This window comes from Mesoplodon densirostris, chromosome 18 (assembly GCF_025265405.1).
Source record: "Mesoplodon densirostris isolate mMesDen1 chromosome 18, mMesDen1 primary haplotype, whole genome shotgun sequence".
Classification (NCBI taxonomy): Eukaryota; Metazoa; Chordata; class Mammalia; order Artiodactyla; family Ziphiidae; genus Mesoplodon; species Mesoplodon densirostris.
The window spans coordinates 26,639,167-26,781,725 of record NC_082678.1 but is presented as its reverse complement, the minus strand read 5'-3'; the positions used below and the strand labels follow the sequence as shown (position 1 = coordinate 26,781,725).

General features: G+C 46.8%; 5 protein-coding genes and 1 pseudogene across 5 annotated transcripts in view; all 6 read left to right on the top strand.

Annotated features, from left to right (window-relative positions):
* The window catches only part of LOC132479141 (forkhead box protein J1-like), a 21,405-nt gene extending 15,715 nt beyond the window's left edge, over window positions 1–5,690 (top strand). Inside the window, exons 7-9 of the mRNA XM_060082722.1 lie at window positions 1,891–2,010; window positions 2,297–2,368; window positions 5,640–5,690. Coding sequence (XP_059938705.1) covers window positions 1,891–2,010; window positions 2,297–2,368; window positions 5,640–5,690 — 243 coding nt within the window. The remainder of the gene's footprint in view (window positions 1–1,890; window positions 2,011–2,296; window positions 2,369–5,639) is intronic.
* A 7,431-nt stretch (window positions 5,691–13,121) lies between these two features.
* Window positions 13,122–16,074, top strand: LOC132479361 (forkhead box protein J1-like). The gene is made up of 2 exons (XM_060083001.1): window positions 13,122–13,619; window positions 15,307–16,074. Exons 1-2 carry the CDS (start codon window positions 13,122–13,124, stop codon window positions 16,072–16,074), a joined length of 1,266 nt encoding a protein of 421 aa, XP_059938984.1.
* A 14,629-nt stretch (window positions 16,075–30,703) lies between these two features.
* On the top strand, window positions 30,704–33,656 carry LOC132478846 (forkhead box protein J1-like). The gene is made up of 2 exons (XM_060082293.1): window positions 30,704–31,201; window positions 32,889–33,656. The coding sequence occupies exons 1-2, from the start codon at window positions 30,704–30,706 to the stop codon at window positions 33,654–33,656; spliced, it is 1,266 nt and encodes a 421-aa protein (XP_059938276.1).
* Window positions 33,657–55,273: 21,617 nt separating this feature from the next.
* On the top strand, window positions 55,274–58,226 carry LOC132478859 (forkhead box protein J1-like). The gene is made up of 2 exons (XM_060082307.1): window positions 55,274–55,771; window positions 57,459–58,226. Exons 1-2 carry the CDS (start codon window positions 55,274–55,276, stop codon window positions 58,224–58,226), a joined length of 1,266 nt encoding a protein of 421 aa, XP_059938290.1.
* An 18,896-nt stretch (window positions 58,227–77,122) lies between these two features.
* LOC132478676 (RAD52 motif-containing protein 1-like) lies at window positions 77,123–88,331 on the top strand. Its single transcript, XM_060082001.1, has 5 exons — window positions 77,123–77,146; window positions 83,644–83,812; window positions 84,770–84,868; window positions 86,520–86,605; window positions 88,061–88,331. Exons 2-5 carry the CDS (start codon window positions 83,779–83,781, stop codon window positions 88,160–88,162), a joined length of 321 nt encoding a protein of 106 aa, XP_059937984.1. The 5' UTR covers window positions 77,123–77,146; window positions 83,644–83,778; the 3' UTR covers window positions 88,163–88,331.
* A 517-nt stretch (window positions 88,332–88,848) lies between these two features.
* LOC132479140 (leucine-rich repeat-containing protein 37A3-like) lies at window positions 88,849–140,384 on the top strand (annotated as a pseudogene).
* The last annotated feature ends 2,175 nt before the right edge of the window (window positions 140,385–142,559 follow it).

Below are 142,559 nucleotides of genomic sequence, written 5' to 3'. Positions count from 1 at the left end.
GGAGGCCATCAGGGCAGACGGAAGACAGGGTGCCTAGACCCTACAGCTCCAGCCTGTGCGGAATCAATGTACCAGAGTTCTGATGGGGAAACTGAGGCACAGCAAATATGTGACACTCAGCAGGCACCTTTCAACCCCCTCACCCCAGCTTTGCCGGGAACCCATCTCTCACCCGAGCCCGCACCTGGCCCCGCTAGCACGTCCTTGTGGTGCACAGCCCCTTCCCCCAGCACTCACGTGCACGTGCGCACAGACACACACACACACACACACACACACACAAACGGGCACTGTCCTACACAATCCTGCCCATCCTCCACGGGCCCCTTTCTCCTGAAGCCCCTTTCTTTCCTTGCACTGGAGGCTGGCTCCAGAGCACCCTGGCATTCCCCCGCCAACTTGCTGCTTTCCCTTGCTAATTATTCCAAATATTTCAGAAGGGTGCGCCCACTGCAGGGCCAGCCAGGTTGGGGCCTTACAGAGCTCAGGAGGCAGCCCATCCCCTTCCCACCGCTTGCTGAGGAGGCTGCCCCAACCTCCCTCTGAGACTCCCTTCACCCCCTAAGCAACGACTCCCTCCCTCTCCCCACCACCCTCCGGCCTTCCTCCCCACGCTCCCCAGCACTGGGGGAACATGGGGGCTCCAGCCTCTCCACTGGTCCCCAGGCTCAGCCTCCAGCCCCCGCCAAAAGGGGTACACCCTGGATTGACAGGTGGGGCCGGTCACTGTCCCCCCTCCTCACCCTCTGCCTGGGCCCATGCTGGGGGAAGAGGGGCAAGGTCAGGGGCTGGCAGAACTGCCTGCCAGGTAAGGAAAGGCTGAAGAAGCTTCTGGCTGCCAGGAAGAATCCCCAGGAGCTCCTGGAAATCCCTATGCTTGGCACTAGCGTCTCTGGGGCTGGGACCCAAACACTGGCACTTTTAAGGGTCCATGGATGCTGCCAACGAGCAGCCAAAGCTAAGAGGGGGCTCCGAAGCGGCCAGAACACAGGGCTTCACACACCCTTTCAGCAGGCAGCGTTTGGGGGTTGGCGGTGGAGGGGGCGGGAAGCGTGAGTGGATCCTGTCCCTCCTATTCATCCCTGCCCCGGCCCTTGGCTGGGTGGCTTTTTCAAAAAACGTTCAGTGACTCCGTATTTATTTAGAGATTCAATGTAATCCCAGTCAATATATATTTGGCGCCCTTAACAGTAAGTTGCAGACAGGCTGCCCCATTAGCACTAGATACTTTAGTGTGTGTTTCCTTAGAACAAGGACACGCCTCCATAATCCCAGTACCACCATCACAATCAGGAAATGAACACTGACCTGGTAATCCCATGTAACCGCAGACCCCCTTCACATCTTGCAGATCACCCCAGTAATGCTCCTCTCCATTCCAGCATCCCAATCCAGGACCCCATGTTGCACTGAGTTGTCCTTTCTCTTTTGCCCTGTGTGGCTTTGAGCCCATGACTCAAGCTCTCTGGGCAGGTTTCGCATTTCCTTTGATCTCCACTTTTGAGGTGAGAAGCCCTTCAGCCACTTCAGCCTCAGGTGTGGTACAGTCCCTTCCCAAAGCAAGAAGCCAGCTTTCTGTCTCCTCACTTTCCACCTCTTCCCTATCCTCCCTCCCCCATGTATCGCCAGCCAGGAAAGGGATGAGGGGCAATGTTCAGGAACTCAGTGTTTGGGGACCCTCGCCGTCTGCCCACGGGACAGGCCACCCCCAGCTCCAGTGACGGCAAGGCCCCCGGGATGGGATTCCATGCTGGCCTGAAGCAAATGCGCCAGGCCTCCTGAAGAGCTGAGCTGAGGGCAGGAAACACTCTTCTCCCCGCCTCTGCCCCCCTCAACATACTGGGGACCCAGACTTGAAGAAGGAAGGTCATGTCCATGGTGTCCTCCCAGATCAGCACCGACACCGTCTCCTCCATGTCCGGCTCCTACATCGCCCCTGGCATGGAAGAGGACGGGGAGGCTCTCCCCTGCCCCCGGGCCGCCAGCAGGACGCCCTCAGAAGAAGGAGACGTAAGAGAGGAGCATGGGATCGCCCTCGCCGCTCTGCTCTGCTCTGTACTCGAGTCCCAAGGAGCTCAGTCCAGGGCCTGCCAGGGAGATCGGCAAAGCCCCCCAGTGCTCGGGAGGGGAGCCCTGGAAAACACGGTACCGGGTTGTTGAATCAAAGACTCCCTCAGATGTGATCTTCCATGTGGCACCACTTCTGTCCTGAGGACTTGGTTTGGGTTTGCTGCCAGGCGAGCTGGGTAGGAGAGCCGGTGGCATCTGCACCTTGACTTTTGTTGCTCCTTTGCAGGTGACGCCAGCGGCGTCTGCAGACTGCAACTTTGCGGGCCTCGTCGCCACCGCCGAAGAGCAGGATGCAGAGGTAAGAGCAAGGTGGACGCTGGTGCCCCTCCCCGGTCAGAGGGACTGCCGGCGCTGGCACAGGATGCAAATAGGATGGGGGCTCTTCTGGAAGAAGCCTTCCAAGGTGGTGCACTTGGATCTGTTAGAGGCAGGGTGCAGAGCAGAGGGACTGTCCGGTTAGCAGAGGGCGCTGGTCTCAGCGTAATAGGCGTGGGGTGAGTTCCAGAGGGAAGTCTTCCAGGCCAGACCCTTGAGAGGGCGTTTGTCCTCCAATTCACTTAGTATTTACCTGGCACAGGCATCTCACATCTTCCTGGCACTGGGGGACACAAAGACCGAGTGACATGGCTTTTGCCTGCCCACACCCCCAATCCACCCATCCCATCCATTCCGGAGCTCCATCTGATGGAGGAATCAGAGTTATAACTCAGCGTGAGAAGTGCTCTGACGGAGGTGTGCCTGAGGTATATGGAATGCCCAGCTCCCAGTGGGGACTCTACAACTTTCTCTTGAGCCAGATGTTCTCAAAGGAGTATCTGGATGGGATTGGGGATCCTAAAGGGTTTCTGAAAGTTTTATGATCTCACGGTTTGCTTTTTCATTTGGCAACTTTGATTTCCACCTGAGAGAAACAGTGTGAGCTAAACTATTACCAAGGCTATTCCTGACAGTCCCAGGGTCCCTCTGTAAGGTGCCTCAGACCTGGTCCCCCTGTAATGTGTCTCAGACCTGGTCCCTATGGGCCGATCCTGCCTCGCCAAGCAAAATCTGCCTCTGCTGGGCCTCCCAGCCATCTCACACGGACAGGAAATGTATGGATACCATGAGGGTGATTAGTTCTGTCTTCTGACAATCAGTAGACTCATTTCACTGCTTTATGGACTCACAGTGCCTTCCTTCTGTCCTAGGGGAATGATGTTCTAGAAGAAGAGGACGGATCACCCACACAAGAAGATGGTAAAAGACCTGGTCTTTTGCTCCCTTTTATTATATTTCTTTCCCGGGTATTCTCTGAAGGGTACAGAAAGGGGCACTGGTGTGACTTGGTGGCACTGCTCAAGGGTGTGGCTTTGGGGAAAGGTCGTCTTCTTGATGGAATATCAAAGCAAGCAGGGTATCTGAGGACCTCAGCAGCCTTCCTGGCTCTTTCTGGGCCTCTGAGCCAAGGCTGCAGTAGATACATGGAGTTCTCCACCTACGTTGAGTAGATCCTGAAGCTTCTTGGGCAACTGCCATCACCTTCCTTCCTGCTTCAGCTTCTCAGCTGAGTCTCACAGAACTGCTCTAGCAGCCCCAAAGTTCATCTGCAGCAGGAGAACAGCTTCCTCCCCTTGGGGGAACCGACTGTTAGGCAGTAGGTTTTCCTGCTTTAGTGAAGAAAACGGCTGATGTTACAGTAGCAGAAGGATCACAGCCCTGGCGGCACAGCAAAGGTGAGGTGAAGAGACGTTAGCAGCTCAGCGTACACTAGTGTTTGTAGGCTATTGGCACGAGTCTCTTTACCATCGTTCAGGCCTCAAGTAGATATTTTTTTTTAATTGGAAGAGTTGGTTTACAATGTTTTGTTAGTTTCTGCTGTACAGCAACGTGAATCAATTATACATATACATATATCCACTCTTTTTTTAGATTCTTTGCCCATATAGGCCATTACAGGGTACTGAGTAGAGTCCCCTGTGCTCTACAGCAGGTCCTTATTAGTTATCTATTTTATATATAGTAGTGTGTATATGTCAATCCCAATCTCCCAATTTATCCCTCCCCTCCCTTGCCCCCCGCCATAATCATAAGTTTGTTTTCTACACCTGTGACTCTATTTCTGTTTTGTAAATAAGGTCAACCATATCTTCAGTCGGAAGAATTTGGTTTCTAGTAAGCCAAGAAGCGAAGGAACGACCTACATATAGAGCAAGGAAGTGGCGGGGGGGGGAGGGTAGGCGAGCTGGGAATCCCACCTGGGAGTGTAGGACCAGGCGTCCCAGGAACCGGTGTCTCTTCCCTCTGCTCCTCTGAGGTGCCTCCACAGAAGGGCAACCTCCAGAGCAAACCTGGATCCCAGCCTGGATGCAGATGTCACACTAGTCACCTCTGCTTTGGCCATGGCAGTTGCTTGGGGGGCGGTGTGGTGTGCAGGGGTGCGCATGCACACATGACCACTCTCTCCTGGCCAAGTAGTGCCGGAGGAGGGGTGGTCGCCCAGGCTGTGCCTCTGCCACACGCACACGCCAACCAAGCCGGGGTTGGGCGCTACCTCCCCTCGGTTGATGTCTTCAGGGCACAAGGCTCCGAGATCTCCATTGTGATTGCCGTCCCCAGTAGAATATTTGCTTCTAAAAGGCACAGGGCAGTACGTGGTTTCCGCCTGACATTCCATATGTGGTTTCCACCTGACATGCCGTACGCAGTAGATGTATGTTTCTTCCTCTCCCTTTCACCAAGGAAAAAAAAACGAGTGGGGTGCTTGAAAAAATAACATCTAAAACTGTCCCCTTCCCATCTTACACGACTGTAGGTTTCTGGTCAGCCCCTTAAAACATCCTCAGAATAGCAAATTAAGTCTCAAAGAAAATAAATCGTAATTTTGTGAACAATGCGATTCTTTGATTTGAGGTGCAAAATTACGGGACCAAAGAGCTTTAATTGCCATTTTATGTATTAGTCATTTCGCAGAGCCTTGTGGTCATAAACACACCCCACGTGCACCGACAGACACAGGCCGGAGTCCGGGGTCACTTCCCCCGTGGCTCTCCTAGCTCTTCCAGCCTGGCTTAGCTCTACTGTGGGCCCGGGTCTGCGTGTCCGAATCCCACAGACCTCCCCAGGGTCTGATTTCCCAGGAACGAAGGCTGGAAAGGGGCCAGTTAAGGAAACAGAGCAGAACAGAGCGAGAACACAAACGTACCCACACAGTTTCCTTTATTGTCCACTCTACCCACTTAATTCTTGTTTTTAATTTTAATTATTTATTTTTTTAACATATGATTTGATGTTTTTTGTCTCCATCCTTAAGATTTTTATTTTAAGGACAGCAAAGCAGAGAAAAACACAGCCAGGTCCTCTCTAACTGCCTTAACTCCGTTACAGGCCAGAGGACATTCGCATTTCTAGGTATGGAGTGTGACAATAACAATGACTTTGACATCGCCAGCATGAAAGCACTGGACAATAAGCTGTGCTCTGCGGTCTGCTTACCCGGTGAGTGGCAGTCTGCTGAACATGAACTTGGTGGGAGACGCTCCCCTGCTCGCACCCCTGCTCTCACCCTGGGACACCCATCTCCTGCCCTGCAGTTCCTGCAAGAAGGCATGGGCTTTGCTAAGGTGCTGGGAGCCAGTTGCTGAAAGGAAGTGAGGCGGCCTCGGGAGAGTCCTTGGGCAAAGAGCGACTCTGCTCTAAGCGAAACTATTTGGGCATGGAGAAAGGCACAAAAATACCTCCAAAGCCTTCCAATTTGACCTGACCGCGTCCTCTCCATCATGATCTTGCAGATCCCATGGCAGGGGGCCTGGTCTTGTTTCCATCAACAGGTAGTTTAAGGCAGACACGGCGTCTGTGATAAGGTCTTGGAAAGAGAGCCTGAGTCCTTGAAAAGGAGACCTGTAGCCCCTCAGAGGAGAGTGGTTAGTTAGGATCAGAGAGGAATTTCAAAGCCAGCATTTTATAGACTAGCTCTGTGACCCAGTGAGCCCTGGGCGACCACCAGTTGCCTTGTGCTCCCTAGATTTGGATCCCAAAGGAACGATCAGGGGTCGAGGGTGACTCTTCTCCCTGGAGCCCTAACTCTGTAAATTCAATCAGGGCCATCAACGTGCCCCTTATTCCTTCTCATGACACTAAACTGAATCCGGGATGAGTTCTCAGGAGGAGCCCACCTGTCAGTCACACTCTGGGCACTGATGTCCCCCTGCTCCATGCTCACCAAGGGCTTCACCAACCATGGCTCTAAAGCCACGTCTTGCCCAGTGGACTAGGTCGAAATTGCCCCTTCTGGGTTCACGGCAGAGACTGCCTTCATGTTGCATGGTTTGTAATCTCTTAAACATGCCCTGGACATGTTTAAGCTTCAGGACAGCCACGTCCCATCGTGGGTCCAGTGCTTTACTCCCTTGGCAACGTGGCTACAGGTGCTGGAGGGACACAAACTCCTGTGGTTGCCACTCTCCATCAGCTTGCAAAAGACCCAGGTCCTCACCCCTCTGGCCCCATGCAGGCTTGTGGGGGAGGAAGCCGTAATCCCCAGAGACACCTCCCACGGCCTTCCCAGGGGCTCGCCAGCCTTTCCACTTAGCGTTGACCCAGCCAGGCCTGGGCCAGAGCGGCTGAGGTCCAGGGTACACTTCACTTCCTGCCTTCCCACTCTTTACCTGGCTTCTGTCTGTCCATTGGTTTCTCATGTCTTTTTGCCAAATGTACGTCTGTCTGTCCAGTTTGTTTATTTTGAAACTCATTTAGGTTATCCAGACTTCGTGTGAAAGTTCATGTTCACCCACACCCAACCCCAAGCTTGCTGGGCACGCGCACATCCGAGGGGCCCTCGCTGAGGCTTCCATTCCTAACTGGCAAGAGCCTGTATTTAATATGCTGAAATTTTCCAGGAAAAAAAATATTTGTGAGACTAGATTAATCCCTGTTCCACAAAAGCAGGGATGCTTCTGTGGCAAAGGTTACAGGCAGGATTTGTTTTGGTCACTAGTTGGGGAAGACGCCATCTCTGCCCTCACTCCGCCCTGAGTCTGGGGCAGCGGTGCCGGCCAGCCGCTCACTGGGCTTCAAGAGAGGAATCTAGGCTCCTGCCTCCCCGCAGTGGCCGCCCACCAACCCCCGAGTTTGGCAGAGAGAGCTCCTGGGAATTGTTTCAGCCACCCATGCTGTTGGAAACTGACCCCAGGCCTTGTGCTTCCTCCTCTCCCTAACTCCTTCGGGCCAACCTGCTGGTGGATGTTTATTCCACTCTGGGATGGCGGCAGGGGAGCGACACCTGGAAGGAAAACAATGCCTGGGCTTCTTTACAGTGATCTCGGGAGCCAGCCATTCTCAGATTAAACTGGCTTCACCGTTCAGGCCAGACATGAAACCGAATGACAGTGGCGACTGCCGGGAGAGGGAGTTGAGGGTCGCATCGTAGCCTCACCCCGAGGTCTCAAGGGCTCTTACGGGAGAAGGAAAGTGCATCTGCTCTCTTGGTAAAAGGTTTCTCGGGTTCTGCTGTTAGCGTCACACTGGTAATAAAGAGCTGGGGAACTCTCTGGAAGCATCTGTCGGGTTAATGTCAGGTTAATGACAGGATCATCCACTGTGGTAGTTCCCGTGGAATCAACAGACCTCACCACGCTCAGCTGTAAGTTCAAAGTTCCATCCTATGACTGAGGTGCCTCAGGCTGGCTTGGCCGTCAGGACAGCTTCTCAGGCACTCGGTCTCCCTCTCCACGCTGTTTCCCTCCCCACACGGATGCCACTCCCCTCACGGAGCGCCCACAAGGAGGGAGCCCGGGGAGCATCCCATGGTCCACCCTCCCCAGGCCCAAAGGTGCTCTGCCAGGAGCCCCAGCTGGTGGCAAGTATGGCTCAGGTCCCCATCCTCGCTGCTCTCATCACCCTTGTGGGAGTGATGCTGAGAAAGGACCCGTGTCATTCCAGCACCTCTTCCCCTAAGAAGCCTCTGGGTCTTCTTTGGCCCCAAGACCAATGCGGTGCGGCGGGGGGGGGGGGGGGGGGGCGATGGTATGTTCTGAGATTGTTCTGCAAGGTTCACAAAGGGAGGAACTCTGAGTTGACCATTGTAGGTGGTGAGCCGATTAGAATCACGAGGCCGTGCTAGGTAGACGGGCCTCCAAGGAATCTGATGGAGTATCACACAGGCGGCAGGATAGTGGCCAGGGGACCAGTGACAATTCTGTGAAAAGGCTCTGGGGCGTGTGATGGGAAAAAGCAAAGATAATTTGAGTTTATTAGTGGAAATACAAATGGTATTGTTTTGTTTTGTTTTGTTTTCTGTGGTACGTGGGCCTCTCACTGTTGTGGCCTCTCCCGTTGCAGAGCACAGGCTCCGGACGCACCGGCTCAACGGCCACGGCTCATGGGACAAGCCGCTCCGTGGCATGCGGGATCTTCCCGGACCGGGGCACGAACCCATGTCCCCTGCATCGGCAGGCGGACTCTCAACCAAGGGTAAGCTGTGAAAAGGCGAAAGAGAGGCATGGACATATATACACTACCAAACGTAAGGTAGATAGATAGTGGGAAGCAGCCGCAGAGCACAGGGAGATCAGCTCGGTGCTTTGTGACCGCCTGGAGGGGTGGGATGGGGAGGATGGGAGGGAGGGAGGTGCATGAGGGAAGGGATGTGGGAACAGATGTATATGTATGACTGATTCACTTTGTTATAAAGCAGAAACTAATAAAAAAATAAAAATAAAATAAAAATTAAAATAAAAACAATAAATACTTGGGAAGAAAAAAAAAAACTGTGACTCAAGACAAGCTGGACATGGAGGAGTGAGAGAGGGCAAGGGGTAGAGGGAAAGACATGTTTCTGGGTGGGGGCTGGTGTACCATCCCCCGGGCACAGCTCCTGCGCAGAGGCTTGATATGGAGCCCTCACCTCCACCCACCCACAGCAATCAGAGAAGAAAAGGAAATAAAAGGAATCCAAATTGGAAAAGAAGATGTAAAGCTGTCACTGTTTGCAGATGACATGATACTAGACATAGAGAATCCTAAAGATGCTACCAGAAAACTACTAGAGCTAATCAATGTATTTGGTAAAGTAGGATACAAAATTAATGCACAGAAATCTCTGGCATTCCCGTCCACTAATGATGAAGAATCTGAAAGTGAAATCAAGAAAACACTCCCGTTTACCATTGCAACAAAAAGAATAAAATACCTAAGAATAAACCTACCTAAGGAGACAAAAGACCTGTATGCAGAAAATTATAAGACACTGATGAAAGAAATTAAAGATGATACAAATAGATGGAGAGATATACCATGCTCCTGGATTGGAAGAATCGATATCGTGAAAATGACTCTACTACCCAAAGCAATCTACAGGTTCAATGCAATCCCTATCAAACTTCCACTGGCATTTTTCACAGAACTGGAACAAAACATTTCAAACTTTGTTTGGAAAAACAAAAGACTCCGAATAGCCAAAGCAATCTTGAGAACGAAAAACGGAGCTGGAGGAATCAGGCTCCCTGACTTCAGACTACACTACAAAGCTACAGTAATCAAGACAGTGTTTTACTGGCACAAAACCAGAAAGATAGATCAATGGAACAGGATAGAAAGCCCGGAGATAAACCCACGCACATATGGTCAACTGATCTTTGATCAAGGAGGCAGGAATGTACAGTGGAGAAAGGACAGCCTCTTCAATAAGTGGTGCTGGGAAAACTGGACAGGGACATGTAAAAGTATGAGATTAGATCATTCCCTAACACCATACACAAAAATAAGCTCAAAATGGATTAAAGACCTCAATGTGAGGCCAGAAACTATCAAAGTCTTAGAGGAAAACATAGGCAGAACACTCTATGACATAAATCACAGCAAGATCCTTTTGGACCCACCTCCTAGAGAAATGGAAATAAAAACAAAGATAAACAAATGGGACCTAATGAAACTTCAAAGCTTTTGCACAGCAAAGGAAACCATAAACAAGACCAAAAGACAACCCTCAGAATGGGAGAAAATATTTGCAAATGAAGCAACTGACAAAGGATTAATCTCCAAAATTTAAAAACAGCTCATGCAGCTCAATAGCAAAAAAACAAACAACCCAATCCAAAATTGGGCAGAAGACTTAAATAGGCATTTCTCCAAAGAAGATATACAGACTGCCAACAAACACATGAAAGAATGCTCAACATCATTAATCATTAGAGAAATGCAAATCAAAACTACAATGAGATATCATCTCACACCAGTCAGAATGGCCATCATCAAGAAATCTAGAAACAATAAATGCTGGAGAGGGTGTGGAGAAAAGGGAACACTCTTGCACTGCTGGTGGGAATGTGAATTGGTACAGCCACTACGGAGAACAGTATGGAGGTTCCCTAAAAGACTAAAAATCGAACCACCATATGACCCAGCAATCCCACCACTAGGCATATACCCTGAGAAAACCATAATTCAAAAAGAGGCATGTACCAGAATGTTCATTGCAGCTCTATTCACAATAGCCCGGAGATGGAAACAACCTAAGTGTCCATCATCGGATGAATGGATAAAGAAGATGTGGCACATATATACAATGGAATATTACTCAGCCATAAAAAGAAACGAAACTGAGCTATTTGTAATGAGGTGGATAGACCTAGAGTCTGTCATACGGAGTGAAGTAAGTCAGAAGGAGAAAGACAAATACCGTATGCTAACACATATATATGGAATTTTAAAAAAATGTCATGAAGAACCTAGGGTTAAAACAGGAATAAAGTCACAGACCTACTTGAGAATGGACTTGAGGATATGGGGAGGGGGAAGGGTAAGCTGTGACAAAGCGAAAGAGAGGCATGGACATATATACACTACCAAACGTAAGGTAGATAGATAGTGGGAAGCAGCCGCAGAGCACAGGGAGATCAGTTCGGTGCTTTGTGACCGCCTGGAGGGGTGGGATGGGGAGGGTGGGAGGGAGGGAGATGCATGAGGGAAGGGATGTGGGAACAGATGTATATGTATGACTGATTCACTTTGTTATAAAGCAGAAACTAATTTAAAAAATAAAAATTAAATAAAAATTAAAATAAAACAATACATACTTGGGAAGAAAAAAAAAACTTTGACTCAAGACAAGCTGGACATGGAGGAGTGAGAGAGGGCAAGGGGTAGAGGGAAAGACATGTTTCTGGGTGGGAGCTGGTGTACCATCCCCCGGGCACAGCTCCTGCGCAGAGGCCTGATAAGGAGCCCTCACCTCCACCCACCCCCTTCAACCAGAGAACTTCCAACTGCAGCTCCTCAGTAATTGAAGAGCAGGAAAGCTGGTGACTGGAGGGAGGCTGGGGGAGGGGAGGAGGAAGGACCACAGTCCACCGTTAGTCCGTCACTTAAAGGCTGGTGAAATTAATGGGGCAAATGACCCCAGTCAAAGAATTTGGCAAGTCCACGGCTTTCCTGGGTTTCACCCAGCGGCTCTGTTTCCTCGGCTATCTGGAAAGGAGGGAGAGCACTTGCGAAGAAGCCTCTGGAATGTCAGCTTCTGGGAATCTTGCTGAGGACGGGGCGGGGAGGGAGCGCTTACCGGGAAACACTGGAATACCCTAGCCGCCTTGGGGTGCCTGCGACCGGGGCTGCGGTTTCTGCGGACCTGAGCGGCAGGTGGCATCAGAGAGTCAGACCTGCTTGCGGGCACCAAGACGACACTCGGTCGGGAGACCGGGACAGGCCGCAGAAACGTGAGCAAGTGCCACTCGCAGCCCAGAGGAGAGGAAAGGAAAGCCCCAAGCATGCACCCAGCCCTGGCCCCCACGCCACGGGCTGCGTCCCAGGAGCCGTCGCCACCTCTGAGCAGCCCAGATGGGAAGGGGGTGGGGCGGAGGACGGTTCCCGCGGCGAACTGCTCGCCGAGGGCCCCGGGGCCTCTGCGGGAGCGCCAAGCCGCGCGCCTCTCCGAGCCCTGCGCGGGGCCCTCGGGCGGGAATGCGCGGAGCCGGGACGCGGTGGCGGGTAGGGGGCTGGGTCGCGCGCGGGAGAGGGCAGCAGGAGGGAGCTGGAAGAGAGTTACCGCGTGAGAGAGCGGTTAAGAGCGCGCGGTCTCTTTGGAGATGCCCTGGCCAATGGCAGAAGCGGAAGCTGTTTATATGGGCGGGGCGTCGCCACGGCAGCAGGAGACGCCTTGCGAGCGGCTACTGAGTGCCGGTCCCCGGCCGCTGGCTTTCAGAGAGGCGCCGTCGGGCGTGAGTGGCGACGAGGATTGCTGGCTGGGCCCTCGAGCTGGGAGCAGAGAGCCGCGGTGAGGGTGGGCGGTGGGAGGAATTTGTTTGAGAACCTTCCTTTGGCCCGGGCTGCGCTCTGAGCCAGGTAAGGGACGGGGAGGGCTGCAGGCCGTGGGAAGGGAGGGCGTCAGTACCAGCCCGCTCTCCCATCCGTCCCCGACGGAAGTGGTGGGCCCGGGGACTGACATCAGAGGCGTTTGGGGGACACTCACTTCCCACCCCCTTATAACTCTCTGTATTGTTTCCTTCCTTCCCCTTGATCCCCATCCTAATATCCCTTTTCAAAGATCAGACGACCTCCCCCGCCCCCCGACCCGTCGTACTGCCCTCCTGGACTCTCTCGCCCCATTTCCATTGGTTGTGGACGGAGAGAGGGGGGTTAATTCCCCGCTTTGAGGGAGAAAGGGGTGGCCTCGCATGCCCCTACACTCTTCCCTCGTTTGGCTAATTAAGTCTCCTCTAAAAGATCCAAGAGGAAAAGAGCGAGGCGAACCCCCTGTGGGTCGGACCCCCGGGCACACCTTCTGTTTCCCAGACCTCGGCAGTAAAAGATCCTCCCCAGCTGCAGGAAGGATTTTAGTAAGAGCCTCCCCCCTCGCCCACACTCTCCCCTCGGGGGTGGGGAAAGAGGGCTCAGTTCCCGCTCTGGTCCCCGCAGGCACCACACTCCGTTTGGAGGAGGCTACCCCCGGATCGCGGGATGGAAGCCCGCTTCCGGGAGGCTGCGTAACTGAAGCGGCGGGAGTCAGCGGGCCGGAGAGCTCGGCGGCCACCCTCGGCTCGGCTCGTGGATGTTGACAGCCCCCTCGGAGAGTCCCCGCAGATATGGCGGAGAGCTGGCTACGCGTCTCGGGAGCAGGGGCAGCGGAGGAGGCCGGACCGGAAGGCGGCCTGGAGGAGCCCAACGCCCTGAATGACAGCCTGACCAGCCTGCAGTGGCTGCAGGACTTCTCCTTTCTCAACGCCGAGGTCCCCGCCCTGCCTTCGGCGGACACCGACCCCCACGGCTACCACGAGCTGTCAGGCTCGGCCGAGCCGGGGTCTCCCCTGGTGGCGGACCCCGCCTGCCTGGGGCAGCCGCACACACCCGGCAAGCCCACGTCCTTGTGCACGCCGCGGAGCGCCCCCTCGGGGCTGCAGGCCTCGCCTCCCGACGACGTGGACTACGCCACCAACCCGCACGTGAAGCCGCCCTACTCGTATGCCACGCTCATCTGCATGGCCATGCAGGCCAGCAAGGCCACCAAGATCACCCTGTCGGCCATCTACAAGTGGATCACGGACAGTTTCTCTTACTTCCGCCACGCTGATCCCACCTGGCAGGTAGGGAGGCACTCCCTCCCTCCCTCCCCATGCCCGCGCGGACTGGACTCACATCCCAGATGCGCAGGCCAAGTAGGCGCGGTACGGCCAGGGCCCCGAGAGAGGAAGGCCGTCCAGGAAGGACCTCAAGGGAGCCCAGTGCTTGGACTGCTGCCCCTTTGACTTCAGAGACGGAGGAGGGAGGATGTTCAGAGGGCTGTAGGGGTGCCGACCTAGAGGTTCAAGTGGAAAGAACTTGTCACTCATCCGGCAGGCTCAGCCCAAAGACCAGGGCTGAACTATGCGTGGACACAGCCCCCCAGGGTAGGTTGATGGACTGAGGGACACATTTTTGTCCCAAGTTCTGGAATTCCTCGACACTACCCTCCTCAAGGTCAGTTTGTCAGGGCCTGACTGGAGGCAGAGCATCGTTCCTGCCAGGCTCTGCATCCCGCCTGCTTTCAGTTGGCTGGAGGGGCTCTGGGAGGGGAGAGGGGCGTGCTGCGGGGTGTGAAGGCCATCTGTGTCCCAGTGGAAGGGCTCCGGGGCCTTCCGAAAGCTGCCGTGCCAGCCCCCACCCCAAGCCCTCCCTAGTTTCCTGCCTACACTCCTCCCCCTCTTCTCATCAACCTCCCTGGGGGGACAATTACCTCAGCCACGTGCTTTCCACAGGGGCTCTTTCCTCCCACACTGGCTTCATGTTCCAAGTCTCCGGAACCTGGCACAGAGCAGCCAAGGGGCCCAGACCACCATGTAAATCTCCCAGTCTTGCCAGGGGGCACTACTCACCTGCCAGCCCCACCCACCAGGCCCCAGACCCCTGTGCCCCAGCGTGGTTTGGACTGTGCACCCAGGCGTGAACAAGGCAGGATGGTGATTCAGGCTGGGCACACACTGCCCTGAGCCTCTTCGACCATCAGGATGAGGGGCTACTTGGGGACAGAGACCCTGAGGATGCACAGATCCTTCCCTGTGGCACAGGTCACAGGATCAGAGTTCCTGTGATCACACCTATTCCACGTTTGCTTGGGCCCTGACCCTGGGGCAGGTACCATTTGTAACCTTGGTGAGAAAGCAGAGACCCTCCACCACCCCCCACCCCACCCCAAGCCTGAGAGGCCCCAGGAATGAGCGCTATGCTCTTGGCTGGGTAATAATCAACTGAGGCCTCAGAGCCTGGGGTGGGAGGAGGGGGACATGGTGGGTGAGGGCCCAGGCCAGCAGCTGGCTCTAGAAACAAGGAAAGTCATCAGATCCTCCCACACTTCATCCCCCCCGCCACACACACCCCCTCACACCCACTCACTCATTTCACAAACAGAGAAGGCCAGCCAGGCCCAGGCAGAGGGAGATGGCCGTCCAGGACCTGGGGGAGCCAAGGCCTTTGAGCAGAGGCCGCAAGCAGCGGGGTAAGGGAGGGAGGGCAGGACAGGCTGGCACTGAGAGCCACCCTGCGGCTCAGGGCTCGGATGACTGAGCAGGCAGATATCCTGGCAAAAGGGAACAAAAGCCCCCGACAGCACTCCCAGCTCCTGGTGCCCCGTGGCTGGTGTCCCAGAGCCTCCCGCTCGGAGCAGCGCCTCTGTCTCCCCTGCCCCCATCGGAGAGAAGGTGGTGGTGGGACTGGCAGTGGCGCTAGGAGCCCCCCATCACTGACCCCACCCACTCTCCCAGCTGTCTTCCTTCTCTCCTATCTCCCTGTGTCCAGAACTCCATCCGCCACAACCTGTCCCTGAAGAAGGGCTTCATCAAGATGCCCCGGGAGAAAGACGAGCCAGGCAAGGGGGGCTTCTGGCGCATCGACCCCCAGTACGCCGAGCGGCTGCTGAGTGGGGCCTTGAAGAAGCGGCGGCTGCCCCCAGTCCACATCCACCCGGCCTTTGCCCGCCAGGCCGCGCCAGAGCCCAGCGCCGCCCCATGGGCCGGGTCACTGACCGTGAGCACCGAGGCCCAGCAGCTGCTGCGGGAGTTCGAGGAGGCCACTGGGGAGGCGGGCTGGGGTGCAGGCGAGGGCAGGCTGGGGCGTAAGCGTCAACAGCCGCTGCCCAAGCAGGAGGCCAAGGTCCCGCGGCCCTCCAGCCCCCTGCTGCTGACCCCGGAGGAGCAGGGTGAGCTGGAACCCCTCAAGGGCAACTTTGACTGGGAGGCCATCTTGGACGCTGGCACGCTGGACGGGGAGCTGGGCACGCTGGAGACCTCGGAGCTGATCCCGCCGCTGAGCCCTGCCTCCCACGGGGACGTGGACCTCACCATCCATGGCCACCACATCGACTGCCCTGTTACCTGGGGGCCTCCAGTGGAGCAGGCTACCGACAGCCTGGACTTCGATGAGACCTTCCTGGCCACATCCTTCCTGGAGCACCCCTGGGACGAGAGCACCCGTAGCTCCCTGCCCCCCGAGCCCCTCTTTGAGGCCGGGGATGCCACACTGGCCTCTGACCTGCATGACTGGGCCAGCCTGGGCGCCTTCTTGTAAGAAGCCAGGCCCTGCCCCACCTCCAGACAGCACCGAAGTCTGGGCCCAGACTGCCCCCCTCCCCGCCAGTGCAGGCCCATGGACACCCTACCGCCCAGGCAGGGGCTGGGCCAGGTCACCCCACCAGGCCACACGGCCCCCAGCCCAGGCCATCCTCAGATTCTAGTCCAGCAGGCTGAGAATTGGGGCCCAGGACCAAAATTGCTGCCTCCGCTCCCCAGCCCCCCATACACACAGTGTTTCATGGATCCACTTCTTCCCTGCCCCAGAGACACGCTAAGGGCCCTGCACTATGAGAGCTGCGGCTTGGAGGGGCCCTGGCCAAGCTGGAAACATCAGTACGGGGCCCGCCCCGAACACCTTAGCTTCTGAAGCTTCTCTCTCTCCTGCTCTCCTCCCCAGGTCTCTATCCAGAGCAAGTTCCCAGGTACAACACATGCTGATTAGGTGACTGCAAATTAACACCCAAGAGGCCTCTCCCGGCAGTCTGTGAGGAGGAGCTAGGCGGAGGGGGGAAGAGAGAGGAGACAGAAAGGAGGCCGGGGTGCCGGGTGGAGCCAGGAGATTTTCTAAGGCCTCTGGGATCTTCTGGCTTCATCCCTAGAGGTGGGGCAGAGGGTATGTGTCCCTAATCTTTGAGCCCAACTTGAGGCTGAGAGCAGCGGGGAGATGGGGATCTGGGGGTTAGGGGCTGGGGCAGCCAAGCTGCAGAGGGAAAGGGCACAGACAGACTAATGTAGTGAGTGTAGCTATAGCTGAGGCTTAACTGGGAGGGACGCAGTGCTTGCTAGAACCACTGGGACCAGGAATGGGGGGATGGCCCCGTGCCCTTGCTTGCACTCCTGCAGGGGAGTGTCTTGCTCCACCATAAACGCCCTGGGCTGCATCCCACATCCACTCTCCTAACCCGTCGGGCATTTTAACCTTTTTCATAGAAAGTTATTTACAATAACAACATTTTTAAAAATAAAGTTTTAAAAAGTCTCAAAATGGACCTGCTTGCAACTTTCTCTGGGGAAAAGCATGGGCCAGTTTGGGGGAGGCCACGGCCCAAGGGGGAATGGCTGGGAGGAAGATGGGGGGCACCAAAGGCCTGCAGAGTGTCCCCTGATGCACTCCTCATGATCTCTGGGTGCCCAGAGAGAAAGGGGCTGAGAGGCGGCCCTCGGGGGTCCCCTGCAGCCAGGGCCTCGGCACCTCTATATGTGCAATGGGGAGACTGTACCCACAGCCCCGAGGAGCAGGCGGCAAAGGAGGCCCAGCCCCCTCCCTGGCCCTGGGGACTCACTCACAAAGGCCGTTCTTGCCCAGGGCTCGGCTCACGTTCCCCACCTCGCCCAAGTTGAGGGCCTGCCCAGACTCACCTGCGGTCCTCGCCTGGGCCTGTCTCCAGCTCCTCCCTCCCTTGGTCCCTTCCTGAAGGGACAGGGTGTGAGGTCAGAGGGCCCCAGCCCCTGGGGCCCCACTTGCCACCCTGGGGTTCATTCACTCCGCCCAGGGCCTTCCCTCCAATGCAGGTTGGGGCTGAGGGAGGCCATCAGGGCAGACGGAAGACAGGGTGCCTAGACCCTACAGCTCCAGCCTGTGCGGAATCAATGTACCAGAGTTCTGATGGGGAAACTGAGGCACAGCAAATATGTGACACTCAGCAGGCACCTTTCAACCCCCTCACCCCAGCTTTGCCGGGAACCCATCTCTCACCCGAGCCCGCACCTGGCCCCGCTAGCACGTCCTTGTGGTGCACAGCCCCTTCCCCCAGCACTCACGTGCACGTGCGCACAGACACACACACACACACACACACACACACAAACGGGCACTGTCCTACACAATCCTGCCCATCCTCCACGGGCCCCTTTCTCCTGAAGCCCCTTTCTTTCCTTGCACTGGAGGCTGGCTCCAGAGCACCCTGGCATTCCCCCGCCAACTTGCTGCTTTCCCTTGCTAATTATTCCAAATATTTCAGAAGGGTGCGCCCACTGCAGGGCCAGCCAGGTTGGGGCCTTACAGAGCTCAGGAGGCAGCCCATCCCCTTCCCACCGCTTGCTGAGGAGGCTGCCCCAACCTCCCTCTGAGACTCCCTTCACCCCCTAAGCAACGACTCCCTCCCTCTCCCCACCACCCTCCGGCCTTCCTCCCCACGCTCCCCAGCACTGGGGGAACATGGGGGCTCCAGCCTCTCCACTGGTCCCCAGGCTCAGCCTCCAGCCCCCGCCAAAAGGGGTACACCCTGGATTGACAGGTGGGGCCGGTCACTGTCCCCCCTCCTCACCCTCTGCCTGGGCCCATGCTGGGGGAAGAGGGGCAAGGTCAGGGGCTGGCAGAACTGCCTGCCAGGTAAGGAAAGGCTGAAGAAGCTTCTGGCTGCCAGGAAGAATCCCCAGGAGCTCCTGGAAATCCCTATGCTTGGCACTAGCGTCTCTGGGGCTGGGACCCAAACACTGGCACTTTTAAGGGTCCATGGATGCTGCCAACGAGCAGCCAAAGCTAAGAGGGGGCTCCGAAGCGGCCAGAACACAGGGCTTCACACACCCTTTCAGCAGGCAGCGTTTGGGGGTTGGCGGTGGAGGGGGCGGGAAGCGTGAGTGGATCCTGTCCCTCCTATTCATCCCTGCCCCGGCCCTTGGCTGGGTGGCTTTTTCAAAAAACGTTCAGTGACTCCGTATTTATTTAGAGATTCAATGTAATCCCAGTCAATATATATTTGGCGCCCTTAACAGTAAGTTGCAGACAGGCTGCCCCATTAGCACTAGATACTTTAGTGTGTGTTTCCTTAGAACAAGGACACGCCTCCATAATCCCAGTACCACCATCACAATCAGGAAATGAACACTGACCTGGTAATCCCATGTAACCGCAGACCCCCTTCACATCTTGCAGATCACCCCAGTAATGCTCCTCTCCATTCCAGCATCCCAATCCAGGACCCCATGTTGCACTGAGTTGTCCTTTCTCTTTTGCCCTGTGTGGCTTTGAGCCCATGACTCAAGCTCTCTGGGCAGGTTTCGCATTTCCTTTGATCTCCACTTTTGAGGTGAGAAGCCCTTCAGCCACTTCAGCCTCAGGTGTGGTACAGTCCCTTCCCAAAGCAAGAAGCCAGCTTTCTGTCTCCTCACTTTCCACCTCTTCCCTATCCTCCCTCCCCCATGTATCGCCAGCCAGGAAAGGGATGAGGGGCAATGTTCAGGAACTCAGTGTTTGGGGACCCTCGCCGTCTGCCCACGGGACAGGCCACCCCCAGCTCCAGTGACGGCAAGGCCCCCGGGATGGGATTCCATGCTGGCCTGAAGCAAATGCGCCAGGCCTCCTGAAGAGCTGAGCTGAGGGCAGGAAACACTCTTCTCCCCGCCTCTGCCCCCCTCAACATACTGGGGACCCAGACTTGAAGAAGGAAGGTCATGTCCATGGTGTCCTCCCAGATCAGCACCGACACCGTCTCCTCCATGTCCGGCTCCTACATCGCCCCTGGCATGGAAGAGGACGGGGAGGCTCTCCCCTGCCCCCGGGCCGCCAGCAGGACGCCCTCAGAAGAAGGAGACGTAAGAGAGGAGCATGGGATCGCCCTCGCCGCTCTGCTCTGCTCTGTACTCGAGTCCCAAGGAGCTCAGTCCAGGGCCTGCCAGGGAGATCGGCAAAGCCCCCCAGTGCTCAGGAGGGGAGCCCTGGAAAACACGGTACCGGGTTGTTGAATCAAAGACTCCCTCAGATGTGATCTTCCATGTGGCACCACTTCTGTCCTGAGGACTTGGTTTGGGTTTGCTGCCAGGCGAGCTGGGTAGGAGAGCCGGTGGCATCTGCACCTTGACTTTTGTTGCTCCTTTGCAGGTGACGCCAGCGGCGTCTGCAGACTGCAACTTTGCGGGCCTCGTCGCCACCGCCGAAGAGCAGGATGCAGAGGTAAGAGCAAGGTGGACGCTGGTGCCCCTCCCCGGTCAGAGGGACTGCCGGCGCTGGCACAGGATGCAAATAGGATGGGGGCTCTTCTGGAAGAAGCCTTCCAAGGTGGTGCACTTGGATCTGTTAGAGGCAGGGTGCAGAGCAGAGGGACTGTCCGGTTAGCAGAGGGCGCTGGTCTCAGCGTAATAGGCGTGGGGTGAGTTCCAGAGGGAAGTCTTCCAGGCCAGACCCTTGAGAGGGCGTTTGTCCTCCAATTCACTTAGTATTTACCTGGCACAGGCATCTCACATCTTCCTGGCACTGGGGGACACAAAGACCGAGTGACATGGCTTTTGCCTGCCCACACCCCCAATCCACCCATCCCATCCATTCCGGAGCTCCATCTGATGGAGGAATCAGAGTTATAACTCAGCGTGAGAAGTGCTCTGACGGAGGTGTGCCTGAGGTATATGGAATGCCCAGCTCCCAGTGGGGACTCTACAACTTTCTCTTGAGCCAGATGTTCTCAAAGGAGTATCTGGATGGGATTGGGGATCCTAAAGGGTTTCTGAAAGTTTTATGATCTCACGGTTTGCTTTTTCATTTGGCAACTTTGATTTCCACCTGAGAGAAACAGTGTGAGCTAAACTATTACCAAGGCTATTCCTGACAGTCCCAGGGTCCCTCTGTAAGGTGCCTCAGACCTGGTCCCCCTGTAATGTGTCTCAGACCTGGTCCCTATGGGCCGATCCTGCCTCGCCAAGCAAAATCTGCCTCTGCTGGGCCTCCCAGCCATCTCACACGGACAGGAAATGTATGGATACCATGAGGGTGATTAGTTCTGTCTTCTGACAATCAGTAGACTCATTTCACTGCTTTATGGACTCACAGTGCCTTCCTTCTGTCCTAGGGGAATGATGTTCTAGAAGAAGAGGACGGATCACCCACACAAGAAGATGGTAAAAGACCTGGTCTTTTGCTCCCTTTTATTATATTTCTTTCCCGGGTATTCTCTGAAGGGTACAGAAAGGGGCACTGGTGTGACTTGGTGGCACTGCTCAAGGGTGTGGCTTTGGGGAAAGGTCGTCTTCTTGATGGAATATCAAAGCAAGCAGGGTATCTGAGGACCTCAGCAGCCTTCCTGGCTCTTTCTGGGCCTCTGAGCCAAGGCTGCAGTAGATACATGGAGTTCTCCACCTACGTTGAGTAGATCCTGAAGCTTCTTGGGCAACTGCCATCACCTTCCTTCCTGCTTCAGCTTCTCAGCTGAGTCTCACAGAACTGCTCTAGCAGCCCCAAAGTTCATCTGCAGCAGGAGAACAGCTTCCTCCCCTTGGGGGAACCGACTGTTAGGCAGTAGGTTTTCCTGCTTTAGTGAAGAAAACGGCTGATGTTACAGTAGCAGAAGGATCACAGCCCTGGCGGCACAGCAAAGGTGAGGTGAAGAGACGTTAGCAGCTCAGCGTACACTAGTGTTTGTAGGCTATTGGCACGAGTCTCTTTACCATCGTTCAGGCCTCAAGTAGATATTTTTTTTTAATTGGAAGAGTTGGTTTACAATGTTTTGTTAGTTTCTGCTGTACAGCAACGTGAATCAATTATACATATACATATATCCACTCTTTTTTTAGATTCTTTGCCCATATAGGCCATTACAGGGTACTGAGTAGAGTCCCCTGTGCTCTACAGCAGGTCCTTATTAGTTATCTATTTTATATATAGTAGTGTGTATATGTCAATCCCAATCTCCCAATTTATCCCTCCCCTCCCTTGCCCCCCGCCATAATCATAAGTTTGTTTTCTACACCTGTGACTCTATTTCTGTTTTGTAAATAAGGTCAACCATATCTTCAGTCGGAAGAATTTGGTTTCTAGTAAGCCAAGAAGCGAAGGAACGACCTACATATAGAGCAAGGAAGTGGCGGGGGGGGGAGGGTAGGCGAGCTGGGAATCCCACCTGGGAGTGTAGGACCAGGCGTCCCAGGAACCGGTGTCTCTTCCCTCTGCTCCTCTGAGGTGCCTCCACAGAAGGGCAACCTCCAGAGCAAACCTGGATCCCAGCCTGGATGCAGATGTCACACTAGTCACCTCTGCTTTGGCCATGGCAGTTGCTTGGGGGGCGGTGTGGTGTGCAGGGGTGCGCATGCACACATGACCACTCTCTCCTGGCCAAGTAGTGCCGGAGGAGGGGTGGTCGCCCAGGCTGTGCCTCTGCCACACGCACACGCCAACCAAGCCGGGGTTGGGCGCTACCTCCCCTCGGTTGATGTCTTCAGGGCACAAGGCTCCGAGATCTCCATTGTGATTGCCGTCCCCAGTAGAATATTTGCTTCTAAAAGGCACAGGGCAGTACGTGGTTTCCGCCTGACATTCCATATGTGGTTTCCACCTGACATGCCGTACGCAGTAGATGTATGTTTCTTCCTCTCCCTTTCACCAAGGAAAAAAAAACGAGTGGGGTGCTTGAAAAAATAACATCTAAAACTGTCCCCTTCCCATCTTACACGACTGTAGGTTTCTGGTCAGCCCCTTAAAACATCCTCAGAATAGCAAATTAAGTCTCAAAGAAAATAAATCGTAATTTTGTGAACAATGCGATTCTTTGATTTGAGGTGCAAAATTACGGGACCAAAGAGCTTTAATTGCCATTTTATGTATTAGTCATTTCGCAGAGCCTTGTGGTCATAAACACACCCCACGTGCACCGACAGACACAGGCCGGAGTCCGGGGTCACTTCCCCCGTGGCTCTCCTAGCTCTTCCAGCCTGGCTTAGCTCTACTGTGGGCCCGGGTCTGCGTGTCCGAATCCCACAGACCTCCCCAGGGTCTGATTTCCCAGGAACGAAGGCTGGAAAGGGGCCAGTTAAGGAAACAGAGCAGAACAGAGCGAGAACACAAACGTACCCACACAGTTTCCTTTATTGTCCACTCTACCCACTTAATTCTTGTTTTTAATTTTAATTATTTATTTTTTTAACATATGATTTGATGTTTTTTGTCTCCATCCTTAAGATTTTTATTTTAAGGACAGCAAAGCAGAGAAAAACACAGCCAGGTCCTCTCTAACTGCCTTAACTCCGTTACAGGCCAGAGGACATTCGCATTTCTAGGTATGGAGTGTGACAATAACAATGACTTTGACATCGCCAGCATGAAAGCACTGGACAATAAGCTGTGCTCTGCGGTCTGCTTACCCGGTGAGTGGCAGTCTGCTGAACATGAACTTGGTGGGAGACGCTCCCCTGCTCGCACCCCTGCTCTCACCCTGGGACACCCATCTCCTGCCCTGCAGTTCCTGCAAGAAGGCATGGGCTTTGCTAAGGTGCTGGGAGCCAGTTGCTGAAAGGAAGTGAGGCGGCCTCGGGAGAGTCCTTGGGCAAAGAGCGACTCTGCTCTAAGCGAAACTATTTGGGCATGGAGAAAGGCACAAAAATACCTCCAAAGCCTTCCAATTTGACCTGACCGCGTCCTCTCCATCATGATCTTGCAGATCCCATGGCAGGGGGCCTGGTCTTGTTTCCATCAACAGGTAGTTTAAGGCAGACACGGCGTCTGTGATAAGGTCTTGGAAAGAGAGCCTGAGTCCTTGAAAAGGAGACCTGTAGCCCCTCAGAGGAGAGTGGTTAGTTAGGATCAGAGAGGAATTTCAAAGCCAGCATTTTATAGACTAGCTCTGTGACCCAGTGAGCCCTGGGCGACCACCAGTTGCCTTGTGCTCCCTAGATTTGGATCCCAAAGGAACGATCAGGGGTCGAGGGTGACTCTTCTCCCTGGAGCCCTAACTCTGTAAATTCAATCAGGGCCATCAACGTGCCCCTTATTCCTTCTCATGACACTAAACTGAATCCGGGATGAGTTCTCAGGAGGAGCCCACCTGTCAGTCACACTCTGGGCACTGATGTCCCCCTGCTCCATGCTCACCAAGGGCTTCACCAACCATGGCTCTAAAGCCACGTCTTGCCCAGTGGACTAGGTCGAAATTGCCCCTTCTGGGTTCACGGCAGAGACTGCCTTCATGTTGCATGGTTTGTAATCTCTTAAACATGCCCTGGACATGTTTAAGCTTCAGGACAGCCACGTCCCATCGTGGGTCCAGTGCTTTACTCCCTTGGCAACGTGGCTACAGGTGCTGGAGGGACACAAACTCCTGTGGTTGCCACTCTCCATCAGCTTGCAAAAGACCCAGGTCCTCACCCCTCTGGCCCCATGCAGGCTTGTGGGGGAGGAAGCCGTAATCCCCAGAGACACCTCCCACGGCCTTCCCAGGGGCTCGCCAGCCTTTCCACTTAGCGTTGACCCAGCCAGGCCTGGGCCAGAGCGGCTGAGGTCCAGGGTACACTTCACTTCCTGCCTTCCCACTCTTTACCTGGCTTCTGTCTGTCCATTGGTTTCTCATGTCTTTTTGCCAAATGTACGTCTGTCTGTCCAGTTTGTTTATTTTGAAACTCATTTAGGTTATCCAGACTTCGTGTGAAAGTTCATGTTCACCCACACCCAACCCCAAGCTTGCTGGGCACGCGCACATCCGAGGGGCCCTCGCTGAGGCTTCCATTCCTAACTGGCAAGAGCCTGTATTTAATATGCTGAAATTTTCCAGGAAAAAAAATATTTGTGAGACTAGATTAATCCCTGTTCCACAAAAGCAGGGATGCTTCTGTGGCAAAGGTTACAGGCAGGATTTGTTTTGGTCACTAGTTGGGGAAGACGCCATCTCTGCCCTCACTCCGCCCTGAGTCTGGGGCAGCGGTGCCGGCCAGCCGCTCACTGGGCTTCAAGAGAGGAATCTAGGCTCCTGCCTCCCCGCAGTGGACGCCCACCAACCCCCGAGTTTGGCAGAGAGAGCTCCTGGGAATTGTTTCAGCCACCCATGCTGTTGGAAACTGACCCCAGGCCTTGTGCTTCCTCCTCTCCCTAACTCCTTCGGGCCAACCTGCTGGTGGATGTTTATTCCACTCTGGGATGGCGGCAGGGGAGCGACACCTGGAAGGAAAACAATGCCTGGGCTTCTTTACAGTGATCTCGGGAGCCAGCCACTCTCAGATTAAACTGGCTTCACCGTTCAGGCCAGACATGAAACCGAATGACAGTGGCGACTGCCGGGAGAGGGAGTTGAGGGTCGCATCGTAGCCTCACCCCGAGGTCTCAAGGGCTCTTACGGGAGAAGGAAAGTGCATCTGCTCTCTTGGTAAAAGGTTTCTCGGGTTCTGCTGTTAGCGTCACACTGGTAATAAAGAGCTGGGGAACTCTCTGGAAGCATCTGTCGGGTTAATGTCAGGTTAATGACAGGATCATCCACTGTGGTAGTTCCCGTGGAATCAACAGACCTCACCACGCTCAGCTGTAAGTTCAAAGTTCCATCCTATGACTGAGGTGCCTCAGGCTGGCTTGGCCGTCAGGACAGCTTCTCAGGCACTCGGTCTCCCTCTCCACGCTGTTTCCCTCCCCACACGGATGCCACTCCCCTCACGGAGCGCCCACAAGGAGGGAGCCCGGGGAGCATCCCATGGTCCACCCTCCCCAGGCCCAAAGGTGCTCTGCCAGGAGCCCCAGCTGGTGGCAAGTATGGCTCAGGTCCCCATCCTCGCTGCTCTCATCACCCTTGTGGGAGTGATGCTGAGAAAGGACCCGTGTCATTCCAGCACCTCTTCCCCTAAGAAGCCTCTGGGTCTTCTTTGGCCCCAAGACCAATGCGGTGCGGCGGGGGGGGGGGGGGGGGGCGATGGTATGTTCTGAGATTGTTCTGCAAGGTTCACAAAGGGAGGAACTCTGAGTTGACCATTGTAGGTGGTGAGCCGATTAGAATCACGAGGCCGTGCTAGGTAGACGGGCCTCCAAGGAATCTGATGGAGTATCACACAGGCGGCAGGATAGTGGCCAGGGGACCAGTGACAATTCTGTGAAAAGGCTCTGGGGCGTGTGATGGGAAAAAGCAAAGATAATTTGAGTTTATTAGTGGAAATACAAATGGTATTGTTTTGTTTTGTTTTGTTTTCTGTGGTACGTGGGCCTCTCACTGTTGTGGCCTCTCCCGTTGCAGAGCACAGGCTCCGGACGCACCGGCTCAACGGCCATGGCTCATGGGCCAAGCCGCTCCGTGGCATGCGGGATCTTCCCGGACCGGGGCACGAACCCATGTCCCCTGCATGGGCAGGCGGACTCTCAACCAAGGGTAAGCTGTGAAAAGGCGAAAGAGAGGCATGGACATATATACACTACCAAACGTAAGGTAGATAGATAGTGGGAAGCAGCCGCAGAGCACAGGGAGATCAGCTCGGTGCTTTGTGACCGCCTGGAGGGGTGGGATGGGGAGGATGGGAGGGAGGGAGATGCATGAGGGAAGGGATGTGGGAACAGATGTATATGTATGACTGATTCACTTTGTTATAAAGCAGAAACTAATAAAAAATAAAAATAAAATAAAAATTAAAATAAAAACAATAAATACTTGGGAAGAAAAAAAAACTGTGACTCAAGACAAGCTGGACATGGAGGAGTGAGAGAGGGCAAGGGGTAGAGGGAAAGACATGTTTCTGGGTGGGGGCTGGTGTACCATCCCCCGGGCACAGCTCCTGCGCAGAGGCTTGATATGGAGCCCTCACCTCCACCCACCCACAGCAATCAGAGAAGAAAAGGAAATAAAAGGAATCCAAATTGGAAAAGAAGATGTAAAGCTGTCACTGTTTGCAGATGACATGATACTAGACATAGAGAATCCTAAAGATGCTACCAGAAAACTACTAGAGCTAATCAATGTATTTGGTAAAGTAGGATACAAAATTAATGCACAGAAATCTCTGGCATTCCCGTACACTAATGATGAAGAATCTGAAAGTGAAATCAAGAAAACACTCCCGTTTACCATTGCAACAAAAAGAATAAAATACCTAAGAATAAACCTACCTAAGGAGACAAAAGACCTGTATGCAGAAAATTATAAGACACTGATGAAAGAAATTAAAGATGATACAAATAGATGGAGAGATATACCATGCTCCTGGATTGGAAGAATCGATATCGTGAAAATGACTCTACTACCCAAAGCAATCTACAGGTTCAATGCAATCCCTATCAAACTTCCACTGGCATTTTTCACAGAACTGGAACAAAACATTTCAAACTTTGTTTGGAAAAACAAAAGACTCCGAATAGCCAAAGCAATCTTGAGAACGAAAAACGGAGCTGGAGGAATCAGGCTCCCTGACTTCAGACTACACTACAAAGCTACAGTAATCAAGACAGTGTTTTACTGGCACAAAACCAGAAAGATAGATCAATGGAACAGGATAGAAAGCCCAGAGATAAACCCACGCACATATGGTCAACTGATCTTTGATCAAGGAGGCAGGAATGTACAGTGGAGAAAGGACAGCCTCTTCAATAAGTGGTGCTGGGAAAACTGGACAGGGACATGTAAAAGTATGAGATTAGATCATTCCCTAACACCATACACAAAAATAAGCTCAAAATGGATTAAAGACCTCAATGTAAGGCCAGAAACTATCAAAGTCTTAGAGGAAAACAGAGGCAGAACACTCTATGACATAAATCACAGCAAGATCCTTTTGGACCCACCTCCTAGAGAAATGGAAATAAAAACAAAGATAAACAAATGGGACCTAATGAAACTTCAAAGCTTTTGCACAGCAAAGGAAACCATAAACAAGACCAAAAGACAACCCTCAGAATGGGAGAAAATATTTGCAAATGAAGCAACTGACAAAGGATTAATCTCCAAAATTTAAAAACAGCTCATGCAGCTCAATAGCAAAAAAACAAACAACCCAATCCAAAATTGGGCAGAAGACTTAAATAGGCATTTCTCCAAAGAAGATATACAGACTGCCAACAAACACATGAAAGAATGCTCAACATCATTAATCATTAGAGAAATGCAAATCAAAACTACAATGAGATATCATCTCACAACAGTCAGAATGGCCATCATCAAGAAATCTAGAAACAATAAATGCTGGAGAGGGTGTGGAGAAAAGGGAACACTCTTGCACTGCTGGTGGGAATGTGAATTGGTACAGCCACTACGGAGAACAGTATGGAGGTTCCCTAAAAGACTAAAAATCGAACCACCATATGACCCAGCAATCCCACCACTAGGCATATACCCTGAGAAAACCATAATTCAAAAAGAGGCATGTACCAGAATGTTCATTGCAGCTCTATTCACAATAGCCCGGAGATGGAAACAACCTAAGTGTCCATCATCGGATGAATGGATAAAGAAGATGTGGCACATATATACAATGGAATGTTACTCAGCCATAAAAAGAAACGAAACTGAGCTATTTGTAATGAGGTGGATAGACCTAGAGTCTGTCATACGGAGTGAAGTAAGTCAGAAGGAGAAAGACAAATACCGTATGCTAACACATATATATGGAATTTTAAAAAAATGTCATGAAGAACCTAGGGTTAAAACAGGAATAAAGTCACAGACCTACTTGAGAATGGACTTGAGGATATGGGGAGGGGGAAGGGTAAGCTGTGACAAAGCGAAAGAGAGGCATGGGCATATATACACTACCAAACGTAAGGTAGATAGATAGTGGGAAGCAGCCGCAGAGCACAGGGAGATCAGTTCGGTGCTTTGTGACCGCCTGGAGGGGTGGGATGGGGAGGGTGGGAGGGAGGGAGATGCATGAGGGAAGGGATGTGGGAACAGATGTATATGTATGACTGATTCACTTTGTTATAAAGCAGAAACTAATAAAAAAATAAAAATAAAAACAATAAATACTTGGGAAGAAAAAAAAAACTTTGACTCAAGACAAGCTGGACATGGAGGAGTGAGAGAGGGCAAGGGGTAGAGGGAAAGACATGTTTCTGGGTGGGAGCTGGTGTACCATCCCCCGGGCACAGCTCCTGCGCAGAGGCCTGATAAGGAGCCCTCACCTCCACCCACCCCCTTCAACCAGAGAACTTCCAACTGCAGCTCCTCAGTAATTGAAGAGCAGGAAAGCTGGTGACTGGAGAGAGGCTGGGGGAGGGGAGGAGGAAGGACCACAGTCCACCGTTAGTCCGTCACTTAAAGGCTGGTGAAATTAATGGGGCAAATGACCCCAGTCAAAGAATTTGGCAAGTCCACGGCTTTCCTGGGTTTCACCCAGCGGCTCTGTTTCCTCGGCTATCTGGAAAGGAGGGAGAGCACTTGCGAAGAAGCCTCTGGAATGTCAGCTTCTGGGAATCTTGCTGAGGACGGGGCGGGGAGGGAGCGCTTACCGGGAAACACTGGAATACCCTAGCCGCCTTGGGGTGCCTGCGACCGGGGCTGCGGTTTCTGCGGACCTGAGCGGCAGGTGGCATCAGAGAGTCAGACCTGCTTGCGGGCACCAAGACGACACTCGGTCGGGAGACCGGGACAGGCCGCAGAAACGTGAGCAAGTGCCACTCGCAGCCCAGAGGAGAGGAAAGGAAAGCCCCAAGCATGCACCCAGCCCTGGCCCCCACGCCACGGGCTGCGTCCCAGGAGCCGTCGCCACCTCTGAGCAGCCCAGATGGGAAGGGGGTGGGGCGGAGGACGGTTCCCGCGGCGAACTGCTCGCCGAGGGCCCCGGGGCCTCTGCGGGAGCGCCAAGCCGCGCGCCTCTCCGAGCCCTGCGCGGGGCCCTCGGGCGGGAATGCGCGGAGCCGGGACGCGGTGGCGGGTAGGGGGCTGGGTCGCGCGCGGGAGAGGGCAGCAGGAGGGAGCTGGAAGAGAGTTACCGCGTGAGAGAGCGGTTAAGAGCGCGCGGTCTCTTTGGAGATGCCCTGGCCAATGGCAGAAGCGGAAGCTGTTTATATGGGCGGGGCGTCGCCACGGCAGCAGGAGACGCCTTGCGAGCGGCTACTGAGTGCCGGTCCCCGGCCGCTGGCTTTCAGAGAGGCGCCGTTGGGCGTGAGTGGCGACGAGGATTGCTGGCTGGGCCCTCGAGCTGGGAGCAGAGAGCCGCGGTGAGGGTGGGCGGTGGGAGGACTTTCTTTGAGAACCTTCCTTTGGCCCGGGCTGCGCTCTGAGCCAGGTAAGGGACGGGGAGGGCTGCAGGCCGTGGGAAGGGAGGGCGTCAGTACCAGCCCGCTCTCCCATCCGTCCCCGACGGAAGTGGTGGGCCCGGGGACTGACATCAGAGGCGTTTGGGGGACACTCACTTCCCACCCCCTTATAACTCTCTGTATTGTTTCCTTCCTTCCCCTTGATCCCCATCCTAATATCCCTTTTCAAAGATCAGACGACCTCCCCCGCCCCCCGACCCGTCGTACTGCCCTCCTGGACTCTCTCGCCCCATTTCCATTGGTTGTGGACGGAGAGAGGGGGGTTAATTCCCCGCTTTGAGGGAGAAAGGGGTGGCCTCGCATGCCCCTACACTCTTCCCTCGTTTGGCTAATTAAGTCTCCTCTAAAAGATCCAAGAGGAAAAGAGCGAGGCGAACCCCCTGTGGGTCGGACCCCCGGGCACACCTTCTGTTTCCCAGACCTCGGCAGTAAAAGATCCTCCCCAGCTGCAGGAAGGATTTTAGTAAGAGCCTCCCCCCTCGCCCACACTCTCCCCTCGGGGGTGGGGAAAGAGGGCTCAGTTCCCGCTCTGGTCCCCGCAGGCACCACACTCCGTTTGGAGGAGGCTACCCCCGGATCGCGGGATGGAAGCCCGCTTGCGGGAGGCTGCGTAACTGAAGCGGCGGGAGTCAGCGGGCCGGAGAGCTCGGCGGCCACCCTCGGCTCGGCTCGTGGATGTTGACAGCCCCCTCGGAGAGTCCCCGCAGATATGGCGGAGAGCTGGCTACGCGTCTCGGGAGCAGGGGCAGCGGAGGAGGCCGGACCGGAAGGCGGCCTGGAGGAGTCCAACGCCCTGAATGACAGCCTGACCAGCCTGCAGTGGCTGCAGGACTTCTCCTTTCTCAACGCCGAGGTCCCCGCCCTGCCTTCGGCGGACACCGACCCCCACGGCTACCACGAGCTGTCAGGCTCGGCCGAGCCGGGGTCTCCCCTGGCGGCGGACCCCGCCTGCCTGGGGCAGCCGCACACACCCGGCAAGCCCACGTCCTTGTGCACGCCGCGGAGCGCCCCCTCGGGGCTGCAGGCCTCGCCTCCCAACGACGTGGACTACGCCACCAACCCGCACGTGAAGCCGCCCTACTCGTATGCCACGCTCATCTGCATGGCCATGCAGGCCAGCAAGGCCACCAAGATCACCCTGTCGGCCATCTACAAGTGGATCACGGACAGTTTCTGTTACTTCCGCCACGCTGATCCCACCTGGCAGGTAGGGAGGCACTCCCTCCCTCCCTCCCCATGCCCGCGCGGACTGGACTCACATCCCAGATCCGCAGGCCAAGTAGGCGCGGTACGGCCAGGGCCCCGAGAGAGGAAGGCCGTCCAGGAAGGACCTCAAGGGAGCCCAGTGCTTGGACTGCTGCCCCTTTGACTTCAGAGACGGAGGAGGGAGGATGTTCAGAGGGCTGTAGGGGTGCCGACCTAGAGGTTCAAGTGGAAAGAACTTGTCACTCATCCGGCAGGCTCAGCCCAAAGACCAGGGCTGAACTATGCGTGGACACAGCCCCCCAGGGTAGGTTGATGGACTGAGGGACACATTTTTGTCCCAAGTCCTGGAATTCCTCGACACTACCCTCCTCAAGGTCAGTTTGTCAGGGCCTGACTGGAGGCAGAGCATCGTTCCTGCCAGGCTCTGCATCCCGCCTGCTTTCAGTTGGCTGGAGGGGCTCTGGGAGGGGAGAGGGGCGTGCTGCAGGGTGTGAAGGCCATCTGTGTCCCAGTGGAAGGGCTCCGGGGCCTTCCGAAAGCTGCCGTGCCAGCCCCCACCCCAAGCCCTCCCTAGTTTCCTGCCTACACTCCTCCCCCTCTTCTCATCAACCTCCCTGGGGGGACAATTACCTCAGCCACGTGCTTTCCACAGGGGCTCTTTCCTCCCACACTGGCTTCATGTTCCAAGTCTCCGGAACCTGGCACAGAGCAGCCAAGGGGCCCAGACCACCATGTAAATCTCCCAGTCTTGCCAGGGGGCACTACTCACCTGCCGGCCCCACCCACCAGGCCCCAGACCCCTGTGCCCCAGCGTGGTTTGGACTGTGCACCCAGGCGTGAACAAGGCAGGGTGGTGATTCAGGCTGGGCACACACTGCCCTGAGCCTCTTCGACCATCAGGATGAGGGGCTACTTGGGGACAGAGACCCTGAGGATGCACAGATCCTTCCCTGTGGCACAGGTCACAGGATCAGAGTTCCTGTGATCACACCTATTCCACGTTTGCTTGGGCCCTGACCCTGGGGCAGGTACCATTTGTAACCTTGGTGAGAAAGCAGAGACCCTCCACCACCCCCCACCCCACCCCAAGCCTGAGAGGCCCCAGGAATGAGCGCTATGCTCTTGGCTGGGTAATAATCAACTGAGGCCTCAGAGCCTGGGGTGGGAGGAGGGGGACATGGTGGGTGAGGGCCCAGGCCAGCAGCCGGCTCTAGAAACAAGGAAAGTCATCAGATCCTCCCACACTTCATCCCCCCCGCCACACACACCCCCTCACACCCACTCACTCATTTCACAAACAGAGAAGGCCAGCCAGGCCCAGGCAGAGGGAGATGGCCGTCCAGGACCTGGGGGAGCCAAGGCCTTTGAGCAGAGGCCGCAAGCAGCGGGGTAAGGGAGGGAGGGCAGGACAGGCTGGCACTGAGAGCCACCCTGCGGCTCAGGGCTCGGATGACTGAGCAGGCAGATATCCTGGCAAAAGGGAACAAAAGCCCCCGACAGCACTCCCAGCTCCTGGTGCCCCGTGGCTGGTGTCCCAGAGCCTCCCGCTCGGAGCAGCGCCTCTGTCTCCCCTGCCCCCATCGGAGAGAAGGTGGCGGTGGGACTGGCAGTGGCGCTAGGAGCCCCCCATCACTGACCCCACCCACTCTCCCAGCTGTCTTCCTTCTCTCCTATCTCCCTGTGTCCAGAACTCCATCCGCCACAACCTGTCCCTGAAGAAGGGCTTCATCAAGATGCCCCGGGAGAAGGACGAGCCAGGCAAGGGGGGCTTCTGGCGCATCGACCCCCAGTACGCCGAGCGGCTGCTGAGTGGGGCCTTGAAGAAGCGGCGGCTGCCCCCAGTCCACATCCACCCGGCCTTTGCCCGCCAGGCCGCGCCAGAGCCCAGCGCCGCCCCATGGGCCGGGCCACTGACCGTGAGCACCGAGGCCCAGCAGCTGCTGCGGGAGTTCGAGGAGGCCACTGGGGAGGCGGGCTGGGGTGCAGGCGAGGGCAGGCTGGGGCGTAAGCGTCAACAGCCGCTGCCCAAGCAGGAGGCCAAGGTCCCGCGGCCCTCCAGCCCCCTGCTGCTGACCCCGGAGGAGCAGGGTGAGCTGGAACCCCTCAAGGGCAACTTTGACTGGGAGGCCATCTTGGACGCTGGCACGCTGGACGGGGAGCTGGGCACGCTGGAGACCTCGGAGCTGATCCCGCCGCTGAGCCCTGCCTCCCACGGGGACGTGGACCTCACCATCCATGGCCACCACATCGACTGCCCTGTTACCTGGGGGCCTCCAGTGGAGCAGGCTACCGACAGCCTGGACTTCGATGAGACCTTCCTGGCCACATCCTTCCTGGAGCACCCCTGGGACGAGAGCACCCGTAGCTCCCTGCCCCCCGAGCCCCTCTTTGAGGCCGGGGATGCCACACTGGCCTCTGACCTGCATGACTGGGCCAGCCTGGGCGCCTTCTTGTAAGAAGCCAGGCCCTGCCCCACCTCCAGACAGCACCGAAGTCTGGGCCCAGACTGCCCCCCTCCCCGCCAGTGCAGGCCCATGGACACCCTACCGCCCAGGCAGGGGCTGGGCCAGGTCACCCCACCAGGCCACACGGCCCCCAGCCCAGGCCATCCTCAGATTCTAGTCCAGCAGGCTGAGAATTGGGGCCCAGGACCAAAATTGCTGCCTCCGCTCCCCAGCCCCCCATACACACAGTGTTTCATGGATCCACTTCTTCCCTGCCCCAGAGACACGCTAAGGGCCCTGCACTATGAGAGCTGCGGCTTGGAGGGGCCCTGGCCAAGCTGGAAACATCAGTACGGGGCCCGCCCCGAACACCTTAGCTTCTGAAGCTTCTCTCTCTCCTGCTCTCCTCCCCAGGTCTCTATCCAGAGCAAGTTCCCAGGTACAACACATGCTGATTAGGTGACTGCAAATTAACACCCAAGAGGCCTCTCCCGGCAGTCTGTGAGGAGGAGCTAGGCGGAGGGGGGAAGAGAGAGGAGACAGAAAGGAGGCCGGGGTGCCGGGTGGAACCAGGAGATTTTCTAAGGCCTCTGGGATCTTCTGGCTTCATCCCTAGAGGTGGGGCAGAGGGTATGTGTCCCTAATCTTTGAGCCCAACTTGAGGCTGAGAGCAGCGGGGAGATGGGGATCTGGGGGTTAGGGGCTGGGGCAGCCAAGCTGCAGAGGGAAAGGGCACAGACAGACTAATGTAGTGAGTGTAGCTATAGCTGAGGCTTAACTGGGAGGGACGCAGTGCTTGCTAGAACCACTGGGACCAGGAATGGGGGGATGGCCCCGTGCCCTTGCTTGCACTCCTGCAGGGGAGTGTCTTGCTCCACCATAAACGCCCTGGGCTGCATCCCACATCCACTCTCCTAACCCGTCGGGCATTTTAACCTTTTTCATAGAAAGTTATTTACAATAAAAACATTTTTAAAAATAAAGTTTTAAAAAGTCTCAAAATGGACCTGCTTGCAACTTTCTCTGGGGAAAAGCATGGGCCAGTTTGGGGGAGGCCACGGCCCAAGGGGGAATGGCTGGGAGGAAGATGGGGGGCACCAAAGGCCTGCAGAGTGTCCCCTGATGCACTCCTCATGATCTCTGGGTGCCCAGAGAGAAAGGGGGTGAGAGGCGGCCCTCGGGGGTCCCCTGCAGCCAGGGCCTCGGCACCTCTATATGTGCAATGGGGAGACTGTACCCACAGCCCCGAGGAGCAGGCGGCAAAGGAGGCCCAGCCCCCTCCCTGGCCCTGGGGACTCACTCACAAAGGCCGTTCTTGCCCAGGGCTCGGCTCACGTTCCCCACCTCGCCCAAGTTGAGGGCCTGCCCAGACTCACCTGCGGTCCTCGCCTGGGCCTGTCTCCAGCTCCTCCCTCCCTTGGTCCCTTCCTGAAGGGACAGGGTGTGAGGTCAGAGGGCCCCAGCCCCTGGGGCCCCACTTGCCACCCTGGGGTTCATTCACCCCGCCCAGGGCCTTCCCTCCAATGCAGGTTGGGGCTGAGGGAGGCCATCAGGGCAGACGGAAGACAGGGTGCCTAGACCCTACAGCTCCAGCCTGTGCGGAATCAACGTACCAGAGTTCTGATGGGGAAACTGAGGCACAGCAAATATGTGACACTCAGCAGGCACCTTTCAACCCCCTCACCCCAGCTTTGCCGGGAACCCATCTCTCCCCCGAGCCCGCACCTGGCCCCGCCAGCACGTCCTTGTGGTGCACAGCCCCTTCCCCCAGCACTCACGTGCACGTGCGCACAGACACACACACACACACACACACACACACACACACACACAAACGGGCACTGTCCTACACAATCCTGCCCATCCTCCACGGGCCCCTTTCTCCTGAAGCCCCTTTCTTTCCTTGCACTGGAGGCTGGCTCCAGAGCACCCTGGCATTCCCCCGCCAACTTGCTGCTTTCCCTTGCTAATTATTCCAAATATTTCAGAAGGGTGCGCCCACTGCAGGGCCAGCCGGGTTGGGGCCTTACAGAGCTCAGGAGGCAGCCCATCCCCTTCCCACCGCTTGCTGAGGAGGCTGCCCCAACCTCCCTCTGAGACTCCCTTCACCCCCTAAGCAACGACTCCCTCCCTCTCCCCACCACCCTCCGGCCTTCCTCCCCACGCTCCCCAGCACTGGGGGAACATGGGGGCTCCAGCCTCTCCACTGGTCCCCAGGCTCAGCCTCCAGCCCCCGCCAAAAGGGGTACACCCTGGATTGACAGGTGGGGCCGGTCACTGTCCCCCCTCCTCACCCTCTGCCTGGGCCCATGCTGGGGGAAGAGGGGCAAGGTCAGGGGCTGGCAGAACTGCCTGCCAGGTAAGGAAAGGCTGAAGAAGCTTCTGGCTGCCAGGAAGAATCCCCAGGAGCTCCTGGAAATCCCTATGCTTGGCACTAGCGTCTCTGGGGCTGGGACCCAAACACTGGCACTTTTAAGGGTCCATGGATGCTGCCAACGAGCAGCCAAAGCTAAGAGGGGGCTCCGAAGCGGCCAGAACACAGGGCTTCACACACCCTTTCAGCAGGCAGCGTTTGGGGGTTGGCGGTGGAGGGGGCGGGAAGCGTGAGTGGATCCTGTCCCTCCTATTCATCCCTGCCCCGGCCCTTGGCTGGGTGGCTTTTTCAAAAAACGTTCAGTGACTCCGTATTTATTTAGAGATTCAATGTAATCCCAGTCAATATATATTTGGCGCCCTTAACAGTAAGTTGCAGACAGGCTGCCCCATTAGCACTAGATACTTTAGTGTGTGTTTCCTTAGAACAAGGACACGCCTCCATAATCCCAGTACCACCATCACAATCAGGAAATGAACACTGACCTGGTAATCCCATGTAACCGCAGACCCCCTTCACATCTTGCAGATCACCCCAGTAATGCTCCTCTCCATTCCAGCATCCCAATCCAGGACCCCATGTTGCACTGAGTTGTCCTTTCTCTTTTGCCCTGTGTGTCTTTGAGCCCATGACTCAAGCTCTCTGGGCAGGTTTCGCATTTCCTTTGATCTCCACTTTTGAGGTGAGAAGCCCTTCAGCCACTTCAGCCTCAGGTGTGGTACAGTCCCTTCCCAAAGCAAGAAGCCAGCTTTCTGTCTCCTCACTTTCCACCTCTTCCCTATCCTCCCTCCCCCATGTATCGCCAGCCAGGAAAGGGATGAGGGGCAATGTTCAGGAACTCAGTGTTTGGGGACCCTCGCCGTCTGCCCACGGGACAGGCCACCCCCAGCTCCAGTGACGGCAAGGCCCCCGGGATGGGATTCCATGCTGGCCTGAAGCAAATGCGCCAGGCCTCCTGAAGAGCTGAGCTGAGGGCAGGAAACACTCTTCTCCCCGCCTCTGCCCCCCTCAACATACTGGGGACCCAGACTTGAAGAAGGAAGGTCATGTCCATGGTGTCCTCCCAGATCAGCACCGACACCGTCTCCTCCATGTCCGGCTCCTACATCGCCCCTGGCATGGAAGAGGACGGGGAGGCTCTCCCCTGCCCCCGGGCCGCCAGCAGGACGCCCTCAGAAGAAGGAGACGTAAGAGAGGAGCATGGGATCGCCCTCGCCGCTCTGCTCTGCTCTGTACTCGAGTCCCAAGGAGCTCAGTCCAGGGCCTGCCAGGGAGATCGGCAAAGCCCCCCAGTGCTCGGGAGGGGAGCCCTGGAAAACACGGTACCGGGTTGTTGAATCAAAGACTCCCTCAGATGTGATCTTCCATGTGGCACCACTTCTGTCCTGAGGACTTGGTTTGGGTTTGCTGCCAGGCGAGCTGGGTAGGAGAGCCGGTGGCATCTGCACCTTGACTTTTGTTGCTCCTTTGCAGGTGACGCCAGCGGCGTCTCCAGACTGCAACTTTGCGGGCCTCGTCGCCACCGCCGAAGAGCAGGATGCAGAGGTAAGAGCAAGGTGGACGCTGGTGCCCCTCCCCGGTCAGAGGGACTGCCGGCGCTGGCACAGGATGCAAATAGGATGGGGGCTCTTCTGGAAGAAGCCTTCCAAGGTGGTGCACTTGGATCTGTTAGAGGCAGGGTGCAGAGCAGAGGGACTGTCCGGTTAGCAGAGGGCGCTGGTCTCAGCGTAATAGGCGTGGGGTGAGTTCCAGAGGGAAGTCTTCCAGGCCAGACCCTTGAGAGGGCGTTTGTCCTCCAATTCACTTAGTATTTACCTGGCACAGGCATCTCACATCTTCCTGGCACTGGGGGACACAAAGACCGAGTGACATGGCTTTTGCCTGCCCACACCCCCAATCCACCCATCCCATCCATTCCGGAGCTCCATCTGATGGAGGAATCAGAGTTATAACTCAGCGTGAGAAGTGCTCTGACGGAGGTGTGCCTGAGGTATATGGAATGCCCAGCTCCCAGTGGGGACTCTACAACTTTCTCTTGAGCCAGATGTTCTCAAAGGAGTATCTGGATGGGATTGGGGATCCTAAAGGGTTTCTGAAAGTTTTATGATCTCACGGTTTGCTTTTTCATTTGGCAACTTTGATTTCCACCTGAGAGAAACAGTGTGAGCTAAACTATTACCAAGGCTATTCCTGACAGTCCCAGGGTCCCTCTGTAAGGTGCCTCAGACCTGGTCCCCCTGTAATGTGTCTCAGACCTGGTCCCTACGGGCCGATCCTGCCTCGCCAAGCAAAATCTGCCTCTGCTGGGCCTCCCAGCCATCTCACACGGACAGGAAATGTATGGATACCATGAGGGTGATTAGTTCTGTCTTCTGACAATCAGTAGACTCATTTCACTGCTTTATGGACTCACAGTGCCTTCCTTCTGTCCTAGGGGAATGATGTTCTAGAAGAAGAGGACGGATCACCCACACAAGAAGATGGTAAAAGACCTGGTCTTTTGCTCCCTTTTATTATATTTCTTTCCCGGGTATTCTCTGAAGGGTACAGAAAGGGGCACTGGTGTGACTTGGTGGCACTGCTCAAGGGTGTGGCTTTGGGGAAAGGTCGTCTTCTTGATGGAATATCAAAGCAAGCAGGGTATCTGAGGACCTCAGCAGCCTTCCTGGCTCTTTCTGGGCCTCTGAGCCAAGGCTGCAGTAGATACATGGAGTTCTCCACCTACATTGAGTAGATCCTGAAGCTTCTTGGGCAACTGCCATCACCTTCCTTCCTGCTTCAGCTTCTCAGCTGAGTCTCACAGAACTGCTCTAGCAGCCCCAAAGTTCATCTGCAGCAGGAGAACAGCTTCCTCCCCTTGGGGGAACCGACTGTTAGGCAGTAGGTTTTCCTGCTTTAGTGAAGAAAACGGCTGATGTTACAGTAGCAGAAGGATCACAGCCCTGGCGGCACAGCAAAGGTGAGGTGAAGAGACGTTAGCAGCTCAGCGTACACTAGTGTTTGTAGGCTATTGGCACGAGTCTCTTTACCATCGTTCAGGCCTCAAGTAGATATTTTTTTTAATTGGAAGAGTTGGTTTACAATGTTTTGTTAGTTTCTGCTGTACAGCAACGTGAATCAATTATACATATACATATATCCACTCGTTTTTTAGATTCTTTGCCCATATAGGCCATTACAGGGTACTGAGTAGAGTCCCCTGTGCTCTACAGCAGGTCCTTATTAGTTATCTATTTTATATATAGTAGTGTGTATATGTCAATCCCAATCTCCCAATTTATCCCTCCCCTCCCTTGCCCCCCGCCATAATCATAAGTTTGTTTTCTACACCTGTGACTCTATTTCTGTTTTGTAAATAAGGTCAACCATATCTTCAGTCGGAAGAATTTGGTTTCTAGTAAGCCGAGAAGTGAAGGAACAACCTACATATAGAGCAAGGAAGTGGGGGTGGGGAGGTGACCTGGGAGTCCCACCTGGGAGTGTAGGACCAGGCGTCCCAGGAACCGGTGTCTCTTCCCTCTGCTCCTCTGAGGTGCCTCCACAGAAGGGCAACCTCCAGAGCAAACCTGGATCCCAGCCTGGATGCAGATGTCACACTAGTCACCTCTGCTTTGGCCATGGCAGTTGCTTGGGGGGCGGTGTGGTGTGCAGGGGTGCGCATGCGCACATGACCACTCTCTCCTGGCCAAGTAGTGCCGGAGGAGGGGTGGTCGCCCAGGCTGTGCCTCTGCCACACGCACACGCCAACCAAGCCGGGGTTGGGCGCTACCTCCCCTCGGTTGATGTCTTCAGGGCACAAGGCTCCGAGATCTCCATTGTGATTGTCGTCCCCAGTAGAATATTTGCTTCTAAAAGGCACAGGGCAGTACGTGGTTTCCGCCTGACATTCCATATGTGGTTTCCACCTGACATGCCGTACGCAGTAGATGTATGTTCCTTCCTCTCCCTTTCACCAAGGAAAAAAAACCGAGTGGGGAGCTTGAAAAAGTAACATATAAAACTGTCCCCTTCCCATCTTACACGACTGTAGGTTTCTGGTCAGCCCCTTAAAACATCCTCAGAATAGCAAATTAAGTCTCAAAGATAATAAATCATAATTTTGTGAACAATGCAATTCTTTGATTTGAGGTGCAAAATTACGGGACCAAAGAGCTTTAATTGCCATTTTATGTATTAGTCATTTCGCAGAGCCTTGTGGTCATAAACACACCCCACGTGCACCGACAGACACAGGCCGGAGTCCGGGGTCACTTCCCCCGTGGCTCTCCTAGCTCTTCCAGCCTGGCTTAGCTCTACTGTGGGCCCGGGTCTGCGTGTCCGAATCCCACAGACCTCCCCAGGGTCTGATTTCCCAGGAACGAAGGCTGGAAAGGGGCCAGTTAAGGAAACAGAGCAGAACAGAGCGAGAACACAAACGTACCCACACAGTTTCCTTTATTGTCCACTCTACCCACTTAATTATTGTTTTTAATTTTAATTATTTATTTTTTTTAACATATGATTTGATGTTTTTTGTCTCCATCCTTAAGATTTTTATTTTAAGGACAGCAAAGCAGAGAAAAACACAGCCAGGTCCTCTCTAACTGCCTTAACTCCGTTACAGGCCAGAGGACATTCGCATTTCTAGGTATGGAGTGTGACAATAACAATGACTTTGACATCGCCAGCATGAAAGCACTGGACAATAAGCTGTGCTCTGCGGTCTGCTTACCCGGTGAGTGGCAGTCTGCTGAACATGAACTTGGTGGGAGACGCTCCCCTGCTCGTACCCCTGCTCTCACCCTGGGACACCCATCTCCTGCCCTGCAGTTCCTGCAAGAAGGCATGGGCTTTGCTAAGGTGCTGGGAGCCAGTTGCTGAAAGGAAGTGAGGCGGCCTCGGGAGAGTCCTTGGGCAAAGAGCGACTCTGCTCTAAGCGAAACTATTTGGGCATGGAGAAAGGCACAAAAATACCTCCAAAGCCTTCCAATTTGACCTGACCGCGTCCTCTCCATCATGATCTTGCAGATCCCATGGCAGGGGGCCTGGTCTTGTTTCCATCAACAGGCAGTTTAAGGCAGACACGGCGTCTGTGATAAGGTCTTGGAAAGAGAGCCTGAGTCCTTGAAAAGGAGACCTGTAGCCCCTCAGAGGAGAGTGGTTAGTTAGGATCAGAGAGGAATTTCAAAGCCAGCATTTTATAGACTAGCTCTGTGACCCAGTGAGCCCTGGGCCACCACCAGTTGCCTTGTGCTCCCTAGATTTGGATCCCAAAGGAACGATCAGGGGTCGAGGGTGACTCTTCTCCCTGGAGCCCTAACTCTGTAAATTCAATCAGGGCCATCAACGTGCCCCTTATTCCTTCTCATGACACTAAACTGAATCCGGGATGAGTTCTCAGGAGGAGCCCACCTGTCAGTCACACTCTGGGCACTGATGTCCCCCTGCTCCTTGCTCACCAAGGGCTTCACCAACCATGGCTCTAAAGCCACATCTTGCCCGGTGGACTAGGTCGAAATTGCCCCTTCTGGGTTCACGGCAGAGACTGCCTTCATGTTGCATGGTTTGTAATCTCTTAAACATGCCCTGGACATGTTTAAGCTTCAGGACAGCCACGTCCCATCGTGGGTCCAGTGCTTTACTCCCTTGGCAACGTGGCTACAGGTGCTGGAGGGACACAAACTCCTGTGGTTGCCACTCTCCATCAGCTTGCAAAAGACCCAGGTCCTCACCCCTCTGGCCCCATGCAGGCTTGTGGTGGAGGAAGCCGTAATCCCCAGAGACACCTCCCACGGCCTTCCCAGGGGCTCGCCAGCCTTTCCACTTAGCGTTGACCCAGCCAGGCCTGGGCCAGAGCGGCTGAGGTCCAGGGTACACTTCACTTCCTGCCTTCCCACTCTTTACCTGGCTTCTGTCTGTCCATTGGTTTCTCATGTCTTTTTGCCAAATGTACGTCTGTCTGTCCAGTTTGTTTATTTTGAAACTCATTTAGGTTATCCAGACTTCGTGTGAAAGTTCATGTTCACCCACACCCAACCCCAAGCTTGCTGGGCACGCGCACATCCGAGGGGCCCTCGCTGAGGCTTCCATTCCTAACTGGCAAGAGCCTGTATTTAATATGCTGAAATTTTCCAGGAAAAAAAATATTTGTGAGACTAGATTAATCCCTGTTCCACAAAAGCGGGGATGCTTCTGTGGCAAAGGTTACAGGCAGGATTTGTTTTGGTCACTACTAGGGGAAGATGCCATCTCTGCCCTCACTCCGCCCTGAGTCTGGGGCAGCTGTGCCGGCCAGCCGCTCACTGGGCTTCAAGAGAGGAATCTAGGCTCCTGCCTCCCCGCAGTGGCCGCCCACCAACCCCCGAGTTTGGCAGAGAGAGCTCCTGGGAATTGTTTCAGCCACCCATGCTGTTGGAAACTGACCCCAGGCCTTGTGCTTCCTCCTCTCCCTAACTCCTTCGGGCCAACCTGCTGGTGGATGTTTATTCCACTCTGGGATGGCGGCAGGGGAGTGAGACCTGGAAGGAAAACAATGCCTGGGCTTCTTTACAGTGATCTCGGGAGCCAGCCATTCTCAGATTAAACTGGCTTCACCGTTCAGGCCAGACATGAAACCGAATGACAGTGGCGGCTGCCGGGAGAGGGAGTTGAGGGTCGCATCGTAGCCTCACCCCGAGGTCTCAAGGCCTCTTACGGGAGAAGGAAAGTGCATCTGCTCTCTTGGTAAAAGGTTTCTCGGGTTCTGCTGTTAGCGTCACACTGGTAATAAAGAGCTGGGGAACTCTCTGGAAGCATCTGTCAGGTTAATTTCAGGTTAATGACAGGAGCATCCACTGTGGTAGTTCCCGTGGAATCAACAGACCTCACCACGCTCAGCTGTAAGTTCAAAGTTCCATCCTATGACTGAGGTGCCTCAGGCTGGCTTGGCCGTCAGGACAGCTTCTCAGGCACTCGGTCTCCCTCTCCACGCTGTTTCCCTCCCCACACGGATGCCACTCCCCTCACGGAGCGCCCACAAGGAGGGAGCCCGGGGAGCATCCCATGGTCCACCCACCCCAGGCCCAAAGGTGCTCTGCCAGGAGCCCCAGCTGGTGGCAAGTATGGCTCAGGTCCCCATCCTCGCTGCTCTCATCACCCTTGTGGGAGTGATGCTGAGAAAGCACCTGTGTCATTCCAGCACCTCTTCCCCTAAGAAGCCTCTGGGTCTTCTTTGGCCCCAAGACCAATGCGGTGCGGGGGGGGGGGGGCGATGGTATGTTCTGAGATTGTTCTGCAAGGTTCACAAAGGGAGGAACTCTGAGTTGACCATTGTAGGTGGTGAGCCGATTAGAATCACGAGGCTGTGCTAGGTAGACGGGCCTCCAAGGAATCTGATGGAGTATCACACAGGCGGCAGGATAGTGGCCAGGGGACCAGTGACAATTCTGTGAAAAGGCTCTGGGGCGTGTGATGGGAAAAAGCAAAGATAATTTGAGTTTATTAGTGGAAATACAAATGGTTTTGTTTTGTTTTGTTTTGTTTTTTGTGGTACGTGGGCCTCTCACTGTTGTGGCCTCTCCCGTTGCAGAGCACAGGCTCCGGACGCACCGGCTCACCGGCCATGGCTCATGGGCCAAGCCGCTCGGTGGCATGCGGGATCTTCCCGGACCGGGGCTCGAACCCATGTCCCCTGCATCGGCAGGCGGACTCTCAACCAAGGGTAAGCTGTGAAAAGGCGAAAGAGAGGCATGGACATATATACACTACCAAACGTAAGGTAGATAGATAGTGGGAAGCAGCCGCAGAGCACAGGGAGATCAGTTCGGTGCTTTGTGACCGCCTGGAGGGGTGGGATGGGGAGGGTGGGAGGGAGGGAGATGCATGAGGGAAGGGATGTGGGAACAGATGTATATGTATGACTGATTCACTTTGTTATAAAGCAGAAACTAATAAAAAAATAAAAATAAAAATAAAAATAAAAACAATAAATACTTGGGAAGAAAAAAAAAACTTTGACTCAAGACAAGCTGGACATGGAGGAGTGAGAGAGGGCAAGGGGTAGAGGGAAAGACATGTTTCTGGGTGGGAGCTGGTGTACCATCCCCCGGGCACAGCTCCTGCGCAGAGGCTTGATATGGAGCCCTCACCTCCACCCACCCACAGCAATCAGAGAAGAAAAGGAAATAAAAGGAATCCAAATTGGAAAAGAAGATGTAAAGCTGTCACTGTTTGCAGATGACATGATACTAGACATAGAGAATCCTAAAGATGCTACCAGAAAACTACTAGAGCTAATCAATGTATTTGGTAAAGTAGGATACAAAATTAATGCACAGAAATCTCTGGCATTCCCGTACACTAATGATGAAGAATCTGAAAGTGAAATCAAGAAAACACTCCCGTTTACCATTGCAACAAAAAGAATAAAATACCTAAGAATAAACCTACCTAAGGAGACAAAAGACCTGTATGCAGAAAATTATAAGACACTGATGAAAGAAATTAAAGATGATACAAATAGATGGAGAGATATACCATGCTCCTGGATTGGAAGAATCGATATCGTGAAAATGACTCTACTACCCAAAGCAATCTACAGGTTCAATGCAATCCCTATCAAACTTCCACTGGCATTTTCCACAGAACTGGAACAAAACATTTCAAACTTTGTTTGGAAAAACAAAAGACTCCGAATAGCCAAAGCAATCTTGAGAACGAAAAACGGAGCTGGAGGAATCAGGCTCCCTGACTTCAGACTACACTACAAAGCTACAGTAATCAAGACAGTGTTTTACTGGCACAAAACCAGAAAGATAGATCAATGGAACAGGATAGAAAGCCCAGAGATAAACCCACGCACATATGGTCAACTGATCTTTGATCAAGGAGGCAGGAATGTACAGTGGAGAAAGGACAGCCTCTTCAATAAGTGGTGCTGGGAAAACTGGACAGGGACATGTAAAAGTATGAGATTAGATCATTCCCTAACACCATACACAAAAATAAGCTCAAAATGGATTAAAGACCTCAATGTAAGGCCAGAAACTATCAAAGTCTTAGAGGAAAACAGAGGCAGAACACTCTATGACATAAATCACAGCAAGATCCTTTTGGACCCACCTCCTAGAGAAATGGAAATAAAAACAAAGATAAACAAATGGGACCTAATGAAACTTCAAAGCTTTTGCACAGCAAAGGAAACCATAAACAAGACCAAAAGACAACCCTCAGAATGGGAGAAAATATTTGCAAATGAAGCAACTGACAAAGGATTAATCTCCAAAATTTAAAAACAGCTCATGCAGCTCAATAGCAAAACAACAAACAACCCAATCCAAAATTGGGCAGAAGACTTAAATAGGCATTTCTCCAAAGAAGATATACAGACTGCCAACAAACACATGAAAGAATGCTCAACATCATTAATCATTAGAGAAATGCAAATCAAAACTACAATGAGATATCATCTCACACCAGTCAGAATGGCCATCATCAAGAAATCTAGAAACAATAAATGCTGGAGAGGGTGTGGAGAAAAGGGAACACTCTTGCACTGCTGGTGGGAATGTGAATTGGTACAGCCACTATGGAGAACAGTATGGAGGTTCCCTAAAAGACTAAAAATCGAACTACCATATGACCCAGCAATCCCACCACTAGGCATATACCCTGAGAAAACCATAATTCAAAAAGAGGCATGTACCAGAATGTTCATTGCAGCTCTATTCACAATAGCCCGGAGATGGAAACAACCTAAGTGTCCATCATCGGATGAATGGATAAAGAAGATGTGGCACATATATACAATGGAATATTACTCAGCCATAAAAAGAAACGAAACTGAGCTCTTTGTAATGAGGTGGATAGACCTAGAGTCTGTCATACAGAGTGAAGTAAGTCAGAAGGAGAAAGACAAATACCGTATGCTAACACATATATATGGAATTTTTAAAAAATGTCATGAAGAACCTAGGGGTAAAACAGGAATAAAGTCACAGACCACTTGAGAATGGACTTGAGGATATGGGGAGGGGGAAGGGTAAGCTGTGACAAAGCGAAAGAGAGGCATGGACATATATACACTACCAAACGTAAGGTAGATAGATAGTGGGAAGCAGCCGCAGAGCACAGGGAGATCAGTTCGGTGCTTTGTGACCGCCTGGAGGGGTGGGATGGGGAGGGTGGGAGGGAGGGAGATGCATGAGGGAAGGGATGTGGGAACAGATGTATATGTATGACTGATTCACTTTGTTATAAAGCAGAAACTAATAAAAAAATAAAAATAAAAATAAAAATAAGAATAAAAACAATAAATACTTGGGAAGAAAAAAAAAACTTTGACTCAAGACAAGCTGGACATGGAGGAGTGAGAGAGGGCAAGGGGTAGAGGGAAAGACATGTTTCTGGGTGGGAGCTGGTGTACCATCCCCCGGGCACAGCTCCTGCGCAGAGGCTTGATATGGAGCCCTCACCTCCACCCACCCACAGCAATCAGAGAAGAAAAGGAAATAAAAGGAATCCAAATTGGAAAAGAAGATGTAAAGCTGTCACTGTTTGCAGATGACATGATACTAGACATAGAGAATCCTAAAGATGCTACCAGAAAACTACTAGAGCTAATCAATGTATTTGGTAAAGTAGCAGGATACAAAATTAATGCACAGAAATCTCTGGCATTCCCGTCCACTAATGATGAAGAATCTGAAAGTGAAATCAAGAAAACACTCCCGTTTACCATTGCAACAAAAAGAATAAAATACCTAAGAATAAACCTACCTAAGGAGACAAAAGACCTGTATGCAGAAAATTATAAGACACTGATGAAAGAAATTAAAGATGATACAAATAGATGGAGAGATATACCATGCTCCTGGATTGGAAGAATCGATATCGTGAAAATGACTCTACTACCCAAAGCAATCTACAGGTTCAATGCAATCCCTATCAAACTTCCACTGGCATTTTTCACAGAACTGGAACAAAACATTTCAAACTTTGTTTGGAAAAACAAAAGACTCCGAATAGCCAAAGCAATCTTGAGAACGAAAAACGGAGTTGGAGGAATCAGGCTCCCTGACTTCAGACTACACTACAAAGCTACAGTAATCAAGACAGTGTTTTACTGGCACAAAACCAGAAAGGTAGATCAATGGAACAGGATAGAAAGCCCAGAGATAAACCCACGCACATATGGTCAACTGATCTTTGATCAAGGAGGCAGGAATGTACAGTGGAGAAAGGACAGCCTCTTCAATAAGTGGTGCTGGGAAAACTGGACAGGGACATGTAAAAGTATGAGATTAGATCATTCCCTAACACCATACACAAAAATAAGCTCAAAATGGATTAAAGACCTCAATGTAAGGCCAGAAACTATCAAAGTCTTAGAGGAAAACAGAGGCAGAACACTCTATGACATAAATCACAGCAAGATCCTTTTGGACCCACCTCCTAGAGAAATGGAAATAAAAACAAAGATAAACAAATGGGACCTAATGAAACTTCAAAGCTTTTGCACAGCAAAGGAAACCATAAACAAGACCAAAAGACAACCCTCAGAATGGGAGAAAATATTTTCAAATGAAGCAACTGACAAAGGATTAATCTCCAAAATTTAAAAACAGCTCATGCAGCTCAATAGCAAAACAACAAACAACCCAATCCAAAATTGGGCAGAAGACTTAAATAGGCATTTCTCCAAAGAAGATATACAGACTGCCAACAAACACATGAAAGAATGCTCAACATCATTAATCATTAGAGAAATGCAAATCAAAACTACAATGAGATATCATCTCACACCAGTCAGAATGGCCATCATCAAGAAATCTAGAAACAATAAATGCTGGAGAGGGTGTGGAGAAAAGGGAACACTCTTGCACTGCTGGTGGGAATGTGAATTGGTACAGCCACTATGGAGAACAGTATGGAGGTTCCCTAAAAGACTAAAAATCGAACTACCATATGACCCAGCAATCCCACCACTAGGCATATACCCTGAGAAAACCATAATTCAAAAAGAGGCATGTACCAGAATGTTCATTGCAGCTCTATTCACAATAGCCCGGAGATGGAAACAACCTAAGTGTCCATCATCGGATGAATGGATAAAGAAGATGTGGCACATATATACAATGGAATATTACTCAGCCATAAAAATAAACGAAACTGAGCTCTTTGTAATGAGGTGGATAGACCTAGAGTCTGTCATACAGAGTGAAGTAAGTCAGAAGGAGAAAGACAAATACCGTATGCTAACACATATATATGGAATTTTTAAAAAATGTCATGAAGAACCTAGGGGTAAAACAGGAATAAAGTCACAGACCACTTGAGAATGGACTTGAGGATATGGGGAGGGGGAAGGGTAAGCTGTGACAAAGCGAAAGAGAGGCATGGACATATGTACACTACCAAACGTAAGGTAGATAGATAGTGGGAAGCAGCCGCAGAGCACAGGGAGATCAGTTCGGTGCTTTGTGACCGCCTGGAGGGGTGGGATGGGGAGGGTGGGAGGGAGGGAGATGCATGAGGGAAGGGATGTGGGAACAGATGTATATGTATGACTGATTCACTTTGTTATAAAGCAGAAACTAATAAAAAAATAAAAATAAAAATAAAAATAAAAACAATAAATACTTGGGAAGAAAAAAAAAATTTTGACTCAAGACAAGCTGGACATGGAGGAGTGAGAGAGGGCAAGGGGTAGAGGGAAAGACATGTTTCTGCGTGGGGGCTGGTGTACCATTCCCCGGGCACAGCTCCTGCGCAGAGGCTTGATATGGAGCCCTCACCTCCACCCACCCACAGCAATCAGAGAAGAAAAGTAAATAAAAGGAATCCAAATTGGAAAAGAAGATGTAAAGCTGTCACTGTTTGCAGATGACATGATACTAGACATAGAGAATCCTAAAGATGCTACCAGAAAACTACTAGAGCTAATCAATGTATTTGGTAAAGTAGCAGGATACAAAATTAATGCACAGAAATCTCTGGCATTCCCGTCCACTAATGATGAAGAATCTGAAAGTGAAATCAAGAAAACACTCCCGTTTACCATTGCAACAAAAAGAATAAAATACCTAAGAATAAACCTACCTAAGGAGACAAAAGACCTGTATGCAGAAAATTATAAGACACTGATGAAAGAAATTAAAGATGATACAAATAGATGGAGAGATATACCATGCTCCTGGATTGGAAGAATCGATATCGTGAAAATGACTCTACTACCCAAAGCAATCTACAGGTTCAATGCAATCCCTATCAAACTTCCACTGGCATTTTTCACAGAACTGGAACAAAACATTTCAAACTTTGTTTGGAAAAACAAAAGACTCCGAATAGCCAAAGCAATCTTGAGAACGAAAAACGGAGCTGGAGGAATCAGGCTCCCTGACTTCAGACTACACTACAAAGCTACAGTAATCAAGACAGTGTTTTACTGGCACAAAACCAGAAAGATAGATCAATGGAACAGGATAGAAAGCCCAGAGATAAACCCACGCACATATGGTCAACTGATCTTTGATCAAGGAGGCAGGAATGTACAGTGGAGAAAGGACAGCCTCTTCAATAAGTGGTGCTGGGAAAACTGGACAGGGACATGTAAAAGTATGAGATTAGATCATTCCCTAACACCATACACAAAAATAAGCTCAAAATGGATTAAAGACCTCAATGTAAGGCCAGAAACTATCAAAGTCTTAGAGGAAAACAGAGGCAGAACACTCTATGACATAAATCACAGCAAGATCCTTTTGGACCCACCTCCTAGAGAAATGGAAATAAAAACAAAGATAAACAAATGGGACCTAATGAAACTTCAAAGCTTTTGCACAGCAAAGGAAACCATAAACAAGACCAAAAGACAACCCTCAGAATGGGAGAAAATATTTGCAAATGAAGCAACTGACAAAGGATTAATCTCCAAAATTTAAAAACAGCTCATGCAGCTCAATAGCAAAACAACAAACAACCCAATCCAAAATTGGGCAGAAGACTTAAATAGGCATTTCTCCAAAGAAGATATACAGACTGCCAACAAACACATGAAAGAATGCTCAACATCATTAATCATTAGAGAAATGCAAATCAAAACTACAATGAGATATCATCTCACACCAGTCAGAATGGCCATCATCAAGAAATCTAGAAACAATAAATGCTGGAGAGGGTGTGGAGAAAAGGGAACACTCTTGCACTGCTGGTGGGAATGTGAATTGGTACAGCCACTATGGAGAACAGTATGGAGGTTCCCTAAAAGACTAAAAATCGAACTACCATATGACCCAGCAATCCCACCACTAGGCATATACCCTGAGAAAACCATAATTCAAAAAGAGGCATGTACCAGAATGTTCATTGCAGCTCTATTCACAATAGCCCGGAGATGGAAACAACCTAAGTGTCCATCATCGGATGAATGGATAAAGAAGATGTGGCACATATATACAATGGAATATTACTCAGCCATAAAAAGAAACGAAACTGAGCTCTTTGTAATGAGGTGGATAGACCTAGAGTCTGTCATACAGAGTGAAGTAAGTCAGAAGGAGAAAGACAAATACCGTATGCTAACACATATATATGGAATTTTTAAAAAATGTCATGAAGAACCTAGGGGTAAAACAGGAATAAAGTCACAGACCACTTGAGAATGGACTTGAGGATATGGGGAGGGGGAAGGGTAAGCTGTGACAAAGCGAAAGAGAGGCATGGACATATATACACTACCAAACGTAAGGTAGATAGATAGTGGGAAGCAGCCGCAGAGCACAGGGAGATCAGTTCGGTGCTTTGTGACCGCCTGGAGGGGTGGGATGGGGAGGGTGGGAGGGAGGGAGATGCATGAGGGAAGGGATGTGGGAACAGATGTATATGTATGACTGATTCACTTTGTTATAAAGCAGAAACTAATAAAAAAATAAAAATAAAAATAAAAATAAGAATAAAAACAATAAATACTTGGGAAGAAAAAAAAAACTTTGACTCAAGACAAGCTGGACATGGAGGAGTGAGAGAGGGCAAGGGGTAGAGGGAAAGACATGTTTCTGGGTGGGGGCTGGTGTACCATCCCCCGGGCACAGCTCCTGCGCAGAGGCTTGATATGGAGCCCTCACCTCCACCCACCCACAGCAATCAGAGAAGAAAAGGAAATAAAAGGAATCCAAATTGGAAAAGAAGATGTAAAGCTGTCACTGTTTGCAGATGACATGATACTAGACATAGAGAATCCTAAAGATGCTACCAGAAAACTACTAGAGCTAATCAATGTATTTGGTAAAGTAGCAGGATACAAAATTAATGCACAGAAATCTCTGGCATTCCCGTCCACTAATGATGAAGAATCTGAAAGTGAAATCAAGAAAACACTCCCGTTTACCATTGCAACAAAAAGAATAAAATACCTAAGAATAAACCTACCTAAGGAGACAAAAGACCTGTATGCAGAAAATTATAAGACACTGATGAAAGAAATTAAAGATGATACAAATAGATGGAGAGATATACCATGCTCCTGGATTGGAAGAATCGATATCGTGAAAATGACTCTACTACCCAAAGCAATCTACAGGTTCAATGCAATCCCTATCAAACTTCCACTGGCATTTTTCACAGAACTGGAACAAAACATTTCAAACTTTGTTTGGAAAAACAAAAGACTCCGAATAGCCAAAGCAATCTTGAGAACGAAAAACGGAGCTGGAGGAATCAGGCTCCCTGACTTCAGACTACACTACAAAGCTACAGTAATCAAGACAGTGTTTTACTGGCACAAAACCAGAAAGATAGATCAATGGAACAGGATAGAAAGCCCAGAGATAAACCCACGCACATATGGTCAACTGATCTTTGATCAAGGAGGCAGGAATGTACAGTGGAGAAAGGACAGCCTCTTCAATAAGTGGTGCTGGGAAAACTGGACAGGGACATGTAAAAGTATGAGATTAGATCATTCCCTAACACCATACACAAAAATAAGCTCAAAATGGATTAAAGACCTCAATGTAAGGCCAGAAACTATCAAAGTCTTAGAGGAAAACAGAGGCAGAACACTCTATGACATAAATCACAGCAAGATCCTTTTGGACCCACCTCCTAGAGAAATGGAAATAAAAACAAAGATAAACAAATGGGACCTAATGAAACTTCAAAGCTTTTGCACAGCAAAGGAAACCATAAACAAGACCAAAAGACAACCCTCAGAATGGGAGAAAATATTTGCAAATGAAGCAACTGACAAAGGATTAATCTCCAAAATTTAAAAACAGCTCATGCAGCTCAATAGCAAAACAACAAACAACCCAATCCAAAATTGGGCAGAAGACTTAAATAGGCATTTCTCCAAAGAAGATATACAGACTGCCAACAAACACATGAAAGAATGCTCAACATCATTAACCATTAGAGAAATGCAAATCAAAACTACAATGAGATATCATCTCACACTAGTCAGAATGGCCATCATCAAGAAATCTAGAAACAATAAATGCTGGAGAGGGTGTGGAGAAAAGGGAACACTCTTGCACTGCTGGTGGGAATGTGAATTGGTACAGCCACTATGGAGAACAGTATGGAGGTTCCTTAAAAGACTAAAAATCGAACTACCATATGACCCAGCAATCCCACCACTAGGCATATACCCTGAGAAAACCATAATTCAAAAAGAGGCATGTACCAGAATGTTCATTGCAGCTCTATTCACAATAGCCCGGAGATGGAAACAACCTAAGTGTCCATCATCGGATGAATGGATAAAGAAGATGTGGCACATATATACAATGGAATATTACTCAGCCATAAAAAGAAACGAAACTGAGCTCTTTGTAATGAGGTGGATAGACCTAGAGTCTGTCATACAGAGTGAAGTAAGTCAGAAAGAGAAAGACAAATACCGTATGCTAACACATATATATGGAATTTTAAAAAAACGTCATGAAGAACCTAGGGGTAAAACAGGAATAAAGTCACAGACCTACTTGAGAATGGACTTGAGGATATGGGGAGGGGGAAGGGTAAGCTGTGACAAAGCGAAAGAGAGGCATGGACATATATACACTACCAAACGTAAGGTAGATAGATAGTGGGAAGCAGCCGCAGAGCACAGGGAGATCAGCTCCGTGCTTTGTGACCGCCTGGAGGGGTGGGATGGGGAGGGTGGGAGGGAGGGAGGTGCATGAGGGAAGGGATGTGGGAACAGATGTATATGTATGACTGATTCACTTTGTTATAAAGCAGAAACTAATTTAAAAAATAAAAATTAAATAAAAATTAAAATAAAACAATACATACTTGGGAAGAAAAAAAAAACTTTGACTCAAGACAAGCTGGACATGGAGGAGTGAGAGAGGGCAAGGGGTAGAGGGAAAGACATGTTTCTGGGTGGGAGCTGGTGTACCATCCCCCGGGCACAGCTCCTGCGCAGAGGCCTTATAAGGAGCCCTCACCTCCACCCACCCCCTTCAACCAGAGAACTTCCAACTGCAGCTCCTCAGTAATTGAAGAGCAGGAAAGCTGGTGACTGGAGGGAGGCTGGGGGAGGGGAGGAGGAAGGACCACAGTCCACCGTTAGTCCGTCACTTAAAGGCTGGTGAAATTAATGGGGCAAATGACCCCAGTCAAAGAATTTGGCAAGTCCACGGCTTTCCTGGGTTTCACCCAGCGGCTCTGTTTCCTCGGCTATCTGGAAAGGAGGGAGAGCACTTGCGAAGAAGCCTCTGGAATGTCAGCTTCTGGGAATCTTGCTGAGGACGGGGCGGGGAGGGAGCGCTTACCGGGAAACACTGGATTACCCTAGCCGCCTTGGGGTGCCTGCGACCGGGGCTGCGGTTTCTGCGGACCTGAGCGGCAGGTGGCATCGGAGAGTCAGACCTGCTTGCGGGCACCAAGACGACACTCGGTCGGGAGACCGGGACAGGCCGCAGAAACGTGAGCAAGTGCCACTCGCAGCCCAGAGGAGAGGAAAGGAAAGCCCCAAGCATGCACCCAGCCCTGGCCCCCGCGCCACGGGCTGCGTCCCAGGAGCCGTCGCCACCTCTGAGCAGCCCAGATGGGAAGGGGGTGGGGCGGAGGACGGTTCCCGCGGCGAACTGCTCGCCGAGGGCGCCGGGGCCTCTGCGGGAGCGCCAAGCCGCGCGCCTCTCCGAGGCCTGCGCGGGGCCCTCGGGCGGGAATGCGCGGAGCCGGGACGCGGTGGCGGGTAGGGGGCTGGGTCGCGCGCGGGAGAGGGCGGCAGGAGGGAGCTGGAAGAGAGTTACCGCGTGAGAGAGCGGTTAAGAGCGCGCGGTCTCTTTGGAGATGCCCTGGCCAATGGCAGAAGCGGAAGCTGTTTATATGGGCGGGGCGTCGCCACGGCAGCAGGAGACGCCTTGCGAGCGGCTACTGAGTGCCGGTCCCCGGCCGCTGGCTTTCAGAGAGGCGCCGTCGGGCGTGAGTGGCGACGAGGATTGCTGGCTGGGCCCTCGAGCTGGGAGCAGAGAGCCGCGGTGAGGGTGGGCGGTGGGAGGACTTTCTTTGAGAACCTTCCTTTGGCCCGGGCTGCGCTCTGAGCCAGGTAAGGGACGGGGAGGGCTGCAGGCCGTGGGAAGGGAGGGCGTCAGTACCAGCCCGCTCTCCCATCCGTCCACGACGGAAGTGGTGGGCCCGGGGACTGACATCAGAGGCGTTTGGGGGACACTCACTTCCCACCCCCTTATAACTCTCTGTATTGTTTCCTTCCTTCCCCTTGATCCCCATCCTAATATCCCTTTTCAAAGATCAGACGACCTCCCCCGCCCCCCCGACCCGTCGTACTGCCCTCCTGGACTCTCTCGCCCCATTTCCATTGGTTGTGGACGGAGAGAGGGGGGTTAATTCCCCGCTTTGAGGGAGAAAGGGGTGGCCTCGCATGCCCCTACACTCTTCCCTCGTTTGGCTAATTAAGTCTCCTCTAAAAGATCCAAGAGGAAAAGAGCGAGGCGAACCCCCTGTGGGTCGGACCCCCGGGCACACCTTCTGTTTCCCAGACCTCGGCAGTAAAAGATCCTCCCCAGCTGCAGGAAGGATTTTAGTAAGAGCCTCCCCCCTCGCCCACACTCTCCCCTCGGGGGTGGGGAAAGAGGGCTCAGTTCCCGCTCTGGTCCCCGCAGGCACCACACTCCGTTTGGAGGAGGCTACCCCCGGATCGCGGGATGGAAGCCCGCTTCCGGGAGGCTGCGTAACTGAAGCGGCGGGAGTCAGCGGGCCGGAGAGCTCGGCGGCCACCCTCGGCTCGGCTCGTGGATGTTGACAGCCCCCTCGGAGAGTCCCCGCAGATATGGCGGAGAGCTGGCTACGCGTCTCGGGAGCAGGGGCAGCGGAGGAGGCCGGACCGGAAGGCGGCCTGGAGGAGTCCAACGCCCTGAATGACAGCCTGACCAGCCTGCAGTGGCTGCAGGACTTCTCGTTTCTCAACGCCGAGGTCCCCGCCCTGCCTTCGGCGGACACCGACCCCCACGGCTACCACGAGCTGTCAGGCTCGGCCGAGCCGGGGTCTCCCCTGGCGGCGGACCCCGCCTGCCTGGGGCAGCCGCACACACCCGGCAAGCCCACGTCCTTGTGCACGCCGCGGAGCGCCCCCTCGGGGCTGCAGGCCTCGCCTCCCGACGACGTGGACTACGCCACCAATCCGCACGTGAAGCCGCCCTACTCGTATGCCATGCTCATCTGCATGGCCATGCAGGCCAGCAAGGCCACCAAGATCACCCTGTCGGCCATCTACAAGTGGATCACGGACAGTTTCTGTTACTTCCGCCACGCTGATCCCACCTGGCAGGTAGGGAGGCACTCCCTCCCTCCCTCCCCATGCCCGCGCGGACTGGACTCACATCCCAGATGCGCAGGCCAAGTAGGCGCGGTACGGCCAGGGCCCCGAGAGAGGAAGGCCGTCCAGGAAGGACCTCAAGGGAGCCCAGTGCTTGGACTGCTGCCCCTTTGACTTCAGAGACGGAGGAGGGAGGATGTTCAGAGGGCTGTAGGGGTGCCGACCTAGAGGTTCAAGTGGAAAGAACTTGTCACTCATCCGGTAGGCTCAGCCCAAAGACCAGGGCTGAACTATGCGTGGACACAGCCCCCCAGGGTAGGTTGATGGACTGAGGGACACATTTTTGTCCCAAGTCCTGGAATTCCTCGACACTACCCTCCTCAAGGTCAGTTTGTCAGGGCCTGACTGGAGGCAGAGCATCGTTCCTGCCAGGCTCTGCATCCCGCCTGCTTTCAGTTGGCTGGAGGGGCTCTGGGAGGGGAGAGGGGCGTGCTGCAGGGTGTGAAGGCCATCTGTGTCCCAGTGGAAGGGCTCCGGGGCCTTCCGAAAGCTGCTGTGCCAGCCCCCACCCCAAGCCCTCCCTAGTTTCCTGCCTACACTCCTCCCCCTCTTCTCATCAACCTCCCTGGGGGGACAATTACCTCAGCCACGTGCTTTCCACAGGGGCTCTTTCCTGCCACACTGGCTTCATGTTCCAAGTCTCCGGAACCTGGCACAGAGCAGCCAAGGGGCCCAGACCACCATGTAAACCTCCCAGTCTTGCCAGGGGGCACTACTCACCTGCCGGCCCCACCCACCAGGCCCCAGACCCCTGTGCCCCAGCGTGGTTTGGACTGTGCACCCAGGCGTGAACAAGGCAGGATGGTGATTCAGGCTGGGCACACACTGCCCTGAGCCTCTTCGACCATCAGGATGAGGGGCTACTTGGGGACAGAGACCCTGAGGATGCACAGATCCTTCCCTGTGGCACAGGTCACAGGATCAGAGTTCCTGTGATCACACCTATTCCACGTTTGCTTGGGCCCTGACCCTGGGGCAGGTACCATTTGTAACCTTGGTGAGAAAGCAGAGACCCTCCACCACCCCCCACCCCACCCCAAGCCTGAGAGGCCCCAGGAATGAGCGCTATGCTCTTGGCTGGGTAATAATCAACTGAGGCCTCAGAGCCTGGGGTGGGAGGAGGGGGACATGGTGGGTGAGGGCCCAGGCCAGCAGCCGGCTCTAGAAACAAGGAAAGTCATCAGATCCTCCCACACTTCATCCCCCCCGCCACACACACCCCCTCACACCCACTCACTCATTTCACAAACAGAGAAGGCCAGCCAGGCCCAGGCAGAGGGAGATGGCCGTCCAGGACCTGGGGGAGCCAAGGCCTTTGAGCAGAGGCCGCAAGCAGCGGGGTAAGGGAGGGAGGGCAGGACAGGCTGGCACTGAGAGCCACCCTGCGGCTCAGGGCTCGGATGACTGAGCAGGCAGATATCCTGGCAAAAGGGAACAAAAGCCCCCGACAGCACTCCCAGCTCCTGGTGCCCCGTGGCTGGTGTCCCAGAGCCTCCCGCTCGGAGCAGCGCCTCTGTCTCCCCTGCCCCCATCGGAGAGAAGGTAGTGGTGGGACTGGCAGTGGCGCTAGGAGCCCCCCATCACTGACCCCACCCATTCTCCCAGCTGTCTTCCTTCTCTCCTATCTCCCTGTGTCCAGAACTCCATCCGCCACAACCTGTCCCTGAAGAAGGGCTTCATCAAGATGCCCCGGGAGAAGGACGAGCCAGGCAAGGGGGGCTTCTGGCGCATCGACCCCCAGTACGCCGAGCGGCTGCTGAGTGGGGCCTTGAAGAAGCGGCGGCTGCCCCCAGTCCACATCCACCCGGCCTTTGCCCGCCAGGCCGCGCCAGAGCCCAGCGCCGCCCCATGGGCCGGGCCACTGACCGTGAGCACCGAGGCCCAGCAGCTGCTGCGGGAGTTCGAGGAGGCCACTGGGGAGGCGGGCTGGGGTGCAGGCGAGGGCAGGCTGGGGCGTAAGCGTCAACAGCCGCTGCCCAAGCAGGAGGCCAAGGTCCCGCGGCCCTCCAGCCCCCTGCTGCTGACCCCGGAGGAGCAGGGTGAGCTGGAACCCCTCAAGGGCAACTTTGACTGGGAGGCCATCTTGGACGCTGGCACGCTGGACGGGGAGCTGGGCACGCTGGAGACCTCGGAGCTGATCCCGCCGCTGAGCCCTGCCTCACACGGGGACGTGGACCTCACCATCCATGGCCACCACATCGACTGCCCTGTTACCTGGGGGCCTCCAGTGGAGCAGGCTACCGACAGCCTGGACTTCGATGAGACCTTCCTGGCCACATCCTTCCTGGAGCACCCCTGGGACGAGAGCACCCATAGCTCCCTGCCCCCCGAGCCCCTCTTTGAGGCCGGGGATGCCACACTGGCCTCTGACCTGCATGACTGGGCCAGCCTGGGCGCCTTCTTGTAAGAAGCCAGGCCCTGCCCCACCTCCAGACAGCACCGAAGTCTGGGCCCAGACTGCCCCCCTCCCCGCCAGTGCAGGCCCATGGACACCCTACCGCCCAGGCAGGGGCTGGGCCAGGTCACCCCACCAGGCCACACGGCCCCCAGCCCAGGCCATCCTCAGATTCTAGTCCAGCAGGCTGAGAATTGGGGCCCAGGACCAAAATTGCTGCCTCCGCTCCCCAGCCCCCCATACACACAGTGTTTCATGGATCCACTTCTTCCCTGCCCCAGAGACACGCTAAGGGCCCTGCACTATGAGAGCTGCGGCTTGGAGGGGCCCTGGCCAAGCTGGAAACATCAGTACGGGGCCTGCCCCGAACACCTTAGCTTCTGAAGCTTCTCTCTCTCCTGCTCTCCTCCCCAGGTCTCTTTCCAGAGCAATTTCCCAGGTACAACACATGCTGATTAGGTGACTGCAAATTAACACCCAAGAGGCCTCTCCCGGCAGTCTGTGAGGAGGAGCTAGGCGGAGGGGGGAAGAGAGAGGAGACAGAAAGGAGGCCGGGGTGCCGAGTGGAACCAGGAGATTTTCTAAGGCCTCTGGGATCTTCTGGCTTCATCCCTAGAGGTGGGGCAGAGGGTATGTGTCCCTAATCTTTGAGCCCAACTTGAGGCTGAGAGCAGCGGGGAGATGGGGATCTGGGGGTTAGGGGCTGGGGCAGCCAAGCTGCAGAGGGAAAGGGCACAGACAGACTAATGTAGTGAGTGTAGCTATAGCTGAAGCTTAACTGGGAGGGACGCAGTGCTTGCTAGAACCACTGGGACCAGGAATGGGGGGATGGCCCCGTGCCCTTGCTTGCACTCCTGCAGGGGAGTGTCTTGCTCCACCATAAACGCCCTGGGCTGCATCCCACATCCACTCTCCTAACCCGTCGGGCATTTTAACCTTTTTCATAGAAAGTTATTTACAATAACAACATTTTTAAAAATAAAGTTTTAAAAAGTCTCAAAATGGACCTGCTTGCAACTTTCTCTGGGGAAAAGCATGGGCCAGTTTGGGGGAGGCCACGGCCCAAGGGGGAATGGCTGGGAGGAAGATGGGGGGCACCAAAGGCCTGCAGAGTGTCCCCTGATGCACTCCTCATGATCTCTGGGTGCCCAGAGAGAAAGGGGCTGAGAGGCGGCCCTCGGGGGTCCCCTGCAGCCAGGGCCTCGGCACCTCTATATGTGCAATGGGGAGACTGTACCCACAGCCCCGAGGAGCAGGCGGCAAAGGAGGCCCAGCCCCCTCCCTGGCCCTGGGGACTCACTCACAAAGGCCGTTCTTGCCCAGGGCTCGGCTCACGTTCCCCACCTCGCCCAAGTTGAGGGCCTGCCCAGACTCACCTGCGGTCCTCGCCTGGGCCTGTCTCCAGCTCCTCTCTCCCTTGGTCCCTTCCTGAAGTGACAGGGTGTGAGGTCAGAGGGCCCCAGCCCCTGGGGCCCCACTTGCCACCCTGGGGTTCATTCACTCCGCCCAGGGCCTTCCCTCCAATGCAGGTTGGGGCTGAGGGAGGCCATCAGGGCAGACGGAAGACAGGGTGCCTAGACCCTACAGCTCCAGCCTGTGCGGAATCAACGTACCAGAGTTCTGATGGGGAAACTGAGGCACAGCAAATATGTGACACTCAGCAGGCACCTTTCAACCCCCTCACCCCAGCTTTGCCGGGAACCCATCTCTCCCCCGAGCCCGCACCTGGCCCCGCCAGCACGTCCTTGTGGTGCACAGCCCCTTCCCCCAGCACTCACGTGCACGTGCGCACAGACACACACACACACACACACACACAAACGGGCACTGTCCTACACAATCCTGCCCAGCCTCCACGGGCCCCTTTCTCCTGAAGCCCCTTTCTTTCCTTGCACTGGAGGCTGGCTCCAGAACACCCTGGCATTCCCCCGCCAACTTGCTGCTTTTCCTTGCTAATTATTCCAAATATTTCAGAAGGGTGCGCCCACTGCAGGGCCAGCCGGGTTGGGGCCTTACAGAGCTCAGGAGGCAGCCCATCCCCTTCCCACCGCTTGCTGAGGAGGCTGCCCCAACCTCCCTCTGAGACTCCCTTCACCCCCTAAGCAACGACTCCCTCCCTCTCCCCACCACCCTCCGGCCTTCCTCCCCACGCTCCCCAGCACTGGGGGAACATGGGGGCTCCAGCCTCTCCACTGGTCCCCAGGCTCAGCCTCCAGCCCCCGCCAAAAGGGGTACACCCTGGATTGACAGGTGGGGCCGGTCACTGTCCCCCCTCCTCACCCTCTGCCTGGGCCCATGCTGGGGGAAGAGGGGCAAGGTCAGGGGCTGGCAGAACTGCCTGCCAGGTAAGGAAAGGCTGAAGAAGCTTCTGGCTGCCAGGAAGAATCCCCAGGAGCTCCTGGAAATCCCTATGCTTGGCACTAGCGTCTCTGGGGCTGGGACCCAAACACTGGCACTTTTAAGGGTCCATGGATGCTGCCAATGAGCAGCCAAAGCTAAGAGGGGGCTCCGAAGCGGCCAGAACACAGGGCTTCACACACCCTTTCAGCAGGCAGCGTTTGGGGGTTGGCGGTGGAGGGGGCGGGAAGCGTGAGTGGATCCTGTCCCTCCTATTCATCCCTGCCCCGGCCCTTGGCTGGGTGGCTTTTTCAAAAAACGTTCAGTGACTCCGTATTTATTTAGAGATTCAATGTAATCCCAGTCAATATATATTTGGCGCCCTTAACAGTAAGTTGCAGACAGGCTGCCCCATTAGCACTAGATACTTTAGTGTGTGTTTCCTTAGAACAAGGACACGCCTCCATAATCCCAGTACCACCATCACAATCAGGAAATGAACACTGACCTGGTAATCCCATGTAACCGCAGACCCCCTTCACATCTTGCAGATCACCCCAGTAATGCTCCTCTCCATTCCAGCATCCCAATCCAGGACCCCATGTTGCACTGAGTTGTCCTTTCTCTTTTGCCCTGTGTGGCTTTGAGCCCATGACTCAAGCTCTCTGGGCAGGTTTCGCATTTCCTTTGATCTCCACTTTTGAGGTGAGAAGCCCTTCAGCCACTTCAGCCTCAGGTGTGGTACAGTCCCTTCCCAAAGCAAGAAGCCAGCTTTCTGTCTCCTCACTTTCCACCTCTTCCCTATCCTCCCTCCCCCATGTATCGCCAGCCAGGAAAGGGATGAGGGGCAATGTTCAGGAACTCAGTGTTTGGGGACCCTCGCCGTCTGCCCACGGGACAGGCCACCCCCAGCTCCAGTGACGGCAAGGCCCCCGGGATGGGATTCCATGCTGGCCTGAAGCAAATGCGCCAGGCCTCCTGAAGAGCTGAGCTGAGGGCAGGAAACACTCTTCTCCCCGCCTCTGCCCCCCTCAACATACTGGGGACCCAGACTTGAAGAAGGAAGGTCATGTCCATGGTGTCCTCCCAGATCAGCACCGACACCGTCTCCTCCATGTCCGGCTCCTACATCGCCCCTGGCATGGAAGAGGACGGGGAGGCTCTCCCCTGCCCCCGGGCCGCCAGCAGGACGCCCTCAGAAGAAGGAGACGTAAGAGAGGAGCATGGGATCGCCCTCGCCGCTCTGCTCTGCTCTGTACTCGAGTCCCAAGGAGCTCAGTCCAGGGCCTGCCAGGGAGATCGGCAAAGCCCCCCAGTGCTCGGGAGGGGAGCCCTGGAAAACACGGTACCGGGTTGTTGAATCAAAGACTCCCTCAGATGTGATCTTCCATGTGGCACCACTTCTGTCCTGAGGACTTGGTTTGGGTTTGCTGCCAGGCGAGCTGGGTAGGAGAGCCGGTGGCATCTGCACCTTGACTTTTGTTGCTCCTTTGCAGGTGACGCCAGCGGCGTCTCCAGACTGCAACTTTGCGGGCCTCGTCGCCACCGCCGAAGAGCGGGATGCAGAGGTAAGAGCAAGGTGGACGCTGGTGCCCCTCCCCGGTCAGAGGGACTGCCGGCGCTGGCACAGGATGCAAATAGGATGGGGGCTCTTCTGGAAGAAGCCTTCCAAGGTGATGCACTTGGATCTGTTAGAGGCAGGGTGCAGAGCAGAGGGACTGTCCGGTTAGCAGAGGGCGCTGGTCTCAGCGTAATAGGCGTGGGGTGAGTTCCAGAGGGAAGTCTTCCAGGCCAGACCCTTGAGAGGGCGTTTGTCCTCCAATTCACTTAGTATTTACCTGGCACAGGCATCTCACATCTTCCTGGCACTGGGGGACACAAAGACCGAGTGACATGGCTTTTGCCTGCCCACACCCCCAATCCACCCATCCCATCCATTCCGGAGCTCCATCTGATGGAGGAATCAGAGTTATAACTCAGCGTGAGAAGTGCTCTGACGGAGGTGTGCCTGAAGTATATGGAATGCCCAGCTCCCAGTGGGGACTCTACAACTTTCTCTTGAGCCAGATGTTCTCAAAGGAGTATCTGGATGGGATTGGGGATCCTAAAGGGTTTCTGAAAGTTTTATGATCTCACGGTTTGCTTTTTCATTTGGCAACTTTGATTTCCACCTGAGAGAAACAGTGTGAGCTAAACTATTACCAAGGCTATTCCTGACAGTCCCAGGGTCCCTCTGTAAGGTGCCTCAGACCTGGTCCCCCTGTAATGTGTCTCAGACCTGGTCCCTACGGGCCGATCCTGCCTCGCCAAGCAAAATCTGCCTCTGCTGGGCCTCCCAGCCATCTCACACGGACAGGAAATGTATGGATACCATGAGGGTGATTAGTTCTGTCTTCTGACAATCAGTAGACTCATTTCACTGCTTTATGGACTCACAGTGCCTTCCTTCTGTCCTAGGGGAATGATGTTCTAGAAGAAGAGGACGGATCACCCACACAAGAAGATGGTAAAAGACCTGGTCTTTTGCTCCCTTTTATTATATTTCTTTCCCGGGTATTCTCTGAAGGGTACAGAAAGGGGCACTGGTGTGACTTGGTGGCACTGCTCAAGGGTGTGGCTTTGGGGAAAGGTCGTCTTCTTGATGGAATATCAAAGCAAGCAGGGTATCTGAGGACGTCAGCAGCCTTCCTGGCTCTTTCTGGGCCTCTGAGCCAAGGCTGCAGTAGATACATGGAGTTCTCCACCTACGTTGAGTAGATCCTGAAGCTTCTTGGGCAACTGTCATCACCTTCCTTCCTGCTTCAGCTTCTCAGCTGAGTCTCACAGAACTGCTCTAGCAGCCCCAAAGTTCGGCTGCATCAGGAGAACACCTTCCTCCCCTTGGGGGAACCGACTTTTAGGCAGTAGGTTTTCCTGCTTTAGTGAAGAAAACGGCTGATGTTACAGTAGCAGAAGGATCACAGCCCTGGCGGCACAGCAAAGGTGAGGTGAAGAGACGTTAGCAGCTCAGCGTACACTAGTGTTTGTAGGCTATTGGCACGAGTCTCTTTACCATCATTCAGGCCTCAAGTAGATTTTTTTTTAATTGGAAGAGTTGGTTTACAATGTTGTGTTAGTTTCTGCTGTACAGCAACGTGAATCAATTATACATATACATATATCCACTCTTTTTTTTAGATTCTTTGCCCATATAGGCCATTACAGGGTACTGAGTAGAGTCCCCTGTGCTCTACAGCAGGTCCTTATTAGGTATCTATTTTATATATAGTAGTGTGTATGTGTCAATCCCAATCTCCCAATTTATCCCTCCCCTCCCTTGCCCCCCGCCATAACCATAAGTTTGTTTTCTACACCTGTGACTCTATTTCTGTTTTGTAAATAAGGTCAATCATATCTTCAGTCGGAAGAATTTTGTTTCTAGTAAGCCGAGAAGTGAAGGAATGACCTACATATAGAGCAAGGAAGTGGGGGTGGGGAGGTGACCTGGGAGTCCCACCTGGGAGTGTAGGACCAGGCGTCCCAGGAACCGGTGTCTCTTCCCTCTGCTCCTCTGAGGTGCCTCCACAGAAGGGCAACCTCCAGAGCAAACCTGGATCCCAGCCTGGATGCAGATGTCACACTAGTCACCTCTGCTTTGGCCATGGCAGTTGCTTGGGGGGCGGTGTGGTGTGCAGGGGTGCGCATGCACACATGACCACTCTCTCCTGGCCAAGTAGTGCCGGAGGAGGGGTGGTCGCCCAGGCTGTGCCTCTGCCGCACGCACATACCAACCAAGCCGGGGTTGGGCGCTACCTCCCCTCGGTTGATGTCTTCAGGGCACAAGGCTCCGAGATCTCCATTGTGATTGTCGTCCCCAGTAGAATATTTGCTTCTAAAAGGCACAGGGCAGTACGTGGTTTCCGCCTGACATTCCATATGTGGTTTCCACCTGACATGCCGTACGCAGTAGATGTATGTTTCTTCCTCTCCCTTTCACCAAGGAAAAAAAACCGAGTGGGGTGCTTGAAAAAATAACATCTAAAACTGTCCCCTTCCCATCTTACATGACTGTAGGTTTCTGGTCAGCCCCTTAAAACATCCTCAGAATAGCAAATTAAGTCTCAAAGAAAATAAATCGTAATTTTGTGAACAATGCGATTCTTTGATTTGAGGTGCAAAATTACGGGACCAAAGAGCTTTAATTGCCATTTTATGTATTAGTCATTTCGCAGAGCCTTGTGGTCATAAACACACCCCATGTGCACCGACAGACACAGGCCGGAGTCCGGGGTCACTTCCCCCGTGGCTCTCCTAGCTCTTCCAGCCTGGCTTAGCTCTACTGTGGGCCCGGGTCTGCGTGTCCGAATCCCACAGACCTCCCCAGGGTCTGATTTCCCAGGAACGAAGGCTGGAAAGGGGCCAGTTAAGGAAACAGAGCAGAACAGAGCGAGAACACAAACGTACCCACACAGTTTCCTTTATTGTCCACTCTACCCACTTAATTATTGTTTTCAACTTTAATTATTTATTTTTTTTAGCATATGATTTGATGTTTTTTGTCTCCATCCTTAAGATTTTTATTTTAAGGACAGCAAAGCAGAGAAAAACACAGCCAGGTCCTCTCTAACTGCCTTAACTCCATTACAGGCCAGAGGACATTCGCATTTCTAGGTATGGAGTGTGACAATAACAATGACTTTGACATCGCCAGCATGAAAGCACTGGACAATAAGCTGTGCTCTGCGGTCTGCTTACCCAGTGAGTGGCAGTCTGCTGAACATGAACTTGGTGGGAGACGCTCCCCTGCTCACACCCCTGCTCTCACCCTGGCACACCCATCTCCTGCCCTGCAGTTCCTGCAAGAAGGCATGGGCTTTGCTAAGGTGCTGGGAGCCAGTTGCTGAAAGGAAGTGAAGTGGCCTCGGGAGAGTCCTTGGGCAAAGAGCGACTCTGCTCTAAGCGAAACTATTTGGGCATGGAGAAAGGCACAAAAATACCTCCAAAGCCTTCCAATTTGACCTGACCGCGTCCTCTCCATCATGATCTTGCAGATCCCATGGCAGGGGGCCTGGTCTTGTTTCCATCAACAGGCAGTTTAAGGCAGACACGGCGTCTGTGATAAGGTCTTGGAAAGAGAGCCTGAGCCCTTGAAAAGGGAACCTGTAGCCCCTCAGAGGAGAGTGGTTAGTTAGGATCAGAGAGGAATTTCAAAGGCTGCATTTTATATACTGGCTCTGTGACCCAGTGAGCCCTGGGCCACCACCAGTTGCCTTGTGCTCCCTAGATTTGGATCCCAAAGGAACGATCAGGGGTCGAGGGTGACTCTTCTCCCTGGAGCCCTAACTCTGTAAATTCAATCAGGGCCATCAACGTGCCCCTTATTCCTTCTCATGACACTAAACTGAATCCGGGATGAGTTCTCAGGAGGAGCCCACCTGTCAGTCACACTCTGGGCACTGATGTCCCACTGCTCCATGCTCACCAAGGGCTTCACCAACCATGGCTCTAAAGCCACGTCTTGCCCGGTGGACTAGGTCGAAATTGCCCCTTCTGGGTTCACAGCAGAGACTGCCTTCATGTTGCATGGTTTGTAATCTCTTAAACATGCCCTGGACATGTTTAAGCTTCAGGACAGCCACGTCCCATCGTGGGTCCAGTGCTTTACTCCCTTGGCAACGTGGCTACAGGTGCTGGAGGGACACAAACTCCTGTGGTTGCCACTCTCCATCAGCTTGCAAAAGACCCAGGTCCTCACCCCTCTGGCCCCATGCAGGCTTGTGGGGGAGGAAGCCGTAATCCCCAGAGACACCTCCCACGGCCTTCCCAGGGGCTCGCCAGCCTTTCCACTTAGCGTTGACCCAGCCAGGCCTGGGCCAGAGCGGCTGAGGTCCAGGGTACACTTCACTTCCTGCCTTCCCACTCTTTACCTGGCTTCTGTCTGTCCATTGGTTTCTCATGTCTTTTTGCCAAATGTACGTCTGTCTGTCCAGCTTGTTTATTTTGAAACTCATTTAGGTTATCCAGACTTCGTGTGAAAGTTCATGTTCACCCACACCCAACCCCAAGCTTGCTGGGCACGCGCACATCCGAGGGGCCCTCGCTGAGGCTTCCATTCCTAACTGGCAAGAGCCTGTATTTAATATGCTGAAATTTTCCAGGAAAAAAAAAATATTTGTGAGACTAGATTAATCCCTGTTCCACAAAAGCGGGGATGCTTCTGTGGCAAAGGTTACAGGCAGGATTTGTTTTGGTCACTAGTTGGGGAAGATGCCATCTCTGCCCTCACTCCGCCCTGAGTCTGGGGCAGCGGTGCCGGCCAGCCGCTCACTGGGCTTCAAGAGAGGAATCTAGGCTCCTGCCTCCCCGCAGTGGCCGCCCACCAACCCCCGAGTTTGGCAGAGAGAGCTCCTGGGAATTGTTTCAGCCACCCATGCTGTTGGAAACTGACCCCAGGCCTTGTGCTTCCTCCTCTCCCTAACTCCTTCGGGCCAACCTGCTGGTGGATGTTTATTCCACTCTGGGATGGCGGCAGGGGAGCGAGACCTGGAAGGAAAACAATGCCTGGGCTTCTTTACAGTGATCTCGGGAGCCAGCCATTCTCAGATTAAACTGGCTTCACCGTTCAGGCCAGACATGAAACCGAATGACAGTGGCGGCTGCCGGGAGAGGGAGTTGAGGGTCGCATCGTAGCCTCACCCCGAGGTCTCAAGGGCTCTTACGGGAGAAGGAAAGTGCATCTGCTCTCTTGGTAAAAGGTTTCTCGGGTTCTGCTGTTAGCGTCACACTGGTAATAAAGAGCTGGGGAACTCTCTGGAAGCATCTGTCGGGTTAATGTCAGGTTAATGACAGGATCATCCACTGTGGTAGTTCCCGTGGAATCAACAGACCTCACCACGCTCAGCTGTAAGTTCAAAGTTCCATCCTATGACTGAGGTGCCTCAGGCTGGCTTGGCCGTCAGGACAGCTTCTCAGGCACTCGGTCTCCCTCTCCACGCTGTTTCCCTCCCCACACGGATGCCACTCCCCTCACGGAGCGCCCACAAGGAGGGAGCCCGGGGAGCATCCCATGGTCCACCCTCCCCAGGCCCAAAGGTGCTCTGCCAGGAGCCCCAGCTGGTGGCAAGTATGGCTCAGGTCCCCATCCTCGCTGTTCTCATCACCCTTGTGGGAGTGATGTTGAGAAAGTACCCGTGTCATTCCAGCACCTCTTCCCCTAAGAAGCCTCTGGGTCTTCTTTGGCCCCAAGACCAATGCGGTGCGGCGGGGGGGGGGGGGGGGGGGGGGGCGATGGTATGTTCTGAGATTGTTCTGCAAGGTTCACAAAGGGAGGAACTCTGAGTTGACCATTGTAGGTGGTGAGCCGATTAGAATCACGAGGCCGTGCTAGGTAGACGGGCCTCCAAGGAATCTGATGGAGTATCACACAGGCGGCAGGATAGTGGCCAGGGGACCAGTGACAATTCTGTGAAAAGGCTCTGGGGCGTGTGATGGGAAAAAGCAAAGATAATTTGAGTTTATTAGTGGAAATACAAATGGTTTTGTTTTGTTTTGTTTTGTTTTTTGTGGTACGTGGGCCTCTCACTGTTGTGGCCTCTCCCGTTGCAGAGCACAGGCTCCGGACGGAAGTGGCAGAGCTTATCTTGGGAGTGAAGAGTTTATTTTTTAATTACATTTTTTTATTATGGAGAATTTCAGATGTATAGAAGTGGAAAGGGTAGAATCAATCCCACTGTACACGTTGTTCAACTTTAATAGTTAGTAATGTTGTTTCCTCTGTTTCCTCCCTCTCCATCAATTCTATTGAAGCAAATCGGATAAAGTGTTTTGGTGAACTTGAACTCTGGGTATCTGTAGTTAAGGAGGATTGAACAGTTCAGTAGGGTATGTTCTGAGCTTTCTGGGTGGGGGTCTAGAGTGAACAGAAGTAGCATTAATTGCCAGGATTCCTGGGCAAGTCGCTTCCGTCTTCTGCGCCTTCGTCTGTCTGTGAGACAGAGGTAACCATGGCAGCGTCACAGAAGCCCCTGAGATAAGGTGGAGCAAACGCCCTGGGAGCTGCGGGCCTGAGCTGTTACGCAGGTTTAGTTGTTGGTCATAACAGAGAGGTAGTGCTGTTCCTCCGGGCTCCTGTGTTGCTGCCATTCAATACATGTTTATTAGTCAACCAAGAATTATGTGAGGTACCTGAGGCTTCAACAGGGAACAAAACAGACAAAATCTCAGCTCTCCTGGAACTCCTGTTCTAGGTCTGGAGTATAACAGGAAGCTAATACCTTAATAGTGATTAGTGTGGGCCAGACACTGTTCTAAGTGCTTTCATATTTTACCCTATTTAATTCTTGCAGTAATGCCTTGAAGTGTAGCCCTGTTATTATTCCCATTTTGCAGATTTGGAAATCAAAGCAGATTTTTAAGCAGATCGCCTCAGGTCACAATGCCAGGATTCAGATTCAGGCAGAGCCGGCTTCAAGCCTGTACTCTTACCCCTGTGCCATTAAAACGCTTTAGCTCATTCATGGCGTACTAGTGTTTGGTACAAGTAAAAAAGGTAGGCCCTGATTGAAATTATTCCTAAACAAGTAAGTGTTCTCTTCTTGAGGGAGAAAAAAAGACAAAACCAAATGAAAAAAATGGCAGTACACAGTTCTCTGTGGAAGGGGGTCTATTAGTATTCTTTCACAGAAAAGAATGTTTCTTCCTGACTTTTTATAGGCTTCAGCAACTTTCTTGGTTTCTTTAGATACACATGGCCACCTCAGTGGAACGAAGTCATTTTCCTGCTGGTACTTGGGAAGAGTCTCTTCTTGAATGAATCTCCTTCTTGCTTACAATTCTTCTTTTTTCTCCTACTCCTCTCTTTCCTTACCTTGGGGCAGTTCCCTTCTCTGATTTCCCCTGTTGTCTGATCCTCCTTTTCCTCACAGCTGTGGTGTCCCTTCCCAGTGTCATCAGCTGCCCATGTTCTCAGGGATTTCCTTCCTTCTGCTTTTGCCTTCTCTTCCCTAGCCTTCCTCTGTCCGTCTTCTTGGGCCTTACCCTCTGTTGTGGCTCTTCTGAGTTTCTTCAGCGGGACTAACGTCAGGACCAATTTCCCGCCTCTGGCTCTGGCTCTGCCTTGCCAGCTCGTGGTTCTTCTTCCTGGGCAGGGAAGATGGGGAAATGGGCAGTGAGCATTCCTTAAGTTTGCATCAGGATTAGGACATGGGCCTCACTCCTTTTAAGGAGGGTTAGGAGGGTATTATGGCTTGCATACCTGTGGGGTTTTTTTTTGAATATTGTTAAAATATACATAACATAAAATTTACCATTTTAATCATTTTAGCATACAATTCAGTGTCATTAAGTGCATTCACATTGTTGTACAACCATCACCACCATCCATCTCCAGAACTTCATCTTCCCAAATTGAAGTCTGTACTCATTAAACACTAACCCTCCATCCCCCTCTCCCTCAAGCACCTGGCAAACATCATTCTACTTTCTGTTTCTCAGAATTTGAATAGGGTCCATTCATACCATAGGTACCTCATATAAGTGCACTGATACAATATTTGTCCTTTTGTGACTGGCTAATTTCACTTAGCCTGTCTTCAAGGTTCATCCATATTGTAGCATGTGGCAGCATTTTCTTCCTTTTTAAGGCTAAATACTATGCCATTGTATGTAAATACCACATTTTAAAAAATCCATCCAGTTTTTGATAGACACTCAGGTTGCTTCCACCTTTTGGCTGTTGTGAATAATGTTGCTGTGAACTTGGGTGTATACATATCTGTTCAGGTCCCTACTTTCAGTTCTTTCAGGAAATACCCAGAAGAATTGTTAGATCATATGGTAATTCTGTGTTTAATTTTTTGAGGAATCCCCATATTGTATTCCATAGCAGTAGCACCGTTTGATGTCCACCAGAAATGTAAAAGGGTTCCACTTTCTCCACATCCTCGCAAACAGTTATTTTCTATTTTTTGGATAGTAGCCATCCTAATGGGTGTGAAATGATAATATATACTTGTTTTTAAAGGTGTTTTATGTAGAATAATAGAATTTCAGGACTGGAAATGGTATTTAAGATTTCTGGTTCAATTAGCTGTAGACAGCAACAAATGTTCTCATATGTCTTAGCATTTTCACTTCTTTCTCAGTTGGAGAAAGGCATTTTGGGCAGATGGGTCTCTACTGGATCTTCGGCTCAAGATGAACTATGTCTGACCCAGGCAGGGTACATGGAATGCAGCTTTGCCAGAGATCTGCTCTTCTCTTCTGCCAGTGACTCTCTTTCTTATACTTCTTTACAGTTTCCAACTCTGTCTTCTGGGTTATTTAATCTTCTTTCCAGCTTCTTTAAGGGATAAGGTAATTGTATTCAAATAAACATTTTTATTTAAAAAAACTAGGTAAGTTAGCAATTAATGAGCCCAAGATCAGTATAAACTGCTCAGATGATTAAAAAGACTCTATTCAATATCAGTTTGAAGGAAACCTAAATATTACTCCTGGATGTTAGCTATAATTCCTTACTATGGAAAATAAGTCACCCCTTTTCAATTTTTTTTTTTAATTTGGAGGAGATGAGTTAAGCAGCATAAAATAAAATATATTTTATATTTACAAGAAGATTATAACTTCTGGATTAGTTTGGGTTTTGAATCATTTTTAAGTTAAAGAAAACTGTTAGTTTAATTTATATTATGAAAATCTTTACGCCTACAGCAAAGTTGTAAGAATAGTATAATCAATACCCAATTGTTAGCGTTATGTCATAATTTGCCTTGTCTCCCTTTCTCTGTCAAATAGATAGAATTTTTTTTTCCTGAGCCAGCTGAAAGTAAGTGGCAGACATCTTACATGGCATTTCATTCATACTTCATCATGTGTCTCCTAAGAATGAGGACATATTTCTTCATAAACATAATACCATTATCACACCTAAGAAGATAATTCAGTAATACTCATAGTTATACTATCAGATATCAAGTCCATGTATAATTTTTCCTATTTCTTCCCAAAATATATTTTATTTCTTTAGTTTGTTTTTGACTCTTTAGTTTCTTTTTTTTAAATTAATTTATTTAATGTATTTATTTTTGGCTGCGTTGGGTCTTCGTTGCTGTGTGTGGGCTTTCTCTAGTTGCGGCGAGCAGGGGCTACTCTTCATTGTGGTGCACGCGCTTCTCACTGTGTTGGCTTCCCTTGTTGTGGAGCACGGGCTCTAGGCGTGTGGGCTTCAGCAGTTGTGGCGCACGGGCTTACTTGCTCTGCAGCATGTGGGATCTTCCCGGACTGGGGCACGAACCCGTGTCCCCTGCATTGGCAGGCAGACTCTCAACCACTGCGCCACCAGGGAAGCCCGGTACACTTTTGTTTTAATTATGCAGTTGGCTCTCTTGTGTTGATTTACATTTTATTTATAAAGCTCCACTGCTTTGGATTATGATGTGTTTACAAGGCTACACAGATAATCAGGAAGGGAAAATGAAGAAATACAAATGACAGAAAATATTTTATAATAATAAAATTTTCTTGGCAAGCAGCAACATTTTCTCAAAGTCAGTCTTTTAATATAATTTGCTTGCTTCATAAATATGGATTTTTTGTTTTTTCATATCTTTATTGATTAGTAAGCATATTAAATGACTTGGGAGGAATCTCACTCTCTTCAAGAAATAATTTGGAATTATTGATCCAGAATGCTGACAGTTCTCAAAAATGGGTCAGGAAAATCAAAGAAATAGATGGAAAAAAAATCTGAATTTTAGCTCTTAATATAACTTTTCTTAAATTTAGGGTTCTTTTTTATAATTTAAGTTACTAAAACAGATGGTGGAAGGTCCATCAAGATATTTATTTTATGTATTTAAAGCATTTTACTTTGCTGTATTGAATTCCATTCATTCTGGAATTTAGGAGAATTTACCTCTTTATGAAAGAGATTATTCAAAGTAGAAAATGATTGATGACCTTCGCTTCCAGTTTTCTTCTCAATAGACTTAGTCTCTCTTTAATGCTTCTTGCATACTCAGTAATTGTATAAGTTTTAGAGAAAAATGCAAGTCTGGCTGAATATTAAGCACAGTACACTAAATAAAGCTTTTTTCCTTTGCAGAATATTTTACATGTGTGTCCCATAGATTCATCAGAGATTCTAGTTTTGGATAAAGGCAAGTACATTTCAAGACAATACAACATCCCTATCTATGACATTGGCATTCAAATGAGAAGTGAATTTGGTTCAGGACAGTTCTTGAAATGCTTAGCATTTAGGTTATTTTAGGTCAACTCCTTGGGAAATTCAATTAGAGTATTTATTGAATGGTTTTAGTGAGCTGATTAGTTGTCATGTCATGTCATAGATGATATAAAACATGACTCCTATTTATAAAATAGTTCTGTTGGTCAGATAAGGCATCTTACATGATGTATTTAATCCAAGATAATGGATGAGTAAGAGGCAGATCATTCTCTAGGAAGTAATTTTGGTTTTGAGAGAGGCATTCTTAGGGAAATAGGCCTTGAAGTGTTCATTTAGAGCTGGGCAGGATTGAGGTCCGGAGAGAGGAGGGAAAGGATATTTGGGTAGAGGGAAGGGCATTGGCAGAGCCTCAGAGGCCTGACGGTTCCTGGGGCCTGTGTGGGAATGATGGGAAAGTTGGGTTGCAGTCAGCCTGTGGGTGGCCTGGACGTTGGGTAATGAGCGTGGCCGTCAGTTTATGGGCGCCCTCTCTAGAGTGGTGTGTAACTTGCTTCCTCCCTGAAGAACTGTGACACGCTTGTGCTAGCTGCAGTGTCTTCCCCACAGCTGTGCTGTCCATTGAGGAGAAAGGGGCCTGCTCTGCCATGGCTTCCTTACTCCTCAGGGTATGGCGTGTGAGTTATTTTAATAATGTATCAATCTGCCTTTTCTTTCTTTTGTCACAATGCATTTACTTTCTAACGTGGTCTTGTTTTCAGGGTAATAATTGGGTTTCCACAGGGAAAATAATAATGTATGAGGCAAATTATTGACTTAAAAAATGAATCTCTAATATTTTTCTAGTAGTTCTTCTTTTGTTTAAATTTTTGTTTCGTTAGTTATGTAAAGAAACTTACGGATAGTAATTTCTGCTCAGGTGGATAGTGGTACTGTTTAGCACAGCTCATTGGTCTTCTGAAACCTTTACAAATGCAGTCTGATTCATTCCAGCCAAGTTAATTATGAGTAACATCATTTTTTTCCCTTAATGGAGACAAATGTAAAAGACAGAGATACAGAAATCATCTTCAGTTTAGATTGAAGAAATTTTAGTTACTACTCTTTGTTCCTGCTATTTGATCACAGTTTATTTTTATTTTTTGAAGTCTGTCTCTAATCAAATAAGATTTAATGTTTTAGAAGTAATAGAGAACCATGACTAAACTAAGAAGAAAAGTTAATTTAAGGACAAGAATTGATTTTTTAAAATATAAAAGTACATTTCATGACTTGATTTCAAGATGATCTGGTGGTATCCTTATACTGTCGCAGAAGGAAGTCCACAGTGGGACGAGAATGATGCTTACAAATCAGCACCCTTATTATCTATTACTGAACATGTCTTAGTCCAGGCCAGTCTGCCTACCACCTCTGTGGAACACTGTTGATTTCCTTTTTCTTCCAGTATTTACTTTTGGTTCTGGACCAATTATCTAGCTGTGATGGGATTCTTCAAAAGTATCCTACATTTTGTACTTAGTGAACTAGTGATTGTTCTGTTTGCAGACATTCTTTCTGAGGCTCTACTCTTGCCTCGAAAACCTACATTTGCAGAAAGGGAAATGTATAGGTTTTCCTTTTAAATGTATTTATTTTTATTTATTTTTTATTTATTTATGTCTGTGTTGGGTCTTCGTTTCTGTGCAAGGGCCTTCTCTAGTTGTGGCGAGCGGGGGCCACTCCTCATCATGGTGCGTGGGCCTCTCACTGCCGTGGCCCCTCTTGTTGCGGAGCACAGGCTCTAGATGCGCATGCTCAGTAGTTGTGGCTCACGGGCCCAGTTGCCCCGTGGCATGTGGGATCCTCCCATTCCAGGTCTCGAACCCGTGGCCCCCCCCATCGGCAGGCAGACTCTCAACCACTGCGCCACCAGGGAAGCCCAGGTTTTCCTTTTATTAACAAACTTATCCTTCTTTATTTCTTTCCAGTTTTTAAAAACCGTGTCCATTGTGACATTGAGATTCATATTTAAAAATAATTTTAAAATTTTATTCTTAAAATTATCATACAGTAAAACTAACTTTTTTCTTTTATCCTGTTTATTTAACACGTGTAGTTTGTGCAACCATCACTACAATCAGAATACAGAATAATATTATCACCCCCCAGAATTCCCTGATGCTATCCTTTTATAGTTAACTGTCCCCATCCTATAACCTCTGCAACCACTGACCTTTTCTCCATCCCTATAGTTTTGTCTTTTTGAGAATGTCCTATACATGGAATCATACATGTAAGCTTTTGAGACTGGGTTCTTTTACTCTGTCTTTGAGATTCATCTCAGTTATTGCATGTATTGAAAGTTTATTCCTTTTTATTACTGAGTAGTTTTCCATTGTCACTCATTAAAGGACATTTGCGTTGTTTCCAATTTTTAACATTTAAGAATAGAGCTGCTGTAAACATTTGTGTACAGACTTTTGTGCAAACATAGTTTTCATTTCTCTATCTCTAGGGTAGCTGTCTCTGGGGAGAGGGGATTGCTGGGTGATATAGTGAGTATATTTTTAACTTTATAAGAAACTGTCAACCCTTTTTCCAGAGTGTCTGTACCATTTTATATTCTCCCACTAGCAATGTACGAGAATTCCACCTATTCCACATCACTGACACTATCAGTGATTTTAATTTAGCCATTCTAATAGGTATGTGGTAATATCTTATCATGGTTTTAATTTGCATTTCTCTGATGACTAATGCCATTGGACATCTTTTCATGTGCTTATTTGCCATCATTAGATCCTCTTAGTGGAGTGCCGTTGAAATCTTTTGCCTAGCTTTTAATTGGGTTGTTTTCTTACTGTTGAGTTTTGAGAATTCTTTATATATTTGGATACAAATCCTTTTTCAGGTATGTGATTTGCCGTTAGTTTTTTCTCAGTCTTTAGCTTGGCTTTGTATCCTTCTAACATAATAGTATCTTTCAAAGAGGAAAAAGGTTTAATTTTGAGAAAGTCCAGTTCATAATTTTTTTCTTTTTTATATTATACTAAGATGGGTAGATTTTAAAATAAGTTTCTGTTCTATAAAAGTGGTGAAAAGTAACTTAGTGATGGGAATGTCCTCATAAAGTTGACTTTGTGGAAGGTGCAAATGTTATTTTCTGGAAAGGTAGTACTAATTAATATACCTCTTAGTCTTGGGAACATCTAGGACTTTTGTTTAACCAAAGGATGCAATTGGTTGAGGTTTGTGAGGGTTTTCACACTTTTTAAAAAAATGATAATCACTAATGTGGTTAAATATGTATACTTTCATAATGCAGAACTATGTAGGAATTAGTCCTTAAGACTCTTCCAGGGTTAAAATAGTGGTATATTACATTCCCATTTGATGCTTTGGGGAGTGCCTGAGTTTGAGTTTCTGCTTCACTGGAACAGCATTAGCACTCTGAGTGTAGGTTCAGATTCAGTGTCATGGCTAAAAGCACGAGCTGCATCAGAATGTCTGCATTTGAATCCTGCCTTTTATTTACAGTGTAACTGTGGGTGAGTAACTTAACTTGTCTGTGCTTCAGTTTCCTTATCTGTTAGTGGGAATGATAATAATAACATCCACCTTGTAAGGTCATTATGAGGACTCAAGCAGATTACATAATATAGTCATTTCAACGGCCTCTGGCCCACAGGAAGCATTCAGCAAATGGCTCTTGTTATTATTCTTATTATTATTGCTGAAATAGCTTTATGATAAAATTGTTTAAACAAATGTTTTGGAATATTTTCAAGAGTCAGAATAACCACATATCACACTAAGTCATTTCTCTCCCATGCCCACTTTTTTCTCTTTGCACTTGTTATTATTAATCAATACCTGTGACCAGTGTTTTTAATAATCATGTATATATACACTGTTTTACAAGCCAGCTATCAGTTCATTCCATTTTCACATCTTGTGAGGTACTAATCAGATATACACATATACATCAGTTTGCTTCAGCTGCCTGAAATATCAACCTAAATTGGCTTAAGCTGGAAAGAAATTTGAGTTAGGCTCACCTAACTGCAAAGTCAGGCACAGCTAGCTGGATTCAGGGCTCAAGTAAAGTCATCAGGACTCAGGTTCTCCCCACGAGTCAACTCTGCCTTTTCCTGTATGGACTTCAGTTGTAGGAACTGTATGTTAGAAACTTGGCTGTAGCATATTCACCCCCTGTAGCCTGTCAGCGTTTAGATTCAGCCGGAAAGAGTGCCTGTCTCTTTCCCAGAAGCCTCAGCAAAAGTCTCATGATGTCTCATTGGCTCTTATGGGGTCACATGTCTGACCTGGAGCCAATCGCTGTTTGAGGCTGTGAGACTGGGATTGGCCAGTTCTGGTCACGTGTCACCCGTGGCTCTTTGGCGGAGTCGAGCCCACCGGAGCCACGCTGACTGAGAGGCGGGGAGAGGTACGTACTCTGAGGGAATTTGTGGGCTTTTATTACCAGAAAAAGGGATGGACGCTGGCTGGTCAAACGACTAATGTGCTGTTAGGCTCTTTTTGTAGATCGTCAACGGATCACAGGGGTTAATGGATTTGAATTAGACCGGATTTGAATTAGAACCTTGGTTACTGATTCCAGCTTTTTTGTCTCCAGGAATGCCGTTCCCCACAGGGGCAGGAGTTTGCAGAAAGTTAGTGTTGTGTATTCTTTTGGTGAAAGTCGGATAATTTTTAACAGGAAGAGAAAGAGTCAAGGCAAATAGGGGTGGCCTTCTCAATGGGTGGACGTGGTGCTTCTTCCCACACTGGTGGGTTTAAGCGACTCAGCGCCCTTCTCCGGGCCTTTCTGTCCCCGTGGCAGAGGCTGTACAAGACCCAGCTTGGTCAGTGTCTGTCCGCTACATGGCAGGGTTGCATGCTGTAGACACGGGTGTATCTGTGTATCCTGGCCAAGAGTGTTGGCTACATGGTGAGGTGTGTCTGGTGCTGGCGTCGTTTAGAGGTAGTTTCTAGATCTCTGTATTTTTTATAGTCCATTTTAGTGTGGCTTGAGACATTGTCTCACTTTGACTTCGGCTGGCAGTTTCTATTTTATGTTTTTCAAGAAGACGCTTGAACTTCTTCAGGAGTATGTGTAGCCAGGTCATGCTGTTTTCTGAAGAACCAGAGAAGGCAGTTACCAGAGACCTGCCTTGTATGGAGAGCTATGCTACAGAAGTACCCGCAGTGAGGTTCAGGGAGACTGCAGTTAGAAATGAACTGTTGGGACCTGATTAATTGTGGTAGGCATCTTCATATCCAGTGCTGAGGTGGGCACCTGAGCCTACATATCAGAGACATTAACTCTTGAAATTAAGTCACTTCCCCCCATAGCTCCCGGAGTTAGTAATTCTGTCCCTAATCTCTACTTCTGTGTTACTTTTATTGAGATATCCCTGGCTAATATGTTTGGTGATTAATGTTGATGGTAGGCTTTGTGATCTCCCCTCAGAGCCAGTTTTAGGGGTTAGCTTGTGTTTGTCAGTGATGTACAAGTACACTTGTTTCTCCAATGACTATTGGAGAGCATAATCATTCTTATGATTGCATAATCATAACCATTATTATTTTACCGAGATGGTGAAAATGGGTGAAAATAATTCCTCTGTCAGGTAGATAAAGTAGTTACATAGCATGATATTTTATTTTCTAAAAATAGAGTGTTGTATGTTGAAATCTGTAAAGTGATTTCCACTTTGTATAAATTGAAAATATGGAATTTTAGTGAAATAACAATAGCTAACACTTACTGAGCACTCACTGTATGCCAGGCATTCTTTTAAGCACTTTACGTGTATTATTTCGCTTAATTCTTAAGTGAAAATAAATAACCATAGGAGGTAGGTATTAGTTGTCTGCTTGCCATTTTAGAGGTGAGCAAGTTGAGATACTTGAGGCTAAGTCATTTGCTCCAGGTCACACAGCTGGTGAGTGACACAGTTGGTGAGTGACAGCTGGTGAGTTCTGAATGTAAGTCCTCTGGCTCCAAGTCTGTGCTTTGGATCACTATGCTGTGTTCTGTCCCTAGTAAAGATTTTAGCTCATGTGTTGTTAGTTTTTCTTTTCATTTTGCTTCTTTTTGTAATATTTTCTAGATGTGGGCTAGGAGTTGTATAGAGAAGATTTGCTAATTCTAGGACCTTTGGAATCCATGGATTTATCCATCTTCTGTTGCTGTTATTTGGCAAGCAAACACTATATGCTTGTTTATATCAGTAGGTGTCAACCAGGAATGATTTTGCCCCCCAGGGGACATTTGCTGATGTCTGGAGACAGACATCATTAGTTGTCGTAAGTCAGGAGACGTGCTCCTGGCACCTAGTGGTCAGAGGCCAGGATGCTGCTGAAACATTTATGAAGCACAGGACAGCCTTCCGCAACAAAGAATTGTTCAGCCCAAAATGTCAATAGCATCAACTCTGGCCTATAGAATAAGTGACTGATGATCTTGTAATGCCATTCTGATCTCTAATGGGCAAAGTCACATTAGTAATGTAGAAATGATTACTTTTGATGTTTGTTTGATAATTGATTTCCCCCAATTAATGCATGTTTGTATAAGGGACATAAACACCAACCATAACTTAAATATTGAAGTTCCCTTAAAGTAAACTGGGAATTATAGCCCACTGAGGGAGAGCTGAGGAAGTTTAAAGGGAGGCCATGTAATGCCTGAGGATACAATACTCTAAATATTTGTTGGATTACCTTGTGAATTACACAATTAGATTTCATTTTTTGTGTTGTATTAACTTGTCAAATGTATAAACATTTTGAATATCCTGTAATTTTTAAAACCGTGTTTTGGTATTTTTTTAATTAAAAATTTCCTACTGAGAAAAGTGGAGAATATTACATTGTACCCCGTGTATGTACCACCCATATTTAACAAATGCTAACAAATACTGAAGTCCATTTTGAGCTCTTTCTCATCCCATCCCTTAGGTGTTTCTACATTTTTTATTATACCAAACATCTCAAAAGTTGAAGGGGCCTGGAACTCTTCCGTTGTCTGTCGTCAGGCCTCACTCACTGCTGCTGCCTTTTGTCTGCCTGTCAGCTTCTCCCCTCATCTTTCACTGCAGTATATAGGCGGTAGAGGGCGGAGCCAGGTTGTCTTTTCAAAGCTGGAAAGGCCAGGCCGAGAGTGGATGCGTAGGCTGGAGGGAGGCGGGAGGACAATAAGTATGGGTTTCCCCCAATGACTGAAAGCAGAGCGTTCCCATGAAACCTTTCATAAGCCGAAGTGGCGTAAAGCGAAGAAGCAGTGACCATAGGACACATCTTGCTAACGGATGCACAAAATAAATTGAGCTAAAGTACAGAAGCTCAGTGACAGTTCAAAGCTATGGTGGCTTGATGCTGAGGTGCTGAGTGTGGTTCCCAGGAAGGAGCTGGGTGGTGCCCTTTGCACCCGCTTTTGCAGCGCACAGTGCGAATTGCCTCTGTACGGGCTGCTGCACAACACGTGCCGGGCACTGTTCTCATTTCCCCCCCTTTTTTGTGAAAATAGATACCTCTTTGGATTTCTTTTGGTTGGGAAAACAGGCGCTAACGTGGGTCTTTCTTAAAAGCGAAGTGGCATAAATTGAGCTTTGGAAGGATGGAGGAGACCTGTACCTTGGGGCCGTTTGGTGAGGTAGAAAGTGGGGAGAGTGAGCGAGGGTGGGAAGAGGCAAGAAGAGCAGTCTCGGAACCAACAGAGATGGTGGTGGGAGGTCTGCAAGCGTGGTCCGCCGGAGCAATGTTGTGACTGTCAGGTCAGAGGATCTTAGGTCTTCTTTGCCCAGGATTGCTGCTCCCTGCATTATGAGTGGTATAGCTCAGGAGAGGCTGCGCTTGAATTCTCAATCTCTATTACTTGGACTGCTTAGTGGTCTGTTATTAATGGCAATGCCTGCTTATCACCAGTTGTTCACAGGACTTCTACATGTTAGGTTCCTTCTTTTTTTTTTTTTTTTTTTTTTTTTGACCACACCATGCCGCCTGCGGGATCTTAGTTCCCCGACCAGGGATCAAACCCTCTCCCCGCCCCTTTCCGCCGTGGAGGAAGCGCGGAGTCCCAACCACTGCACTGCCCGATAGGTTCCTCCTTTATTTAAACACCTCCCATCATGCTCCATTGCTATGGAATAAAGCCCTCACTTCTTGTGGCATTGGAGGGCATTCTTAGCTCCTTTCCGTCTTTCTCTGACACACCTGGAGTATATCATGTGCTTTTTCTTGTCTTGGTGACTTCTTGTGCATTCTCTCTGATAAACTCCCCTGTGCTCTCCCTATCATCTCTGCACAGTGAACTTGTGTTCTTCTTTTGAGGGCAGCTCATGCCTTTCGGCAGATGGAAGGTATTTCTTGCTATTTTTCATTTGTGCTTTGCCTGTCTTGCTAGAATCTGAGTTTCTTGAAAGCAGTGATGGCATGCTTCCTCTTTGCGTATAGTACTGCTAACACAGGGCCTGGCCTCAGGAAATGTTTGCTGAACTGAATTAATAGCCAGTTCGAACTTGCCCTTGAGCCAGTGTTTTGTACTGGTGGGAAAAATCCTACACGGTGTGGACTTTGATTCTCTGAAGTGTCAGTTACAGTATTGTAAGACGGAAGATAGGAGTCTGGGATAGGAAACAGTTTTGCACCTTCTGGTTTTTTTTTTTTTTTTTTTGCGGTACGCGGGCCTCTCACTGTTGTGGCCTCTCCCGTTGCGCAGCACAGACTCCGGACGCGCAGGCACAGCAGCCATGGCTCATGGGCCCAGCCACTCTGCGGCATGTGGGATCTTCCTGAACCGGGACACAAACCCGTGTCCCCTGCGTCGGCAGGCAGACTCTCAAACACCGTGCCACCAGGGAAGCCCTAGATTTCTTTTGTTAATGCAGAGCCTTAGTTTACTACCCACACCCCCGATATTGTTACCTACTTTAATTATGTGTTCTTTTTAAATTTTAATTATTTATTTATTTGGTTGCACCAGGTCTTAGTTGCAGCAGGTTGGCTCCTTAGTTGCGGCTCAAGGGCTCCCCAGTTGCAGCAGGCAGGCTCCTTTAGTTGCGGCTCGCAGGTTCCTGAACTGTGGCATGTGAACTCTTAGTTGCAGCATGCATGTGAGACCTAGTTCCCTGACCAGGGATCGAACCCGGGCTCCCTGCATTGGGAGCACAGAGTCTTAACCACTGCACCAGCAGGGAAGTTCCAATGATGTGTTCCTTTATTCATTGGCATGTAAACATAATTCTTATCTTTTTTCCCCTGTATTTTTATAAATACAGAAAAGTGAATAACATCTTAAAATAAAATGAAGGAAAGGCCTAATGTATCTGAGTTTTTCTCAGTAGCATGAAGGGAAATGTTTGCCAGCAAGAACTGTGGCAAGGTTATCCCAGATGTCAACTGTCTCTACTACCAGGGGCTCAGAGCCCTTCTGAAGCTTCCTAATTGTCCAGGACAGCTCCATTATGACTCACCGTACAGGGCCTAGCCTCTCATGCGACACTCAGCATTTAAAAATTAGTCTTCATTTCTCCTTCCCAGCAGGCAGCTTCAGTTGGAGAAAGTAATTTCATTTTCTTACGTACTCGTTCATTCACTCAGTCAACAGACCATCACTCCTCTATTATATGCCAAGATCTATGCTTGCTTCTGGTAACAAGGAAAGAATAATATATGGTTCCTTCAAGCACTTAAGGAGCTCATAAACTAGTGACAGAGGAAGATGCACAAACCAATCAATAAAGAATGAACAATGCTTTGACTTTATTTGTATTATTTGAATTTTTATGACTATATTTATATACTACACCCTGTTCAAAGTGGAAATAGATATTTAAGAAAGAACTAGTGATGTAAAAAATCCACAGTAATATGTAAGTTATTTAGAGAGTTAAGACTGGAAATATTTGCACTCTCAAAGAAGCTTGTTCATGCAGATGAACCCCTACTTCTTTTGGTTGCTTTATTTACATTTATAGAGGTATAGGTATTCCCTCTTCTAACAGGGGTTAGTAACTTGGGGAGGGGGTGCTACAGATTAAGGTCCTGATTCAGTGGCAGGTCCATCTTACCTCCTCTTCAGGTCATATTCTCAAGCAGGAGCTACAGGATGAGACGAGTAAAACAGTTCACTTCCTTTGCTTACCCCCAGCCCCATGATAGGCTTCTGCTGGGCTTCCTTGGTTGCTTTCATCATCACTTTCACCACCAGAGGTCAGGGAACCTTCCGGTTAATCAGGGGCCCTGGAAATGATGCAGAAAAGTACTGACTTAAAAATAATAAATCACATTTATTTAGGGCTGACTGTGAGCTCATTGCTTAAAATGTCCTACTTAATCTTCACAACCACTCTAGGAAATTGGTATTGATAAATCTCAAGTATATCCAAAACAAGTCTCTATGTAGGATTGTGATATTTTTAGGACTTTTATGTCTTTAGGTTCGTCTTGGCACCAGACATAAGGCAGTTCAACATAATACGCTGGCCCTAAACAGCTCCAGATGCCAAGAATTGGCAAATCACTACTTTGGTTTCAATGGGTGGTCAAAAAGGATCATCAAGGTGAACTCTGTAGATTTTCTTTGACTAACCAGACTCCTTTCAACATTGAACTCCTAGACTTTAGAGAGAAGAATAGAACAGGGCTATGGGGAGGAGATGTGAGAGCCTTCCACATGGAAGTATGTGAGCATTGGCCTGCCACCTAGAATTAGTGATAATCTCAATGACTTGGATGGCGGTGTCCATAATTTTCTCCAGTATTTGTATGGTATATGATAAAAAATAGTTGTCCATATCTAGTCATTCATTTGCAAGTCCCAACTTGATTTTGAAGCTATTGCATACCTAAACTATTACCTGGGATTGCTGGAGTTTTGTTTTTATTTCTAACAACAGGATATTTTGAAGTCTAGCCTTTAATTCATAATCCTAACAGCTTCAGGATCTTTCTAACCTTGAAGAAAGGGAAAATGAAGCTATTGTGACACCACTTCAGAAGCAAAGCCTGAAGTTCTTCTGTGCTTCAGAGGTGGTGTTGCCCTCCCACGAGTGCAGGAGAACCGGAGTTGTCATGGCTGAGGAACCTTTGCATAAGTTGGAGGAAGGTCTGTTTTCCAGTATGTTTGTGTGTGGGGAGGTGAGGGAGTGGGATTTCTCTTTTTTCCTTTCTTTCTGAAACTCACCTTTTCAGACACATCATCACTTTTCTAAGCCACTAAAGCCCTGGGCAGATTTTTTCTGCCTGACAATATAGGTTTTTATCTTAGGCAATACCTGACAGCACCTTAAACTTTAGAATTTTAGAACTGACCGCCTGCCAAGAAGCTTAGGAGGAAGGAAAATGAGTTAGTTTTTGTTGTTGTTGTTGTTAATAATTTGTTATGTGCTAAAATATTCCTTCAAATACAGATGTCTTCTGGCCTTCAGTTATCCCAAGAAAATCATTGTCTAAAGATTGAAATAAACTCTTGTGTAAATATTCAGTCCTTTGCCTCCTATAGAAGGGCCTGAGCAGAAAAAGTTAATGTAGATCCCTAGAAAGGGGATTCCGATTGGTACTGAGTTTTTTCCTAGAATCCATGGCACTTGGGCTTAGGCTTTTAACTCAGAGGCAGAGCTGTTAGCGAATGGAGTGGAGGAGGCTCCACCATCCACCTGAGTGGGTGATGGTTGAGGAGAGGCTGGATCATCTGCACTACCGGCAAGTCTATCTCACTGTATGAATCCAGCCCTTTACGCACAGGAGAGCAGGGTCTGTAGCAGTGCAGCCTCAGCTTGTCCATTTGAAATCTGTGAGTAGTATGAGATTTGTGCACGTTCTAGGTTTGCATTTCCCATCGAGTGTTTTAGGAACTTCCAGAATAGATCTGAGCAGTAAAAATGTGCCATGCCAGGGTATACCTACAACAGAGACATTCACCCGTACCCCAGTGTTGTGCCTGCCCTTAATCACTAAGATAATGATCTAAGAATCACAGATGCATTTTTAGTTTTACACACATAACCTAGAAATCAGTTATGCAGACAGGCATTTTAAACTCATCTGTTTTGGTTGGATTTAGGGTCATTATCATTCCTTATGGAAAGGAAGGTAACCCAGAAGCTTGCTATTCAGAAGGCTATGACAGATGCATTCCAGAAACTGCTGATTGTGGCTTTAGGTAAGACCTTTTTGATTGTCCTTGAAGTACTTCAGTTTCAGTGAGCAAATAAAGTTACTTGAAAAGTTAATTGGATGAAAATAATGGTTATCTAAAACATTACATATTCTTTCATTCACCAGGTGCTTTCACAGCAGCAGTCTTAAATTTGTTCTTTGTGGCATTTATGAGAAAAATGACAGCAAATATTATTGTCCCCAGTGTTTGGATGTAGAGTGACTTGCCACAGTTCATACAGAAAGTGTTTGATCCAGTTCTTCCCCAATTGCTTGCTTATCTTACAGAATAGTGCAATGATTATAAAGCCTTGGGCACCTGTGTTTGAGTCCTAACTTTGTCTCTTAGATTTTGTTGTTGTTGTTGTTGTTGCAATTTTAGGTTTTTCTAGCCAGAGACATTTGAAGGTATTTAATATCTCTAAGCTGCAATTTCTTTATCTGCAAATAGGATTAGTAATACAGCTTATCACCTAATGGAGGATATTGTAAGAGTAAATGAGATGATGAATGTAAAAAGCTTAGAACTATGCCTGAAACATAGTAAGCAGAGAAAATATATTGACTATTATTATTATCGTTTTTTTCTTGTTGAAGAGTTTATTAGATTATGTTTTTGAAATCAGTTTAATTTCAGTTTTCATTTCTGATATATTGGGTGAATATGATTCTTATATAATAATTGGCTACGTTTTTGTGAGCCTTGAAAGTGGTCATGCTATTGAATAGTGTTGATTGTGTTCCCTATCGAGTTATACAGCAGTGAGAATGTCACAGGCTGTGCCCAAAGGAAACTTTATGATGAGTAGATTCCCGGAACAGAATTGCTCCCCTGCTTCACAGCCCTGCAGGCTTAGAGAAAATCCGAGCTAAGTTGTCAGAGACCTTATTTGCTTGTAAGAGTTGACCCTGGATTGGTCTTGGCCTTCCAGCCTGGGCAGTCCTTCCAGTGAAGTTTGACTTCCCTGGTCATCAGGCAGAATCTCCATCAGCTGTCAACTCTGGGTAACAACCTTTAAGAACCAAACTAAATGTCTGGGTTGTTTGTCCCTAATATGCCAAGGTATTCCTTATATGTACTCCAAACTCCTTAGACCAAAAAGCCTGGTGGCTCTAGCTTGCCTTGAGGAAAGCTGTATTGTCCAAAAGGTACATGGGCTAGTTTCTGCCAGTAGAGTGTTCAAATGCTGTCTCTCTCTGTCTCTGTCTCCAAAGCTTTGTTCATTGTATCTGGTAGAAGTTTGGTCCCAAGGAGTAGGCACTTGCCTTGCTTCTAATATGAAGTATCTATTATAGTCCAGTGGTATCTCTCCAGGTTTGAACTCATTTGGACCCCCACCTAATGCCTTCCTATTTCATTGTATTGTGATTGAACATTTTTGTTTCCACAGCTTTTAATTTCTATGTCATTATTCCTTAGTTCTTATTTCTAAGATCATAAAGGTTTTTGAACCAAAGTTGATACTTCTTATATATTTTTTCACAAATAATTATGATAAAAACTGGAGTGTCAGATGAGGGAACTTCTAGGAAAATGCTCTTATTTTCTTCTTTTAGAAATCAAAAGAATGTCTAATTATTGGGTGCTACCATTGTATACAGGAAGTTTTAGAACAAGAAAACTTCTGAATTGATCCTTGTTAACTTTATTTCAGAAATTGGTAAAACAGCCGTGGCATATAGACTCTGTGAAGACGTCACAGATGCTAGAACCAAAGAGGAACTACAGGATTTAATTCAAGTATGTGGAGATACAAACTCAAGGGGTACACAGCCAGTGTAGCCATAATTCAAAACAAGCAGCAGGATTTGGAAGACTTTGGCATGTCTACTCAGCTCTGTCTTCCTTAGGAAAATGTGAAACTCTGAAACTGCTTTTGAGGCAGGGAATTTCTAGGACTTTTCCAAGTCCCGAGCCTTGTCTCTGGCCCATTATTTGAAGTTTGGAGAGCAGGATTGAGGGCCATCAGTGTACGTCTACAGTTGTGGACACAGGAGAAGACACAGGCCCTTTAGAACTCCCCTCAAATAGAATTGCAGGGATTTGGGAACAAAGTAACTATGGCCTTAAGTGTGATTATGCTACAGTGTTTTAAAACTATTCATGCCTTTCAAGTAAGGTATATTACCCAGGTCTCAGCATCTCATATATATCTTGTGTTAAATATTTTGCCGAAGCACCTTTCTGTAAACCAATTATATGGATGCCTCGAATTAGGGATTAAGTTGTCAACGTAATTTCTAAAAGAAAACATTAATGTACTGTATATAGGATTTTTATTAAAAAGGAGCAAAAAATGTGTTTCATGTCATTGAGAGCTTATTTGGGGGCTAGTTTTCTGATTATTTAACTCACCCCAACGTTGCAAAGTTTGTTTTGAAGGGAAGAAAGTAGAGAAAGGAAAGGTGGTTATGTTCTGAAAAATGTAAAAATTTTGAAAGTTTTTCCTGTACAAAATAATTATTTTAATTCAATTGAAATCAGTCAAGGAAACTTCAAACGTATCCATGTTTGGACATTAAGAAGTCTAGCTTCCTGTGAAATGTGAGAGGAAAGGACTCCGTATTGATAGTAAAGATTTCGGAAAACTGATTATAACAACAGATCCATTCCTAAATGAGGCCAATCTTGGAATCCGTTCCATTGAGAAACCATTATGTGCCAGGCACTGGAAATAAGATGAAGCTCCTTCTCTCTTGGAGTTTAGGTGTTACAGGTGTACCAGACAATTAAAAAGGACTAAAATTAAATAGATTATGAAAAGGACTGTGAAGAAAGTAAACTGGGTGCTAGTTACAGTATTTGGAGAAAACTACTTAACATGCTGACTTTAACATTCTAAGTGTCTTCTCCATGTCTGCACACAGGGTAGACCTCTGAAAAGTGACACAGTAGTTTTTTCTAGATTAATGGTTCTGTTGAGACAAGGTGGGATGGGGGAAGTTTTCCCATGCTAATATAAAGGGCCATTCACTTGGTTTTAGACACTCTTTCCCAGAATGAATTGCTCACCTGCCCCAAACCCCTCCTACAGAAGTTCTGGAGTCATCACTGATTCAGTGGTAACCTCTGACGACAGAGTGGTGAATTAATAATGAGACGTGAATACTGAGAGTTTGGAGGAAATGGCAACATTTTAGAATAATTGTAAGGTGTGTTCCCCTCCCGCCACCCTGACTGGTGCTCATTTTGCAGGTCAGCTACTTTTCTTGTCAGCCCTGTAGCCAAAGGGAGGAAGAATGTCTCTCAGACTTCAGCTTCGAGGAGGAAGAGTTCAGATTGCCAGAACTGGACTAGCACTTTTGAATTTCCCAGAATGCCACATCCTGTGGTTTCCTCGGGAAGCTCTGCATCCTTCCCAACCCCCCTCCACCCCTGGGCTGCTGGAGTTTGGGGCCACTGGGGTCTGCAGCCCAAATCCCGCCTCATTGTTTGGGGCCTGGGAGGGCAGGGCGGGGTTGGGAAGGGGGCCCGGCAGGAGGTAATTGTCGCCTTTGCAAGGGGAAGGGTGGCTTGTGCCCTGGGGACTCTGGGAAAAAGGCTCACTCTGGTGGCGTGCATTGGATCTCCGCAGGAGCCTAATAAAGGTGGAGTAACTACAGATGTCATAAATAACGGGTGGGACGTTAGGTGGGGGAGGGGCGTGCGGTTGCTATGGGACGTTAGGTGGGGGAGGGGCGTGCAGTTGCTAACGGTTGCTAACAGTGAACCCTCGCGTCGCAGCGCTGGCATAACGGTTCAGTTCGGCTGTGAAGGAGGATGTGGCTCTGGCTTCTCGCTGGCCTGGGTCGCTGTGCCTGGGAGCCGCCACATGTTATGTCCTGGCTGTGCCTCTGTGTCGCTGCTGCGCCCCACGGCTCCTCCTCACATGGCAACGACTGTGGCTTCTAGTCCAGGCAGTTCAGCCTCCAGAGCTCCTTAAGGAAGTTGTAGCTCAGTCTCCATTGTATCCCGAGGTGACAGTTCCAGCACAGAGCAGGATCATGCTGAGCATCCAACATCCCCCAGGATCAAGAGCAGTGGTTCTCAACCAGGGTGAGTTTGCACACAGGTGACACTTGGTAGTGTCTGGCGACAGTTTTGCTTGTCAGAACTGTATACGCTACTGGCATCTAGTGGACAGAGACCAGAGATGCTACTAAACATCCAACAGTGTACAGGGGAGCCTCCCACAGCAAAGAATTATCCAGCCCAAACTGTCAATAGTGCTGCCTAGCTAGAGAAATAAAGATCACTTAACACAAGTATTTAATGAGCATTTAGTATTTTGTATCTAATGCACCACATATATAATCATGAAAGTATAAATCATAATATCTCCCACAGTGAGATTTCTTTAGTGTATGGAGGGAGTAGTGATGTTACGTTTCATCATATATAAATGAGAATTATTGCCAATGGATAAATGTTCTGAAAGAATATCTGTTTTTCTAATTCTTTTGCTCGTGTCTTTTTTTGTAGAAATCTTGGTTGCAATTTACTCACAGAACTGAGCTTTGGAACGTTTCAGGCCTGGCATGGAATGCAGTTTTTACACAAGTTGTAAGTGAAATAGAAGATGAATACATGTAAACAACTGTGTGTAAAAGCAATCATGCAGTTATTGGTTAGCTGGGTGTAAGTAAGCCCAGTATGAATTCTGGAAAGTATGTCTTGAGAGCCATTTTTTTTTTTCAAACGAGGAAACTAAGGTACAAAGAGGCCAAGAGACTTGTTTAACTCATATATATGAAAGGCTCTGCTTTCCATAGTACTGATCTTTGGCATGGTCAATTAAAGGCACCAAACAAAAACACTCAGATTAGCATTGTCATGGAATCCCACGGATGCCTCTCCAATATGAGAATGGTCCAGGAAGTTCCACTTTTGAATTTCACTTTGATTCCTTTTCATGTGCGAAGTTCCTAACTGCTTAAAATGTATGCAACACAGAGCTGCAGAGAACTAAGTTGAGCAGGGTGTGGTTCAGTGGGTGTGGGTGCTTCCCCAACCATCATTAGCTCTTTTAAATGGTAAAGCAGAAAGAATTCCTGAACACCCACCACAGGGCTCTCCCCAGCCACCCAGAACATTATTTTTCAAAAAAGCATATATTGCTGAAGTGAATTATCTGTGGCCAATAGGAACCTTTGAGGTATGGAAAAAGACATTGTTTGTGTTCAGCTGTAGTGTGAAAAATATAAAGAAAAGACTTTGCTGTGGCCTAATTCAATATATTTTCTTTGCTGACTACTCTTCAATAAGAAGTGTGGGTTTTACACCCCTTCAGCTCAAAACTTCTCTGATTACTCATGGCACAAGGAAATGATAGTGGGTACGTTCAATGGCCCGAAGGCGATTTTAGACTCAAGGTAAAGAGCTCTTCTACACCTGGCTTTGGAAAAGACTCTCTTACCTGTCTTGTGGTTCAGAAATCCAGTTCCCACATTTTGGGTTAATGAAGGTGTTGAGGCTGTGTCTGGAGCTGGGTTAACAATTCCTGCAGATGCCTATCTTTAGCGGCCTCCTTCCTTTCCCTTGTTAGTTTGCTGACGCCTACCTTGGGGAGAGAGCACTAAGGGTCGGTTTTTCTTCTGTTAGCACACCGGAGAGCAGGCTCGTGAGGTCCCTTCACCAGGAGGTTTTAGTAGCGTCACTACAACGTCTGATACTCACCACCTTTCCTAAACATCCCAGAACACCAAGAGTTCCTTATAAGAATCAGAGTTTCACTATAGTTATGTAGGCAACACAGGACAATACATTGTGGAAATAAATAAATAAATCACAGTTTAAAAATTAGTGAATTCATTCCAAAACATTCACTGAGTGCCTTGCCCACTGTCTGTGAACACTCTACTAAGTGCTGGGGATACAAAGACGCATAGGGCAGGGACTTTGTCCCCAAGAAGCTTTCATACTGGAAGGAGAAATATGGATGTTGATGGGAAAACATATATGAGAGCCATTCTAGCATCTATGCAGCAGGGTAACAAGGTGAGGGAGGGGGGTGATGAAGTAGAAAACGGGTGGTAGGTTAGAAAAGATTTGTAATGGAAGAGGCACCAACTTGTTCCTTTGGAATTTGTGCTCCTCTTAAATGACAGAAAAAGGTAGTGAAAGAATCAGAACTATCTGGTGTTGTAAATAAACTAGTACTGTACTCCGAAGACTCATTCACAGTTACTTTCAAAAGATTGTCACAGTATAGTAAGTCTTTGTTTTGGACTAACTCTTTCTAATAGACAAAGCTAATTTGCTTTAGGAAACGTTTGCCATAGTGAGATATAAACTTTATTGCATCTCTTACCAAAGGCAAGCCACCAAGGGAAGATGCCACCCTCGAGTTAAATCATTTTACTACCTATAATGACATATTACTGGGGTGTTTATAAGTTGCTTGCATTAAATAAGTTTGGAAAAGGGCCCCAGCTGAGGTGGATTTATCCTGAATTCAATGAACCTTAGGCTTCAGGGCTCCTCACTTGCATAGGTCCCTTCCAAGGTCTTGAGAGGGGTCCTAGCGATTTTTCTATTTATAACTTTGCCTGTTTTTATTAGCTAGGATTTCCCAAAGTAGATGAGGTTCAGGCCCCACAAATCCTTGATTCATCACCGGGTGTCAGGTAATTATAAGTCAGTAGGTTTCTTGAATGAAGCCTCTATTTTATTGAGAAATATCAGGTGAAGTGGTTAGCAGTGTGGTAGTCTATTTTAAATCCGAAATCTACCTCAAAGATGAGCCAAGAGCTTATTAATAAAGTACCACTTTTTGAATGGTGGTAGTCATCATATCTCTTTCAGATAAAATCAGGAATGAAATATACTATGGAAAACCGGCAGTGGTTGATAATCCTAAATGTTAAGTATGCTTTTTTTCTCTGACTCTAAAGTGTTTCTCCTTCATTCACCTATGCAGGTCCAGACTGATGGCTTATGTTTAAAAATTCTTTTAGTCACTTCATTGGATCTAACAATACAAGCTCCATGATTTTAGAAACTGAAGGACTCTACAATGTAGAAAGGCTATATAACTTAAGCAGACAGAGCACATTCACATGCTGGCTTGTCCGTGGTACATCAATATTGTACCAAGAACATAAGCACGAAGAGAGAATAAGAGGAAAATCAAAGCCTTATCCCTATTGAATTATTTACCCCATTGTTGAGAATATCAGTGCGGGAGGTGTGTCCATCCTATGAAGGCAAATTGAGCTGCGGTCACAGAGCCGCCCTAATGCTCCCCCAGTCAGCTAGCATTGGTTTCCTTTACATAGCTATGTACACACAAAAGCTTACACACTTGAGGGTGTTGTCCTCACTTTTTGCTATGTACTAGAATCCTGGCAGCTTCTCAGATTTAGAAAGGCATAAACACTAAAAGCAAAAATAACTTGGGTCTGCCCTTTGGGGTGATTCAGGGTGGCTGTTTTATTTGTAATAGTTCAAAATTTTGAGATTGTCACACCTAGCAACTACTATACTTTTCTTCTCCCCACTGCATCTTATTCTTCCCACCTGTAGTATTTTCTCCCATTCTATATGTTTATTCACTTTCTTGATAGTGTCCTTTGAAGCACAAACTTTTTAGTTTTTATAAAATCCAATTCATCTATTTTTCCTTTGGTTGTTTGTGCTTCTGGTATCATATCTAAGAAACTGTTGTCTAAAGCAAGGTCATAAAGATTTACTCCTGTGTTTTCTTCTAAGAGTTTATAGCCTTAGCTCTTACATTTGGATATTTGATCCATTTGGAGTTAATTTTCATATACGGTGTGAAGCTTCATTATTTTGTGTGTGGATGTACAGTTGTCCCAGCATCATTTGAAAAGACTGTTCTTTCCACGTTGAATTGTTTTGGCACCCTTGTTGAAAATCAATAGACCATAAGTATGAGGGGTTATTGCTATCTTGTCAATTCTGTTCCATTGATTTACATGTCTGTTCTTATTCCAGTACCACACTGTGATTGCAGTAGCTTTGAACTGAGTTTTGAAACCAGGATGTGTGAGTCCTCCCACTTTGTTCTTTACCGACATTGTTTTGGTTATTCTGTTTCCTTGAATTGCCATAGGAATTTTAGAAACAGCTTGGCAATTTCTGGAAAGAAGTCAGCTGGGATTTTGATAGGAATTGCAATGGAACCATAGGTCGATTTGGGAAGTAGTGAAATTTTCATAAGATTATCTTCCAGTCCATGAATCCAGCAGGTCTTTATACTTATTTAGATCTTCTTCAATTTCTTTCAACAGTTTTGTACTTTTCAGTGTGAATCTTGCACTTACTTGGTAAAATTTTCCCCTAAGTATTATATTTGTTTTGATGCTGTTCCACATGGAATTGTTTTCCAAATTCCATTTTTCGATTACTCATTGCTGATGTGTAGAAATAATATTGATCTTATATCCTACAACCTTGCTGAACTCATTTATTAATGCTAACAGTTATTCTCCTAGATGCCCAGGAATATGTCTTGTGGTCTTCCAGTTTCCCAGGAATACATTGGAATATTTCAAAGTGTCTGTGCACATCTCATTCCTCAGCTTTTCTTTTAAAGCTTTGCGGTTGGGTTGTCTTTTGCCCCAAACTGTTATCCATTGCCTCATGCCACCGCCATGTTAAAATATTTGCTTGAAAATGTTTTCCAGAAATGCCACCTGAGCAGAGGCTTTTCTCACTAGACAGCCCTCAGTCAGGTCAAAGGCAAGCCTTTCAAGTGAGGTCTTCCAGGGGGCCACCAGACATGTAAAACAATGACAGTTCTTTGGGAATGAGGCTTTGAAGGACCTCTCAGTCCATGCTGCTCGTTCTGGTACCAGGGATGTGGGCTGTTTTTCAAGGCTACCACTGGCATGGAGACCAAAGGTCGAGGGCAAGTTAAAGCAACACAGATCTCATTGTTCTTACAGAAATTAATTTGTTTTCCTTGAATAAATTGCTCCCCCATTTACTGCCAGCATGTTGGTTAAATGTCCAGAGTTCAGAAGAAGTTGATTCTGACCATTTTTGCCAGTTTTGTTGTTGTTGTTATTGTTGCTTCTATGCAGGGATGAATTTTCAGATGTCCTTCCTCCATCATTTTTACTGATTTTCCTGCAATTTAAAAAAAAAATCTATAAAGTCTCAATGGCCATAGGCTAATTAAATATTTATCACAAGAGATGATTAAGGAAAAAATAAATAAAAAGAGAAATAAATAAATAAATAAATAAATAAAAAGAGAAAATATAATTCTCATAGAGGCTTTCCCAGATGGGTAGATGAAGTTTGAAAAGGTATTTCTATATTTAGTGCTGTCCAAATTAAGGTTAAAGTAACAGATGTTGCAAAAAAAAAAAACCCTTTTTTTTTCATTCAGGTTAAACACAGGCTTTAGAGTCAGAACTGAGTTCAAATTCCAGCTCTGCTTCTTACGAGCTTGATGACTTAAGACAAGTTATGTAACTTCTCTGTGCCTCAGTTTCCTCATTTGTACAATTGTGTAATATATATCACATAAGGTTACTGTGAGGATGAAATGTTAAATGCTGATCACATATGCATGGCAACCCAAAAGATATTAGTTTTGATAATTATCTTTATAATATTCTGCAAAAGTACACTAATAATTCTTGAGTAGAGTTAACCTTAAGTCAGATATTCTCTTCTTTCTTCCTGTTTCTTTTCTGTTTTTTTTTCCCCCTTATTTGTTTTAAAGAACTAAGGGGGAAAAAAAAGGAAGAAAGAAAGAACTATGAAGAAAATCTATTCCAACATTTTGGAATAAAATTTTGTTCCCCAAAATTAATTTGTTTATTTTATTGATATATAAACAAAATGTTATTTATTTATTCAGCAAACATTTATTAAATGCCTAGTAAATACTAGGCACTATGTCAGGCACAGGAATAATAATGACAATAAAGTGTGGTCCCTGCTCTCAAGTTGCTGACAATCTAGGAGAGTGACAAGTAAACAGTTGATTACATACACAGTAACAAAGGCTATGGCACAAGAATACACACGGGACTATGTGATGGGAGTATGGCTTTCACCAGTTCCTCTTGGATTTCTCTCTTCTTTGGCTCCAGAACCAAGGAATTAGCCTTATTTTTCTCTTTAGCTGGGTAGTTTAAATCACGAAATTTTTCAAAATTTGTAGAGATGAAAGAAAAACACCTTGAATTATGGAGGACACTAGAAATAGTACTTTTTTTACAGAGCAAGGGCTTCCTACCAGCATAGTCACTTCGAGGGTTTTTAACGGGAAAAGTACTTTGGCATATTTTTTCTTTGCTAGCCACTTTTTTTCTATTTTATTGTTTGTTTGTTTGTTTCTCTTCTCCACTTTGTCATCTAGAGACCTGGGTAGTTCCCAGTGAAAGAGTGTTTTACAGATTCTAACGGTGATTTATAGGTAAAGACAGAAAATAATTTTTTTAACCTTCAAGTTCCATACCAAAAAAATGAATATAAACTTTCATGGAAGTAATTGAAAATGCAGATAATTTTAATTCCATTCCATTTTTCAGAATTCTCAATCGTAATCCTTTGCCAACAGTTGAAGATTCTTGTCTATTTAAAGTGCCAGCATTAAACTCTTTGTAAGTATTGTAAGAGTTTCATGGCTCATGAGATAATTTCTGCTCCTTTTTACTTTCGTCAAAACTTGAGTACTTTGGCTAAACAGTCATAATTTAGATTTTAACTGGGTTATTGAAAATAAGAGTTATTGGCAAAGAAAAGGATTAAGAAAGAATATATATGGGTAAGAGAGCCAGCAGAGGATGAGAACAGTGTTGAAGAACACATATAGCTATGGAACATGAAGATGCATATAGGAATAGTATTTATCCAAGAAAGCAAAAAGGAATAAGGGGTACATTATTTTTTTTAAAAAAAGAGTGATCAAAAGAGGTAGATGCAATTGAAAATGAGAAGTGAGGATCATAGAAAATGATTGTACTGTTCAGCACCAAGGTCATTAATTTGATGATGCAAATTTAAATTTCTTCCAAAAGAGCTCTTTGGAATTATCATCTATGGCAAGTAAGAAGCCAAAGTGGAAGTAATCACATGTTAAGTATCTTCTTCAGTTTAGAAATTTTGTCTTTGGGTTTTATATCATGCATGTTTGGGCTTCTCCTTCAGAGACATGGGAACAGCACAAGTGTCACTTACCGCAATGGAAAGCATCCTCATGCTGACCCTTGAATTGGAAACACTGTAAGTTGATTTTTCTTACATTGATTTTCACTCAATTGTATTTTTAGGTTTGTTTGATTATCTTCTTAAGTCAGGTTTATTTATGTATAATTTTCATTTAACAAAATGCACTCTTTTTAAATATACAGTGTGATGTGTTTTGACAAACGTATAGTTCTGTAGCCAGCACCACATTTGAGGTAAAGAAAACTTCTGCACTCCCAAAAGACCCCTCCTGTCCCTCTGTAGTCAATCCATCCTCCTGTCACTACCAGCCCCTGGCAACCACCATTCTGATTTTTTTCCGTATAATGTTGCCTTTTCCAGAATATTTGATAAGTGAAATCATGTGGTATGTAGCTTTTTGTTTTTGGCTTCTTTCACTTAGCCAGTCTCTTTGGAGATTCATCTGTTTTGTTGCACCTGTCAGTAGCTCATTCCTTTTGAGCGCTGAGCAGTATTCTAGTTGTGTGGATACACAGTTTGTTTACGCATTCATCGTTTGATGAACATTTGAGCTTCTTATAGTTTTTTGGCTATTATGAACAAAGCCTCTGAAAACACTCACATGTGTGTGTGAACATATGTCTTGTGTGAGCATATGTTTTCATTTCTTTGGGGTAAAATACCTCAGGGTGGGATTGCTTCATCATATGCTAAGTGCCTATTGAACTTTTTAAGAAACTGCTGAACTGTTTTCTAGAGTGCCTGTGCCATGTTGCTTTCCCACAAGCCGTCTATGAGAGTTGCAGATGACCTACATCTTCACCTGATGCTTATATTTGTTTTTTTAAAAAAATTTAGCCTTTCTTGTAGGTGTGTAGTTGAATCTCGTGGTTTTTGCCACATTTTGCATTTCTGTAAAAGCTGATGATGTTGAGTGTCTATTCATGTGCAAATATCCTTTTAAGTGAAGCGTCTGTTCAAATCCATTTTTTAATTGGATATTTTTATTGAGATTTAAGAGTGCTTTAAATAAAAGACAAATGGAAAAAGTCCTTGCTCTCAGATATGTGTTTAGTAAATATCTTCTCTCAGATTGTGACTTATCTTCATTATATGAAAATGTCTCTGAAAACTAGAAGTGTTAAATTTTTGATGAACCCTAATTTAGCAATTTTTCTTAATTTTTCATATTAATTTAATTTATTTATTTGGTTGTGCTGGTCTTAGTTGCAGCAGATGGGTCCCTTAGTTGCGGCTCATGGGCTTCTTAGATCTGGCATGTGAACTCATAGTTGAGGCATGCATGTGGGACCTAGTTCCCTGACCAGGGATTGAACCCGGGCCCCCAGCATTGGGAACTCGGAGACTTAACCACCAGGGAAGTCCCTTAGCAATTTTTCTTAGATGGTTCCTGCTTTTTTGCGTCTTAATCTAAGAAATCTTTCTCTGAGACCCCACTGTCTAACCCCAAATCACAAAGATTTTCTCCTACGTTTTCTTCCAGACGTTGTATAGCTACATTTAGGTCTATGATTCATTTTGAGTTAATTTTCATATATGTTGTGAGGGAAGTGTCAAGTTTTATTTCTTTGCAGTTTAAAAAACTATTTCTGTAGGACCCTATTGTGACAGTTTATTATACTGCACCTTAAATTGTCCCTTCCCCCTTCCAATATGGCAAGCTAATAGAAACTGTCTGTTACGCCAAGGCTAGTTGAGGGGATTGCATGAGATTAGTATGCGGAAACGGCCCTGCATTTAGCAGTCTGTTCCAACCGTCTTTGTCAGGTCACCTGACAAATGACTGTCTTCACCGTGCCATCACGCATTGGTCACTGCTCTAGCCTCATCTTCCTCAGCGTCCCACAGCATCTGCCACAATTGCGATCCCTCTCTTGTCAGCTAGATGCCCTCCTCTCTGGATATTAAAAATTATTTCCCTGTGTAACGACGATACTGTTAATACACAGTATTGAAGAAATTAAATTCCTACACAATCATATTACCGAATAAAGTGTTGCTATTCAAATTTCCCCAATTGTCTCTCTTATATAATGTCATTTCTTTTAACAGCTTTTTGAGGTATAATTGACATGCAATAATCTGTGTTTACACACACACTTACATACACACCGTGAAGACATGACGAAAATCAAAATGTCCATCACCTCAGAAAGTTTCTTAATGTCTCTTTGTAATTCTTCCTTCCCATCGTTCCTTGCACTTCCCAATCGCCATGCAACCATTGATCTGCTTTCTGTTTGCATTTTCTAGAATTTTATGTAAATGGAATCATACAGTGTATACTGTTTTTCTAACTGGCTTCTAACCCAGCATGATTATTTTAATCTTCATCCATATTGTTGTATATATCAGTAATTCATTTCTGTTTATTGCTGAAGAGCATTCCTTTATGTGGATGTACCACCATTTATGTATTGACCATTGATGGACACTTGAGTTGTTTGAGTCTTTGTCTATTACAGATAAAGTTGCTATGAATATTTGTGTACAAGTCTTGTATGGATGTTTACTTCCATTTCTCCTGGGTAAATGCCTGCCTGTAGATTGGCTGCATCATTGGTAAGTGTATGTTTAAGTTTTTAAAAAATACCTATTTTCCATAGTGGTTTGATCATTTTACATCTCTACCAGCAGTGTATGAGAGCTGCATTTTCTTCACATTGCGGCCAACATTTGCTATGCTCAGTATTTTTAATTTTAGATAGTTTAATAGGTGTGTAGTTGTATCTCACTGTAGCATCCCTAATGATTAATCATGTCAAACATCTTTTCATATGCTTATTTTCCATCTGTATAACTTTGAATCTTTTATCTATATTTTTCTCGAGTTTTGAGAGTTCTTTCTATATTCTAGAAATTAGTCCTTTATCCAATAGGTAAGTTGCTAGGTATTTTCTCCCATTCTGTGACTCATCTTTTCGTTCACTCAGGAGTGTCTTTTGCAGGGCAGAAATTCTTAATTTCGATGGTGTCTAATTTATCTATTTTTTTCTTTTCTGCATTATTCTTTTGGTGTTGTATCTAAGAAATCTTGCCAAACTCAAGGTCATAAAATGTTTCACCTGTTTTGTTCTAGACGTTTTATAGTTTTATGTTTTACATTTAGATCTTTGAACCAATTTGAGTTCATTTCTTTATATGGTTTAGATGGAAGTTCTTTTTTTTTTCCTTTTGCACCTGGATATTCAGTTGTTCCAGCATCATTTGTTGAAAAGACTATCATTTCTCCACTGAAATGCCTTTGAACCTGAAAGTCAGTTCTCCACCTCTCTCTACTTCAGAACTTTGTATTCTGTTCCTTTGGTCTTTTTGTCTATCTTTACACTACTATCACAATGTCTTGAAGGTGTAGCTTCATAATCCTTGAAATCAGTTACTGTGAGTTCTTCAACTTTGTTCTTTCTCAAAGTTGTTTTCGTTATTCTAAATTTTATTTCCATATGAATTTTAGAATTAGCTTGTCAATGTCTATAGAAAAGCCTACTGGGGTTTTGATGTATAAATCGATTTGGGGAGAATTGATGTCTCAACAATATTGAATCTTCTGATCCATGAATACTTTATATCTCTCCATTTATTTAGGTCTTTCTTAATTTCCCCCGGCAATATTTTACAGTTTTCAGTGTGCAAGTCTTTTGTCAGATTTATTCTAAGTATTTTATATGTTGGATTCTTTTATAAGTAGCATTTTAAAACTTTGATCTCTGATTGTTTGTTGAGACAAATTCATCTTTTTGTATGTTGATCTTGTACCCTGCAAACTTGATAGACTCATTTATTAGTTCCAGTAGCATTTTCGTAGCTTCTATCAGGTTTTCGACATAATCATGTTATCTGCAAATAAAGATAGTTTTACTTCTTCCTTTCCATTCTGAATATCTCTTTTCTTTTTGTTGCCCTATTGCACTGGCTAGAACCTTCAGTTCCATGTCAAATAGAAGCAATGAGAGCAGATATCCTTGCCTTGTTCCTGATCCTGGTGAGAAAGTACTTTGTCCTTCACCATTAAGTATGATGTTAGGTTTTTTGTAGAAGTCATTTATCAAGTTGAGGAAGTCTCCTTCCATTCCTAGTCTACTGAGGGCTGTTTTTTTTTCTTTAATCAGGAATGTATGTTAGATGTTTTCATTCTTTTCCTGCATCTATTGCAGTGATTATATGATTTTTCCCTTCTTTTCTTAATTTGTTTATTTATTTTTGGTTGAATTGGGTATTCATTGTTGTATGTATCCAGTATTCTTAATCTTTTATGTAGATCCATATTCCAATCTGGTGTCATTTTCCTTCTGCTTAAAAATACTTCTTTTAACATTTCTTATTGTGAAAGTCTACCAGCAATGAATTCTTTCAGCTTCTGTATGTCTGAGATAGTCTTTATTTTGCTTTTGTTTTGACAGATGTGGGTATAAAATTCTAGCTTGATAGAATTCAATTCACTACTTTAAAGATGTTATTCCACTGAGTTCTCGTTTACGATTTTTCAAGCAAGAATTCTGCTGTCATTGTTATCTTTGTTCCTCTGCATGTAGTGTATAATTTTTTCCTCTGGCTCCTTTTAAATTCTTCTCTTTATTGCTGGTTTTAAGCAATTCGATTATTTTCTGTGCCTTGGTGTAGTTTTGTCCATGTTTCTTCTGCTGAAAGTTCATTAATCTTCTTGACTTTGTGGGTTTATAGTGTTTACCAATTTGGAAAAATTTTGGCTATTATTTCTTCAAATTTTTATATTTCTCCTCTCCTTCATGGACTCTAAGTACACATGTATTAGGCCACTTGAAGTTGTTGCACAAGTCACTGAGGCTCTATTCATTCTGTGGTTGTTTTGTTACTCCTTTTGTTTCATTTTGGATCGTTTCTGTTACTATGCCTTAATGTTCACTGACCTTCTGCCATGTCTAATTAGCCTTTAACCTCCTGCAATATCTTTTTCATTTAGACATTGTTTTTAATCTCTAGAAGCTCAATTTAGGTCTGTTTTACATTTTCCATGCCTGTACTTAACATTTTCAGGGTTTAGTCTGGGTTTTTTAACATATGAAATACAGTTATAATAACTTTTCTTCATGTATAATAACTTTTTAAAAGGTCTTTTCTGCCAATTCTAACATCTGTATAGATTATGGGTTATTGTTGATTGATTGCCTTTTCTCCTAAGTATGGGTCATATTTTCCTACTTCTTTGCATGCTTGGCAATTTTTCATATGATCCCAGATATTGTGAGTTTTAGTTTATTGTGTGCTATGTATATTTATATTCCTGTAAAATGCCTGGGCTTTGTTTTGGGTGAAATTAGGTTACTCAAAACAATTGTATTCTTTTAGGTCTAGCTTTTAAGGTTCGTTGGGTAGGAGTCCAAGTAGCCTTTAGTCTGGAGCTCATTATTTGCAACTACTGAGACAAGTCCTTTCTGAGTATCATGAGGTTTTCCAGTCTGACTTGTAGGAACAGGTACTATTCCTACAACCCTGTGTGATATCCAGTTGTTCTTCTTATTAATCATTTCATGTGGTTCTTTTCCTGGCATCAAGTTATTCCTCACACAAATATACTGACCCATACTTTGTTGAATTCTCAAGAGATCCCTCTGCATATCTCCAGAGTTCTTTGTCTGTGCACTTCTTTTCTCTCTGATACTCTGCTTTGTGAACTCTAGTTACCTTGGTTTTCCCAGACCCTTATCTCCATTTCATCTGTCAGGGAGCCCACTAGTCTCTGTCTGGACTTCTCTTCCCTGTACCATGACGTGGATACTCTCTCAGAGAAGTAAGGGCAATTATAGGGATCACTTCATTTATTTCCCATCTCCTCGGGAATCACTGAAATGTATTGCCTGAGGTTCAGTTTCTTGAAAACTGTTGTTTCATATGTTCCATCTGATTTTTTTCTTGTTTCAGCTGGGAGGTTAAGTTGGCCCTTGTACTTCATCTTGGCCAGAAGCCAATAACATTCTTTAAGTCTGTTTTGTTTTGATACAGGATCCAATTAAAGATTAGGCATTGCATGTCATGTCTGTGTTTCCGTTAATCTAGAATTTTTCCCTACTATTTTTTTTGGTATTTTATGACATTGGCTTTTTTGAAGAGTCTAAGCCAGTTGTCTTGTAAATTGCCCCACAATCTGTATTTGTCTGTTTCCTCATTAGATTCAAAGTAAACATTTTGGGGAAGAATACTATATAGGTGATGTATTCTTCATACTTCATCACTTGAGGTGGCCCAGTGCTAAGTTTGATCACTTGATTAAGGTGGTCTATTCCATATCTCTCCATTGTAAAGTTATTTTTCCCCTTGGTAATTGATAAATAATATGTGGGGTGATCCTTGGGATCAGTGAAGATCCTACTTTCAAACAACTCTTCACCCAACTGTGCATCAATGATAATCCTTGTCTGAATCGATTATTACATTGATAGTTGCAAAATAACACTTTCCTAATTCTATCCTTCCTTTTGCATTTATTAGCTGACATTATTCTGTAAAGAAGAGCTCCCCCACTTTTCATTTGGAGTATCATTATGAACTCATGTGCTTTTTTTCCAATTAACTGTGTTATACCTTATTATAATGATAATGTTATTCTTTGGAATGTTCCTTTTGTCCAGATTTGGTCAATGCGATCTCTGTTATTGTTTAGCCACATGATGCTTTTTTATTACTAGAATAATTTCTAATATATTACTCCTCACAAATAGGAACTGAGAAAGTGACTCCAGAATGTGCGGTCTTCTTCATACTCTTCTTAGAAGTCTGCCTTCTTCCTGTGTACTCTCAACCCAAAGTGAGGCTTTCGGGTTGGAAGGAGATACTTCTGAATTAAACTACAGATCAATGTCACCCAATTCTAATCGCTATTCCCTTTTTTCTAGGCATATCATACCTACTGCCATCCTGATCCTTCTGTTGGGCACCTCTCTCCTCCTCTATATTTATTTCCTCCTGGGGACAGGAGATCGGAGCCCTAGGGTCATAGCACTTAACACCGCTGATCTTGTTTTTCCTCACCTGTAAAAGGAGATTAAAAATGCTTTTTCTGCCCACTTCTGGTGGAGAAGGGAGTAATATAATTAGTAAAAAAAAATGTTTGGGGGAGTTCCCAGGTGGTCTAGGGGTTAGGACCCGGCACTTTCCTCCTCTATATTTATTGTCAAGGGCAGCAATTGGCCAACCGGCCCCTATCCAGTTCTATAGTCCATATGCCCCAAGAACTCCTTTTTGCACTGGTCTGTGGTGGCCTTGGCCTACCTCTTCTACCTACTCAGGTAACTCTTTTACCACGAATTTAATTACCTGTGTTTCCATTTATAGGACCTTACCCAGCCGTAGGGCCTGCTGCCTCTGCCAATTTAAAAATACTATTGAGGTTGTCTGTGAGACAGTCAAGCTGCGTTGTGACAGTGAACGCCTGAGGGACGTCACACGTTGTGGTGAGTCTCAATTGCGGGATAATACATTTTTAATTTTTAATTTAATTTTTTATTTTTAATCAAGGATGATACATTTTAAAACTAATGATGTAATTACATTATTTTAATACATTCATTCAGAGTTCCAGCTCCCTAAATTTCTAAGAATTACCCCCTTGCTAAAAATCAGATTCTTGGTTACATTATTAAGCTAAGAAGAGCTCAGTTACATTATTAGCTTCATAATGTAACTGATCTGCATATGTAAAGGAACCAGAGAAAGGAATGGAAGGGGGAAGGGAATTCACATTAATGGCCACATATCCTACGCTTCCCTCTCTGCAAATGACAACTTATTCACATAGTACATCACAGTTTGTAAACTGATTTTATATACATTAGGTCTCAAGTACCCTTTGTCTTATAAGACAGGTGTAAATATATTTTTGTTTATTTGGTTTGTTTCTGCAGTTTTATAAAGAGTGCAAGTGATGCTGTTTTATGTCCTATCTGGAGCCTGAGAGTTTCTGGTTCCATAACCAGAAGCTGCTACCAAGCCCTTCTAATGCATGGGAGAGCTAGTTATTTCTTTGACTGTCCAGCTCTGAACTTGCTCTGAATCGCAAGTTTTTCTATCCACAAAACACTCAGGGGCTTTCAACGATTTTTCTATATATTAGATTTATGGGCACTAACTTGATGACTTCCAAAATGTGCTTTCATGCCCAGGTAGCTTGAATACAGGTCTCTTTCAGTGATCTAGAGCACATCATAAATAATAACACTTTGCCACTTATATAAAGACAATATTGCTGATTTTTCAACACAGTTTTTTTTTTTTTGTCCTTTGGCCACCAAGCTGGTGGGATCTTAGTTCCCCCAGGAGGGATTGAACCCGGGCCACAGCAGGGAAAGTGCCGGGTCCTAACCACTAGACCACCTGGGAACTCCCCCAAACATTTTTTTACTAATTATATTACTCCCTTCTCCCCCAGAAGTGGGCAGAAAAAGCATTTTTAATCTCCTTTTACAGGTGAGGAAAAACAAGATCAGAGGTGTTAAGTGCTATGACCCTAGGGCCCCGATCTCCTGTCCCCAGTTTGGGGCTCTCTGCTAGCCTCTGCTCCTCCTTTCTCATGACCCTTCCCTCCTCCTTTGACCCTCACCAAAAATACTTTTAATCCTTTTGGGAGACAAGCCCAGCTACACACTGGTACACATTACCTTCACACAGTCAGAAGATTTGGATGGTTCCCCAAGTAGAGCTGGAAATATTAGAAGTAAAATGAATTGAAAGCAAAGTAGCCATCTGACAGAAGTTGCTTTTTCCCGGCTACATTTTAGGGCCTCAAGTATTATTCCATTGATTTGTTGAACATTCCACATGGGCATACAATCTGGCAAATCTCTTAACTTATACCCGAGCTCCCTGCCCAAATTTTAGCAAAGAGCCAGGGCGGACATAGTGTTTTTTTCTGTATAGAGGCTTCTGTTACGGGGACTGGGATATATAGAAGCAGGGACTAAGCAAAGGACTCAGTGGGTAGTTGGAGAAGGACATGTCCAGATGACGACCTGTTAGCGGCGGTGGTTGTCGTGGAGATCTGTGATAGCAGCAAGAACACAAGCACACTGAAGAGGTGGAGAGAGGAAGCCTCACACTCCTGTGCCTTTGAGGCAGGACAGGATGGGGTATATGAATGTGAGGAGTCACAGTAGATCTGCAGAGAGTCCAGCTGATGAGGGGAATATTTGTCTTCCAGCCTTGGCTTTTCTTGAGTACTGGCCCCTGGGAACCAGTGGAGTAATCCTGAATATAGTTCCTATATTTCACGCTACAGAATTTTCTGAGTAGATAGCCCCTTTTTCAAGAGAGACCTTTTTCACATTTTGTTGTTGCCAGTCATAGGCTTAAGTGTGGGTTTCTTTTTCTCCTAAGTGGCACTCAAACTTTGACTGATTCCTAATTTCTTTGGCTGTGGACTGACAAAAGGCTGTCCCATCAGTCTTCAGTGATCAAAAACAGTCCCTTCTCTTTTGACAGATTAAGAAACATCTATAGAGAATGCAGGAGGATCGCTGATGAAGGTGTTACAAGCCCAGAAGAAGAACAACAGCACCGAGCTGACTATTGAGTCAGAGAGGACGTCCTCACCTAACAGTGCTGTCAGCTTGTCAGGCTTCATGAATGAGCAGCTGGACTTTAATAATAGAAGTGATATTATCAGTACACTAAATTACATACTGCCTTATATCTCAGAGGGAAATCTAGGAGATGTGGAATCAACATTATTGCCATTCATTCAACTTCTTTTTTCAAATACACAAGATGGACATATGCCGCTGGGCCTTTTGAAAAACAATACAAGGAGCCCTTCTGTTAAACCTGTACCCAACAATTCAACTAATAAAAACAAATTGAGGGAACTCCATTTTGTGGAAAATTTGTTAGATGCAGAAACTCAAGAAAAAATTGATGAGGTTAAAAAGGAAGAAAAACCTGCCACGTGTACGCGTTGCAACCTTTTAAGTGCCATGTTGACACGCTACATCTTTCAAAAGAAATTAGAAACTGCCCAACCACAGAAAGACAGCCTAGCAAAGATTGAGAGTACAGAGGAAAAGCTGCTGAGAGTGAACAAGGTCCTCAAGGGGCATACCGAAAATGCACCTCAAAGCAGTGGGAGATGAGAGCGTCAGGAGGAAACAGAATGCCCAGCCATCTGTGGCGAACACTGCCAAAGAATGAAAGCTCAGGAGGCCATCCCCAAGAAAGCTGAAACAGCTCCTCATGGTGCAGAGGCCCAGGAAGCTGGTGGGAAAGTCCTCCAATGCAGAGTCTTCATTCATAAAGGAACACAAGGCCGCAGGCTCCTCTTCCCTCAAACCGTACTTCAAGGGCAGGCCTTGTGCCTCCATCCCGCCAAAATCCCCATCTGAGGTTAAAAGCAAATCAAAAGACTTATCCAACGCTATTCATGTTTTCGAAGATGCAAAGGCAAGAGTTAGAAATATTAAGGACTTCGAATTAATCTCACATTCTGGAAAAAAAATACATCTTCCATAAACTTAGGTCTCATCGGGTCCACAGAAAACCCAAAGTTAAAAAGCATCGAGGGGCTTCCCTGGTGGCACAGTGGTTGGGAGTCCGCCTGCCGATGCAGGAGACACGGGTTCGTGTCCTGGTCCGGGAAGATCCCACATGCCGTGGAGCGGCTGGGCCCGTGAGCCATGGCCGCTGAGCCTGTGCCTCCGGAGCCTGTGCTCCGCAACGGGAGAGGCCACAACGGTGAGAGGCTTGTGTACCGCAAAAAGAAACAAAAAGAAAAAAGAAAAAAGGGAGTCGAAAGTTCAGAAAGAAAAGTTCACTTGATAGAGTGATGCTTGCAAGCCCTCCGTTCTCTGTCGTGAGGAATCTCATAAATTCCCCTCCACGAGAGGCTGTTTCATCTTCAGGAGAAGTGACTTCTCAGGAAAATCCTTTTTCAGAATTATTTTCTCTTTCAGACCCTTCTGCAGAAAACACTACTTCAGAAAACAATACTGCACAAAATGTTTCTGAAGCAATTATTTCTACAGGAAACGCTACTCTGCCAGGAGGAACCGGCCCTGGAAACACTAGCCATAGGAACGTCTCCACTGCACATTCTACTGTCGCTGCAGACAACAGTATGCCAGCTGTTCAACACAGCAACAAAACACAATGGGAGCACCACAACATGGTCACTGAATTATCCTCTAAGCCCACAGGCTTCACTTTCCCAGGGCTCGCATCCCCGGGTGATCAAGTTGAAACTCAGCTAAACCAGCAGCTCTGGTCCCTCATCCCCAACAATGACGTGCAAAGGCTCATTTCTCATGTTATCCAGACTTTGAAAATAGACTGCTCGGACACCCACGTGCAGCTGGCCTGTGCCAACCTCATCTCTAGAACAGGCCTCCTGATGAAGCTTCTCAGCAAGCAGCAAGAAGTAAATGTGTCCAAAGCGGAATGGGATATGGACCAGTGGAAAGCTGACAACTCTATCAGTGAGAGCACAGAAGCCCAGAGTGAGCAGAAAGAGCAGGAGTCAAGTGAGGTGAGGATAACCCCTGACACGTGGGACTTGGACTTTTACTCAGTTTAGGACATGCCATTAACGTGCCCAAGCGGGAATACCACGGGCTCCTAGTCAGTATCTTATCTTCAGCCATGAAACAGGCTAAGACAGTGATCTCCAACTTTGCTCATTGAGAGAGTGTGTCACTATTCCTAGGGTAGGCCCGAAAAGGACATAACACAAGATAAATAAACTGTAGATAAATTGTAGAAGAAAATGCTAATGATAAGACTAATAACATTAAATTTGGCTTGTTCTTATAGAAGCTACTCGCCTGGAAGGATTGGGTTTCATAGTAGTTTAAGAATAGTTAGCTATCGTTTAGAATAGGATGAAGAATCGTAAGTTTTCATCCCTTCTATCTCCTGTTTTTAAAAATTGTGATATATTTCTTTAGCTCACAAAAGAAGTTCCAGGTTATGACTATAACAACAAACTCATCTTGGCAGTATCTGTACCTGTAGTAGTGACGATTTGTGTTAGAATTCTCTGTCTCATTGAGGTAAGGACAATAATTAATTCAGATTCAGAACCCAGAAACTGAGAATCAAATCCACCTTTCCACCTGCTACTACTTGATTCTTCCCTTTAGCCATGAGGACTGACATACACTTTGTTCTTTTAATGAAAAGTATATTCCCAGGATGTTTTTGTGTGTGTGTTTTTTTTTTTTTTTTTGGCTGCGTTGGGTCTTCATTGCGGTGCATGGGCTTCTTACTGAGGTGGCGTCTCTTGTTGTGGAGTACGGGCTGTAGCTGCACGGGCTCAGGAGTTGTGGCACACTGACTTAGTTGCTCCGCAGCATGTGGGACCTCCCCAGGCCAGGGATCGAACCTGTGTGCCCTGTGCTGGCAGGCGGATCCTTAACCATTGCACCACCAGGGAAGTCCCCACAGGATTTTTAAAAGGAACTTCACTCCCAGGAGATCCCTATGGAATTGGATCCATGATAACAAGCTATTGGACTATTTTGACAAGTGAAGTTTATAAGAAGGCCAGAGTTGACATGATAGTAAATTTTCTTCAACTCAAGAAAGTATGCTGATTTGAGGTCCTCACCAGTCACTCTCATTCTACCGTTGATTTCTTTCCTTCTTGGCTGAAGTGAGGAGAGATATAGGATCTCCATACTCAAGGAGCTATCAGTCACCCTGGGAGGGCTAAAAGGACATGCCTAAAAGACAAAAGTGTGATCTCGTCAATTCCTCAGGCTTACTTAGCAGCTTTCTTCTCCGGTGTATTAGGAATTGTGTAGATAGGTTCCATTAAAACACTGCAAGTAAAATCTTGCAGCAGGCTACCCTCAAATAGTTATAGTAGCCTATTCCTGGAGCTAGCCTGTTTACCTTTTGTTCAGTTACCTAGTGGTTTATTACTTTTCCCAGCAGGCAGTTGCTAACATTAAAAGAGTGATTTTAATAGGCTGACAGTCTTGATTCTACCCTACCACTCCACATTACTTTAGTTATCTTTTCTCCTGTAATGGCAGCCCTCCATTCCAGCCAAAGCAGCTCCTCACTATACGCTAGTTACACCATACCCATTCCTACTTTTGTCTGTGCCTTTGTCCATCGAAAATTCCTTTATTTTGCTTTGCCTGTGGAACTCCTATGAATCTCTGAAAAGCCAACTCAAGTTCAGATATCTTTCTCTGTAAAGCCTTCCCTGAATACTCCAGCCCTCCTGATCCTAGTCCTGTGAGGTTTGTCACCATTTCTGAGGGGCCATAGCAAAGCAGTCCCCTCCCCTCAGAACTCACAAAAGTGGTAAGCAGTTTTTTGAAAGGCAGCCCCCCAGGAGAGAACCACCAAGGTTAGCACATCATGGAGCTGAGCAGAGATGTGTAAGGACCAATGGCTTCCTGGCCTATCACACTTGAATCAAACCTGACATGATGTACTAACTTCTAAAGAGAAATGTGTCTATCTGCAGGAGGGTTGGTCACTAGTGAAAGCATAGAAAAGGTGAGGAGAGACCAACATGGGCAGTGCCCATCCTCACATTGCCCAAGAGTAGAGATGGCACCTTAGGCAGCATAACTGCAGAGTCAGGCCCACTAGCCAGGCTGCCTGTTGAGGAGATGGATGGATCCAGTTACCTCAGGCCGTCCCATTAAATTCTGGACTCAGCTGATTCCTTTTCTAATTCTGTTGTCACCAAGTAGCCTTCGATTCTGTGATTGTGCTTCAGTGTGCCACGGAGGCCTGTCCCCACAGAAGGTAATTCTCTGCTTGTGTAGACACAGATGCCCTGTGTGTAGAACAGATGTATTTCTCATTGTCAAGTAATAATTTGGCATTCTGATGTTTGATCAATCCTGTGATATTGCTCAAGTGAGACTGCCACAACAGGAAGACGTGAGTTCTCGCTTGGTGAGGAAGAGTATGATTTCTGAGCCTAGGAGGCTGGGGACTAGCTTGCTAGTCATTGGCCATTGCCCAGACTGTACCCTCTACATCTCAGGTGGCATATGGCCTTTGGCATTTTTAGAATTTCTGTAAAGTCCCCTTTTTCTTGTTTTCAACTTCTTGCATTTGTTTTGTTTTGTTTTGTTTTGTTTGGGCCTGTGTGATCTTAGTTCCCCAAGTAGGGATTGGACCTGTACCCTCGGCAGTGAAAGCGAGGAGTCCTAACCGTTATTTCCTCTCCCCACATATACGATAAGCTTTTGGAGGACAGGGGCCACGCAGTGTCCTTCCTATGGTAGACAATAATGGTGTTCAACGGAAGAGAGATGAGGCGTTATGTCAATTCCACAGTGAGGAATAATTCAACCGAATATTTATTTGAAGTAGGATAGAGTCCAGCAATAGGCCCCTGTGTTCTTAAGACTTTTGAAATGTCATGTTTTAATATTGCAGTCAGCGGAAGAAAATGAATAAATGGTGATAGAATAGCTGCCTAAGTATTTGGGGGGTAAATAGCAGATCCCCATGTTTCATCTTAAATAAACATATATCCTTAAATGTGAAAAAAGACCACATAAAGGTATTAGAAGAAAATAAAAGCAATATTTCTATAATCTTCTGGTGGGAAAGAGCCTTCAGAGCCTGATGCCACAAGCAGAGCCTTTGATATATTCCACCATCTTGTCTGTGACACCAGCTTAGCACTGATTCATGCCAAGCATAAGATGAAGAGTTTTCCATATATTGTCTGATTTAAAGCCCACAGTCCTGTGAGGATGATATTACTATCCCTCCCTCATAGATGAAGGAGATCAGTGTAAGGCCCCAGCGGCCAAACCCAAAGCAGAAGGCAGTTTCACCCGACTGCAAAGCTGGTGCTCCCTACTGCACTCTTTTGTCTTGTCTCCTTAGAGACAAAAACACTGGAAATATTCGAAACACTGAAATTCAATGAAAGCCAGTATTTCTTTACCATAAAGAGTTTTTGTTTGTTTGTTTCGAAGTGGTGGGGTTTGGCCATGCTGTGCAGCTTGCAGGATCTTAGTCCCTTGACAAGGGATTGAACCTCGGGCCACAGCAGTGAAAGAGCCACGCCCTAACCAGTGGACCACCAGGGAACTCCCAAGAGTTTTATAAGTCAACAAGAAGCAGACAAACAGTCCAGGGGAAAAGGGGGCAAGGGCTGTGAAGAGTAGGAGGTGTGTTGACAGTCTGCCACCATATCTGCCTGTCGTCTCCTCATGGCTCATGTGGGGTGGGTTTTGTTAGCCAGGCCTTTGTCACCTCGTGACGTAAAAACCATCTCTAATATTTTCTTCAAGTACTTTTATAATCTGTCCAGAATTTGTTGTATTTGTTTGTTCGTGTGGTTGAGGTAGGGGATCTAACTTTTTCCCCCTACATGAAGATCTGATTCTTTTCAAATCTTTCACTGAATGGTTTATTCTTTCTTCCCTGGTCTAATATGCTATCTTCATCTGGATGCTGTTCTGTGATCCAGTTATCTTGTCCTGTACCAGTACTGATATCACACTGCTTAATTCCAGTTGCTCTATAACATATTTTATATCTGGTAGGGCAAGGTCCTACTCTTTGACCTTCTTTTGCATACATCTCATAACGATTCTTACATATATTCTCTACCAAATGTCAGCTGGCCAGGTTTTATTTAAAAATTATTTTGGTTATAAAATGGATTGCATTGAATTTTTAGTTTCATTTGAAGAGAACTGACCTCTTTACAACATTCTAGGAGGATGGTATCTCATGCCATGTAAGTACTTCTTAACGTCCTTCAAAAAAGTTTTAATATTTTCATCACATAGGTCTTACAAATTTGTGGCTAAATTTATTCCTAGGTGCTTTACGCATTTTTATTGATATAGTAAACGGGAGGTTCCTTCTGTTTTTTAGTTAGTTAGTTGTGTTCTATGGGAAAGCTATTGAGGCTAATATGTTGATCTCTTGATTTTGTATGGAGCCATCTTACTCATGTTACTTCCAATAAAATTTCAGTTGATTCTTTTGGTCTTTTTGGGTCCCTTGTTTCATATGCAGATATGTTTGTCTCTTCTTTCCAATACTTCGTTTTTCTTATCGTACTGATTAAGACCTCCTCCACAATGCTCAATAGTAGCAGTAATGATTGGGCATCCTACTCTTGTTCTTGACTTTAGAACAATGCTTAGGTTTCTGCCAGATACTTTTATTTTCTTTTCCTACTTCTGAGAGTTTTTATTAGGAATTATCTGTTGAACGTTATCTAAAACAGTCAATAAAATATATCGCCAGCTGCATGCAACACCCTAAGTTAGGTACTGTGGAAGAGTCAAAGGATTCTTAAACAGGGTAGAATTCCTTTCCTTGAAAGAGTTATCATCTTACTGGATAGATAAGATTTAAAGTCAAAAGGAATGAATAAGGATTTGGAAATAGTTGTAATGGATAATCATGATCCTGTTTTCTTTCAAAACAGATTTCTTCTCCTAGAATTGCAAAAGAGGAAGATAGAAAAAGAAGCAGAAGGTAAATATTGGTCTTTGAAAGCAGAATTTTACAACTAGAGGAGAACTTAGAACTCATCTATTTCAGTTTCCTCAGCAAAGGCAGGAAGAAGGCTTGATTACCCTAATGGTTTACCCTAGTTTATTTCTCAGCAGAATTAGCTCCGCAGCCCAAGCTGAGTTAGAACAGGACTGGCACACATTCATCTGCTCTCACTAGTCCTTTAAGGAAAGAGGGTGGACGGGGGAGAGGTTTTGGTTGTACCTGTCCCTGCTGGGCGGATGCCTGGCTCCCAGGCATCAGGCCAGGCCAGAGGCCTTCTAGGAGGCTCTGGGGTAGGGAGGGCCACATGGTTGGGGATTTAGGGGCTGGCCTCACTCAAAGCTGACAAAAGGTAGAACATATGAGTCCCTTCTGGAAAGTGGCAAGAAAACTTCCCTTCTCATCCTACTGTTTTTCAGGCCCCTACTCTCTATTCCCTTTATCCAAACCTCATAGAATTTTAACCGGGAGAAACTTTAGACAGTAGTTTGTCTCTTCCTTTTGTAATAAGGAACTGGAGAAAGAGAAAGGGAAACTATCTTGCCCCATGGTCATACTGCTAGTGATTACCAAGAAGAAGATGGTCCCTTTCCACTGAGGACTTCTCCACTGATCACACACTGTGCTTGGGCTGTGAGCTACGTTTTAGGTCACAGTTGAGTAGACACATACTATATGGACATAAGTAGTTTCTGAAACAAACTTATTGTGCACTGTGATTTTTTCCTCTTCTATTTGTATTCAAAAAGAGTATTTTGTGCTTCCCTGCTGGTCGTGGCCTTTAAACGGATTCCACAATTCACTGACACCTGAGTGACAGCCTGCAGAGTGAAAGTCCGAGAGCTATAGATGACTTTGCTCGTTGGGTTCAGGTGTTTACTTGGTGTGATTCAACGTATAGGATAGAGCAGCCAGGAAAATAAAATCACCTTCTCCCCACACCCACACCCGCAGCAAATGCTGCATGTGCGACTAAGTCCGAAGCGGACTGGTGTGAAGCGCGTCTAAGGGAGTAACGAGTTTCTGCCCAGTGCCGTTGTGCAAGTGTTTTCACTGCACGAGGGCAGTTGGCCAAGGGCAAAGAAAGGTGAACGGGGCTGAAAATCCTGCCTATGCTCCATGCTAAGCCACATACAAATGTCTCTCCAGAGACACTTGGGGTCCATTTTGGACAGACACAGAGAACTTCTGGAAGGCCAGCATGCATGCAATGATTTTCATGATCCCGGGTCTGTGGTGATTTTGCTCATTGTGACTATGGACTGAGGTCCCCATTTAGTCCTAATGAAAGCAGAGATAACACATTGTGAGAGAGATGAAAAGTGACATGCAACACTAACAGTGTGTGTTTTCCTCCAAGGGGCTTTTTTGGATTTCTGCTGCGTAAGAGAAGCTCAGGGGAAAGTGAGAGTCAGCTAGATGTGAGGAGGATAAAGTACTGTGGCCAGAGAAAGCAGGGGAGATGCAGAATTAATATTTCCCTTTCTGTGTTCTAGGAGGGCTTTTTCGGGAGAAAGCGGCCACTTTGGCTTAGGGGTATGTATAGGCCTCTCAGCGCCACACGCAAGGAACACATGACCCAAAAGCTACACGACAGGGAGTCTTCTGCTGAGGATGAGATATTTCTGCATCCCAGCAGGAGGCCCAAACTCGTCATCCAGAGCTCACTGAGGAGGCTGAATCTTTACTTCATCAAGAGGCCCCTGCTCAGCATCCACAGACCCCTGAGGACGTTGAATCTTTTTCACCCCAGGCAGAGGCCCAGGCTCAGCATGCAGAGCCCACTGTGGAGGTAGAACCACCTCCACTTCCGCAGGAGGCTCCATCTCAGCCTTCAGAGGCCCCTGAGGAACTAGAAACTTCAAGTCCTCAGGAGGCCCTCGCCCGGCCTTTGGAGACACTTAAGGAGGTTGTAGTTTGACCATGTGTTCATCATGGGGTAAATGAAGCTCAGCAGTCACACTTGTACAAGGTCACTGTTAAATCTCTGGCTCTGGCACTTCCCATAAATCCACAGGTCACTAAAGAGGTTGAACCTCCTCCAGTCCAGCAGAAGACCCCACCTCAGCCTCCAGAGCTCCTTAAGGAAGTTGTAGCTCAGTCTCCATTGTATCCCGAGGTGACAGTTCCAGCACAGAGCAGGATCATGCTGAGCATCCAACATCCCCCAGGATCAAGAGCAGTGGTTCTCAACCAGGGTGAGTTTGCACACAGGTGACACTTGGTAGTGTCTGGCGACAGTTTTGCTTGTCAGAACTGCATACGCTACTGGCATCTAGTGGACAGAGACCAGAGATGCTACTAAACATCCAACAGTGTACAGGGGAGCCTCCCACAGCAAAGAATTATCCAGCCCAAACTGTCAATAGTGCTGCCTAGCTAGAGAAATAAAGATCACTTAACACAAGTATTTAATGAGCATTTAGTATTTTGTATCTAATGCACCACATATATAATCATGAAAGTATAAATCATAATATCTCCCACAGTGAGATTTCTTTAGTGTATGGAAGGAGTAGTGATGTTACGTTTCATCATATATAAATGAGAATTATTGCCAATGGATAAATGTTCTGAAAGAATATCTGTTTTTCTAATTCTTTTGCTCGTGTCTTTTTTTGTAGAAATCTTGGTTGCAATTTACTCACAGAATTGAGCTTTGGAACGTTTCAGGCCTGGCATGGAATGCAGTTTTTACACAAGTTGTAAGTGAAATAGAAGATGAATACATGTAAACAACTGTGTGTAAAAGCAATCATGCAGTTATTGGTTAGCTGGGTGTAAGTAAGCCCAGTATGAATTCTGGAAAGTATGTCTTGAGAGCCATTTATTTTTTTTTTTCAAATGAGGAAACTAAGGTACAAAGAGGCCAAGAGACTTGTTTAACTCATATATATGAAAGGCTCTGCTTTCCATAGTACTGATCTTTGGCATGGTCAATTAAAGGCACCAAACAAAAACACTCAGATTAGCATTGTCATGGAATCCCACGGATGCCTCTCCAATATGAGAATGGTCCAGGAAGTTCCACTTTTGAATTTCACTTTGATTCCTTTTCATGTGCAAAGTTCCTAACTGCTTAAAATGTATGCAACACAGAGCTGCAGAGAACTAAGTTGAGCAGGGTGTGGTTCAGTGGGTGTGGGTGCTTCCCCAACCATCATTAGCTCTTTTAAATGGTAAAGCAGAAAGAATTCCTGAACACCCACCACAGGGCTCTCCCCAGCCACCCAGAACATTATTTTTCAAAAAAGCATATATTGCTGAAGTGAATTATCGGTGGCCAATAGGAACCTTTGAGGTATGGAAAAAGACGTTGTTTGTGTTCAGCTGTAGTGTGAAAAATATAAAGAAAAGACTTTGCTGTGGCCTAATTCAATATGTTTTCTTTGCTGACTACTCTTCAATAAGAAGTGTGGGTTTTCCACCCCTTCAGCTCAAAACTGCTCTGATTTCTCATGGCACAAGGAAATGATAGTGGGTACGTTCAGTGGCCCGAAGGCGATTTTAGACTCAAGGGAAAGAGCTCTTCTACACCTGGCTTTGGAAAAGACTCTCTTACCTGTCTTGTGGTTCAGAAATCCAGCTTCACACAGTTCCCACATTTTGGCTTAATGAAGGTGTTGAGGCTGTGTCTGGAGCTGGGTTAACAATTCCTGCAGATGCCTATCTTTAGCGGCCTCCTTCCTTTCCCTTGTTGGTTTGCTGACGCCTACCTTGGGGAGAGAGCACCGAGGGTCGGTTTTTCTTCTGTTAGCACACCGGAGAGCAGGCTCGTGAGGTCTCTTCCCCAGGAGGTTTTAGTAGCGTCAGTACAACGTCTGAAACTCACCACCTTTCCTAAACATCCCAGAACACCAAGAGTTCCTTATAAGAATCAGAGTTTCACTATAGTTATGTAGGCAACACAGGACAATACATTGTGGAAATAAATAAATAAATCACAGTTTAAAAATTAATGAATTCATTCCAAAACATTCACTGAGTGCCTTGCCCACTGTCTGTGAACACTCTACTAAGTGCTGGGGATACAAAGACGCATAGGGCAGGGACTTTGTCCCCAAGAAGCTTTCATACTGGAAGGAGAAATATGGATGTTGATGGGAAAACATATATGAGAGCCATTCTCGCATCTATGCAGCAGGGTAACAAGGTGAGGGAGGGGGGTGATGAAGTAGAAAACGGGTGGTAGGTTAGAAAAGATTTGTAATGGAAGAGGCACCAACTTGTTCCTTTGGAATTTGTGCTCCTCTTAAATGACAGAAAAAGGTAGTGAAAGAATCAGAACTGTCTGGTGTTGTAAATAAATTAGTACTGTACTCCGAAGACTCATTCACAGTTACTTTCAAAAGATTGTCACAGTATAGTAAGTCTTTGTTTTGGACTAAGTCTTTCTAATAGACAAAGCTAATTTGCTTTAGGAAACATTTGCCATGGTGAGATATAAACTTTATTGCATCTCTTACCAAAGGCAAGCCACCAAGGGAAGATGCCACCCTCGAGTTAAATCATTTTACTACCTATAATGACATATTACTGGGGTGTTTATAAGTTGCTTGCATTAAATAAGTTTGGAAAAGGGCCCCAGCTGAGGTGGATTTATCCTGAATTCAATGAACCTTAGGCTTCAGGGCTCCTCACTTGCATAGGTCCCTTCCAAGGTCTTGAGAGGGGTCCTAGCGATTTTTCTATTTATAACTTTGCCTGTTTTTATTAGCTAGGATTTCCCAAAGTAGATGAGGTTCAGGCCCCACAAATCCTTGATTCATCACCGGGTGTCAGTAGGTTTCTTGAATGAAGCCTCTATGTTATTGAGAAATATCAGGTGAAGTGGTTAGCAGTGTGGTAGTCTATTTTAAATCCGAAATCTACCTCAAAGATGAGCCAGGAGCTTATTAATAAAGTACCACTTTTTGAATGGTGGTAGTCATCATATCTCTTTCAGATAAAATCAGGAATGAAATATACTATGGAAAACCGGCAGTGGTTGATAATCCTAAATGTTAAGTATGCTTTTTTTCTCTGACTCTAAAGTGTTTCTCCTTCATTCACCTATGCAGGTCCAGACTGATGGCTTATGTTTAAAAATTCTTTTAGTCACTTCATTGGATCTAACAATACAAGCTCCATGATTTTAGAAACTGAAGGACTCTACAATGTAGAAAGGCTATATAACTTAAGCAGACAGAGCACATTCACATGCTGGCTTGTCCGTGGTACATCAATATTGTACCAAGAACATAAGCACGAAGAGAGAATAAGAGGAAAATCAAAGCCTTATCCCTATTGAATTATTTACCCCATTGTTGAGAATATCAGTGCGGGAGGTGTGTCCACCCTATGAAGGCAAATTGAGCTGCGGTCACAGAGCCGCCCTAATGCTCCCCCAGTCAGCTAGCATTGGTTTCCTTTACATAGCTATGTACACACAAAAGCTTACACACTTGAGGGTGTTGTCCTCACTTTTTGCTATGTACTAGAATCCTGGCAGCTTCTCAGATTTAGAAAGGCATAAACACTAAAAGCAAAAATAACTTGGGTCTGCCCTTTGGGGTGATTCAGGGTGGCTGTTTTATTTGTAATAGTTCAAAATTTTGAGATTGTCACACCTAGCAACTACTACACTTTTCTTCTCCCCACTGCATCTTATTCTTCCCACCTGTAGTATTTTCTCCCATTCTATATGTTTATTCACTTTCTTGATAGTGTCCTTTGAAGCACAAACTTTTTAGTTTTTATAAAATCCAATTCATCTATTTTTCCTTTGGTTGTTTGTGCTTCTGGTATCTTATCTAAGAAACTGTTGTCTAAGGCAAGGTCATAAAGATTTACTCCTGTGTTTTCTTCTAAGAGTTTTATAGCCTTAGCTCTTACATTTGGATATTTGATCCATTGGGAGTTAATTTTCATATACGGTGTGAAGCTTCATTATTTTGTGTGTGGATGTACAGTTGTCCCAGCATCATTTGAAAAGACTGTTCTTTCCACGTTGAATTGTTTTGGCACCCTTGTTGAAAATCAATAGACCATAAGTATGAGGGGTTATTGCTATCTTGTCAATTCTGTTCCATTGATTTACATGTCTGTTCTTATTCCAGTACCACACTGTGATTGCAGTAGCTTTGAACTGAGTTTTGAAACCAGGATGTGTGAGTCCTCCCACTTTGTTCTTTACCGACATTGTTTTGGTTATTCTGTTTCCTTGAATTGCCATAGGAATTTTAGAAACAGCTTGGCAATTTCTGGAAAGAAGTCAGCTGGGATTTTGATAGGAATTGCAATGGAACCATAGGTCGATTTGGGAAGTAGTGAAAGTTTCATAAGATTATCTTCCAGTCCATGAATCCAGCAGGTCTTTATACTTATTTAGATCTTCTTCAATTTCTTTCAACAGTTTTGTACTTTTCAGTGTGAATCTTGCACTTACTTGGTAAAATTTTCCCCTAAGTATTATATTTGTTTTGATGCTGTTCCACATGGAATTGTTTTCTAAATTCCATTTTTCGATTACTCATTGCTGGTGTGTAGAAATGATATTGATCTTATATCCTACAACCTTGCTGAACTCACTTATTAATGCTAACAGTTATTCTCCTAGATGCCCAGGAATATGTCTTGTGGTCTTCCAGTTTCCCAGGAATACATTGGAATATTTCAAAGTGTCTGTGGACATCTCATTCCTCAGCTTTTCTTTTAAAGCTTTGCGGTTGGGTTGTTTTTTGCCCCAAACTGTTATCCATTGCCTCATGCCACCGCCATGTTAAAATATTTGCTTGAAAATGTTTTCCAGAAATGCCACCTGAGCAGAGGCTTTTCTCACTAGACAGCCCTCAGTCAGGTCAAAGGCAAGCCTTTCAAGTGAGGTCTTCCAGGGGACCACCAGACATGTAAAACAATGACAGTTCTTTGGGAATGAGGCTTTGAAGGACCTCTCAGTCCATGCTGCTCGTTCTGGTACCAGGGATGTGGGCTGTTTTTCAAGGCTACCACTGGCATGGAGACCAAAGGTCGAGGGCAAGTTAAAGCAACACAGATCTCATTGTTCTTACAGAAATTAATTTGTTTTCCTTGAATAAATTGCTCCCCCATTTACTGCCAGCATGTTGGTTAAATTTCCAGAGTTCAGAAGAAGTTGATTCTGACCATTTTTGCCAGTTTTGTTGTTGTTGTTATTGTTGCTTCTATGCAGGGATGAATTTTCAGATGTCCTTCCTCCATCATTTTTACTGATTTTCCTGCAATTTTTAAAAAAAATCTATAAAGTCTCAATGGCCATAGGTTAATTAAATATTTATCACAATAGATGATTAAGGAAAAAATAAATAAAAAGAGAAATAAATAAATAAATAAATAAAAAGAGAAAATATAATTCTCATAGAGGCTTTCCCAGATGGGTAGATGAAGTTTGAAAAGGTATTTCTATATTTAGTGCTGTCAAAATTAAGGTTAAAGTAACAGATGTTTCAAAAAAAAAAAAACCCTTTTTTTTTCATTCAGGTTAAACACAGGCTTTAGAGTCAGAACTGAGTTCAAATTCCAGCTCTGCTTCTTACGAGCTTGATGACTTAAGACAAGTTATGTAACTCCTCTGTGCCTCAGTTTCCTCATTTGTACAATTGTGTAATATATATATCACATAAGGTTACTGTGAGGATGAAATGTTAAATGCTGATCACATATGCATGGCAACCCAAAAGATATTAGTTTTGATAATTATCTTTATAATATTCTGCAAAAGTACACTAATAATTCTTGAGTAGAGTTAACCTTAAGTCAGATATTCTCTTCTTTCTTCCTGTTTCTTTTCTGTTCTTCTTTCCCCCTTATTTGTTTTAAAGAACTAAGGGGGAAAAAAAGGAAGAAAGAAAGAACTATGAAGAAAATCTATTCCAACATTTTGGAATAAAATTTTGTTCCCCAAAATTAATTTGTTTATTTTATTGATATATAAACAAAATGTTATTTATTTATTCAGCAAACATTTATTAAATGCCTAGTAAATACTAGGCACTATGTCAGGCACAGGAATAATAATGACAATAAAGTGTGGTCCCTGCTCTCAAGTTGCTGACAATCTAGGAGAGTGACAAGTAAACAGTTGATTACATACACAGTAACAAAGGCTATGGCACAAGAATACACACGGGACTATGTGATGAGAGTATGGCTTTCACCAGTTCCTCTTGGATTTCTCTCTTCTTTGGCTCCAGAACCAAGGAATTAGCCTTATTTTTCTCTTTAGCTGGGTAGTTTAAATCATGAAATTTTTCAAAATTTGTAGAGATGAAAGAAAAACACCTTGAATTATGGAGGACACTAGAAATAGTACTTTTTTTACAGAGCAAGGGCTTCCTACCAGCATAGTCACTTCGAGGGTTTTTAACGTGAAAAGTACTTTGGCATATTTTTTCTTTGCTAGCCACTTTTTTTCTATTTTATTGTTTGTTTGTTTGTTTCTCTTCTCCACTTTGTCATCTAGAGACCTGGGTAGTTCCCAGTGAAAGAGTGTTTTACAGATTCTAACGGTGATTTATAGGTAAAGACAGAAAATAATTTTTTTAACCTTCAAGTTCCATACCAAAAAAAATGAATATAAACTTTCATGGAAGTAATTGAAAATGCAGATAATTTTAATTCCATTCCATTTTTCAGAATTCTCAATCGTAATCCTTTGCCAACAGTTGAAGATTCTTGTCTTTTTAAAGTGCCAGCATTAAACTCTTTGTAAGTATTGTAAGAGTTTCATGGCTCATGAGATAATTTCTGCTCCTTTTTACTTTCGTCAAAAATTGAGTACTTTGGCTAAAGAGTCATAATTTAGATTTTAACTGGGTTATTGAAAATAAGAGTTATTGGCAAAGAAAAGGATTAAGAAAGAATATATATGGGTAAGAGAGCCAGCAGAGGATGAGAACAGTGTTGAAGAACACATATAGCTATGGAACATGAAGATGCATATAGGAATAGTATTTATCCAAGAAAGCAAAAAGGAATAAGGGGTATATTATTTTTTTTAAAAAAAAAAGAGTGATCAAAAGAGGTAGATGCAATTGAAAATGAGAAGTGAGGATCATAGAAAATGATTGTACTGTTCAGCACCAAGGTCATTAATTTGATGATGCAAATTTAAATTTCTTCCAAAAGAGCTCTTTGGAATTATCATCTATGGCAAGTAAGAAGCCAAAGTGGAAGTAATCACATGTTAAGTATCTTCTTCAGTTTAGAAATTTTGTCTTTGGGTTTTATATCATGCATGTTTGGGCTTCTCCTTCAGAGACATGGGAACAGCACAAGTGTCACTTACCGCAATTGAAAGCATCCTCATGCTGACCCTTGAACTGGAAACACTGTAAGTTGATTTTTCTTACATGATTTTCACTCAATTGTATTTTTAGGTTTGTTTGATTATCTTCTTAAGTCAGGTTTATTTATGTATAATTTTCATTTAACAAAATGCACTCTTTTTAAATATACAGTGTGATGTGTTTTGACAAACGTATAGTTCTGTAGCCACCACCACATTTGAGGTAAAGAAAACTTCTGCACTCCCAAAAGACCCCCCATGTCCCTCTGTAGTCAATCCATCCTCCTGTCACTACCAGCCCCTGGCAACCACCAATCTGATTTTTGTCCGTATAATGTTGCCTTTTCCAGAATATTTGATAAGTGAAATCATGTGGTATGTAGCTTTCTGTTTTTGGCTTCTTTCACTTAGCCAGTCTCTTTGGAGATTCATCTGTTTTGTTGCACCTGTCAGTAGCTCATTCCTTTTGAGCGCTGAGCAGTATTCTAGTTGTGTGGATACACAGTTTGTTTACGCATTCATTGTTCGATGCACATTTGAGTTTCTTCTTGTTTTTTGGCTATTATGAACAAAGCCTCTGAAAACACTCACATGTGTGTGTGAACATATGTCTTGTGTGAGCATATGTTTTCATTTCTTTAGGGTAAAATACCTCAGGGTGGGATTGCTTCATCATATGCTAAGTGCCTATTGAACTTTTTAAGAAACTGCTGAACCGTTTTCTAAAGTGCCTGTGCCATGTTGCTTTCCCACAAGCAGTCTATGAGAGTTGCAGTTGCTCTACATCTTCACCTGATCCTTATATGTGTTTTTTAAAAACATTTTAGCCTTTCTAGTAGGTGTGTAGATGAATCTCGTGGTTTTTTGCCACATTTTGCATTTCTGTAATAGCTGATGATGTTGAGTGTCTATTCATGTGCAAATATCCTTTTAAATGAAGTGTCTGTTCAAATCCATTTTTTAATTGGATATTTATATTGAGAATTAAGAGTGCTTTATATAAAAAGCAACGGAAAAAGTCCTTGCTCTCAGATATGTGTTTAGTAAATATCTTCTCCCAGATTGTGACTTATCTTCATTATATTAAAGTGTCTCTGAAAACTAGAAGTGTTAAATTTTTGATGAACTCTAATTTAGCAATTTTTCTTAATTTTTCATATTTATTTAATTTATTTATTTGGTTGTGCTGGGTCTTAGTTGCAGCAGATGGGCCCCTTAGTTGCGGCTCATGGGCTTCTTAGATCTGGCATGCGAACTCATAGTTGAGGCATGCATGTGGGACCTAGATCCCTGACCAGGGATCGAACCCGGGCCCCCAGCATTGGGAACTTGGAGTCTTAACCACCAGGGAAGTCCCTTAGCAATTTTTCTTAAATGGTTTCTGCTTTTTTGTGTCTTAATCTAAGAAATCTTTCTCTGAGACCCCACTGTCTAACCCCAAATCACAAAGGTTTTCTCCTACGTTTTCTTCCAGACGTTGTATAGCTACATTTAGGTCTCTGATTCATTTTGAGTTAATTTTCATATACGTTGTGAGGGAAGGGTCAAGTTTTATTTTTTTGCGGTTTAAAAAACTATTTCTGTAGGACCCTATTGTGACAGTTTATTACACAACCTACTGCACCTTAAATTGTGCCATCCCCCCTCCAATATGGCAAGCTAATAGAAACTTTCTGTTACGCCAAGGCTAGTTGAGGGGATTGCGTGAGATTAGTATGCGGAAACGGCCCTGCATTTAGCAGTCTGTTCCAACCGTCTTTGTCAGGTCACCTGGCAAATGACTGTCTTCACTGTGCCGTCACGCATTGGTCACTGCTCTAGCCTCATCTTCCTCAGTGTCCCACACCATCTGCCACAATTGCGATCCCTCTCTTGTCAGCTACATGCCCTCCTCTCTGGATATTAAAAACTATTTCCCTGTGTAACGACGATACTGTTAATACACAGTATTGAAGAAATTAAATTCCTACACAATCATATTACCTAATAAAGTGTTGCTATTCAAATTTTCCCAATTGTCTCTCTTATATAATACCATTTCTTTTAACAGCTTTTTGAGGTATAATTGACATGCAATAATCTGTGTTCACACACACACATACATACACACCATGAAGACTTCACGAAAATCAAAATGTCCATCACCTCAGAAAGTTTCTTAATGTCTCTTTGTAATTCTTCCTTCCCATCGTTCCTTGCACTTCCCAATCGCCATGCAACCATTGATCTGCTTTCTGTTTGCATTTTCTAGAATTTTATGTAAATGGAATCATACAGTGTATACTTTTTTCTAACTGGCTTCTAACCCAGCATGATTATTTTAATCTTCATCCATATTGTTGTATATATCAGTAATTCATTTCTGTTTATTGCTGAATAGCATTCCTTTATATGGATGTACCACCATTTATGTATTGACCATTGATGGACATTTGAGTTGTTTGAGTCTTTGTCTATTACAGATAAAGTTGCTATGAATATTTGTGTACAAGTCTTGTATGGATGTTTACTTCCATTTCTCCTGGGTAAATGCCTGCCTGTAGAATGGCTGCATCATTGGTAAGTGTATGTTTAAGTTTTTAAAAAATACCCATTTTCCATAGTGGTTTGATCATTTTACATCTCTACCAGCAGTGTATGAGAGCTGCATTTTCTTCACGTTGCGGCCAACATTTGCTATGCTCAGTATTTTTAATTTTAGATAGTTTAATAGGTGTGTAGTTGTATCTCACTGTAGCATCCCTAATGATTAATCATGTCAAACATCTTTTCATATGCTTATTTTCCATCTGTATATCTTTGAATCTTTTATCTATATTTTTCTGGAGTTTTGAGAGTTCTTTCTATATTCTGGAAATTAGTCCTTTATCCAATAGGTAAGTTGCTAGGTATTTTCTCCCATTCTGTGACTCATCTTTTCGTTCACTCAGGAGTGTCTTTTGCAGGGGAGAAATTCTTAATTTCGATGGTGTCTAATTTATCTATTTTTTTCTTTTCTGCATTATGCTTTTGGTGTTGTATCTAAGAAATCTTGCCGAACTCAAGGTCATAAAATGTTTCACCTGTTTTGTTCTAGACGTTTTATAGTTTTATGTTTTACATTTAGATCTTTGAACCAATTTGAGTTCACTTCTGTATATGGTTTAGATGGAAGTTCATTTTTTTTTCTTTTTGCACCTGGATATTCAGTTGTTCCAGCATCATTTGTTGAAAAGACTATCATTTCTCCACTGAAATGCCTTTGAACCTGAAAGTCAGTTCTCCACCTCTCTCTACTTCAGAACTTTGTATTCTGTTCCTTTGGTCTTTTTGTCTATCTTTACACTACTATCACAATGTCTTGAAGGTGTAGCTTCATAATCCTTGAAATCAGTTACTGTGAGTTCTTCAACTTTGTTCTTTCTCAAAGTTGTTTTCGTTATTCTAAATTTTATTTCCATATGAATTTTAGAATTAGCTTGTCAATGTCTATAGAAAAGCCTACTGGGGTTTTCATGTATAAATCGATTTGGGGAGAATTGATGTCTCAACAATATTGAATCTTCTGATCCATGAATACTTTATATCTCTCCATTTATTTAGGTCTTTCTTAATTTCCCCCAGCAACATTTTACAGTTTTCAGTGTGCAAGTCTTTTGTCAGATTTATTCTAAGTATTTTATATGTTGGATTCTTTTATAAGTAGCATTTTAAAACTTTGATCTCTGATTGTTTGTTGAGACAAATTCATCTTTTTGTATGTTGATCTTGTACCCTGCAAACTTGATAGACTCATTTATTAGTTCCAGTAGCATTTTCGTAGCTTCTATCAGGTTTTCGACATAATCATGTTATCTGCAAATAAAGATAGTTTTACTTCTTCCTTTCCATTCTGAATGTGTCTTTTCTTTTTGTTGCCCTATTGCACTGGCTAGAACCTTCAGTGCAATGTCAAATAGAAGCAATGAGAGCAGATATCCTTGCCTTGTTCCTGATCCTGGTGAGAAAGTACTTTGTCCTTCACCATTAAGTATGATGTTAGGTTTTTTGTAGAAGTCATTTATCAAGTTGAGGAAGTCTCCTTCCATTCCTAGTCTACTGAGGGCTGTTTTTTTTTCTTTTTTTCTTTTTTTTTTCTTTTTGCGGTATGCGGGCCTCTCACTGTCGTGGCCTCTCCCGTTGCGGAGCACAGGCTCCGGATGCGCAGGCCCAGCGGCCATGGCTCACGGGCCCAGCCGCTCCGTGGCATATGGGATCCTCCCAGATCAGGGCACGAACCCGTATCCCCTGCATCGGCAGGCGGACTCTCAACTACTGCGCCACCAGGGAGGCCCTGTTTTTTTTTCTTTAATCAGGAATGTATGTTAGATGTTTTCATTCTTTTCCTGCATCTATTGCAATGATTATATGATTTTTCCCTTCTTTTCTTAATTTGTTTATTTATTTTTGGTTGAATTGGGTCTTCATTGTTGTATGTATCCAGTATTCTTAATCTTTTATGTAGATCCATATTCCAATCTGGTGTCATTTTCCTTCTGCTTAAAAATACTTCTTTTAACATTTCTTATTGTGAAAGTCTACTAGCAATGAATTCTTTCAGCTTCTGTATGTCTGAGATAGTCTTTATTTTGCTTTTGTTTTGACAGATGTGGGTATAAAATTCTAGCTTGATAGAATTCAATTCACTACTTTAAAGATGTTATTCCACTGAGTTCTCGTTTACGATTTTTCAAGCAAGAATTCTGCTGTCATTGTTATCTTTGTTCCTCTGCATGTAGTGTATAATTTTTTCCTCTGGTTCCTTTTAAATTCTTCTCTTTATTGCTGGTTTTGAGCAATTCGATTATTTTCTGTGCCTTGGTGTAGTTTTGTCCATGTTTCTTATGCTGAAAGTTCATTGATCTTCTTGACTTTGTGGGTTTATAGTGTTTACCAAATTGGAAAAATTTTGGCTATTATTTCTTCAAATTTTTATATTTCTCCTCTGCTTCATGGACTCTAAGTACACATGTATTAGGCCACTTGAAGTTGTTGCACAAGTCACTGAGGCTCTATTCATTTTGTTGTTGTTTTGTTACTCCTTTTGTTTCATTTTGGATCGTTTCTGTTGCTATGCCTTAATGTTCACTGACCTTCTGCCGTGTCTAATTAGCCTTTAACCTCCTGCAATATCTTTTTCATTTAGACATTGTTTTTAATCTCTAGAAGCTCAATTTAGGTCTGTTTTACATTTTCCATGCCTGTACTTAACATTTTCAGGGTTTAGTCTGGGTTTTTTAACATATGAAATACAGTTATAATAACTTTTCTTCATGTATAATAACTTTTTAAAAGGTCTTTTCTGCCAATTCTAACATCTGTATAGATTATGGGTTATTGTTGATTGATTGCCTTTTCTCCTCAGTATGGGTCATATTTTCCTACTTCTTTGCATGCTTGGCAATTTTTCATATGATCCCAGATATTGTGAGTTTTAGTTTATTGTGTGCTATGTATATTTATATTCCTGTAAAATGCCTGGGCTTTGTTTTGGGTGAAATTAGGTTACTCAAAACAATTGTATTCTTTTAGGTCTAGCTTTTAAGGTTCGTTGGGTAGGAGTCCAAGTAGCCTTTAGTCTGGAGCTCATTATTTGCAACTACTGAGACAAGTCCTTTCTGAGTATCATGAGGTTTTCCAGTCTGACTTGTAGGAACAGGTACTATTCCTACAACCCTGTGTGATATCCAGTTGTTCTTCTTATTAATCCTTTCATGTGGTTCTTTTCCTGGCATCAAGTTATTCCTCACACAAATGTATTGACCCATACTTTGTTGAATTCTCAAGAGATCCCTCTGCATATCTCCAGAGTTCTTTGTCTGTGCACTTCTTTTCTCTCTGATACTCTGCTTTGTGAACTCTAGTTACCTTGGTTTTCCCAGACCCTTATCTCCATTTCGTCTGTCAGGGAGCCCACTAGTCTCTGTCTGGACTTCTCTTCCCTGTACCATGACGTGGATACTCTCTCAGAGAAGTAAGGGCAATTATAGGGATCACTTCATTTATTTCCCATCTCCTCGGGAATCACTGAAATGTATTGCCTGAGGTTCAGTTTCTTGAAAACTGTTGTTTCATTATGTTCCATCTGATTTTTTCCTTGTTTCAGGTGGGAGGTTAAGTTGGCCCTTGTACTTCATCTTGGCCAGAAGCCAATAACATTCTTTAAGTCTGTTTTGTTTTGATACAGGATCCAATTAAAGATTAGGCATTGCATGTCATGTCTGTGTTTCCGTTAATCTAGGATTTTTCCCTACTATTTTTTTTTTGGTCTTTTATGACATTGGCTTTTTTGAAGAGTCTAAGCCAGTTGTCTTGTAAATTGCCCCACAACCTGTATTTTTCTGTTTCCTCATTAGATTCGAAGTAAACATTTTGGGGAAGAATACTATATAGATGATGTGTTCTTCATACTTCATCACTTGAGGTGGCCCAGTGCTAAGTTTGATCACTTGGTTAAGGTGGTCTATTCCATATCTCTCCATTGTAAAGTTATTTTTCCCCTTGGTAATTGATAAATAATATGTGGGGTGATCCTTGGGATCAGTGAAGATCCTACTTTCAAACAACTCTTCACCCAACTGTGCATCAATGATAATCCTTGTCTGAATCGATTATTACATTGATAGTTGCAAAATAACACTTTCCTAATTCTATCCTTCCTTTTGCATTTATTAGCTGACATTATTCTATAAAGAAGAGCTCCCCCACTTTTCATTTGGAGTATCATTATGAACTCATGTGCTTTTTTTCAATTAACTACGTTATACCTTATTATAATGATAATGTTATTCTATGGAATGTTCCTTTTGTCCAGATTTGGTCAATGCGATCTCTGTTATTGTTTAGCCACATGATGCTTTTTTATTACTAGAATAATTTCTAATATATTACTCCTCACAAATAGGAACTGAGAAAGTGACTCCAGAATGTGCGGTCTTCTTCATACTCTTCTTAGAAGTCTGCCTTCTTCCTGTGTACTCTCAACCCAAAGTGAGGCTTTCGGGTTGGAAGGAGATACTTCTGAATTAAACTACAGTTCAGTGTCACCCAATTCTAATCGCTATTCCCTTTTTTCTAGGCATATCATACCTACTGCCATCCTAATCCTTCTGTTGGGCACCTCTCTCTTCCTCTATATTTATTTCCTCCTGGGGACAGGAGATCGGAGCCCTAGGGTCATAGCACTTAACACCGCTGATCTTGTTTTTCCTCACCTGTAAAAGGAGATTAAAAATGCTTTTTCTGCCCACTTCTGGTGGAGAAGGGAGTAATATAATTAGTAAAAAAAATGTTTGGGGGAGTTCCCAGGTCGTCTAGGGGTTAGGACCCGGCACTTTCCTCCTCTATATTTATTGTCAAGGGCAGCAATTGGCCAACCGGCCCCTATCCAGTTCTATAGTCCATATGCCCCAAGAACTCCTTTTTGCACTGGTCTGTGGTGGCCTTGGCCTACCTCTTCTACCTACTCAGGTAACTCTTTTACCACGAATTTAATTACCTGTGTTTCCATTTATAGGACCTTACCCAGCCGTAGGGCCTGCTGCCTCTGCCAATTTAAAAATACTATTGAGGTTGTCTGTGAGACAGTCAAGCTGCGTTGTGACAGTGAACGCCTGAGGGACGTCACACGTTGTGGTGAGTCTCAATTGCGGGATAATACATTTTTAATTTTTAATTTAATTTTTTATTTTTAATCAAGGATGATACATTTTAAAACTAATGATGTAATTACATTATTTTAATACATTCATTCAGAGTTCCAGCTCCCTAAATTTCTAAGAATTACCCCCTTGCTAAAAATCAGATTCTTGGTTACATTATTAAGCTAAGAAGAGCTCAGTTACATTATTAGCTTCATAATGTAACTGATCTGCATATGTAAAGGAACCAGAGAAAGGAATGGAAGGGGGAAGGGAATTCACATTAATGGCCACATATCCTACGCTTCCCTCTCTGCAAATGACAACTTATTCACATAGTACATCACAGTTTGTAAACTGATTTTATATACATTAGGTCTCAAGTACCCTTTGTCTTATAAGACAGGTGTAAATATATTTTTGTTTATTTGGTTTGTTTCTGCAATTTTATAAAGAGTGCAAGTGATGCTGTTTTATGTCCTATCTGGAGCCTGAGAGTTTCTGGTTCCATAACCAGAAGCTGCTACCAAGCCCTTCTAATGCATGGGAGAGCTAGTTATTTCTTTGACTGTCCAGCTCTGAACTTGCTCTGAATCGCAAGTTTTTCTATCCACAAAACACTCAGGGGCTTTCAACGATTTTTCTATATATTAGATTTATGGGCACTAACTTGATGACTTCCAAAATGTGCTTTCATGCCCAGGTAGCTTGAATACAGGTCTCTTTCAGTGATCTAGAGCACATCATAAATAATAACACTTTGCCACTTATATAAAGACAATATTGCTGATTTTTCAACACAGTTTTTTTTTTTTGTCCTTTGGCCACCAAGCTGGTGGGATCTTAGTTCCCCCAGGAGGGATTGAACCCGGCCACAGCAGGGAAAGTGCCGGGTCCTAACCACTAGACCACCTGGGAACTCCCCCAAACATTTTTTTTACTAATTATATTACTCCCTTCTCCCCCAGAAGTGGGCAGAAAAAGCATTTTTAATCTCCTTTTACAGGTGAGGAAAAACAAGATCAGAGGTGTTAAGTGCTATGACCCTAGGGCCCCGATCTCCTGTCCCCAGTTTGGGGCTCTCTGCTAGCCTCTGCTCCTCCTTTCTCATGACCCTTCCCTCCTCCTTTGACCCTCACCAAAAATACTTTTAATCCTTTTGGGAGACAAGCCCAGCTACACACTGGTACACATTACCTTCACACAGTCAGAAGATTTGGATGGTTCCCCAAGTAGAGCTGGAAATATTAGAAGTAAAATGAATTGAAAGCAAAGTAGCCATCTGACAGAAGTTGCTTTTTCCCGGCTACATTTTAGGGCCTCAAGTATTATTCCATTGATTTGTTGAACATTCCACATGGGCATACAATCTGGCAAATCTCTTAACTTATACCCGAGCTCCCTGCCCAAATTTTAGCAAAGAGCCAGGGCGGACATAGTGTTTTTTTCTGTATAGAGGCTTCTGTTACGGGGACTGGGATATATAGAAGCAGGGACTAAGCAAAGGACTCAGTGGGTAGTTGGAGAAGGACATGTCCAGATGACGACCTGTTAGCGGCGGTGGTTGTCGTGGAGATCTGTGATAGCAGCAAGAACACAAGCACACTGAAGAGGTGGAGAGAGGAAGCCTCACACTCCTGTGCCTTTGAGGCAGGACAGGATGGGGTATATGAATGTGAGGAGTCACAGTAGATCTGCAGAGAGTCCAGCTGATGAGGGGAATATTTGTCTTCCAGCCTTGGCTTTTCTTGAGTACTGGCCCCTGGGAACCAGTGGAGTAATCCTGAATATAGTTCCTATATTTCACGCTACAGAATTTTCTGAGTAGATAGCCCCTTTTTCAAGAGAGACCTTTTTCACATTTTGTTGTTGCCAGTCATAGGCTTAAGTGTGGGTTTCTTTTTCTCCTAAGTGGCACTCAAACTTTGACTGATTCCTAATTTCTTTGGCTGTGGACTGACAAAAGGCTGTCCCATCAGTCTTCAGTGATCAAAAACAGTCCCTTCTCTTTTGACAGATGAAGAAACATCTATAGAGAATGCAGGAGGATCGTTGATGAAGGTGTTACAAGCCCAGAAGAAGAACAACAGCACCGAGCTGACTGTTGAGTCAGACAGGATGTCCTCACCTAACAGTGCTGTCAGCTTGTCAGGCTTCATGAATGAGCAGCTGGACTTTAATAATAAAAGTGATATTATCAGTACACTAAATTACATACTGCCTTATATCTCAGAGGGAAATCTAGGAGATGTGGAATCAACATTATTGCCATTCATTCAACTTCTTTTTTAAATACACAAGATGGACATATGCCGCTGGGCCTTTTGAAAAACAATACAAGGAGCCCTTCTGTTAAACCTGTACCCAACAATTCAACTAATAAAAACAAATTGAGGGAACTCCATTTTGTGGAAAATTTGTTAGATGCAGAAACTCAAGAAAAAATTGATGAGGTTAAAAAGGAAGGAAAACCTGCCACGTGTACGCGTTCCAACCTTTTAAGTGCCATGTTGACACGCTACATCTTTCAAAAGAAATTAGAAACTGCCCAACCACAGAAAGACAGCATAGCAAAGATTGAGAGTACAGAGGAAAAGCTGCTGAGAGTGAACAAGGTCCTCAAGGGGCATACCGAAAATGCACCTCAAAGCAGTGGGAGATGAGAGCGTCAGGAGGAAACAGAATGCCCAGCCATCTGTGGCGAACACTGCCAAAGAATGAAAGCTCAGGAGGCCATCCCCAAGAAAGCTGAAACAGCTCCTCATGGTGCAGAGGCCCAGGAAGCTGGTGGGAAAGACCTCCAATGCAGAGTCTTCATTCATAAAGGAACACAAGGCCTCAGGCTCCTCTTCCCTCAAACCGTACTTCAAGGGCAGGCCTTGTGCCTCCATCCCGCCAAAATCCCCATCTGAGGTTAAAAGCAAATCAAAAGACTTATCCAACGCTATTCATGTTTTCGAAGATGCAAAGGCAAGAGTTAGAAATATTAAGGACTTCGAATTAATCTCACATTTTGGAAAAAAAAATACATCTTCCATAAACTTAGGTCTCATCGGGTCCACAGAAAACCCAAAGTTAAAAAGCATCGAGGGGCTTCCCTGGTGGCACCGTGGTTGGGAGTCCGCCTGCCGATGCAGGAGACACGGGTTCGTGTCCTGGTCCGGGAAGATCCCACATGCCGTGGAGCGGCTGGGCCCGTGAGCCATGGCCGCTGGGCCCGTGAGCCATGGCCGCTGAGCCTGTGCCTCCGGAGCCTGTGCTCCGCAACGGGAGAGGCCACAATGGTGAGAGGCCTGTGTACCGCAAAAAGAAACAAAAAGAAAAAAGAAAAAAGGGAGTCGAAAGTTCAGAAAGAAAAGTTCACTTGATAGAGTGATGCTTGCAAGCCCTCCGTTCTCTGTCGTGAGGAGTCTCATAAATTCCCCTCCACGAGAGGCTGTTTCAGCTTCAGGAGAAGTGACTTCTCAGGAAAATCCTTTTTCAGAATTATTTTCTCTTTCAGACCCTTCTGCAGAAAACACTACTTCAGAAAACAATACTGCACAAAATGTTTCTGAAGCAATTATTTCTACAGGAAACGCTACTCTGCCAGGAGGAACCGGCCCTGGAAACACTAGCCATAGGAACGTCTCCACTGCACATTCTACTGTCGCTGCAGACAACAGTATGCCAGCTGTTCAACACAGCAACAAAACACAATGGGAGCACCACAACATGGTCACTGAATTATCCTCTAAGCCCACAGGCTTCACTTTCCCAGGGCTCGCATCCCCGGGTGATCAAGTTGAAACTCAGCTAAACCAGCAGCTCTGGTCCCTCATCCCCAACAATGACGTGCAAAGGCTCATTTCTCATGTTATCCAGACTTTGAAAATAGACTGCTCGGACACCCACGTGCAGCTGGCCTGTGCCAACCTCATCTCTAGAACAGGCCTCCTGATGAAGCTTCTCAGCAAGCAGCAAGAAGTAAATGTGTCCAAAGCGGAATGGGATATGGACCAGTGGAAAGCTGACAACTCTATCAGTGAGAGCACAGAAGCCCAGAGTGAGCAGAAAGAGCAGGAGTCAAGTGAGGTGAGGATAACCCCTGACACGTGGGACTTGGACTTTTACTCAGTTTAGGACATGCCATTAACGTGCCCAAGCGGGAATACCACGGGCTCCTAGTCAGTATCTTATCTTCAGCCATGAAACAGGCTAAGACAGTGATCTCCAACTTTGCTCATTGAGAGAGTGTGTCACTATTCCTAGGGTAGGCGCGAAAAGGACATAACACAAGATAAATAAACTGTAGATAAATTGTAGAAGAAAATGCTAATGATAAGACTAATAACATTAAATTTGGCTTGTTCTTATAGAAGCTACTCGCCTGGAAGGATTGGGTTTCATAGTAGTTTAAGAATAGTTAGCTATCGTTTAGAATAGGATGAAGAATCGTAAGTTTTCATCCCTTCTATCTCCTGTTTTTAAAAATTGTGATATATTTCTTTAGCTCACAAAAGAAGTTCCAGTTTATGACTATAACAACAAACTCATCTTGGCAGTATCTGTACCTGTAGTAGTGACGATTTGTGTTAGAATTCTCTGTCTCATTGAGGTAAGGACAATAATTAATTCAGATTCAGAACCCAGAAACTGAGAATCAAATCCACCTTTCCACCTGCTACTACTTGATTCTTCCCTTTAGCCATGAGGACTGACATACACTTTGTTCTTTTAATGAAAAGTATATTCCCAGGATGTTTTTTTGTGTGTGGTTTTTTTTTTTTGGCTGCGTTGGGTCTTCATTGCGGTGCATGGGCTTCTTACTGAGGTGGCGTCTCTTGTTGTGGAGTACGGGCTGTAGCTGCACGGGCTCAGGAGTTGTGGCACACTGACTTAGTTGCTCCGCAGCATGTGGGACCTCCCCAGGCCAGGGATCGAACCTGTGTGCCCTGTGCTGGCAGGCGGATCCTTAACCATTGCACCACCAGGGAAGTCCCCACAGGATTTTTAAAAGGAACTTCACTCCCAGGAGATCCCTATGGAATTGGATCCATGATAACAAACTATTGGACTATTTTGACAAGTGAAGTTTATAAGAAGGCCAGAGTTGACATGATAGTAAATTTTCTTCAACTCAAGAAAGTATGCTGATTTGAGGTCCTCACCAGTCACTCTCATTCTACCGTTGATTTCTTTCCTTCTTGGCTGAAGTGATGAGAGATATAGGATCTCCATACTCAAGGAGCTATCAGTCACCCTGGGAGGGCTAAAAGGACATGCCTAAAAGACAAAAGTGTGATCTCGTCAATTCCTCAGGTTTACTTAGCAGCTTTCTTCTCCGGTGTATTAGGAATTGTGTAGATAGGTTCCATTAAAACATTGCAAGTAAAATCTTGCAGCAGGCTACCCTCAAATAGTTATAGTAGCCTATTCCTGGAGCTAGCCTGTTTACCTTTTGTTCAGTTACCTAGTGGTTTATTACTTTTCCCAGCAGGCAGTTGCTAACATTAAAAGAGTGATTTTAATAGGCTGACAGTCTTGATTCTACCCTACCACTCCACATTACTTTAGTTATCTTTTCTCCTGTAATGGCAGCCCTCCATTCCAGCCAAAGCAGCTCCTCACTATACGCTAGTTACACCATACCCATTCCTACTTTTGTCTGTGCCTTTGTCCATCGAAAATTCCTTTATTTTGCTTTGCCTGTGGAACTCCTATGAATCTCTGAAAAGCCAACTCAAGTTCAGATATATTTCTCTGTAAAGCCTTCCCTGAATACTCCAGCCCTCCTGATCCTAGTCCTGTGAGGTTTGTCACCATTTCTGAGGGGCCATAGCAAAGCAGTCCCCTCCCCTCAGAACTCACAAAAGTGGTAAGCAGTTTTTTGAAAGGCAGCCCCCCAGGAGAGAACCACCAAGGTTAGCACATCATGGAGCTGAGCAGAGATGTGTAAGGACCAATGGCTTCCTGGCCTATCACACTTGAATCAAACCTGACATGATGTACTATCTTCTAAAGAGAAATGTGTCTATCTGCAGGAGGGTTGGTCACTAGTGAAAGCATAGAAAAGGTGAGGAGAGACCAACATGGGCAGTGCCCATCCTCACATTGCCCAAGAGTAGAGATGGCACCTTAGGCAGCATAACTGCAGAGTCAGGCCCACTAGCCAGGCTGCCTGTTGAGGAGATGGATGGATCCAGTTACCTCAGGCCTTCCCATTAAATTCTGGACTCAGCTGATTCCTTTTCTAATTCTGTTGTCACCAAGTAGCCTTCGATTCTGTGATTGTGCTTCAGTGTGCCACGGAGGCCTGTCCCCACAGAAGGTAATTCTCTGATTGTGTAGACACAGATGCCCTGTGTGTAGAACAGATGTATTTCTCATTGTCAAGTACTAATTTGGCATTCTGATGTTTGATCAATCCTGTGATATTGCTCAAGTGAGACTGCCACAACAGGAAGACGTGAGTTCTCGCTTGGTGAGGAAGAGTATGATTTCTGAGCCTAGGAGGCTGGGGACTAGCTTGCTAGTCATTGGCCATTGCCCAGACTGTACCCTCTACATCTCAGGTGGCATATGGCCTTTGGCATTTTTAGAATTTCTGTAAAGTCCCCTTTTTCTTGTTTTCAACTTCTTGCATTTGTTTTGTTTTGTTTTGTTTTGTTTGGGCCTGTGTGATCTTAGTTCCCCAAGTAGGGATTGGACCTGTACCCTCGGCAGTGAAAGCGAGGAGTCCTAACCGTTATTTCCTCTCCCCACATATACGATAAGCTTTTGGAGGACAGGGGCCACGCAGTGTCCTTCCTATGGTAGACAATAATGGTGTTCAACGGAAGAGAGATGAGGCGTTATGTCAATTCCACAGTGAGGAATAATTCAACCGAATATTTATTTGAAGTAGGATAGAGTCCAGCAATAGGCCCCTGTGTTCTTAAGACTTTTGAAATGTCATGTTTTAATATTGCAGTCAGCGGAAGAAAATGAATAAATGGTGATAGAATAGCTGCCTAAGTATTTGGGGGGTAAATAGCAGATCCCCATGTTTCATCTTAAATAAACATATATCCTTAAATGTGAAAAAAGACCACATAAAGGTATTAGAAGAAAATAAAAGCAATATTTCTATAATCTTCTGGTGGGAAAGAGCCTTCAGAGCCTGATGCCACAAGCAGAGCCTTTGATATATTCCACCATCTTGTCTGTGACACCAGCTTAGCACTGATTCATGCCAAGCATAAGATGAAGAGTTTTCCATATATTGTCTGATTTAAAGCCCACAGTCCTGTGAGGATGATATTACTATCCCTCCCTCATAGATGAAGGAGATCAGTGTAAGGCCCCAGCGGCCAAACCCAAAGCAGAAGGCAGTTTCACCCGACTGCAAAGCTGGTGCTCCCTACTGCACTCTTTTGTCTTGTCTCCTTAGAGACAAAAACACTGGAAATATTCGAAACACTGAAATTCAATGAAAGCCAGTATTTCTTTACCATAAAGAGTTTTTGTTTGTTTGTTTCGAAGTGGTGGGGTTTGGCCATGCTGTGCAGCTTGCAGGATCTTAGTCCCTTGACAAGGGATTGAACCTCGGGCCACAGCAGTGAAAGAGCCACGCCCTAACCAGTGGACCACCAGGGAACTCCCAAGAGTTTTATAAGTCAACAAGAAGCAGACAAACAGTCCAGGGGAAAAGGGGGCAAGGGCTGTGAAGAGTAGGAGGTGTGTTGACAGTCTGCCACCATATCTGCCTGTCGTCTCCTCATGGCTCATGTGGGGTGGGTTTTGTTAGCCAGGCCTTTGTCACCTCGTGACGTAAAAACCATCTCTAATATTTTCTTCAAGTACTTTTATAATCTGTCCAGAATTTGTTGTATTTGTTTGTTCGTGTGGTTGAGGTAGGGGATCTAACTTTTTCCCCCTACATGAAGATCTGATTCTTTTCAAATCTTTCACTGAATGGTTTATTCTTTCTTCCCTGGTCTAATATGCTATCTTCATCTGGATGCTGTTCTGTGATCCAGTTATCTTGTCCTGTACCAGTACTGATATCACACTGCTTAATTCCAGTTGCTCTATAACATATTTTATATCTGGTAGGGCAAGGTCCTACTCTTTGACCTTCTTTTGCATACATCTCATAACGATTCTTACATATATTCTCTACCAAATGTCAGCTGGCCAGGTTTTATTTAAAAATTATTTTGGTTATAAAATGGATTGCATTGAATTTTTAGTTTCATTTGAAGAGAACTGACCTCTTTACAACATTCTAGGAGGATGGTATCTCATGCCATGTAAGTACTTCTTAACGTCCTTCAAAAAAGTTTTAATATTTTCATCACATAGGTCTTACAAATTTGTGGCTAAATTTATTCCTAGGTGCTTTACGCATTTTTATTGATATAGTAAACGGGAGGTTCCTTCTGTTTTTTAGTTAGTTAGTTGTGTTCTATGGGAAAGCTATTGAGGCTAATATGTTGATCTCTTGATTTTGTATGGAGCCATCTTACTCATGTTACTTCCAATAAAATTTCAGTTGATTCTTTTGGTCTTTTTGGGTCCCTTGTTTCATATGCAGATATGTTTGTCTCTTCTTTCCAATACTTCGTTTTTCTTATCGTACTGATTAAGACCTCCTCCACAATGCTCAATAGTAGCAGTAATGATTGGGCATCCTACTCTTGTTCTTGACTTTAGAACAATGCTTAGGTTTCTGCCAGATACTTTTATTTTCTTTTCCTACTTCTGAGAGTTTTTATTAGGAATTATCTGTTGAACGTTATCTAAAACAGCCAATAAAATATATCGCCAGCTGCATGCAACACCCTAAGTTAGGTACTGTGGAAGAGTCAAAGGATTCTTAAACAGGGTAGAATTCCTTTCCTTGAAAGAGTTATCATCTTACTGGATAGATAAGATTTAAAGTCAAAAGGAATGAATAAGGATTTGGAAATAGTTGTAATGGATAATCATGATCCTGTTTTCTTTCAAAACAGATTTCTTCTCCTAGAATTGCAAAAGAGGAAGATAGAAAAAGAAGCAGAAGGTAAATATTGGTCTTTGAAAGCAGAATTTTACAACTAGAGGAGAACTTAGAACTCATCTATTTCAGTTTCCTCAGCAAAGGCAGGAAGAAGGCTTGATTACCCTAATGGTTTACCCTAGTTTATTTCTCAGCAGAATTAGCTCCGCAGCCCAAGCTGAGTTAGAACAGGACTGGCACACATTCATCTGCTCTCACTAGTCCTTTAAGGAAAGAGGGTGGACGGGGGAGAGGTTTTGGTTGTACCTGTCCCTGCTGGGCGGATGCCTGGCTCCCAGGCATCAGGCCAGGCCAGAGGCCTTCTAGGAGGCTCTGGGGTAGGGAGGGCCACATGGTTGGGGATTTAGGGGCTGGCCTCACTCAAAGCTGACAAAAGGTAGAACATATGAGTCCCTTCTGGAAAGTGGCAAGAAAACTTCCCTTCTCATCCTACTGTTTTTCAGGCCCCTACTCTCTATTCCCTTTATCCAAACCTCATAGAATTTTAACCGGGAGAAACTTTAGACAGTAGTTTGTCTCTTCCTTTTGTAATAAGGAACTGGAGAAAGAGAAAGGGAAACTATCTTGCCCCATGGTCATACTGCTAGTGATTACCAAGAAGAAGATGGTCCCTTTCCACTGAGGACTTCTCCACTGATCACACACTGTGCTTGGGCTGTGAGCTACGTTTTAGGTCACAGTTGAGTAGACACATACTATATGGACATAAGTAGTTTCTGAAACAAACTTATTGTGCACTGTGATTTTTTTCTCTTCTATTTGTATTCAAAAAGAGTATTTTGTGCTTCCCTGCTGGTCGTGGCCTTTAAACGGATTCCACAATTCACTGACACCTGAGTGACAGCCTGCAGAGTGAAAGTCAGAGAGCTATAGATGACTTTGCTCGTTGGGTTCAGGTGTTTACTTGGTGTGATTCAACGTATAGGATAGAGCAGCCAGGAAAATAAAATCACCTTCTCCCCACACCCACACCCGCAGCAAATGCTGCATGTGCGACTAAGTCCGAAGCGGACCGGTGTGAAGCGCGTCTAAGGGAGTAATGAGTTTCTGCCCAGTGCCGTTGTGCAGTGTTTTCACTGCACGAGGGCAGTTGGCCAAGGGCAAAGAAAGGTGAACGGGGCTGAAAATCCTGCCTATGCTCCATGCTAAGCCACATACAAATGTCTCTCCAGAGACACTTGGGGTCCATTTTGGACAGACACAGAGAACTTCTGGAAGGCCAGCATGCATGCAATGATTTTCATGATCCCGGGTCTGCGGTCATTTTGCTCATTGTGATTATGGACTGAGGTCCCCATTTAGTCCTAATGAAAGCAGAGATAACACATTGTGAGAGAGATGAAAAGTGACATGCAACACTAACAGTGTGTGTTTTCCTCCAAGGGGCTTTTTTGGATTTCTGCTGCGTAAGAGAAGCTCAGGGGAAAGTGAGAGTCAGCTAGATGTGAGGAGGATAAAGTACTGTGGCCAGAGAAAGCAGGGGAGATGCAGAATTAATATTTCCCTTTCTGTGTTCTAGGAGGGCTTTTTCGGGAGAAGGCGGCCACTTTGGCTTAGGGGTATGTATAGGCCTCTCAGCGCCACACGCAAGGAACACATGGCCCAAAAGCTACACGACAGGGAGTCTTCCGCTGAGGATGTGATATTTCTGCATCCCAGCAGGAGGCCCCAACTCGTCATCCGGAGCTCACTGAGGAGGCTGAATCTTTACCTCATCAAGAGGCCCCTGCTCAGCATCCACAGACCCCTGAGGACGTTGAATCTTTTTCACCCCAGGCAGAGGCCCAGGCTCAGCATGCAGAGCCCACTGTGGAGGTAGAACCACCTCCACTTCCGCAGGAGGCTCCATCTCAGCCTTCAGAGGCCCCTGAGGAACTAGAAACTTCAAGTCCTCAGGAGGCCCTCGCCCGGCCTTTGGAGGCACTTAAGGAGGTTGTAGTTTGACCATGTGTTCATCATGGGGTAAATGAAGCTCAGCAGTCACACTTGTACAAGGTCACTGTTAAATCTCTGGCTCTGGCACTTCCCATAAATCCACAGGTCACTAAAGAGGTTGAACCTTCTCCAGTCCAGGAGGTGACCCCATCTCAGCCTCCAGAGCACCCTGAGGTGATTGATCCTTCTCTACTCCCATCAAGAGGCCCCAAGTGAGGCTCCAGCTTTCCCTACTGAGTATGTACTTCAAATTCCAGTGACTGATGAGGTAGCATCTCTACCTGGCGTTCAGCGTCACGCTCCTTCAAACTTGCCCAGTGTTCCACTGCAACCTCTGGATTTGGAATTTACCATGAATCCAGAGGCCACTACGGAAGCTGAGTTTCCTACAGTTCAGCAGGAGGACCTGGCTCCCCCTCTTGAGCATCCTGAGGAGGCAGTATCTTCTACAACCCAACAAGAGACCACAGCTAGGCCTCCAGAGCCTCCTGGAGAGGATGAGACTTCAAGGGAGCAGTAGCAGCCAGCTCAGCCTCTGAGCCTCCTGGGGAATTTGAACCTTCTCCAACCCAGCAGGAGCGCACAGGTCAGCCTCCAGAGCCTCTTGTGGAAGCTGAGCCTTCTCCAAGTGAACAGGAACAACTGACTCAGCCTTCTGAACCTCCAGAGCCTCCTGAGAAGGTGAAAGTAGCAAACCAGCAGGAGACCCCAGCTCAGCTTTCAGAGTCTTTTGGAGAAGCTGAAACTTCTGCAACCCACGAGGAAGCCTCAGCTCCGTCTCTAGAGCCTCCTAATGAGGCAGAATCTTCTCCAACCCAGCAGGAGATCCCAGCTCTGTCTCCTCCGGAATTAGAACCTTCTGCAACCCTGCAGGAGCAACCAGCTCAGCCTCCAAGCCTTCTTCAGGGGAGGTGGAACCTTCTCCAAATCAACAGGAACAGCCAGCTCAACCTCCAGAGCATCATGAAATGACAGTTTCACCTCCAAGTCACCCTCATGCTCAGCATTCAAAGTTATCCAGTGTCGCTGTCAAACCTGCAGATGTGGAGCTTACCATCACAGAAGAACCCACTCCAGAGGTGGGACCTTCTCCAAATCAGCACAAGCCTTCAGCTCAGCCCTCAGTGCCCCTTACTAATGCAGAATTTTCTACAACCCAGCATGAGGCCCGCACGCTGCCTTCACAGCCATCTGAGGACGTTGAACCTTTGCCAGTTCAACAGGAGGCTCCAGCCCAAACTCCAGAAGCCGGTTCACATAATAAACCTTCAGTAAAAGAGGAGACCCCAGCTCAGTATCCAGAGCATCCTGGAGAAGAAGTTATACCTGCCACAAGCCAGCAGGAGACCCCAGCTCAGCTTTCAGAGTCTTTTGGAGAAGCTGAAACTTCTGCAACCATGGAGGAAGGCTCAGGTGGAGCAAGACACTCCACCGCAGGAGTGCAAGCAAGGGCACGTGGCCATCCCCCCTTCCTGGTCCCAGTGGTTCTAGCAAGCACTGCGTCCCTCCCAGTTAAGCCTCAGCTGTAGCTACACTCACTACATTGGTCTGTCTGTCCCCTTTCCCTCTGCAGCTTGGCTGCCCCAGCCCCTAACCCCCAGATCCCCATCTCCCCGCTGCTCTCAGCCTCAAGTTGGGCTCAAAGATTAGGGACACATACCCTCTGCCCCAAATCTAGGGATGAAGCCAGAAGATCCCAGAGGCCTTAGAAAATCTCCTGGCTCCACCCGGCACCCTGCCCTCGTTCTGTCTCCTCTCTCTTCCCCCCTCCGCCTAGCTCTGCCTCACAGACTGCTGGCCACAGCCCCAGGGAAGCTCTGCTGGGAAAGGCCTCTAGGGTGTTAATTTTCAGCCACCTACTCAGCATTCCTGGTACGTGGGAACTTTCTCTGGATAGAGACCTGGGGAGGGGAGCAGGAGAGAGAGAAGTTTCGAAGCTAAGATGTTCTGGGGCGGGCCCTGTACTGATGTTTCCAGCTTGGCCAGGGCCCCTCCAAGACGCAGCTCTCATAGTGCAGGGCCCTTAGCGTGTCTCTGGGGCAGGGAAGAAGTGGATCCATGAAACACTGTGTGTATGGGGGGCTGGAGAGCAGAGGCAGCAATTTTGGTCCTGGGCCCCAATTCTCAGCCTGCTGGACTAGAATCTGAGGATGGCCTGGGCTGGGGGCCGTGTGGCCTGGTGGG

What these genes read in the sequence shown, in the direction of transcription:
- LOC132478676 (XM_060082001.1), top strand. Translation starts at nt 83,779, where the DNA reads ATGGCTGAGGAACCTTTGCATAAGTTGGAGGAAG. An exon ending in TTTGCATAAGTTGGAGGAAG is followed by an intron (nt 83,813 to 84,769) that starts GTCTGTTTTCCA and finishes GGTTGGATTTAG; the next exon opens with GGTCATTATCATTCCTTATG. An exon ending in ACTGCTGATTGTGGCTTTAG is followed by an intron (nt 84,869 to 86,519) that starts GTAAGACCTTTT and finishes ACTTTATTTCAG; the next exon opens with AAATTGGTAAAACAGCCGTG.
- LOC132479361 (XM_060083001.1), top strand. Translation starts at nt 13,122, where the DNA reads ATGGCGGAGAGCTGGCTACGCGTCTCGGGAGCAGGGGCAGCGGAGGAG. An exon ending in ACGCTGATCCCACCTGGCAG is followed by an intron (nt 13,620 to 15,306) that starts GTAGGGAGGCAC and finishes CCCTGTGTCCAG; the next exon opens with AACTCCATCCGCCACAACCT.
- LOC132478859 (XM_060082307.1), top strand. Translation starts at nt 55,274, where the DNA reads ATGGCGGAGAGCTGGCTACGCGTCTCGGGAGCAGGGGCAGCGGAGGAG. An exon ending in ACGCTGATCCCACCTGGCAG is followed by an intron (nt 55,772 to 57,458) that starts GTAGGGAGGCAC and finishes CCCTGTGTCCAG; the next exon opens with AACTCCATCCGCCACAACCT.
- LOC132478846 (XM_060082293.1), top strand. Translation starts at nt 30,704, where the DNA reads ATGGCGGAGAGCTGGCTACGCGTCTCGGGAGCAGGGGCAGCGGAGGAG. An exon ending in ACGCTGATCCCACCTGGCAG is followed by an intron (nt 31,202 to 32,888) that starts GTAGGGAGGCAC and finishes CCCTGTGTCCAG; the next exon opens with AACTCCATCCGCCACAACCT.